The sequence below is a fragment of the Pseudophryne corroboree genome, chromosome 3 (assembly GCF_028390025.1).
Source record: "Pseudophryne corroboree isolate aPseCor3 chromosome 3, aPseCor3.hap2, whole genome shotgun sequence".
NCBI classification, from domain to species: Eukaryota; Metazoa; Chordata; class Amphibia; order Anura; family Myobatrachidae; genus Pseudophryne; species Pseudophryne corroboree.
Window position 1 is genome coordinate 506813395 of NC_086446.1, and position 144179 is coordinate 506957573.

The window sequence follows — 144179 nt, forward strand, 5'->3', positions numbered from 1 at the left end:
TGCCCCAGTAGTTGTGCCCCCTATAGCTATGCCCCCAGTAGATTTGCCCCCAGTAGTTGTGCCCCCAGTAGTTGTGCCCCATGTTGCTTTGCCCTTAGTAGTTGTGCCCCCAGTAGTTGTGCCCCCTGTCATTGTGCCCCCTGTTGTTTTGCCCCCCAGTAATTGTGCCCCCTGTTGCTTTGCCCCCAGTAGTTGTGACCCGTTTCTTTGCCCCCAGTAGTTGTGCCCCCTCTTTCTTTGCCCCCAGTAGTTGTGCCACCTCTTTCTTTGCCCCCAGTAGTTGTGCCCCCTCTTTCTTTGCCCCCAGTAGTTGTACCCTCTCTTTATTTGCCCCCAGTAGTTGTGCCCCGTTTCTTTGCCCCCAGTAGTGGTGCCCCCTCTTTCTTTGCCCCCAGAGGTTGTGCCCCGCTCCTGCTTCCCGACCGCTGCTGCTGCTGCTCCGTCTGCCCACCGGCTCCTCTCTATGGGAGAGACGTCATGATGTCTCTCCCATAGCAGCGCCGCACAGACACTAGAGGTCAATACTGACCTCTAGTGTCTGTCCCTGGAGCCGGCTGCAGCGTACGCCCACACAGCCCACGGCGTCTGCTGCAGCCATGGAGCGGGGTGTGGGTAGGCGGTGGTGCCTGCGGGGTGACTGTGGCCGCGCCCCCAGGCCGCAGCACCCCGGGCCAAGGCACTGTTTGCCCGCACCAAGAACCGCTCCTGGTCCCAACAGATGTGTGGTGAATGCCACAATGTACCAACCTTCTGTACTTTTTTGCACTTTATCAGTATGGGTCTGCGACTTTGGATGCAGATTGTCAGCGGACTGTCAGTGATTGACAGTCTGCTGCCATTTGGAGGCAGCAACAGCTTCCATTTTCCAAAATGGCGGCATGATGCCAGGGACACTGAATCAATAAAATAGCGTATGTATAAATAAATATGCTACTCATGCCTAAGAAGATGCAAATTTACATCAAATTGACAAAGGTTTTTGAGCAAATACACAGCAGGGTTCCCAGACATGCCCATGAAACACCCATAACACACCCATAACACGCCTATAGCACAGCCCTTTTTACGATCACTTTTGCTCACTTTCTAGTCTCCACACTCCACCCAAGGTTCACAAACTCATCCGCAAGTGTCAGCGATCCTGTTTGCAATGGAGAATGACATTGGTCACTAGGGTTCGCGTGTGCGCAGTAAGGGAATCCTGGACTTCCTACACTTGCAAAACTGCACTGCGGAAACATTGACAATAGATCTGTCTCTGAATCGGGCTCCTAGTGCAGTATGGGCTACTAATTAGCAGAACACCTTATAAAATATGTGTATTTCCTTACATGACAGTTCTCTGTGACCAACACTACGCACTGAGAGACAGTGTGGCAGCAAATCAGAATATACAGTAGCTTTGTCATTCAGATTGGCTGCCACGTGGCCTGTCATTTCTTGCTCACTGCTACGGCCAACCCGGAGAAGTCCAGCTAGCCCAGCCTGTGGATAGGCAACGTAATGCAGAAAACAAAACAGAGAGAAACAAGTAATGAAGTGGCCCCCAGTTGGCTCTATGACCAGGAGAAAGGTTATCAATGTTATGCCACATAGTGCCCTGATTATGCATATTATGCCACAGTGCCCCTTATACTGTATAAATAGTATGCTACAGTGCCTCCAGTATACAGAGTATTAGCCTTTTGTGGTGGGATTTCTTGGTCTTCTGGACAGGGCCGCTGCTGCTTCTCATTGCTTAAGGGATTAACAATGGTGTTGCTGGAACAGGTGGTATTCAGTATGCCGGCTGTTGGCATCCCGGCGCTCAGTATACCAGCACCAGAATCCCGACACCAGGCATACCGACAACTATTCTCCCTTTTGGGCGGAGGGAGAATAAAAAATGTGGCGTGTGTAGCGTGCCACCATGCCTGCAGCGTGGCGAGCGCAGTGAGCCCGCAAGGGGCTTATTTGCACTCGCCCAGCTGCCGGCGGTCGGGATCCCTGTGAAGGTATGCTGGCCGCCGAGATCCCTGCCGCCGGCATAACATACTACACCCGCTGGAACCGCAGCTACATGCTGCCTATCAACATACAGAGTGTGGGTAAATTGAGCTGTATCAGTGGATACCAGTGGCGTCACAAGCCAGGTGCGGGGGGTGAGGCCCGCACCCAGTGGCGTAACTAGAAATTTTTCTCCCCCAAGCCAAAAAATTCTCCGGAGGCCCCCATCCCCCATAATTGGCACTAGTAAAGGGATAAATATGTGTACGCCACAAAAAGGGGCGTGGCTTCATTGAAATGGGTGTGGCTTCGCATAAAGGGACGTGGCATTGCAGGAAAAAACTACCTCATTCCCCAGTTTTGCAACCTGCACGCCCAGACGTTAGCCACCACAGGAAAGAAAAATAATCCTGATTCATGCCCCTTACATTATTTGTCATTTTTCCTCCTTATAGTAATGCCCAGTATACATTATGCCACATACTGCAATGGCCCTTAGACATTATGCCACACACAATAATGCACACACCGTAATGCCCCCGACACATTATGCCACACACCGTAATGCCTGTGACACATTATGACAGGAATCGCAATGCCCGTTATACATTATGCTACACACTGCAATGCCCCTGATACATTATAGCACATACAATGTCTGTGACACATTATGACACACACCGCAATGACCCTGAGACAGTATACCACATATCACAATGCCCGTGATATAGTATACCATACACAGTAATGCCTGTGACACATACCGCAATGCCCGTTATACCCTATGCCACACACCGCAATGCCCCTGATACATTATAGCACATACAATGTCTGTGACACATTATGACACACACCGCAATGACCCTGAGACATTATACCACATACCACAATGCTCGTGATATAGTATACAACACACCGTAATGCCTGACACATTATGACACACACCGCAATGTCCGTGATACATTATGCCACACACTGCAATGACCCTGAGACATTATACCACATATCATAATAGTATACCATACACCGTAATGCCTGTGACACATACTGCAATGCCCGTTATACCCTATGCCACACACTGCAGTGCCCGTTATACATTTTGCCACACTGCAATGCCCCTGAGACATTATACCACATACCACAATGCCCGTGATATAGTATGCCACACACCGTAATGCCTGTGACACATTATGACACACACTGCAATGTCCGTGATACATTATGCCACACACCGTAATGCCCATTACATATTAAGTCCTACAGTAAGGCTTCTAATTACTTTTAAATTACTTTCTCGTTGCCAGGGGTTTCATGCTCTTGGTTCCATGCACGGTGCCAGGGGTTTTCATGCTCAGGGTGTCATGCTCGTTGCCAGGGGTTTCATGCACTTGGTGTCATGCTCGTTGCCAGGGGTTTCATGCACTGGGTGTCATGCTCGATGCTAGGGGGTAGTGCTTGTTGCTAGGGCTGTGCTCTCCCAGTGCCACATATGCCCCCAGTGTCAGATATTCCCCCACAGTGCCAGGTACTCACATGCCCCCAGTGCCAAATATAGCCCCCCCCCCATGTGTCAGGTACACATATAACCCCCAGTGCCAGATATTCCCCCACAGTGCAGGTACTCACATGCCCCCAGTGCCAAACACAGCCCCCCCCCATGTGCCAGGTACACATATACCCCCCCAGTGCCACATATGCCCCCAGTGCCACATAAGCCCCCCTCCTTCTGTGCCACATATGCCCCCAGTGCCACATAAGCCCCCCTCCCCCTGTGCCACATATGCCCCCAGTGCCACATAAGCCCCCCTCCCCCTGTGCCACATATGCCCCCAGTGCCACATAAGCCCCCCTCCCCCTGTGCCACATATGCCCCCAGTGCCACATAAGCCCCCCCATGCTCCCCCGCACTCCCCCGCTGTTTTGTGTTGGAGGGACATGGAGGGCACAGCGCGCGCCTCTCCTGTGTCCCTCCTGGGTCTCCGGCGGGTCTGTTAAAGGAAGTGTCGGTTCGTGAGCCAATCAGAGCTCACGAACGGCACTTCCTTTATTAAACCCGCCGGAGACCCAGGAGGGACACAGGAGAGGCGCGCGCTGTGCCCTCCGTGTCCCTCCTTACAGCAGCGGAGGGAAGGAGGAGACCGCAGGGAGAGGAGACCGCAGACTGACATGCGGACGCTCGTCCGCATGTCAATCTGCGCTAAATCAGTGGCGCCCCCGCAGCCCTTCGCCCCCAAGCCACCGCAAGGGCTGCGGGGGTAGTAGTTACGCCACTGCCCGCACCCGGGTGTGACGCCTAGAAGGGGTGACACCAATCTGTGGGCTCCTCTGCAATGACAGGAGCCAGGTGCTGCAGTGTGAAATTCTGCTGCAGCACTCGGTTCCTGTCATAGAAGAGGAGCCGACAGCACTGCAAACAGTCTCCGGGGGCAGCCCAGTAAAGCCCTGCATCTCTGGAGATGCTGGGCACGCCACCGGAGTGACGACCTGCGAGGCCACGCCCCCTTCCTTTTGCGGCCACGCTCCCTTTTTGCCTGGCATATTAAGGGTGCACACCAGATGTCACTATACCTGGTGACGCCTCTGGTGGGTACATTTAGCCATCTGGGGGTAAAGTGACCAATTGACTTTTTCAAGTCTAAACATGAACATAAAAAAATAATATTAATGCCTTTTCCTTTTCCATATAGTCTTATTTATTTTCTTAAAGGTAACTTCAAAAAAATATAAAACCACCCAAATAAAGTTTATAATTCAACAATGAAACAATTTTAATACAGAGGGCGGGATGCACTACACATCCCATAGTGGATGCGATACATTCCGCCACTTACCAGGTACATACCGACGTTATTAGAAATGCGATTAAAATCAATCACAAAGGACAGCTCCCCCGATAACAGCTGTTCTTTGAGATAGAAGGACTACCCGGTTTATGAATCGGGTGTCCTTCTGCACATGCAAAAGGGAGCCTCCATATTCGGGAGCCTCCCGACTATGGGGGGTCATTCCGAGTTGATCGCTCGCTAGCTTTTTTTTGTAGTGCTGCGAACTAGAGATGAGCGGATTCGGTTCTCAGAGGACAGAACCCTACCGGACTTTGCCTTCCGAGTTCGGTTCCGAGCCAGGCTCGGGTTTTCCCGCCTGACTCGGAAACCCGAACGCGGCAAAACGTCATCATCCCGCTGTCGGATTCTCGCGGTATTTGGATTCCATATAAGGAGCCGCGCGTCACGGCCATTTTCACTCCAGTCTCGTAGAGTGCATTGAGAGGACGTGTCCTCAGTGTTCAGTGTTTGTGTGGGGGCGGGAAAGTGGGGTGGCGAGTCTTGTGCTGTGTTGTGCTGCTGAGTCCAGTCCAGTGTAGTCAGTGTATTGTGCTGCATCAGTCCAGCCAGTCACAGTGTTGGTGTCCTCTGTTGCCATATATCCAGTGTAGCTGTATAAAGTGGTTTTGTGTTGTGCTGCATCAGACCAGTGGTAGTGTCCTCTCTATCAGTCATTCCAGTGATGATATATGCTGCTGCTATATGTCCACTGCTGCCGTAAACTAATTATAACAACAACCACAAGTCCCTTACAGTGTTGTTGTGTTGTGCTGCATCAGATGAATGGTAGTGTCCTGTCCATCAGTTATTCCAGTGATGATATACGCTGCTGCTATATGTTCACTGCTGCCGTATAATAATAACAACCACAAGTCCCTTACAGTGTTGTTGTGTTGTGCTGCATCAGACCAGTGGTAGTGTCCTGTCCATCAGTCAATCCAGTGATGATATACGCTGCTGCCATATGTCCACTGCTACCGTATAATAATTATAACAACAACCACAAATCCCTTTCAGTGTTATTGTGTTGTGCTGCATCAGACCAGTGGTAGTGTCCTGTCCATCAGTCATTCCAGTCATTCCTGTGCCGCATATTGTGTTATATAACTCCCAAAAAATAATGGAGAACTAAAATTTTGAGGATAAAATAGGGAAAGATCAGGAAGAACCACTTCCTCCAAGTGCTGAAGCTGCTGCTACTAGCCATGACATAGACGATGAAATGCCATCAACGTCGTCTGCCAAGGCCGATGCCCAATGTGATAGTAGAGGGCATGTAAAATCCAAAAAGCCAAAGTTCAGTAAAAAGAACCAATAAAAGAAATTTAAATTATCTGAGGAGAAATGTAAACTTGCCAATATGCCATTTACGACACGGAGTGGCAAGGAACGGCTGAGGCCCTGGCCTATGTTCATGGCTAGTGGTTCAGCTTCACATGACGATGGAAGCCCTCATCCTCCCGCTAGAAAAATTGAAAGAGTTAAGCTGGAAAGAGCACAGAAAAGAATTGTGCGTTCTGAGATGGTATCACAAATCCCGAAGGAGAGTCCGAGTGTGTCGGCGGTTGCGATGCCTGACCTTCCCAACACTGGACGGAAAGAGGTGGCTCCTTCCACCATTTGCAAGTGCTGGAAGGAGCACACGCAGTCCAGTTCCTGATATTGAAATTGAAGATGTCACTGTTGAAGTACTAGTTTTTTTTTTTGTGCCATCCTGTCTGTAAATGCAGTGCCACTCCTATATGGGCCAGGTGTTTGTGCCGCACACTTGTGTCGCTTAGCTTGGCCATCCAGCTACCTCATTGCACCTCTTTTTCTTCTTTGCATCATGTGCTGTTTGGGGCCTATTTTTTAAATCTGCCATCCTGTCTGCCACTGCAGTGCCACTCCTAGATGGGCCAGGTGTTTGTGCCGCACACTTGTGTCGCTTAGCTTGGCCATCCAGCTACCTCATTGCACCTCTTTTTCTTCTTTGCATGATGTGCTGTTTGGAGACTAGTTTTTAAATAGTGCCATCTTGTCTGCAACTGCAGTGCCACTCCTAGATGGGCCAGATGTTTGTGCCGCACACTTGTGTCGCTTAGCTTGGCCATCCAGCTAACTCATTGCACCTCTTTTTCTTCTTTGCATCATGTGCTGTTTGGGGACTAGTTTTTGAATAGTGCCATCTTGTCTGCAACTGCAGTGCCACTCCTAGATGGGCCAGGTGTTTGTGTCGCTTAGCTTAGTCATACAGCCACCTCGGTGCAACCTTTAGGCCTAAAAACAATATTATGAGGTGTTCAGAATAGACTGGAAATGAGTGGAAATGAATGTTATTGAGGTTAATAATACCGTAGGAGCAAAATTACCCCCAAATTCTGTGATTTTAGCTGTCTTTATGTTTTTTTCAAAAATCATCCAGATCCAAAACCAAAACACAAAAGGGTGATTTTGCCAAAACCAAGCCAAAACCAAAAAACGAAAGTGGAATTAGAACCAAAACACAAAACACGAAAAGTGCCGCCGCACATCTCTACTGTGAACAGATAGTCGCCGCCTATAGGGGAGTGTATTTTCACTTTGCAAGTGTGCGATCGCATGTGCAGCCGAGCAGTACAAAAAAGTTTTGTGCAGTTTCTGAGTAGCTCAGAACTTACTCAGCCACTGCAATCACTTCAGCCTGATCTTGCCCGGAATTGACATCAGACACCCGCCCTGCAAACGCTTCGACACGCCTGCATTTTTACAGCCACTCCCAGAAAACGGTCAGTTGACACCCACAAACGCCCTCTTCCTGTCAATCTCCTTGCGATCGGCTGTGCGAATGGATTCTTCGTAAAATCCATCGCTCAGCAACGATCCGCTTTCTACCCGTACAACGTACCTGCGCATTGCGGTGCATATGCATGCGAAGTTCTGACCTGATCGCAGCGCAGCGAAAAATCCTAGCATGCGATCAGGTCGGAATGACCCCCTATAACCGGGAGAGTGGCCAGGTACGCTGTGCAGACCACACCTGATAACACTGGCACATCCACACCCCCATAAGGCTTGGCACTCCCCGTGCGGCGACACATAATAGGCCCTTTATACTTTCCGCTCCAGGACCACATGGGCCTTTATCTGGCACTTCTGCTACTGAATGTATAGTGTATACAGAGTGGCTTCTGAGTCTCTTAAGCATCACTGATGGGGTCCACTCTGCATGTACTATGCATCCAGAAGGAGCACCACTGCAATCCCATGTGGGAACAGATGCCGCTAGGCACCTGTTCTTAGTAATTGGCGGCGCAGACTGCCCTTGTGTGGGGGTCCCCTGTGATTGGGGGCCCCGAGGCGACAGCCCTGGTCACCCTGCTGTTAATCATGGAAACCAAAGGCCTATTCGGACAACTCCCTATAAAGAATATGGCCAATAAACTCCAGCACAACATTCAGTTTGTTATTGTTAAATAGTGTTTTTATTACTTATTAAAGTCTTCTTTTGACTGTTTAACACATTACAACCATGAGCCTGACTGGATTAGATCTATCAAATGACACATACTTTCCACTCACCAGAGTAACAGACACAATGAATATGCCAACCCTGTAATAACTGAGACACCCTATTATTGGCTGCAGAAGCCCTGGTTGTGATCTCTGCCCCTTGCTGTGTTTAGAGTTTTATTTTCCATGAACACTGTAGCATGGGAGCAGGTGAAGGCATTTACTTATGTCATCTCTCAAAAGAAAAACAAATAAAAATATAACACGCTCCAAGTTAGCAGGAGGCTAGGCTGCTCAGTGGTGTAAGAATAAGAAGGCATTTCACTTGACCCTATACAGGTAGCTAGCACTTTTACTTGCACACAAGGGCGTAGCTACCATAGGTGCAGGGAGTGCAGCTGCTATGGGGCCCAGAGCTGAGAGGGGCCCATCTTCCTTGTCAAAGATACATGTGTTATATATATTTTTCACTATTGGGTGATGCATAAAGGCACAAACTTTTGCCTTGGGGTCTACAATATATCTAGTTATGCCCCTGGAACTGCTCATTGTAATGCGGTATAAAATGAACATGAGGATACTATACTGTTACATAATATGAAGTAGGGGCACTGTAATGTGGCATACTATGAACTAGGGGCACTGTAATGTGGCATAATAAGAACTGGAGGCATTGTATGTCATAATATGAATTGGGAGAAATGTGTTGCATAATGTGTACTGGCAGCCATAAAATGTGACATAATGTGTACTAGGGCACTACTATGGTTCATAAAATAAACTAGGGCATTACTATAGGGCATAAAATTAACTTCTGCAGAGAGGAATTTCTCTAGAATCATTGGGACAGGGCCCCTTCAAAATGTTGCTATGGGGCCCACAAAATACTGGCTACGTCCCTGCTTGCACTTGACTTAAACTGTTACATATTCAGCTAAAGCCATGACATTCAGAAACCTTATTTCTCAGCATGATTACATTTATTAAAGTGTAACTGTCACAAAACAACAAATAATCACAAAAAGCCATGAAGTTAGCTTAACATTCACTCAGTCTCTTCTTGTTTATCTGCTTATCTATGGGGGTGATTCAGACCTGATCGTAGATGTGTTAAATTTAGCACATCTACGATCAGCTTCCCTGACATGCGGGGGACGCCCAGCACAGGGCTAGTCCGCCCCGCACGTCAGGCCCTACCCCTCCTCCCGCAGAAGTACAAAAACATCGCACAGCGGCAATGCTTTTGTACTTCAGGAGTAGCTCTCTACCACCGCAGCTTCTGCGCGCAGGCATGGGGATACCCATCGCTGCTCGGGTCGCAGCGGCTGCGTGTGACGTCACACAGCTGCCGCCCAGACCGTGCCCCCTAAATGGCGGCCAAACTCCGCCTGCCCGCCACCTCCCGCCTCTGCCTGTCAATCAGGCAGAGGCGATCGCTAGCCTAAGACAGCCAACGGCTGTCTGGACTGCTTCGGCGCACTGCGGTGCCGGCGCATGCGCAGTTCAGACCTGATCACTGCTGTGCGAAAATGCAGAGCAGCGATCGGGTCTGAATGACCCCCAACGTCTTCTTAATATGCTCCAGCTTCTTACTCTCTGTTTATCCTCTATTTATTTACTTTAATTGTTCTATTATTAAATTAAGATGGATCACTGATCGTACAGTAGAGGTCCACCAAGGACAGGAGGTGATCCCCCTACATAAAACCCATTTATTGTATCCATATATTCAGCAAGATTTGGAATATCAAAACAGGTGACAAATAATGTTCTATCTTTTCTAATATGAATTCTAATATCTTTTCTAATACGGTAATGTTCTATCTTTTCTAATATGAATTGTTACGAAAAATTGATCCTGGGACTGCATTTTGTCAGATGAGGTCCACGATGAAGTAAGGGGGGGAAGGTCATTGTCAAATACATTTCTGGAGCAAAAAACAAACAAACAAACCTTCAACATCTTAAGATGCTCATTTAAATTGGTAAAATGGATAATGTGACTACTTTGCCACCTGATTTGATGCTCTACACCTTCAGCCTATCAATCCACTAGTCAGTGGTGCCGAGAGGGGGGGGGGGGTTTACAAATTTACAAATTACCTGGGCCCAGGTCTGATGGAGGGGGCCAGTGAGGGCCCAGTGGGGGCCTCGGGCCCCTTCCTCCTTACCAGGCAGCAGCAGCTGCAGCTCTTCTCCTCAGCCCAGCACATACTGCTGTGTACTGGGCTGCAATGTGGCCATGGAGGCGCTTAAAATACAATTTCTTTTTCAGTATGATCTGTGGGAAAGTCCGTGCAAGTGCAGGTGTCAGTGGACGTACCTGGATTCTTCACCAGGAATCACCTCCTGAACCGGATCTCACCGCGGGAACCCTAGGTAGATGGACGAGGAACCCCCACCCCAGATGACCCAACACAATAGTCACAACACGTTAGGACTGTGACAGAAAGATTTATTACTCAGGATCAGAATGGTCACCGCTGTGGAATTAATTAGTTAAGAGGCAAAGTAATTCATAACATAAAGCAAGTAATACAAACTTGAACATACAGTAGTATTGCAAATATCAGCATGAAATTTCCTTGCACAGGTGTAAGACCACAATATACCGTTCACTTTTACACTAAGATATTAATCACGTGAAGTGACTCTAAACATCCTATGGGTAGCAGTTTAACCCTTCTCAAGATGCAAGTTAGTCTAACCAATGCCTATACATAGTTAAAAGTTCAAGTTCAGAAGCAGTAGGAATATACTAAAATTCTGAAGCGTAAAAGATATATTAATTGCAGGCTCAACATTAGCATGTCAAGTTAGTTGCTGGCAGTCAGTAACTGAGGCACAGTATGAAGAGTACTGTTCCATGTAAAGCAGACGGGGTATGCAAGTACTCAACTAAGTTCAGTCAGTACGTGTTAACATATCCAAACAGACAGGTAAGTGAGTTGGTTGCAAGCAGCAAGCATAGGACTCTGGCTAGTCACAGTGGGAGCTGGCTAACAAATTCATGCAGTCTCCAACTTAAAAGCAGGTGTGAAACATGCAGGCACTCAGGTGATTGCAGATCAGTAGGTCAGAGGACCGATAACATACAGGCAGCAGCAGGGTTCAATGAGTTGGTTATAAGCACACCTTTCAGTTACTAGAACCTGCAGGTTATTTTTGGCAAACTGTAGATTTATGGGCAAGATCCTAGTTCTGCCTCTTGTTATGAGCCACGGCTGTGGCTCATTCCTGTTTTGCATTTTAGTTATGTATTTTATGTTATACTTCTGTTTCTGTTCCCCGTGGGTGTCATGGGGTGTCCGGAGCCCACCCTTAAGGAGAGGGTACTGTTATGAACCACAGGTAGTGGTTCATTCCTGTTTTCCGTTTATGTATTTTATGTTATAGTTCTCTTGCAGGCCAGGATTTCCCTTTGCTCTGGTTTAGAAGACTCTTGTTTGCCGCCGGTGGTGAGTCTGTGTAATTGCAGCTTGTTTCCATGTGTTTAGTCTCACCTGTCTGTTAATTGCATTTTGTCAGTTTGGAGTCGTGCAACAGGGCAGCTGCACGACATAATTAATCAGGGTTCCTGCTGTGATTGGAAGAAACCCCTGTTATATTCTGGCTCAGTGCATTTCACAGACGCCGGTGATAGTTTCTGAGCTTCTGTCTAGCTGCTTCCAGTGTCTGATCCAGTGTCTGTTCCAGTGTCTGATCCAGTGTCTTGCCTTGAAGCGTTCCTGTTCTGAAGTCCAGTGGCTTTGTCTGTTCCTGATCCTGATTCCGTATCCTGTTCCTTGGTGTCCACTGCTCAGTCGTTGTAACTCTGCCTGTCCTCTGGTCCTGAGAGCCTGTGTCAGTTACATTGGGGGTTCCTGTCCGTTTGCCAGTATTTGTACCGGTTCCGTGAGTAGCGGCTTTGCTGCGTCCGTCGGCCAAGGCCGCTGTATTCTTTAGTTTCTAGTTACTGGTGTTTTGCAGAGGGTTCTGCATATTCTGTCACCGCCGGTACACAACAGTATTGTGTCGGCATGTGGACAGCATTTCCTTTGTTGTTGTTTATCCTGGCGGCTGTGCCGCACATACTTTATTTAAGTTCTGTAGCGCCCCTAATTCTGTATTTCTGTCTTTAGTTAGAGGTTCCCCTTGTGATCACCCCGTCTCAGTTTACGCCTTGTCTCCAACTAAGACCGGGGGGCATCGGAGTTGGGCAGACATAATCCGCCCTTCAAACGCGGCTGCCGTGGGCCCAAGAAACCATAGTCACGCAGGCGTAGGCTGACAACGAGGGTGAGACAACGGAGTCAGGTTTCCGTAGGGGTTGCTGCTGAGCTCCGTATCTATTGCAGCTTTACGTTCCTGTACTTGGGGCTCATCCGCCCAGTTCCAGGAGTACCAAGTACAGTGAACGTAACATTATCACCGGCCCTACAACAAAAAAGAAACAAAGCTAAATAGTAGTTTTTTCTTTTTTGGCCCAGTCCTGTCTAGAGTCCAGTCCAGTGTGCAGAACCCAGTCCAGTCTTGTCTTGTCAAGTTCAAAATCCAGTCTTGTCTAGAATCTTGTCTAGAATCTTGTCTAGTCTAGTTGGAAATCCTCCTATGCCTACTATGCAAGCCCTGCAGGCGTCTCTCTCAGCCCTGAACTCTGCTTTCAGTGCTTTGAAACCTGAGCGGCTGGAAGTTTTGCAGCAATCCTTAAAGCAACTGCAAAAACCTTCTGACCAAAAGTTTGCTTATTTTGCCAGAAGTTGTTGAGAGTTCATCCTCTAAAGAGACTCTTGTTCACAATATGGTGACAAGAGAATCCTCAGGTTTAATTGGAGAGAGAAGGTTTAAAAGTTTTCCGCGGCCCAGGCTCTCAGAAGAGGAGCGTCTGCGTTGCAGAAACTTAAATTTATGCCTATATTGTGGGGGTTTAGGCCACTATCTGCAGACCTGTGAGTTGCGCAAGGCAAAGTGTGACGACAAGTCCTGCCCTCTGGCCAAGTTGAGTCAGGATTCAAGACCTACTCCTGTCTCTACTGTGGCAGAGGTACTTGTCACAAAACCCACACTAAAAAGCACTCTGTCCTATAATTGGGGTCCTTGGGCTAGGGAGCCCCATTATAGATTCAGGAACCAAAGGAGAATGTTTCTCTCCTCTCTTGATTTTCCTGTTGAATCAGAGTTACAAACCCCGGTAGTGGATGCGCGGGGTCCCGGAGCAGTGCCCGATGCCCAGGGTCATAGAGGGACATCGGATATAATAGCTCAGGTGTCAATACCAGAAGGGGTCTCAGAAGCTGTTACCCCAGGTAGGGACTTGAAAAGCGCAACCCCAGAAAAGGTGTCTAAAACCATAGTTCTAGAAGGGAACTCGAGAAGAAAAACCCCAGAAGAGATCTTTGAAGTAATATCCCCAAGTGGGGTCTCGAGAGACACAGCCCCAGAGAAGGGTCTAGAGGTCGCTTCCGCAGGAAAGGACTCAAGAGGCATAGCGTTAGTGGAGGTTCTGAAGGTTATAGCTTCAGCAAAAGTCCCGGAGGTCATAGTCCCGGGAGAAGTTTCGATAATTATCGACTCAGAGAGGGAGGCTGACGGCCCGGTCCCAGAGAGGGAGGGCGGCTGACGGCCCGGTCCCAGAGAGGGAGGCTGACGGCCCGGTCCCAGAGAGGGAGGGCGACGGTCCGGTCCCAGTAAAAGAATCCGAGGTGCTGACCCCAGCGGGGTTCCCGAAGGCCACTGCCCCAGCGGGGTTCCCGAAGGCCACTGCCCCAGCGGGGTTCCCGAAGGCCACTGCCCCAGTGGGGTTCCCGAGGGCCACTGCCCCAGGTGGGGTTCCGAGGGTCACTGCCCCAGGTAGGGTTCAGAAAGTCTCAGCCCCGAGGAAGGTCTATAATGACCTGGTCACAGTGAAGCACTCCAGCCAGTCAGCACAAAAATCACAGCCTATTACCATTGCTGCTGGATGTGCTTTCCTGTCTTCTCCCCACAGGAATTCTCCTAAAGTTTCAGTACCTGGGGGAATGGAACCAATCTATGGTCTGTTCTCAGATTCTGAAACTGATGAGATTTCTTATGTGCCTGGGCATTCTAGTAGGAAAGGGAAGAATCGTCTGACTGCTCGACCTATATATTTTGAAGATTATTTTGAGCCAGAGATGTCTTCCTTTCCTGGTGTGTTCAAGCGGGCACAGGGGAAAAAGTTAAAGAAGAAGAAGAAAAAGAAATAATTGCTGACTCTTGCCTTGTTGTATAAAAAAAATATATAAGATTTTTTTTCCTTGTCTTGTGTCCAGGGGCCACCGTCAATGGGGGGGGGGGGGGCACTGTTACAAGCTGTTGCCACAGCTTGTTTCTGTTTCTTGTCTTTGTCTGTTTGTTCCAGTGTCAGGTTTTTTAGTGTATACCTTGTTTTGGAAAACCTGAATTTTGGGGTCCGTTGACCCCTCCTCAAGGGGGGGTACTGTTATGAGCCACGGCTGTGGCTCATTCCTGTTTTGCATTTTAGTTATGTATTTTATGTTATACTTCTGTTTCTGTTCCCCGTGGGTGTCATGGGGTGTCCGGAGCCCACCCTTAAGGAGAGGGTACTGTTATGAACCACAGGTAGTGGTTCATTCCTGTTTATGTATTTTATGTTATAGTTCTCTTGCAGGCCAGGATTTCCCTTTGCTCTGGTTTAGAAGACTCTTGTTTGCCGCCGGTGGTGAGTCTGTGTAATTGCAGCTTGTTTCCATGTGTTTAGTCTCACCTGTCTGTTAATTGCATCTTGTCAGTTTGGAGTCGTGCAACAGGGCAGCTGCACGACATAATTAATCAGGGTTCCTGCTGTGATTGGAAGAAACCCCTGTTATATTCTGGCTCAGTGCATTTCACAGACGCCGGTGATAGTTTATGAGCTTCTGTCTAGCTGCTTCCAGTGTCTGATCCAGTGTCTGATCCAGTGTCTTGCCTTGAAGCGTTTCTGTTCTGAAGTCCAGTGGCTTTGTCTGTTCCTGATCCCGTATCCTGTTCCTTGGTGTCCACTGCTCAGTCGTTGGAACTCTGCCTGTCCTCTGGTCCTGAGAGCCTGTGTCAGTTACATTGGGGGTTCCTGTCCGTTTGCCAGTATTTGTACTGGTTCCGTGAGTAGCGGCATTGCCGTGTCCGTCGGCCAAGGCCGCTGTATTCTTTAGTTTCTAGTTACTGGTGTTTTGCAGAGGGTTCTGCATATGCTGTCACCGCCGGTACACAACAGTATTGTGTCGGCGTGTGGACAGCATTTACTTTGTTGTTGTTTATCCTGGCGGCTGTGCTGCACATACTTTATTTAAGTTCTGTAGTGCCCCTAACTCTGTATTTCTGTCTTTAGTTAGAGGTTCCCCTTGTCATCACCCCGTCTCAGTTTACGCCTTGTCTCCAACTAAGACCGGGGGGCATCAAGTTGGGCAGACATAATCAGCCCTTCAAACGCAGCTGCCGTGGGCCCAGGAAACCATAGTCACGCAGGCGTAGGCTGACAACGAGGGTGAGACAACGGAGTCAGGTTTCCGTAGAGGTTGCTGCTGAGCTCCGTATCTATTGCAGCTTTACATTCCTGTACTTGGGGCTCATCCGCCCAGTTCCAGGAGTACCAAGTACAGTGAACGTAACATTTCTTCTCTTAACTTGGCAGGTGAATAGTGGAATATAAAATGGCACAGCTGTAGACTCGTGACGTGTCCAAATGGTGTGTGTAGTTCCAAATATACTGTGCGCTCCTGTACTCTAAAGGTGTCTCAGACCAAGAAGACGTATTGGACTTAAAGATCATGTGTTACCTATATACAGTGGAGGCAGCCATTTTGTGGGTGAAAACAAACGAAACAACATCTGAGCATTTTTAAAGCGTGGCATGGACGAAAAGAGGCATGACTGAGTTTCATTAAGATATGTGTCTATGTCACAGTGGGTGTGGCAACCCTGAGACATGCACTAGGCCACCCAAATTGGTTTCCCAAACACAACATTTCAATGCAGCACTAATAAGTGGGACTTTGACGGGGAATAGAACAGTGGAATATACCTCCCAACTGTTATTAGGATTTTTTCTTGGACCGAGCGCTGTCTGTTCTAATGTTCTATGTGATGTGTAGCAACTAAAAAGTTTCAATGTGTATCAATTAAAGAATAATAATGAAAAATAAAAAATAATAAAAAACAATACGGAATGAAAATGAAAAAATAATAATAAAAAATGAAAAAAATAAATAAAAATAACAATAAAAATAAAATAAAAATAAAATTAAAATTAAAAATAAAAAGAAGGGGTTAGGGAAGGAGAACAGTGCAATGTTTACAGCTCCTTTGGAGCTTTTTGGAGTTTTTTGACACTAGTTCAGGAAAGGAAAAAGCAGTCTCTTAATAGAAAACTATCCCTATCTTACCCTGTTGTTTTCTTCTTTTTTTGCGGAGGTCGTAACCGGGAGTGGCTTCCGGTAAAGTTGGTGGTGTTTGTTCCTCTCAGCTTGGTAAGTCAGTCTTGCCTTGTTGCTGGGCTTTGGCTGCTTTTCACTTACTGTGCTTTAGCCGCTGTTTGAAGCCGATCTGCCGCGACCGGAAGTTCGGATCTTCACTTCCGGTAGTTCGGATGTTAGCGGCGGAGGTGGCGAGATGCAATGTCCTTTGTGTCTACTCCTTATCGTTCCAACGCGTTTCGAATCCAGAGGTGGATTCTTTCTCAAGGAAGTGATAGAGTTCTTGTGATTGTGCTCCTTTTTATATGTGATAACTTTATTTCAAAAACGGGAAGTGGCCGGAACCGGAAGTGAGGTTCCCGGCGGCAACCTCATGGTAAAAAGGGAATATCTATTCAAATATTCCCTAGGCTTAAAAATAATTGCACTTCTTGGGAGAGAAAAAGGGGAGAGAGGTAATAAAACATCAAAATAAGAATAAAAAAATATAAAGATATAAGGAAGATTAAAAATAAAATAAAATAAAAATAAAAATAAAATAAAAAATAAATACATACATAAAAGTAAAAATGAAAATGAAAAATAAAATAAAAAATAATAGAGATAAAAGTAAAAATAAAAAAGTTAAAATATGAATGTATAAGTATGTGTATGTGATGGAAATTGTAGATAGACCATATATTTCTGCTGTCTTTGTTTTTATTTTTGTTATGGACCCATTTGGTTGAGGAATAAGGATTGGTTATAAGAAGACGTTCAGCTCTATATCGATATTTAGACCGTATGGTTCTAGGGTCTTCATTTTGTATATCCATTCGGTTTCTTTCTTTTTTAATGTTTTTACAATGTCTTCTCCTCTCCAATGGGCTGTAATGTTCTGAATCCCAATGAATTTTAACCCAGCAGGGTCTTGGTTGTGTTTTTCAAGGAAATGAGCTGACACACTGTGTGTTTTTAAGCCCCTTTTTATATTATAGACATGCTCTGCTATCCTTATTTTTAGTTTTCGTTTGGTTTGTCCTACGTACTGTTTTCCGCATGTACATTCCAGGATATAGATGACCCCTTCTGTTTGGCAGGTCACTTGATCTCTAATTTTGAATTCTTCTTTTGTTATATTTGATTTAAATGTGATTCTTGGTTTGGTGGAAGTTTGTTGATTCCTACAGCCGGCACAAGTTGTGCAGTGATGAAATCCTTTACTTTTTTCAGAGTTCTTTTGTTCTTGTGTGGTTGTTAAAAAGCTGTGAGTGAGCTCACTCACAGCTTTTTAACAACCACACAAGAACAAAAGAACTCTGAAAAAAGTAAAGGATTTCATCACTGCACAACTTGTGCCGGCTGTAGGAATCAACAAACTTCCACCAAACCAAGAATCACATTTAAATCAAATATAACAAAAGAAGAATTCAAAATTAGAGATCAAGTGACCTGCCAAACAGAAGGGGTCATCTATATCCTGGAATGTACATGCGGAAAACAGTACGTAGGACAAACCAAACGAAAACTAAAAATAAGGATAGCAGAGCATGTCTATAATATAAAAAGGGGCTTAAAAACACACAGTGTGTCAGCTCATTTCCTTGAAAAACACAACCAAGACCCTGCTGGGTTAAAATTCATTGGGATTCAGAACATTACAGCCCATTGGAGAGGAGAAGACATTGTAAAAACATTAAAAAAGAAAGAAACCGAATGGATATACAAAAGGAAGACCCTAGAACCATACAGTCTAAATATCGATATAGAGCTGAACGTCTTCTTATAACCAATCCTTATTCCTCAACCAAATGGGTCCATAACAAAAATAAAAACAAAGACAGCAGAAATATATGGTCTATCTACAATTTCCATCACATACACATACTTATACATTCATATTTTAACTTTTTTATTTTTACTTTTATCTCTATTATTTTTTATTTTCTTTTTCATTTTCATTTTTACTTTTATGTATGTATTTATTTTTTATTTTATTTTTATTTTTATTTTATTTTATTTTTAATCTTCCTTATATCTTTATATTTTTTTATTCTTATTTTGATGTTTTATTACCTCTCTCCCCTTTTTCTCTCCCAAGAAGTGCAATTATTTTTAAGCCTAGGGAATATTTGATTAGATATTCCCTTTTTACCATGAGGTTGCCGCCGGGAACCTCACTTCCGGTTCCGGCCACTTCCCGTTTTTTAAATAAAGTTATCACATATAAAAAGGAGCACAATCACAAGAACTCTATCACTTCCTTGAGAAAGAATCCACCTCTGGATTCGAAACGCGTTGGAACGATAAGGAGTAGACACAAAGGACATTGCATCTCGCCACCTCCGCCGCTAACATCCGAACTACCGGAAGTGAAGATCCGAACTTCCGGTCGCGGCAGATCGGCTTCAAACAGCGGCTAAAGCACAGTAAGTGAAAAGCAGCCAAAGCCCAGCAACAAGGCAAGACTGACTTACCAAGCTGAGAGGAACAAACACCACCAACTTTACCGGAAGCCACTCCCGGTTACGACCTCCGCAAAAAAAGAAGAAAACAACAGGGTAAGATAGGGATAGTTTTCTATTAAGAGACTGCTTTTTCCTTTCCTGAACTAGTGTCAAAAAACTCCAAAAAGCTCCAAAGGAGCTGTAAACATTGCACTGTTCTCCTTCCCTAACCCCTTCTTTTTATTTTTAATTTTAATTTTATTTTTATTTTATTTTTATTGTTATTTTTATTTATTTTTTTCATTTTTTATTATTATTTTTTCATTTTCATTCCGTATTGTTTTTTATTATTTTTTATTTTTCATTATTATTCTTTAATTGATACACATTGAAACTTTTTAGTTGCTACACATCACATAGAACATTAGAACAGACAGCGCTCGGTCCAAGAAAAAATCCTAATAACTCACCTCTAAATAACCTGAGCAGCTTCACATCACAGCGCAGCCAACTATACAACCCTTTCCATACCTCCCAACTGTACCTATATCAGACCAAAGTTCTGATATTCTTAATGTGGAACAGTGCTATTAAATCAATAGGGACCGTTGGAAAATATGGTTAAACTTTGGCTTGCCTTAATATCCCTTTAATATGGAACACCTATAATTTACACAGGTTCTGTGGGTGATTAAAACCAGGTGAAATGTAGGCTTTAATTCAGCCAGCCACAGAACCTGTGTAAATCATAGGTGTTCCAGATTAAAGGGATATTATGGCAAACCTAGTTAAACTAATATTTGAGAACACACTATTAATTTACTAGGAGATTATGACATTACCTAGATAATGACTAATATTCATAAGGCATTTGTTACAAGCTGCAAATGCAGCTTGCATTCTGTTTATGTTTTTATGTTGTGAGTCTGTTGTATTTGTTAGCATTCCAGGCTTTCTTATGTACAGTACTTGTTTGGGGTACTGTTGTGGGCCACCTTTGGTAAGTATGTGTAACTGCAACCTGTCTCCTGCATGTGTGGCCTGTGCAGTCTCACCTGTCAGATAATTGCAGCTTTACGTTCCTGTACTTGGGGCTCATCCGCCCAGTTCCAGGAGTACCAAGTACAGTGAACGTAACATTATCACCGGCCCTACAACAAAAAAGAAACAAAGCTAAATAGTAGTTTTTTCTTTTTTGGCCCAGTCCTGTCTAGAGTCCAGTCCTGTCTAGAGTCTAGTCCTGTCTAGAGTCCAGTCCTGTCTAGAGCCAAAGTTTAACCATATTTTCCAACGGTCCCAATTGATTTAATAGCACTGTTCCACATTAAGAATATCAGAACTTTGGTCTGATATAGGTACAGTTGGGAGGTATATTCCACTGTTCTATTCCCCTTCAAAGTCCCACTTATTAGTGCTGCATTGAAATGTTGTGTTTGGGAAACCAATTTGGGTGGCCTAGTGCATGTCTCAGGGTTGCCACACCCACTGTGACATAGACACATATCTTAATGAAACTCAGTCATGCCTCTTTTCGTCCATGCCACGCTTTAAAAATGCTCAGATGTTGTTTTGTTTGTTTTCACCCACAAAATGGCTGCCTCCACTGTATATAGGTAACACATGATCTTTAAGTCCAATACGTCTTCTTGGTCTAAGACACCTTTAGAGTACAGGAGCGCACAGTATATTTGGAACTACACACACCATTTGGACACGTCACGAGTCTACAGCTGTGCCATTTTATATTCCACTATTCACCTGCCAAGTTAAGAGAAGAAATGTTACGTTCACTGTACTTGGTACTCCTGGAACTGGGCAGATGAGCCCCAAGTACAGAAACGTAAAGCTGCAATAGATACGGAGCTCAGCAGCAACCCCTACGGAAACCTGACTCCGTTGGAAAATATGGTTAAACTTTGGCTTGCCTTAATATCCCTTTAATATGGAACACCTATAATTTACACAGGTTCTGTGGGTGATTAAAACCAGGTGAAATGTAGCCTTTAATTCAGTCAGCCACAGAACCTGTGTAAATCATAGGTGTTCCAGATTAAAGGAATATTATGGCAAACCTAGTTAAACTAATATTTGAGAACACACTATTAATTTACTAGGAGATTATGACATTACCTAGATAATGACTAATATTCATAAGGCATTTGTTACAAGCTGCAAATGCAGCTTGCATTCTGTTTGTTTTTATGTTGTGAGTCTGTTGTATTTGTTAGCATTCCAGGCTTTCTTATGTACTTGTTTGGGGTACTGTTGTGAGTCCCCTTTGGTAAGTATGTGTAACTGCAACCTGTCTCCTGCATATGTTGCTTGTGCAGTCTCACCTGTCAGATAATTAGGCCATTACCTTGTGTCTGGTTTTCCAGCCATCCTGATTGGGGCTTGCTCCATTTATTACCCAGCTAGCCCTTCACCTGACGCTAGTTATAGCTTTAAGTTCCTGTTTATACCTGGTCCCCGTTCCTTGGTGGAATCTAGAATCTGTGCAGTTAGTTAGTGCTGTCTGTTCCAGTTGTCCAGCCTGCTATCACTGCACACAGTGTAATCCTGCTCTGAAGCCGGTCTCAGTCTCAGTGTCTCTGCTTCCTTTCAGGGGGTTATGTTCCAGTTCCAAATTCCGGGCTTTTTCAGAATCCACATCAGACAGTTTAAGCTAAGTCCTGGATTTGCATTGGTTATTTTCAGAGTTTGAGTTACTTCTTGTATTTGATTATTTATATCATTCTGTACATTGTTGCATTTATGATCCATTATTATTTAGTTGCTTATATCATCCTGTGCATTGTTGCATTTACATACCATCTGTGTTTGCTTATTATACCACCCTGTGCATTGTTGCATTTCATATACATTCAGTGTTTATTATTTCACCCTGTGCATTCTGTTATTACCTCCGTCTGTGCATTTAGCAGCATTACTAAGGTTGTGTCCAGTGAACATCTCACTGTACTGCATTTACTCTTGCCCAGCCTCCAATAGTCGCCTTGTCTTTACATAAGACCTGGGGGCATCTGAGTACAGGGTGGACCTAATTCACCCTAGAAAGGCGGCTGCTAAAGGTGAAGCTTAGCATCGCAGGAGGCTAAAAGACTGCTGGGCAAGGGTAATTGCGTGAGCATCACCAAGTACCACCTGGTAACCTTCTTGACTGAGTAGTCCACATAACAGCATTGGGTCCATCCCATGCTAGTTAGACCCCCAATTCAACTAACAAATAGATGTGGGTCCCAAACCATAATTTACCACTTAGATGAAACTAGCAGAATACCTGTTTTTGGGGGTAGGTGTTTTGGGTTGCAGACAGCTCAGAATGTATATTCTAAAGTCATAGCCAACTTTAATAGCCTAAGTATAGACAAAGGTATTCCACAGGCCTATGCTGCAACATATATAACTATTTCTCAATAAATAATAAAAAGGCTTGTGTACTGAGTCTGTTGGGCATATGTACTAAGCCTTGGACAGTGATAAAGTGGAGAGAGGTAAACTATCAACTAATCAACTCCTGTCATTTTTGAAACACAGCCTGTAACATGGCAGTTAAGAGCTAGTTGGCTGGTACTTTAGCTCTCTTATTTTATCTCTCGCTTAGTACATTTCCCCCTATGATACTAAAGTGATGGGAAATCTAGGCACTTCAAAATGAGAGGGCAGCCTCTAACAGCAATCTGGGTCTATCCCCTATGACCCACAATACAATTGTAATAAAAAGTGGTGTTGAAAGATGACACTTCTCAAGAAAACACCCCAGAAAGTATGGTATTTTCTTGAGAAGCGCTATCACCCCCTATAAATCCATAGACCACACGGTAATATTGTGATCTAATCTAATATGATGTAAATTTACATATGTGACAAGAAAAAAATTAACAAACTAAAAATTAACAAAGCATGTATTTGTATAATATAAATATGTATCACTTATTGAAATAATATCTTAAAGCGAAAAGTAATAGAGGAAATCTTAACTCAAAAAAAAGGATGGAATAAAATTAATCCTTCAGATTTAGAAAAGTCCATTTAAAATGTATTGTATGTATGTAAAAGTCAATCTTCATGTAGAACTTCTTTGTATACTAAAAAATGGCTTTGAGTAAAAACAGAAATTTCTGTAATGAACGTATAACTACAATATCTCTGTTTCATTGTGGCGGTGAGACAGAAGTTTTCTGCTGGATGGCTACAGTGGTGTGTTCTGAAATCAAGGCAACCAGCCACTACTTAGTGAGTTTCTTCTGGGAGATGGTGGATTACAGTGGAAAACATGTTTAGTGCACAAATACTTCCTGCATATGGGAGCTCGTGTGGGCCAAAAAGACAATGAAAGTCTTTTCATGGGCAAATTATTAACAAATAGACCCTGTCTGATGTTATGGAATGATGCTTCGGTAGAAGAGGTTTGGATCTTATGTTGTAAAGGGATGCGGTTATGTGACCGGCGGTCAGAAGCCTGATTAGCCCACCGATCAGCATGCCGACCAATAGGGGCTATTCCCACTCATGGGTGTCCACGTGTTGCACTCGCTCCCCCCTGCAATCAATGTAACAGAATGGGTGAGCGTCATACTTGTTTCTGGGATTTTGGTAACACAGTATATAAAATATAGGGAAGAATGTGTAAATTGGTATTGAATGAATGAAACATTGATCCGTAATTTATATAATACAACTAATGTGAGTGGAATTGGCTCACAGGGCAAAATGCCTCATTCACTTTCAGTTTTTCTTTATAGATGGATTTATTTTGATTGTCCTGCAGAGCTACAGCCTCTTCCTTGTGCAATAACTTATAGAAACAAACAGCGTAAATCTGAAGAATAACGCTTGTAGGACACAATACACATTGCTTGATTATCTCAAGGGTGCAATAACCTTGTCTCGCCTGTGCTTAACTACTTGACAATATGTGCCTCTTTTGTGTTTGCTTAATGATTTCTTTAATTCCAAACTTATATTTTGAAGGACAGGTCAAAGGACAGCTCCTTTTTATATCCCTGCCTTTATGCTTCATTTTCTTTTATATCAGATTAGCCATGCTGATCTCTTAATGACATAATGGGGCTGATCGAGAGTTCAACACAAGTTGGTCATAATTGCTCCCACACAGAGCTGGGTTAAGACTCCATGGGATCCTATGCAAGATAATGTTTTAGGACTCCCCTCTCCAATCCATTGATACCATCTATATACTTACCCTAAACCATACTTGCCTGCTCTCCCGGAAGCTGCAGGAGTCTCACAATTTTTTGAGTAGTCCCCCACACTCCTCAAGAGTAGATGGATCTCCTGCATCCTGACCGCTCCCTAATGAAGCAGGCAGGAGTGGGAAAACAACCCTGAAATTGCTGCATTTAGTCCTGTGGCCCTCCGAATCACAGCATTTTTCCTGTGGTGGGTGTAGCCTAATTACGTGATAGACAACCCCCCCACACCCTTCCCCCCTGCCACCAAAAAAAAAAAAAAGCTGTGGCCAGCAACTTCTCCTCTCTGGACTTCTCCAGGTGAAGAGACAGAAACAGTAGGTAAGTATACCCTAAACACATTGATCATTATACACAGATCATTACTATTAATGTTCTCCTAGAACATTTTCAAGGGATAACTGTCCTCCGCAATATTCTTCCACTTATCTATCTAAATTAAGTTTTCATGTTTTCACTGTCTACTAATCTATGCAAGAATATATGATCTGTAAATATAGGTAGCATATAAGAGTGCAAGTGTAAATATAGGCGGCATATAAGAGTGTAAGTATATATTATCACTTTTAAGACACCAGAGAACACAGAAAACAAGCACCCCTCACTCTCTGTCTGCTGTTTGTTTGTAACCCCTCCCCCTTTCTAGCACCTGATATATAATTATCTCCAGGAATCATTGAGCAACTACCACTGTTTGTCTGCATGTGTGAGTAGGCATTGAATGGGAGCAGCATTTGGAAGACATGCTGTTCCTTGTAGTAATAATGGGAGATCCTGGGGGTGGCTCCCAGGTAAGTTAGCCCTCTGTCTGAATGCGTTTTAGTATGAGCCTTTACTGTAGACAAATCACATGGCCCTATGTGGGCACTGCCATTATGTAGTGTCAGGTCTGCTGATATCGGAGAATCCTTGATGCGGCCAGCAGCTAAACATGTCTTTGCAAATGCATGTGACCAATTTCTCTGAAAATCTATTACCAGATAGGTTCATATATGGTTACGGGTCATTTTTAGTGTGCTGGGGGGATACCAAGGGGGAAAAAAGCACCCCCCCCTCTCTGTCTGCTGTTTGTTTGTGAACCCTCCCCCTTTTAGCACCTGATATATAATTATCTCCAGGAATGATTGAGCAACTACCACTGTCTGACTGCATGTGTGAGAAGGCATTGAATGGGAGTACTGTAGACAAATCACATGGCTCTATGTGGGCACTGCCATTATGTAGTATTAGGACTGCTGATATTGGAGAAGCCTTGACGCGGCCAGCAGCTAAACATGTCTTTGCAAACGCATGTGACCAATTTTTCTGAAATTCTATTACCAGATAGGTTCAGATATGGTTACAGGTCATTTTTAGCGTGCTGGAGGGATACCCCCCTCTCTGTCTGCCATAGTGTTATATGCATATCTGCAGCCAGACTGCCCTCTATCCGTATGCCTTGCTTCATAGCCATCATCATTATCTTACCAGCTGCTAAAGGGGGCAGAGTTACTCTTTTAATAATATATTTTAGTCCACTGAAAAGGTTGCATGGGGTGCAATGTACATTGTCAGGATTACCATTATTAAGGCCCTAACCCAGCCTGAAGGAGTCTGACTCCACTGGTGTTCATCTTCCAAAGTAACGTGACCAATTTTGAATTAACGTGGATATGTGTCCTCCTGATACCTGCGATATTCAATTGATAAAAACTGGTTGCGGAAATTTTTGCAGGCAAAACCCGATGCAGCCACTCACACCCAAGCACTCACCTATGTGTTCTGGCCACTCCTCTGTCTGCTGTGCCCAGCTGCAACATGACCCACACTCCCATTTGTCTGTCTATGCCCAGACTGACAGTGACTGGCGGGGAGACACACCGATAGTGACAGGGGATCTCAAACACACATATAGTGATAGGGGGTCTCACACACACACTAAAGTGACAGGGGTCTCACACTAGTGACAGGGAATATCACACACACATACTGTGGAAGAAGAGGAGTAAGATGTGAGTGACTTCAGCATGTTGAAGAAGCGGAGGAGGACAGCACTGCCAGAAGGTAAGGTCTTTGTGGACTAGTTAAGCTAATTGTAAACTTCCAATTTCTTAATTAGTCATGAGAGGAGGGGGTGGGAGTGTCCTAAGGGTTCTGAAGCAAGTCCCAATAATGTTTCCTTAAACTAAAAATAGGGAAAATATTGCTTTGCTCTGAAGCATCAACAAAACATTTCTACAGAAATTAAAGCGCCTGATTTTCTCTGCTTCAGTTGAATAGGAAAAAACTTGCAGCTGCGGAAAAAAACACGCGTAGCTTCTAAATATGCCCCTAAAAGTCCTTTTACAAACTTTATGTTGCTGGAGTTTCCTATGTTAATAATTTTATTCGATTTCTGACGTGGTAATTTAGTATACGCCAGGAAGCAAATGTTGTTTTCCAATCAAATAACGGGCCAGCATGTTTATATCTGTTATTGTAGTAAAAGCCAAGGTGAATTGGCACTGTCACAGATCAATGCTGTGCTGCCCATGTCATGTGGAGAGGATGTGGTGTATCCAGAGCCAAATTCAGTGGGGAAGCAGGTGCAGCAGAGTAAGGTGCCTCTACTGTGTATGGTAATTATATGTCTCTGGAGGACAAAACCACGCACACTATAACGAAGCCACACCTCACTCCATGCCCCATGTGGCACCGGTTTTTATCCTTTGCTCTCCCTCACTTCAAAACCTGGCTATACCACTGAATTTTTTCAGAAAACTCAATTCTGTTCCACCTCTTCAGTTGTACAGTAAGTAAAGATACAAATGAAATGGCTTTGCACCAAATGTACTTGCATGTGCTGATTATGGAGGCCAATTGAAAAATGGTCAATCCCGGGATTCTCGGGCTACTCGGGATTGGGTTGAAGATTTTAAAATTGATTGAAGTGATTTCCCCCCTCCCCGGACCCGCCCAGCCCACACAAATACTCACCATCTGAGACAGGAGGGTAGGAAGGTTCACTTATTGGTTACAGGCTGTGAAAGGTGATAGGCGGTCCGGGTGGCGTGGGCGGCTGACGTCATACCGTGCAGCTTGACCTCTGACATAATTTCATGCTGCGCAGTACGTACAGTCGGGGGCAGGGGGATCTAGGAGAAGGGAGCTGGGCAGCGTCTGAACCTGCTGCCCGGCACTGAAAATAGCTGTGAATTGGCTAATCCCAAAATCCCTGGGATTGAAAGTTACAATCCCGGGATTGAATCCCGGCCACTTTTAGACCTTAATGCCGGGATCCCACTGATCCCCGGATTGGCCACCATAGTGCTGATGTGGAAATCATGCGCAGTGCAGAATCACACAAATTACACTCACACTGTGCAGAAAGGTGTATGTTCAGGTCTGCAGTCACCAGCCCCAAACAGTGCTTAGGATATGAGAAGCTAATTTTTCAATGGTTCCATTCTTCAGTTGTGTGCTGCAGATACAGAACACGATAGGGTTGTTAGCGTTTACCAAGGTTGCAGTTTTCTTTTAGGTGGCAGTACTTTTTTCTGAGACAATTTACTATTTCTATTGTAACAGAAATCTGTGTACAAGAGGCTTCTACGTGACTTGCAATAATTCCTATTTATGAAATCTTTCATATAATTGGGCCTAGTTACTATGAAGCGTCCTTAACAAATATTTCTATCTATATTATAGAAAACCTTGTATTTACTGAAAGATATTTGCCAGGGTATCTGTACATGTGACCTGGAACATGCTCAGTGGACCGGAGGCCCAAAAATGGACTTTTACTTCCACTTTCAAAAAAATGCTTTGTTTAAATACATCATAAACATTAGTTTTCGTGTGTAATCAAAGGGGGAATCAATGGGTGAGATTCAAGTGATATATCACACCCAATTTCCTTTGTAAAGTGATCTTGGTTATCGCGCATATTGCGCCCATAGTAATCAGGTTTAGCTGTGTAAAGGGTTGAGTGCCTCGCTACTCCAGGGGTAGCGAGCTGAAATAATGATACAACGTCCCTGAGGGCAGAAACAGAACGGGTGTGTAAAGGGGTCAAAAGAATTGAATCCCGCCCAATGTGTCTAGAAAAGGTTTTTGTGCAAGGAAGATCAGAGGATTGTCCCCGAACCGGTATTTTCTTGGGGACCCAAGGGATTTATAAAATGGCTTTGTGTCTATGCCATTATCTGCTGATTGGACTGTGGTGTTCCCATGCCAAATGAAAGACAGATGCAGTAATGTGGTGCCAGCTTTAGTATTTTCATTTAATCTTACTTTTTTTCGCATTTTCCTATCGTTCTATTTCCGTCTTTTAACATGTTATATATAGTCTCCCATGCTTTTATTATAAAGTTTCTATTTATCTACTTGCATTTTCCATATTGTCACCTATACCACTGTGTATATTTTATCTATTCGTGTAGCATGGAATAATATGAAGCAAGTCAATTGTGAAATCTTTATGTAAAACATTACACATTGTATATCACACCACTAGACCGCTGAACCACCACACACCGTAGAGCAACAATCATTAGTATCAGGATTTAAAATGATTCTTCGTTGTTCCACTGTCATGTAGCACACATGAATTTAGCAGGTGAACCTATGTGTAGCCGACCAGTCGAGGAGTGCTGGGGAAACTCTTCCTCATACCCATACATTTCTCTTGGTCGATAAATAGAGAGTTGGCCTTGATGGACAGCTCATGCTCAAGGTTGGCCTTTGTATGGACTAACATCTGTAGTGTGTCCTCAGCTTCTATAAGGCGTTTCTGTAAGGCCTGAATTGTATCGTCAATTTCTTGAACCTCCTGGACAAGACTAAGAACAGAAAGTTTGAGAAAGAGAGTTGATAAGTTTAATAGTTGAGAGACAGGAAGTTCATTGTACACATGAATCAAGGAGCCTTTGTGGTGCAAGGGAACACTGCTCCACAGCTTTCCTGGACTGAGGTTATAGTAACACTGGCCACACACTATATAATACAATCAGACTATATATTTGGAAGGCCATAACGTGCAAATCCAAACCACAGATGCGTCCTGATACACTGTTGCTGCAGTCATGACAAACATCCCTTCTTGACACACCAGGTCCTGTGCGACTCTGCCTACGCAGAACATCTTTTTCACTCAAATGTGCATATTAGCACTTCGTCTACAATGCAGCGGCTGCAGCTTTTTGTCACGCCAAGTTCCATTGCGCTTCATATATACATTCAGGGGTATATTCAATAAAAGTCGGGTCCATTCTGACATGCAGTTGTCGGAATGGACCCGACAACCCCTATTCAAAAGAGCGGCCAAATCCGACTGTCGGATTTGGCCGTTCCTGGATTCCTGACCTGCTGCGCTGCGGGTGCGCTGACAGCAGCGGCAGAGGGAGCTGTCAGCGGCACCGGGGGTGAGGGGGGAGCTGTCAGTGGCGCCGGGGGTGAGGGGACTTCTGCAGCGGTGGGGGGAGCTATCAGCGGCGCCGTGGGTGAGGAGACGTCTGCAGCGGGGAGAGCAGCGGAGGAAATGGAGTGGACGGGGAAAGGAGACGGGGGAGCAGAGGCCGCAGCAGTGGAGGCACACGGCAGCATCCATCCGGCTTCAGCAAGCGTGACCTCGGGCCGCTGTTTTCTTGCTCTCCCTGGTGCTCCCCAGTCTCCTGCTCTCAGCTCCCTCATCTCAATCCGACTTTTTTTAAAGTCGGATTGAGATTGTCAGAAATGGGGCTAAAACCTGCTTCCGACAATGCACGCTGATCGGCGGCTGAAGCAGCTAATCAGCGCGCATTCCGGCAAGTCAGGTTTCCCGACTTGTCGGAATAAATAGGGCCGTAATGAATAGGTCGGAACCCCTTCCGAACTAAAACTGTCGGAAGCTGCCGTCTTTCCGACAAGACGGCAGCTTCCGACAGTTATTGAATATACCCCTCAGACTCAATTGCACACAGATATACAAGTGTTGCATACCAAATAATCAGTAAAGTCTCGTGAAGCCGTTTTGTCACATCACATTGCAACTAAGACACAGTAAAACAAAAAGATGCAAATCAGATGCATGGAGTTCCTTGTGGCTCGCTCGCAACAGGTGTCTCATGGCTTATGGTGTATTGAGGCTAGGGGGTATATTTACTAAAGGCAAGTTTATAGAAGTGGAGATGTTGTCTATCTTCTAGAAGGTGCTAGATAAGTAAGTAGAATCTGATTGGTTGCTATGGGCAACATCTCCACTTCAATAAACCCACACTTTAGTAAATATACCCCTAGGTATATGAGGACACATCTGCAGCAGCAACAATTAACTCTGACTGGACTACGGTGGAAATTAGCTGCAGACATTCTCTACCATTTAATAGATTGATAAATTATGATTATCTTCAACATGACTAAAATCTACAAACTTCTATGCCCAAATCTGCATGTGCGGCATATATAAAACGTTGCTTCAAGACAAGTTATACCAGAAGAATTTTCAGGAGGCAGAAAGGGAAGAATATTAAGTAGATGACGTACACAAAAGTGGTCAAAAATATATTACATTTAACAGTAAACATTACCAGTAAAAAGTGTTTACCGTATTTGGACAATATCCCTGCAGAGTTCCACATTGGGACGCCTGGTGCGTTCATCAAGACGTGTCTGAGCTACTTTCAAGGGAGCCATTTTGTCCTTAATGGCCTTTTTAATAGCTTCTATGGTCATTTCAGTCTGGAAAATTTCTTGGAGTGTCTAAAAAGTTAGAAGAAAAGTGACTGATTGCATGATTGAGCTATTACTTTTTTTTGTGTCTGTTTAACCTGTTTTGGTGTAGTTATGAAAACAGAAGCAATGAAGGTTCTGAGCTCAGGCAGGGGATAACTGTTGGGTCAGGCAAACACAATACAACAATGAGTAGATTACTTGTTTAAACTATGTTAAAAACTTGCTCTACACTTGAAAAGCACGTATTATGGCTTAGGAAGAATTGCTTCTTTAATGTACACTTTTAGCTGTAATAGGCAGCTCAGAAACGCGTATAAATCTATTACATGCCCATGGCGTAATCTAGTGAGACTGAAGTGTTGAGAAACACTTTGGATACTCTTGGCACGCACATGGATTCTGTGTAAAGGTTCTAAGAATTTAATTCCCGTTGTCTGTTTGGCCATGGACTTGGACTGCTGTCTCATAGGCGTTTCAGAGGAGTAGGGTAACTATTAAACAATATATTATTAATTGAAATGTATTTATAACCAGAGGAGTAAACAATTAATTATCTAAACGTGCACCAATCACGTACACAGTGATTCTGAGTAGGGGCTGGGGGCAATCAAAAAAAGCAGGTAACTTTGTGTCTGGACTAACCATGGTGACTGCAAGGCATGGAAATAAATATCATTTCTCTGACGTCCTAGTGGATGCTGGGAACTCCGTAAGGACCATGGATAATAGCGGGCTCCGAAGGAGACTGGGCACATCTAAGAAAGAATTAGGACTACCTGGTGTGCACTGGCTCCTCCCTCTATGCCCCTCCTCCAGACCTCAGTTAGAATTCTGTGCCCGGCCGAGCTGGTTGCACACTAGGGGCTCTCCTGAGCTCCTAGAAAAGAAAGTATATATTTAGGTTTTTTATTTTCAGTGAGATCTGCTGGCAACATACTCACTGCTACGAGGGACTTAGGGGAGAGAAGCGAACCTACCTGCTTGCAGCTAGCCTGGGCTTCTAGGCTACTGGACACCATTAGCTCCAGAGGGATCGAACACAGGCCCAGCCTCGGTCGTCCGGTCCCGGAGCCGCGCCGCCGTCCCCCTTGCAGAGCCAGAAGCAAGAAGAACGTCCAGGAAATCGGCGGCTGAAGACTCCGGTCTTCATTAAGGTAGCTCACAGCACTGCAGCTGTGCGCCATTGCTCCCCATTCACACCACACACTCCGGTCACTGATGGGTGCAGGGCGCTGGGGGGGGGCGCCCTGGGCTGCAATAAGAGTACCTTATATTGGCATAAAACACATAATATAGTCAGTAAGACTATATATGCGTAAAATCCCCTGCCAAAAATATCCTTAAAAAAGCGGGAGAAGTCCGCCGAGAAGGGGGCAGGGCTATCTCCCTCAGCACACTGGCGCCATTTCCTCTCACAGCTCCGCTGGAGGGACGCTCCCCAGGCTCTCCCCTGCAGTTTCCAGGCTCAATAGGGTGAAAAAGAGAGGGGGGGCACAAAATATAGGCGCAAACTGTATATTTATAGCAGCTATAGGGGAAAAATTACTGTGTGTAGTGTGAATCCCTGCATTATATAGCGCTCTGGTGTGTGCTGGCATACTCTCTCTCTGTCTCCCCAAAGGACTTTGTGGGGTCCTGTCCTCAGTCAGAGCATTCCCTGTGTGTGTGCGTGTGTTGGTACGGCTGTGTCGACATGATTGATGAGGAAGATTATATGGAGGCGGAGCAGGTGCCGATAAGTGTGATGTCACCCCCTGCGGGGTCGACACCAGAGTGGGTGGATATGTGGAAGGTATTAACCGACAGTGTCAACTCCTTTACATAAAAGGCTAGATGACGTACAGCAGTGGGACAGCCGGCTTCTCAGCTCGTGCCTGCCCAGGCGTCTCAAAAGCCATCAGGGGCTCAAAAAACGCCCGCTACCTCAGATGGCAGACACAGATGTCGACACGGAGTCTGACTCCAGTGTAGACGACGATGAGACAAATGTAAAATCCACAAGGGCCATCCGTTGTATGATTACGGCAATGAAAAATGTGTTGCACATTTCTGACATTAACCCAGTTACCACAAAAAAGGGTATTATAGTTGGGGAGAAAAAGCATCCAGTGGTTCTTCCCCCATCAGATGAATTGAATAAAGTGTGTGAAGTGGGGTTCCCCCGATAAGAAAATAGTAATTTCTAAAACGTTACTGATGGCGTACCCTGTCCCGCCAAAGGACAGGTTACGTTGGGAGACGTCCCCTAGGGTGGAGAAGGCGCTCACACGCTTGGCAAAAAAGGTGGCACTGCCGTCTCAGGATACGGCCGCCTTAAAGGAGCCTGCTCATAAAAAGCAGGAAGCTATCCTGAAGTCTGTATATACACACTCAGGTATTATACTGAGACCTGCAATTGCTTCAGTGTGTAGTGCTGCAGCAGCTTGGTCCGATACCCTGTCAGATAATATGGATACTAGACAGGGACACTATTTTGCTAACCATAGAGCATTTTAAAGACGTGGTCTTATATATGAGAGATGCACAGAGGGATATTTGCCGGCTGGCATCTAAAATTAATGCAATGTCCATTTCTGCCAGAAGAGTATTATGGACTCGGCAGTGGACAGGTGATGCTGATTCTAAAAGGCACATGGAGGTTTTGCCTTATAAGAGTGAGGAATTGTTTGGGGAGGGTCTCTCGACCTAGTATCCACAGCAACAGCTGGGAAGTCGACATTTTTACCTCAGGTTTCCTCACAGCCGAAGAAAGCACCGTATTATCAGGTACAGTCCTTTCGGCCACGAAAAGGCAAGTGGGTCAGAGGCGCTTCCTTTCTGCCCAGAGGCAGGGGAAGAGGGAAAAAGCTGCACCAGACAGCCAGTTCCCTGGAACCAAAATCCTCCCCCGCTTCCTCTAAAGTCCACCGCATGACGCTGGGGCTCCACAGGCGGAGCCAGGTGCGATGGGGGCGCATCTCCGGAACTTCAGCGACCAGTGGGTTCGCTCACAGGTAGATCCCTGGGTTCTACAAGTGGTATCTCAGGGATACAAGCTGGAGTTAGAGGCCACTCCCCCTCGCTGTTACCTCAAATCTGCCTTGCCGGCTGCTCCCAAAGAAAGGGAGGTAGTACTGGACGCTATTCACAAGCTGTACTTCCAGCAGGTGATAATCAAGGTACCCCCCCCCCCCCCCTTCAACAGGGGCGGGGTTACTATTCCACAATGTTGTGGTACCGAAACCAGATGGTTCGGTGAGACCCATCCTAAATTTAAAATTCTTGAACACTTATATAAGGAAGTTCAAGTTCAAGATGGAATCGCCCAGAGCGGTTATACAAGCCTGGAAGAGGGTGTCCCCATGTACCCTCCTCACCAGGAGTACCTCAGATTTGTGGTACAGGACTGTCATTACCAATGCCAGACGTTGCCGTTTGGTCTGTCCACGGCACCGAGGGTATTTACCAAGGTAATGGCCAAAATGATGATACTCCTTAGAAAGAAGGGAGTTATAATTATCCCGTACTTGGATGATCTCCTGAAAAGGCGAGGTCCAAGGAGCAGTTGCTAGTCAGCGTAGCACTATCTCAGGAAGTGCTGCATCAGCACGGCTGGATCCTGAATATCCCAAAGTCGCAGCTGATTCCTGCGACGCGTCTGCTGTTCCTGGGTATGATTCTGGACACAGAACAGAAGAAGGTTAATCTCCCGAAGGAGAAGGCCCAGGAATTATCATCTCTGGTCAGGGACCTCCTGCAACCAAAACAGGTGTCGGTGCATCACTGCACGCGAATCCTGGGAAAGATGGTAGCTCTTACGAAGCGTTTCCCTTTGGCAGGTTCCATGCGAGGATCTTCCAGTGGGATCTCTTGGACAAGTGGTCCGAATCGCATCTTCAGATGCATCGGTGGATCACCCTGTCACCAAGGGCCAGGGTGTCTCTGCTGTGGTGGCTGCAGAGTGCTCATCTTCGTGAAGGCCGCAGATTCGGCATACAGGACTGGGTCCTGGTGACCACGAATGCAAGCCTCCGAGGGTGGGGGGCAGTCACTCAGGGAAGAAAACGTCCAAGGACAAAAACTTCCTTGCATATAAATATTCTGGAACTAGGGGTCATTTACAATGCCCTGAGTAAAACAGAATCCCTGCTTCAAAAACAACTGGTGCTGATTCAGTCGGACAACATCACGGCTGTCGCCCATGTAAATCGACAAGGCGGCACAAGAAGCAGGATAGCAATGGCAGAAGCCACAAGGATTCTTCGATGGGCGGAGAATCACGTGATAGCACTGTCAGCAGTGTTCATTCCGGGAGTGGAAAACTGGGAAGCAGACTTCCTCAGCAGACACAACCTCCACCCGGGAGTCTTGAAGCTGATTGTACACCGGTGGGAACGACCACAGGTGGACATGATGGCGTCCCGCCTCAATAAAAAGCTAAAAAGATATTGCGCCAGGTCAAGGGACCCTCAGGCGATAGCTGTGGACGCTCTAGTGACACCGTGGGTGTACCAGTCGGTTTATGTGTTCCCTCCTCTTCCTCTCATACCCAAGGTACTGAGGAGAATAAGAAGGAGAAGAGTAATAACTATAATCATTGTTCCGGATTGGCCAAGAAGAACTTGGTACCCAGAACTTCAAGAAATGATCTGAGGACCCATGGCCTCTGCCGCTCAGACAGGACCTGCTGCAGCAGGGGCCCTGTCTGTTCCAAGACTTACCGCGACTACGTTGACGGCATGGCGGTTGAACACCGGATCCTGAAGGAAAAGGGCATTCCGGAGGAAGTCATCCCTACGCTGATTAAAGCTAGGAAGGATGTGACCGCAATACATTATCACCGCGTATGGCGAAAATATGTTGCGTGGTGTGAGGCCAGGAAGGCCCCAACGGAGGAATTTCAGCTGGGTCGTTTTCTGCACTTCCTACAGTCAGGGGTGACTATGGACCTCAAATTGGGTTCCGTTAAGGTCCAGATTTCGGCTCTGTCGATTTTCTTCCAAAAAGAACTGGCTTCACGGCCTGAAGTTCAGATTTTTGTTAAGGGAGTGCTGCATATTCAGCCCCCTTTTGTGCCTCCAGTGGCACCTTGGGATCTCAACGTGGTGTTGGATTTCCTAAAGTCGCATTGGTTTGAGCCACTTAAAACCGTGGAGCTAAAATATCTCACGTGGAAAGTGGTCATGCTGTTGGCCTTGGCTTCGGCCAGGCGTGTGTCAGAATTGGCGGCTTTGTCTTGTAAAAGCCCTTATCTGATTTTCCATTTGGATAGGGCGGAATTGAGGACTCGTCCCCAATTTCTTCCTAAGGTGGTATCAGCGTTTCATTTGAATCACTCTATTGTGGTGCCTGCGGCTACTCGGGACTTGGAGGATTCCAAGTTGCTAGATGTAGTCAGGGCCCTAAAAATCTATGTTTCCAGGACGGCTAGAGTCAGGAAGACTGACTCGCTATTTATCCTGTATGCACCCAACAAGCTGGGTGCTCCTGCTTCACAGCAGACTATTGCTCGCTGGATCTGTAGCACGATTCAACTTGCACATTCTGCGGCTGGACTGCCGCATCCTAAATCTGTAAAAGCCCATTCCACGAGGAAAGTGGGCTCTTCTTGGGCGGCTGCCCGAGGGGTCTCGGCTTTACAACTTTGCCGAGCTGCTACTTGGTCGGGTTCAAACACATTTGCAAAATTCTACAAGTTTGATACCCTGGCTGAGGAGGACCTTGAGTTTGCTCATTCAGTGCTGCAGAGTCATCCGCACTCTCCCGCCCGTTTGGGAGCTTTGGTATAATCCCCATGGTCCTTACGGAGTTCCCAGCATCCACTAGGACGTCAGAGAAAATAAGAATTTACTCACCGGTAATTCTATTTCTCGTAGTCCGTAGTGGATGCTGGGCGCCCATCCCAAGTGCGGATTGTCTGCAATACCTGTATATAGTTATTGCTTAACTAAAGGGTTATTGTTTGGAGCCATCTGTTGAGAGGCTCAGTTGTTATTCATACTGTTAACTGGGTATAGTATCACGAGTTGTACGGTGTGATTGGTGTGGCTGGTATGAGTCTTACCCGGGATTCCAAATCCTTTCCTTATTGTGTCAGCTCTTCCGGGCACAGTTTCCTAACTGAGGTCTGGAGGAGGGGCATAGAGGGAGGAGCCAGTGCACACCAGGTAGTCCTAATTCTTTCTTAGATGTGCCCAGTCTCCTTCGGAGCCCGCTATTCCCCATGGTCCTCACGGAGTTCCCAGCATCCACTACGGACTACGAGAAATAGAATTACCGGTGAGTAAATTCTTATTTTTTTATGCAGGGTGTATACTGGCTGCTTTTGCATGTAGCCCACAAATACTGGGAAGCTTTATTTTTATGCTGCAATTTAGATTTGACTATGCCCCTCTAAAATCTGAATCTCTCTGCACCTTTGTGAATGTGCTTCACCTGCTGTGCAACATGGTTTTGCCAAAGTACAAAGTTACTTGTTCTGTTTAGCTTTGCTTTTAACCCAGAATCAGCCCCAAAGTAGTTAGACATTTTGGAGACCATGGGGGTCATTCCGACCCGATCGCTCGCTGCAGTTTGTTGCAGCGCAGCGATCGGGTTGGAACTGCGCATGTGCGCGCATGGCAGTATTCGCTGCCTAGTGATCGCCTCTGAGACAGAGGCGGTTGCTGGGCGGGAGGGGGCTGAACGGCGGCGTTAAGCTGCCATTAAGTAGGCACGGTCCGGCCAACGCAGGCGTGGCCAGACCATTGGGGGTCGGGCCGCGGCGGCTGCGTGACATCTCACGCAGCCGCTGCGGCTAGCAGCAGCGAAGACCAACTCCCGGCCAGCCGCAGGACCTGCGCTGGCCGGGAGTTACTCCACAAATACAAGAGCATCGCCGCTGTGCGATGCTTTTGTATTTGTGCGTGGGGGCCGGACTGACATGCGGGGCGGACTAGCCCTGTGCTGGGCGTCCCCCCGCATGTCTAAGTTCATGATCGTAGCTGTGCTAAATTTAGCACAGCTACGATCAACTCGGAATGACCCCCCATGTGCCTGATTTAGATCTGCACATGCCACACTGCGCATTGATCAAAGTTTAAATGCATTGATCAATACATGAACTAAAGCTCCACTGTGTATTATTATTAGTGTTGTACCCCAAGTCTAAATGAGTGCTGTGGAATAGTGCTTTTTATTAGATTCATTTTGTAATTCATCTTTTTGTGATCACATTTTCTCATGCACCATGTTTTAACTAATTTATTATAGCTTGTGCCAGCTGTTCTCCTACGTGCTTTACAACAGGTGTGTTGGTAACTGTCTCACCTACTGTATATAAGCAAAGTTGCTGTGAGCTTTAGACCAGATAGCATACCTACAGTTTAACACTAATGTTATAGATATTTTATTGTAATTATTTTGAGCAATAGAGTAGGACCTGCAGTGGTATCCGGACTCCAGGTCGACAGCAAACAGGTCGACACACCTTAGGTCGACGCCAATTGGTCGCCACACCTTAGGTCGACATGAACAAAAGGTCGACATGGACAAAAGGTCGACAGGAACAAGGTCGACATGGAAAAAGGTCGACATGAGTTTTTCACGATTTTTTTCTTTTTTGGAACCTTTTCATACTTAACGATCCACGTGGACTACGATTGGAACGGTAATCTGTGCCGAGCGAAGCGGTAGCGGAGCGAAGGCACCATGCCTGAAGCATGGCGAGCGAAGCGAGCCATGCGAGGGGACACGGTGCACTAATTGGGGTTCCCGGTCACTCTACGAAGAAAACGACACCAAAAAAAACATAAAAAACTCATGTCGACCTTTTTCCATGTCGACCTTGTTCCTGTCGACCTTTTGTCCATGTCGACCTTTTGTCCATGTCGACCTAAGGTGTGTCGACCAATTGGCGTCGACCTAAGGTGTGTCGGCCTTTTTGCTGTCGACCCTGAGTCCCAGACCCCCTGCAGTATAGTGGGGTCCCTTGCCGAGGACTGCAGGCTTAAATGCATTGATCAATACATGAACTAAAACTCCACTCTTTATTATTATTGTTAGTTAATATAGCGAGTGCAGAGCCCCTGTGATTTCTATTTAAACAAGGGCCCTCATTCCGAGTTGTTCGCTCGCAAGTGAATTTTAGCAGATTTGCTCATGCTAAGCCGCCGCCTACTGGGAGTGAATCTTAGCATCTTAAAATTGCGAACGATGTATTCGCAATATTGCGATTACACACCTCGTAGCAGTTTCTGAGTAGCTTCAGACTTACTCGGCATCTGCGATCAGTTCAGTGCTTGTCGTTCCTGGTTTGACGTCACAAACACACCCAGCGTTCGCCCAGACACTCCTCCGTTTCTCCGGCCACTCCTGCGTTTTTTCCGGAAACGGTAGCGTTTTTTCCCACACGCCCATAAAACGGCCTGTTTCCGCCCAGTAACACCCATTTCCTGTCAATCACATTATGATCGCCAGAACGATGAAAAAGCCGTGAGTAAAAATCCTAACTACATAGCAAATTTACTTGGCGCAGTCGCAGTGCGGACATTGCGCATGCGCATTAAGCGGAAAATCGCTGCGATGCGAAGATTTTTACCGAGCGAACAACTCGGAATGAGGGCCAATGTGTTCACATAAGAAACAGGAATCGTTTTCTAGTGGGCGGGGTGATTGTAGTACAGGCTTCTGCCACTAGCTGAATGTTTGCAGAACCTTTCTGAGCCAGTATTCCCGCCGATGTTGCAGGGGAAGGTAGCATTTATCTGCAGTGATTTTTTTTTTTACAACGGGTTATTCACTTTTTCGCCTACTTTTGAGATGGCTGATTCACACGAACAACGTGCTCACAAGATTGTGAGAGGGGTTGTTCACTCAGAATGTGTACCCCAGGGACAAACTGTCAACCAAAGTTTTTATTTGGAAGTTTTTAAAAGATTGCGTCACGATTTGAGGAAAAAACAGGTCACTGGTTTTTCCATCATGACAACGCACCTGCTCACACAGTGCTGAGCAATTTTTAACCAAAAACGACATGACACCTTTGCCTCACCCACCGCTTCCACCCGGTCACACCCCTTTTTTTATTTCCTCAAATAAAAAGAGACTTTAAAAGGAAAACGTTTTGCTGATACTGAAGAGGTGAAACAAAAATGGCAAAAGTATTAAAAGGCATTAACGAAGAGGAGTTTAAAAAATGTTTTGAGCAATGGAAAAAATAGTTTGGAGAAATGTATTGATTCAAGGGGAGAGTACTTTGAGAGTGACTGAAGTTTAAAAATGTACAAATAATTAATCAATTAATAAATTATAAATTCCTGTTTTTTTTTGGGTACCCCTTGTATGTTTGTGTGTGTGTGTGCATATATCTCCTATATATTAGCCCAAGTCTGTGACTCTGTGCTGGCCGTAACGCTGGGCGGAGTCACAGATGTGGGCTAAGCTACTTTAAGCTAGATGTGACACACCCTTCTCCCCCCGGACCCGCGCCGAAGATGTGAGGGCGGGAGGCGACGCTCTGTCTGAAGCCGAACGCCTGTTACTCCCGCTCCCCGCCTGAGCACCGGCGCCTCTCTCCTGCCGTCTGCCCAGTGAGGAGAGAGGCAACCCTCCGTCCGGACCTCCAGGTACAGCGGGTCCCCGGCTGCCTGGGGGGGGGGGGGGGGAAAGATGTGCCTGCCGCCCTGGGGGGGAGATGTGCCTGCCGAGGGGGAAGGTCTGCCTGCTGGCGGGGGGACATGTGCCTCGCGGGGGAGATGTGCGGCTCACGCGGCAGCGGGGACAGCGCACACTGCTGTGCTCCCCAGCTGCCGAGGGAGGTGTGCCTGGCGTGGGGGACACATATGTGCCTGGCTGGGGGGACACACATGTGCCTGGCTGGGGGGACACACATGTGCCTGGAGGGGGGGGGGGGGGGATATACTGTACATGTGCCTGGCTGGGGGGGAGATGTGCCTGGCTGGGGGGGGACATGTGCCTGGCTGGGGGGGGCGGGGGAAATGTGAGGCAGAGAGCCTCACGCGGGAGCAGGGACACCCCACAGTTACCCTGACACTGCGCCTGGGTGGCCTGCGGACCTGCTGCTGCTAATGGACAACCACCCCCAGCGCCTCCTTACCCCCTACCCCACCTGTGGCACCCCCACACTCGCCCATCCACCACCTTCCTCCATCCGCTGCACCACCACCCCACCCCCACATTCCGCGCCTCCAGACCCCCCAGCCTCTACAGACACCCTCCCCCATCCACCGTCAACCCCCGCAGCCGCACATCCCCCACACGCAACGCCTCCTCACCCCATACCGCACCTGCAGCACACCCGCAGCCACCCATCCACCACCCGCACTGCCCTCGGACCCTTCCACCATCCGCCGCACCTGCCACTCCCCCACACGCAGCGCCTCCAGACCCTCTACACCACCCACGCACCCCACTCCGCTGCCCCTCCCTCATCCACAGAACATCCCATCCGCACACCCCCATCCGCAGGAGACCCACAACATCTACAGACATCCTCCCCCATCCGCAGTCATTCTCCGCAACCATCCCCACCCGCACCACCTCCTGACCTCCTACCCCACTGCACCCACCCCTCAACCACCCGCAGCGCCTCCAGACCCCCTCCCCCATCTGCCACACTCCCGCACCTGCTCCTCCCCACATGCATCGCTTCTGGACCCCCTACCCCACCCTCAGCGCACTCACCCCTTCCCCACCCGCACCACCTTCTGACAGCCTGCCCCACTGCACCCGCCCCTCCACCACCCGCAGCACCTCCCAACCCCCTCCCCCATGTGCTGCACCTGCCCCTCCCCCACACACGGCGCACTCGCCCCTTCCCCACCTGCAGCGCCTCCGGAACCCCCTCCCCCATCCGCCAGATCCCCGTACCTGCCCCTCCCCTACCCGCCGCACCTACCCGCTGCTCCTCCCGACCCCATCTGCCAAACCCCCTTACGCCACGCGCGTCACTTCCGGACCCCTACCCGACCCGCGGCGCACTCGCCCCTTCACCACCTGCAGCACCTCCGGAACCCCCTCACCCATCCCCCAGATCCCCGTACCTGCCCCTACCCTACCCGCGGCACCCCCCGCTCTCCCCCACCCATACCGCCTCCGGATCCCACTCCCCCGCACATCCCCACCCGCAGCGCCTCACAACCCCATCCGCGTTCTCCCCCACACCCGCTGCACTCTGTACAGTGTGCCCTGCAGGCGCTGTTCACACCGTCGCAAGGGACTACGCCCCCTTCACCATCCAACGCCCTTTCATTGTGCAATATTTAACCACTCACAAAACTAGGAATGCAGGTAATACTTCATATAATACATATATTGAACGCCATACAGGGGTTAAGGGGGCGTAGCCCCTAACGACGGTGTGAAGAGCGCCCGCAGGGCGCGATGAATCACCTAGTATATATATATATATATATATATACATATATACAGCAATTTTTGGCTCCGGAATGTGGTTACTTGCTGTGGTGCCTTCCTGTACATGCTCCATATTTATAGATGGCACTCAGAGACTTATTTTGAGGTGAAACCCCGCAGGGTGTGTTTATTCCGTGGTAACGTTTTGGGGATGTATCCCCTTCCCCATGGAATAAACACACCCTGCGCGGTTTCACTTTAAAATAAGTCTCTGAATGCCGGGATGCCGGCAGTCACATGACTAACTGTGGCATCCCGACTTTTAGAATGCCATCAGGAGACGGGGTAATTAATTTACCACTCCCCAGTCCCCTACCATAACCTGCATGGGATGGTGACTAGATGTAAGATAATGGGGGTGGCAGCTACGGCTAAGTAACAGGGGGTGGCGGCTAGGACTCGGGGGAAGGGCATAGGGGTGTCTTGACTATGGCTAATCTCCCCTCTAGTGCTTAACCGTAACTCCTCCCGGGCCCTAACGCTAACCCCTAAACTTACCATCGGGATGTCGGCAGGATTCCGTGTGGTGTCGGGATTCCGGCGTCAGTCACATGACTGTTTGCATCCAGACCGCTGGCATGCTGACAGCATCCCTTTTCAAAACATAACTATATTTGCTGGACATTAACAGTTCATTTTCCTATGATTAAACTGACCAGTAGTATTATAAGTGAAATCCGTGATAAAACTAGACCCCAGATCGTACCTTTGCTAGATGACTCTGGAGCTTGTTCTTAGCATCTGCTGTTTCGGAGATCCTGTTGGTAAACATGACGTTCACCAAATTGAACTGACTCCACATCTCATTGGAGGTGACATTGAGAAGACTCTCCACCTCCTCCCGGACCTTGGCAGATGCCGCTTTTTCAGTCTGTGACCTCAAGATGTTGTCATCTGTGTACCTGGCCCATGACTCTGGAATGGAAATACTAGTGGAGAACAATTAGATTGTAGTCTCAGATAATTGTCCTAGCATAGTAATAAATAGGGTGCATCATTACTGCAGTAAATTTCGCTGTTAATGTAAATGTCACATATTTTCTTCTTGGTAGAAGAAAAATAATAGGATTTTAATTACCTACCGGTAAATCCTTTTCTCGTAGTCCGTAGAGGATGCTGGGGTCCACATTAGTACCATGTGGTATAGACGGGTCCACTAGGAGCCATTGGCACTTTAAGAGCTTGAGAGTGTGGGCTGGCTCCTCCCTCTATGCCCCTCCTACCAGACTCAGTCTAGAAACTGTGCCCGAGGAGACGGACATCTTCGAGAGAAGGATTTTACACAGATAGTGGTGAGATTCACACCAGCTCACACACAAGGCAAACCAAGCTAACTAGTTTGAAACATCAGCAAAGGCTGAACAATATTACTTGCCAAGTAACAAAAAAGTACTTACCAAGAACTAAGCAGTACTGAACTAAGTAACCACTGCAGGATAACGAAGCACTGGGCGGGCGCCCAGCATCCTCTACGGACTACGAGAAAAGGATTTACCGGTAGGTCATTAAAATCCTATTTTCTCTTACGTCCTAGAGGATGCTGGGGTCCACATTAGTACCATGGGGATGTACCAAAACTCCCAGAATGGGAGAGAGAGCGCGGAGGCTCCTGCAGAACTGATTGACCAAACATCAGGTCCTCAGAGGCCAAAGTATCGAACTTGTAGAACTTTCTAAACGTGTTCGACCCTGACCAAGTAGCCGCTCGGCAAAGCTGTAAAGCCGAGACACCCTGAGCAGCCGCCCAGGAAGAACCCACCTTACGAGTAGAGTGGGCCTTAACAGACGTAGGACACGACAATCCTGCCGTAGAATACGCATGCTGGATAGTGAACATGATCCAGCGAGAGATTGTCTACTTAGAAGCAGGACACCCAAGTTTCTTGGGATCATATAGGACAAACAGAGTCCGATTTTCTGTGACGAGCAGTCCTCCTCACATAGATGTTCAGAGCCCTTACAACATCCAAGGACTTTGATGAAACTGAGGAGTCAGTAGCAACTGGCACCACAATAGGTTGGTTGATATGAAATGCTGACACAACCTTCGGAAGGAACTGCAGACATGTCCGGAGCTCAGCTCTATCTTCATGGAAAATCAAGTATGGGGTTTTACATGACAAAGCCCCCAACTCCGACACACGTCTAGCAGAAGCCAAGGCCAACAAAGTGACAGCCTTCCACGTGAGAGGTTCGAACCAGTCAGACTGGAGGAACTGCAACACCACGTTAGGATCCCAGGGTGCCGTAGGCGGCACAAAGGGAGGTTGGATGTGCAGAAATCCCTTCAAAAAAAGGTCTGAACCTCAGGGAGGGCAGCCAACTGTTTCTGGAAGAAAATGGATAGGGCCAAAATCTGGACTATTACGGAACCTAATCTCAGGCCCATATCCACACCTGCTTGGAGGAAGAGGAGAAATCGTCCAAGTTTAAACTCCACCGTAGGAAACTCCTTGGATTCACACCAAGACACATACCTTTTCCAAATGCGATGGTAATGCTTTGACGTTACTCCTTTCCTAGCCTGTATCAGGGTAGGAATAACCTTGTTCGGAATGCCCTTCTGAGCCAATATCTGGCATTCAACCTCCATGCCGTCAAACGTAGCCGCGGTAAGTCTTGATAAGCGAACGGCCCCTGCTGCAGCAGTTCCTCCCGAAGAGGAAGAGGCCTCGGCTCTTCTAGCAGTAGATCCAGAAGATCCACATACCAAGCCCTTCTTGGCCAGTCTAGAGCAATGAGGATTGCCTGAATTCTTGTTCTCCTTATGAGCTTTAGAACTCTTGGAATGAGTGGAAGTGGAGGAAACATGTACACCGAATGGAACACCTACGGAGTCACTAGGGTGTCCACCGCCACTACTTGCGGGTCCCTCGACCTGGAACAATATCGCTGAAGCTTCTTGTTGAGACGAGAGGCCATCATGTCTATTTTGGATATGCCCCAAAGATCTGTTACCTCCTTGAACACCTCTGGATGGAGACCCCACTCTCCTGGATGGAGATCGTATCTGCTGAGGAAGTCCGCTTCCCAGTTGTCTACTTCCAGAATGAAGACTCCTGACAGTGCCAACGCGTGTTTTTCCGCCCAGAGGATGATTCTTGCTACCTCTGACATTGCAGCTCTGCTCTTCATTCCGTCCTGTTGGTTTATGTAAGCCACTGTCGTTACATTGTCCGACTGCACTTGAATGGCCCGATTTCTCAGAAGATGGGCCGCTTGGAGAAGACCGTTGTAGACGGCTCTTAGTTCCAGAATATTTATCGGCAGGCTGGCTTCCAGACTTGACCTCCTTCCTTGGAAGGTTTCCCCTTGAGTGACTGTGCCCCAGCCCCGGAGACTTGCATCCATGGTTAGAAGGATCCAGTCCTGAATTCCGAACCTGTGGCCCTCCAGAAGGTGAGGTAATTGCAGCCACCAGAGGAGTGAGATCCTGGCCTTTGGCGACAGACGTATTCTCTGGTGCATGTGTAGATAAGATCCCGACCATTTGTCCAGGAGATCCAGTTGGAAGGACCGAGCATGAAATCTCCCGTATTGCAGAGCCTCGTAAGAGGCCACCATCTTCCCCAGAAGGCGAATGCACTGATGAACCGACACCCGGGCTGGCTTCAGGACATCCCGGACCATTGTTTGTATCACCAACGATTTTTCCTCTGGAAGAAACACCCTCTGCACTACCGTGTCGAGGATCATTGCTAGAAATGACAACCTCCTGGGTGGTTCCAAATGTGATTTTGAAAGATTCAGGATCCAACCATGTTCCCTGAGAAGCTATGTCGTGTGAGCTATGGACTGTAACAGCTTCTCCTTGGACTATGCCTTTATCAGCAGATCGTCCAGATATGGAATTATGTTCACCCCCTGTCTGCGAAGAAGAACCATCATTTCCACCATCACCTTGGTGAATACCCTTGGTGCTGTGGAGAGGCCGAATGGCAGAGCCTGGAATTGAAAATGACAGTCCAACAGTGCGAATCGGAGATAAGCTTGATGCGGCGGCCAAATCGGAATGTGGAGGTATGCATCCTTGATATCCAGGGATACCAGGAATTCCCCCTCCTCCAGACCTGATATCACCACCCTTAGAGACTCCATTTTGAACTTGAACTCCCTCAGAAAGGGGTTTAGTGATTTTAAGTTCAGAATGGGCATGACCGAACCATCCAGTTTCGGTACCACAAAAAGCTTCGAATAGTAACCCTTGTTTTGCATCTGGGGAGGAACTGGTACAATAACCTGTGTCTCCACCAACTTCTGGATGGCTCCCTGTAGAAAAGCTGAAAAGGGTGTGAGAAAACTTATTGGGCGCTTAAAAGAACGGTGGGCAGCCTAGGGTACACCTCTGGGGTTTTCCTCTTCCCCAATAAATGAAAAAGAACTGCAAATATGGAGTGGTGTAACCAGGGCCCTGGTTACACCACTCCATATTTGCAGTCCCTGTAGAAAAGCCCTATCTGCCGGCAAAGCTGGCAAGCCTGAGTTGAAGAACCGGTGAGGAGGGAGATCTTGAAATTCCAGCCGGTACCCCTGGGATACAATATCTTGTACACAGGGATCCAGGCCAGACGACACCCAGACGTGAGTGAAATGTCTGAGTCTCTCCCCCACCAGCCCTACCTCCAGGCCGCGCGGGCCACCGTCATGCTGAGGTCTATGACGCACCTGAAGCAGGCTTCTGTTCCTGGGAACCCGCAGCAGCAGGTTTCTTGGATTTTGGTCGACCTCCTCTAAAGAAGGTGTTGGACGGTTTGGCCTTTCTTGTTATAGCAACCCGAAAGGACTGTGATGTAGCTGAAGAAAAAGGTTTCTTCGTAGCAGGTACAGCTGAGGGAAGAAAAGGTGACTTACCCGCTGTAGCCGTGGAGATCCACACATCCAACGCTTCCTCAAAGAGAGCCTGACCTGCGTAGGATAGGGTCTCCACACCTCTCCTGGATTCCGCGTTGGAAAACCACTGGCGCAGCCAAAGTCCCCTACGAGCTGAGACAGACATGGAAGATATCCCTGCAGCCATGGAACCCAGGACTTTCATGGATTCCACCATAAATCCTGCAGAATCCTGAATGTTACGTAAAAACATTTCAACATCACTTTTATCCATTGTATCCAAATCCTCAAGTAATGTGCCTAACCACTTTACAATAGCTTTGGAAATCCATGCTGAAGCAGTGTATATGGATTTGAGCGTACTATCAATTTTGCGATCAGCCGGCTCCTTTAAGGCGGTAGATCCTGGAACAGGTAAAACAAACTTTTTCGAGAGTCTGGATACAGATGCGTCCACTATGGGTGGGTTTTCCCATTTTTTCCTATCCTCCTCAGGGAAGGGGAAAGCAACCAGAACCCTTCTAGGGATCTGGAATCTTTTCTCTGGGTTTTCCCATGCTTTCTCAAAAATAGCAATTACTTCTTTGGACGCAGGGAAGGTTAGCGAGGCTTTCTTATTGTCAGTGAACTAAGCCTCCTCAACCTGCTCAGGTGTCGTATCAGCAATATTCAACACATCCCTAATAGCCTCTATCATCAACTGCACCCCTTTAGCAAGAGATGCGCGCCCCCATGAGCACATCCCCATCACCGTCTGCCGTGTCAGAATTGGTATCCGTGTCATCTTGCATAATCTGGGCAAGAGCACGTTTGTGGGAACCTACAGCGGGGGGCCCTGAGGTAACAGAACCGGACCAAACTGCCATAGAGTTCTGTAAAACCTGAGTTGCGGATTCATTCTGTGCAACCCTAGTAGAAATATGAGAAATCATAGATTTGATAGAGGATAACCATTCAGGCTCCCTTGCTGGTATCTGCGCTAAAACAGTGCAATCCTGATTACATGGAATGAGATCATCCTGAGAGGACATATCCTCTGCAGCATATGACACAGAGTCCCTGGACATAGCTAAATGGAGACCCCAGACACTATACACACACACACGCACACACGCACACACACACACACACACACACACACACACACACACTGGAGGATAGACAGAGTTTCACCCCCAAGAATGGCAAGAGAGACACAGAGATTGGAGCCAACTCACACACAGCGCTTTCAAGTTATAGAGAGACCCCAACCAGTGCTGACTGTGCACCTTAATAGGTTACACAGTCTGAACACAGCCTCCCCTTCCCTTCTACCACCCCCTGGTACCGTAAGAGATAGCTGTAGTTGATATGGAGGCACTGCTCTTTACTGACAGCATTTCTGCAGGCAAGAAAATGGTGCTGAATGCTGCTGGGTCCGCTCTGAGAAGCTCCGCCCCCTGAATGGCGCTGTCTTCTCGCTCTTCAGGAGATTATACTGGCCTGAGGAATTATGCTGGCAGCAATCCTGGGACCCTGACAGGCTGAGAGGTCAGTGTAGGGTGTAGGCGTTGGCTCAGGGCGCCCCTCACAGCGCCGCACTATGTACTACTCCATACCCTGTTGCCACCATCTTCACACCGGCTCCCCACTTGCTAGGGGGACCAGTGACTGACTCGCCACTGATCTTCTGGCTCTGTAAGGGGGGGCGACATGCTGCCGGGGTGAGCGATCCCCTGTGGCGGGGAATGCTCGATCCCCTCAGGAGTTCAGTGTCCTGTCAGCGGAGATAGTGGCTCAGACCCCGCAGGGCGGACACTACTACCCACCCTTAGTCCCACGAAGCAGGGAGGCTGTTGCCAGCAGCCTCCCTGTAAAATAATAAACTCTAAAAAAAACTTTTACTAAAGAAGCTCTGTAGAGCTCCCCTAGCTGTGACCGGCTCCTCCGGGCACATTTTCTAAACTGAGTCTGGTAGGAGGGGCATAGAGGGAGGAACTAGCCCACACTCTCAAACTGCCAATGGCTCCTAGTGGACCCGTCTATACCCCATGGTACTAATGTGGACCCCAGCATCCTCTAGGACGTAAGAGAAATGAATTACAATAACATAACTAATCTGCATTGTTGCTAGGTGGACACTTATGTAATCTTAGTGGTGATTGGTGGAACATTAGGTGTGGCTAGAGTGATTGAGGACCTGATTCAGTGGTGGATGCAAATCCTGTCTCTACTGTGTCTATGGGGGTCATTCAGACCTGATCGCACGCTGCCTTTTTTCGCAGCCGTGCGATCGGGACTGAACAGCGCATGCGTGCGGTCCGCAATGCGCAGGCGCGTTAGCCGCCGGCGACGGGGATCGCCGGGCAGCAACAAATCTAACGAAGAAAGCGATCGCACGGGCGATCGCAAGAAGATTGACAGACAGAAGGCGTTCGCGGGCGGCAACTCACCATTTTCTGGGAGTGTCCGGAAAAACGCATGCGTGCCGAGCCATTTCGTCGGAGGATTCCTGACGTCACCACCAGCCCAGATCGTCGCAACGGCTGAGTAAGTCCTGGGCTGTGCAGAAACTGCACAAACTTTTGTTTGTGCAGCTCACTGCACAGCCGATCACACCCCTGTAGGCGGCGATTACCTGGTCGCAGCAGTGCAAAAAATAGCCTGTATGCGACCAGGTCTAAATTAGGCCCTGTGTACGCAGTGGTTCTGCAAAAATATATAAATGCCAGAGCTGCTGGAATCTGTACAGAGACACCCACCGGCGGCATCTTTAATCCACAGCTTACGTACACAGACGCACCATCGCTTACGCAATCGAACCTCCATCGGAAATAACATGCTGGAGCTATAACAGCAGTGTACACGGACAGCATACCCCCGAAAAGCTTGCAATGCGCCTCTGTTTGACTAGCCACTCCGCCGCTACCTCCCATAAATGCACAATGACTGTTAATCACTCTGCTTCTAAATTCTCACTGCAACCGCCATCGCTAATCAAACACGATGCATGCGCAGTAATAAGAAATCACTACACAAACATCTCCATAGCGTCCATCTCTACATCAGGCCCTGAGTTCTAAAAAATAACTGTTGATTAGAATCAAATGTCAAACTAATGCTGGACACACACTTGTAGATATATCTGCAGATCAACTGATCTGCAGACATAGCTACAGACGGCCCGGGCAGTGTGTTGTGCAAACACACTGTCCGATCCATCGGGATTGACATCACGAACTGCGCCCTCCCAGTTGTGCTGTCAATCACCGCCAGCTGTGCTGCAGGGCCGACGCGATATGTCTGTGAACGACGGCATTCACAGACAGATCGTTGATACACACTGGCCGAAGGGCCAGCGATATATAGGCCAGTGTCTACCCAGCATAACAGTGCAGGTTTCAGTGATGTCCAGGCTTCAGTACAGATGGTTACATCAAAATAACTGAGTTACTAATTAAGCACCTGTGCTCAAGCATGATATTAGTAGCATGATATCACTAACACCTGGACTGTAAGTGTGCCTTGAGACTGAGATTGGGAAACACTGGGGGTCATTCCGAGTTGTTCGCTCGGTAAATTTCTTCGCATCGCAGCGATTTTCCGCTTAGTGCGCATGCGCAATGTCCGCACTGCGACTGCGCCAAGTAAATTTGCTATGCAGTTAGGAATTTTACTCACGGTTTTTTCTTCGTTCTGGTGATCGTAATGTGATTGACAGGAAGTGGGTGTTTCTGGGCGGAAACTGGCCATTTTATGGGTGTGTGTGAAAAAACGCTACCGTTTCTGGGAAAAACGCGGGAGTGGCTGGAGAAACGGAGGAGTGTCTGGGTGAACGCTGGGTGTGTTTGTGACGTCAAACCAGGAACGACAAGCACTGAACTGATCGCAGATGCCGAGTAAGTCTCGAGTTACTCAGAAACTGCACAGAGATGTCTTATCGCAATATTGCGAATCTTTCGTTCGCAATTTTAAGAAGCTAAGATTCACTCCCAGTAGGCGACGGCTTAGCGTGTGCAAATCTGCTAAAAGCAGCTTGCGAGCGAACAACTCGGAATGACCCCCACTGATCTAGTGGATTGTTTGATTAGGTTACTAAAGTGATAGAATAGGGCAGATTAGTTAATAGTTAAAAAAGTACTGTAAGCACCTCAAGTGCTGCCTAATGCCAGATCTCTGAATTTTCTATTTTATTAGTATATTTTTCATTAAAGTCTACTAAAATGTTTCATAGGCAAAAAAAGAAATCAAATAAAAATACTACCATAGGATCCTGTGCAGTGTGGCTGAGAATATGATTGCACAATCCACTCTTATGTTCTTCATGCATACTTATAATGTCTGCTTTATGAATCTGTGACAGGCTCTAAATGTAGCAATGCACCAATCAATATCCAAGTATAGGGAGGCAATAGAAGAATATTTGCCACTGCCCCCTGGGTAGGTTATTTTGTTTCTGTGCAGGGTAAATACTGGCTGCTTTATTTTTACACTGCAAATTAGATTGCAGATTGAACACACCCCACCCAAATCTAACTCTCTCTGCACATGTTATATCTGCCTCCCCTGCAGTGCACATGGTTTTGCCCAATTGCTAACAAAAATCCTGCTGCGATCAACTTGGAATTACCCCCAAAGTGTGCATACACACTGCCAGATTCTGTCACTCTGTCTGACTGCAGAATGAATCAAACCATACTTGCCTACCTGACCCTCTCCATGAGGGATGAAATGCTCTGTTCCTGCACTTTCCTGGTAATGTATGATTGCCATCACCTGTGGTGAAACACCTTTCTTATCAATTAACTAGCTCACCACAGGTGATGGCAATCATACATTACCAGGAAAGTCCAGGAACAGAGCATTTTCTCCCTCATGGAGAGGGTCAGGTAGGCAAGTATGGATCAAACCCATTAAGTGCACAGAATTAGTCAATGGCCTCAAACACGTGCATCAGTCATCAGCCAACAAGAAGTTCTCCCATACCCATTAAAGATATGAATAGATTGTGGGCAGTCGGCTAGTATTGTCTGAGAAAATAAAATCTGATGGCTAGCTTTATACTACTGTATAATGTGAATATTTGCCCCAGGAAGATTTGCAGATATTGTTCATGTTTTCCTGGCGATAATGTAGGACTACGCTGAGCACTGTTTAAACTGTAAGGCAAATGTTTGCTTGTAAAGTGCTAGTGTCCCTGTCTGCATATTGAGAGCTTAGGAAGTTGTGTAGCTATAAATATTTTACAACGGTCAAGAGATAATTGAAATGAGCATACCATGCATCAATGCGTTCCACTCCTCTGTAGTAGCCAATGCCATCTGAGGTATTTCTGAGGTTCTGGCATTTATCATCGATGCGGTACGCCGTCTGCTTGTCACTAATGTCCCTTTCTAGCTCGTGCTGAGCCGACCTGTTTGAACTGGACAGAGAGTTATGGTCACAGGACAGAAGATCAATCCTCACCCTAGAGCTCGATATAGTTTTCTGTTATACAGTATGGAGAAATCCTTCCACTGTTAACATTACTGTTATTTATACACTTAATTACACATTATCCATTGAATACATCATGTGCTGCTCTCCTGGTAAACCCAACAGCATATTACACAACAACACCAAAACAAATCTTTATACCTGTGGGTCCGGACCTAAAATATGGGCCTTTTTGGGTAAGTCTTCATAAGACTCTCACTGCAAGCTAGACAAGATAGTATACACCAGCACTAGTTGTATGGTAAGATTATGGTTTAAATGAATGTCTAAATAGATGAATCCAGGATGGTAGGTTATAAAATTGAAAATATTACATTTAATATATAAATTCACTTTAAAACACAGATGTCATAAAAACACAATTCATTATCAAGAGGCATTCATATAACACGACACAATCATTTGTCCCTTTAGTAGAGGCTAGATCATACCCCGGCTAGGACTTCCTCTGGAGTAATGTCCACGATAAGTGGTCAGAGGTGATGAATGTAAAGCACTGGAGTCCTATTGAGTCCCCGGTTAAGCACAATGGTGCAAGCGTTTATGCAGGTGGGGGTGGCTCCGGTTCCTCCGTCCGTAATAGAAATCCAAAAGGAAATGCCGTCCAATCAATGCCAGGTGCGATCAACTGAGTGAGAGTCCAAACAGTGGTATGGGAGAAGCTGGGTTGTTGGCACCAGCGAAATGCGTTGAGTTTGGTGAATATCACTGACACATCATTGGAAATCTCCCATACCACTGTTTGGACTCTCACTCAGTTTGTTTCTCACCCTAATTTGTTGAAATGTGTCCCCTCGCAGGCTCGCTTCGCTCACCACGCTTTGGGCAAGGTTACTAATGGTGATAGCTTGTGACATGGATAGTCAATTTGATGAAATGCGTCCCCTCGCGGGCCACGCTTCGGGCTAGGTGGCTTCCTCTGCTCCGCTTTGCTCCCCACAAGGTTACTGAAGGTAAGAGTGTGTGACATGGATAGAAAATGCAGCAAAAGTTGTAAATAAAAAATGTTTTAAACTTAAAAAACGTGTTGACCTTTTGACCCTGTCGGCCTTTTAACCCTGTCGACCTTTTGACTGTTGACCTTATGGTGTTGACTATCTATTAACCACCTCCCCACAGCATTTTTTTTAAAGGAGCCTGGAATTCACCTTGCCCCTGTCTCTAACAGGCCTGCAGTTTGGCTTGGTGGGCCTGGCTGACTGCTGTCAATAGGAAAAATACCTTTTTAAATTGCAGTTTTATCAAGTGTCTGCATTGTGATTAACACTGGCAGCACATTAATACTAAAGAAAACTGAATAAGTCAGTTGGTTTATAGACACAAAGGATCTGATTGCAGATGTCTGAGCCTGCAATCACAGACAGTGCAGACTTGCACGGATCTCAGTCCAACCTGTGACTGAGTGGGTTGCAGCTGGACGTTCACATGTAGGACTGGACAAGTGTGCAATGGATGTGACGTGGGCATGTATATTGGCTGTAGATGTGGCAGCCACTGAATCATACTTGCCTACCTGACCCTCTCCATGAGGGAGAAAATGCTCTGTTCCTGGACTTTCCTGGTAATGTATGATTGCCATCACCTGTGGTGAAACACCTTTCTTATCAATTAACTAGCTCACCACAGGTGATGGCAATCATACATTACCAGGAAAGTCCAGGAACAGAGCATTTTCTCTCTCATGGAGAGGGTCAGGTAGGCAAGTATGCACTGAATACATGCGCATACAGGTATTCACATCTATTTCCAAGCACCAACTTGATGCCTCTTTATGTGCAACTCTGTGTCAGGCCCAAGTTTATAGGATGGGTAGTTCTGGATAACTCTTATTGTAGTTCTATACATATTAGGATTCTATTGAATATTTACAGTGATTGTGATTTGGGGAACAGAATTACATACATGTCATATCTGACAGGCATCCAGCAATTTGGGGTAAGACAGAGCAGCCGGACCACCCTCTGTATGGGTACTACTACTCTGATAAGAAAGTGAAGGGTTGATAGACATTACAATGGTTTTTACTTAAAGGGGGTTTTCTACCATGTTTTGTGAGTTCTTTCTTGATCTTGCAAAATACAGCAAATATCTCTTTACAGGGAAGTATTTCCAAGCTGATGATATTTATTGTGTGCCCCCTCTGCAGGTGCCTTGTAAATAGGCTCAGTATAAGATGTTGGCCATGGTTCTGACTCTTTATTGCTTTTGTTCTCCCCTCCTCTTAGTATGTACGCTTTCATGGGCAGGGCCATCTTCCTAATTGTTATTAATATGAGCTAAAAATGTTTGATACAGACTGAACTATGTTTTACCCCACTGTAATTTCTACTGGCTGGTTCTGCACCTCTGTTGGTGCAGTCTTGGTTTTGAAAGCGTCAGAGTGGCACATGTAAGGTTGCGGTTGCTGGCCAGGGGGTATGGGTCAATAGGTCGACCACACATAGGTTGACAGTCATTAGGTCGACCACTATCGGTCGACATGAAGTAGGTTGACGTGGTCACTAGGTGGACATGGTCAATGGGTCGACATGTAGGTCAACATGGAAAATGTCGACATGAGTGTTTTTTTTTACTTGTTTTGGTGTCGTTTTCTTCGTACAGTGACGGGGAACCCCAATTAGTGCACCGTGTCCCCTCGCATGGCTCGCTTCGCTCACGATGCTTCAGGCAAGGTACCTCGCTCTACTACCGCTGCGCTCGGCACAGGTTACCGTTCACAATTGTAGTCCACGTGGATCGTAAAGTATGAAACAGTTCAAAATATAAAAAAAAATTGAAAAACTCATGTCGACCTTTTTCCATGTTGACCTAGCACATGTCGACATATTGACCATGTCGACCTACTAATCATGTCAACCTAATGCTTATCAAGCAATAGTGGTCGACCTAATGACTGTCGACCTAAGTGCTGTCGACCTAATGACCGTATCCCCTGGCCAGTTACATACGGATACCACTCTAAAATGATTTGCAAAGCTTAGTTTAGATTTGAATCAATGTTATGCTCGTCATGTTCTCTGGGCACAGTAGAGGGAAAGTGTCCCCGTTATTTATGAATCACTTGTGCGACTTGTGTATTTGTTTAATGGATGAGAATGGTAGTGATATTTTGCAGACTCAAATGTAGACTAACTGGAGGCACCTGGATGGGGATGCGGTCAGAATGCCGGCTGTCGGGATCCCAGCAGTTAGAAATTCCGATGCCGGAATCCCAACACCATTTAGAATCCCGATGCAGGAATCCCGATGCAGGAACGCCGAACTTAAGTTCACCCCTGATGGTAACATTTTATCACTGTTACCAACACGTGTCTATTGGGAAATGTATATTCAGCCCCCATTTTAGGGATCCCCTGAACCAGTATCTCCATTTGTATGTCAACAACTGTCTGGTGCTGGAGTGTGTAATGCCAATTGGCGGATAACTCCACATACAGACTAAGAGGAAATCTGCCCGCTCAAATTTGACAGGGCAGCATGCCCCTTGTCCAATGGGTGTTTGGCCAATCCAGTTTCATGTGTGAATACTATACTGTTATATACTATATATAACACTGTACTTCCTTTGTTATATCCATTGTTGGCATTGTATAATGCCGCCCTCTATGGCTACCTGTATTTATTGTGTGTGCTCTTATGTTTCTTGTGATGTGTTTACAATTACTTTTCAATAAAACATAAGAACATAAAAATAACAGTGGTGCGGACCACTCATGTGTCTATTGGATGTGATGTGTTGATGTGTTACGATTTACTCATGATCATGCACTATGTGTCTCTACCCTGAATTCAATGTTGTTCTTTACATATGATTTTGTAAATATTTTTCTCTATTATGTTTGCAATGCAAATATGTTTTGTAGGTTTGATTTTCCAATAAAGTATATTTAAAAGCAAGCAAACACACGTAAAAATAATAGAGATGAATAATAAAAAATTGTCAGAAAGTTTATTTCTAATGCCCAGGCTCTCGCTAGCTAATCATTTCCATTTTATACTGGTTGTATAGTAAATATACCCAAGTTTGTAACATTTTATGTACAATTACTGTTAGTATTGTCCCAACATAGTTGATGGATTTTCAAAGGGTATACCACTTACATTGTTACATCTAGAAAACACCTTGAAACATTGGCCCTCATTCCGAGTTGATCGGTCGCAAGGCGAATTTAGCAGAGTTACACACGCTAAGCCGCCGCCTACTGGGAGTGAATCTTAGCTTCTTAAAATTGCGAACGATGTATTCGCAATATTGCGGTTACTAACTACTTAGCAGTTTCAGAGTAGCTTCAGACTTACTCTGCCTGTGCGATCAGTTCAGTGCTTGTCGTTCCTGTTTGACGTCACAAACACACCCAGCGTTCGCCCAGGCACTCCCACCGTTTCTCCGGCCACTCCTGCGTTTTTTCCGGAAACGGTAGCGTTTTCAGCCACACGCCCCTGAAACGCCGTGTTTCCGCCCAGTAACACCCATTTCCTGTCAATCACATTACGATCGCCGGAGCGATGAAAAAGCCGTGAGTAAAATTACTTTCTACATAGCAAAGTTACTTGGCGCAGTCGCAGTGCGAACATTGCGCATGCGTACTAAGCGGATTTTCATTGCGATGCGATGAAAAATACTGAGCGAACAACTCGGAATGAGGGCCATTGTGTAGTTAGTATTTGTTTTGTACAAATACCGCCAAATGAAATGCAGTAGCCACCATTTTGTAAGCACAAACCGGCACATTTTATATAATTTTGTGGCACTAAATATTAGTATTAATACCTATAAATATTTGGCAGCTCTACATTTGGATCGTGGCCTAGATTTTGTAAGATATGCCCAATAGGGTTATAAAAATATATATAAAATATGTATACATAAATTATCTGCAACAAACACCAGTTAATACCATTTTTTTAAACTAAAGCACTCTTTTATCAATTGTATGTACAAGTATTTTACTTTTTTTTGCTGGAGGGAGAACGAAGAGCAGTGGAACCACCATGGCTGTATACTGTGTGTAAAATCACTGAATTCCATAGAAATGTCTTCTACCAATGAGAGAACATAAAAACAGTATTAATGTCCCTTTAAGGTGTCTGCTCAAGTGTCTGTGAATCTCTTCCATCACATCTTGCACTACCAACACCTACTCTAAATGGGCACATTCCTACTGAGAACACAAGTTACAGAACAATGGCCTACACATGTCTTACGCAAGCTGAGTTGTTATCTTCTCTAGATGTCGCCTCATCTTCTCTTGGCAGGACTTGATGGTGTCTACTTCCTGTTTAAAGCAAATACAATATAACAGCTGAGGACAACAGTGGGTGGAAGTATATAAAACACTGTTAATTTAATGTTAAGGTTAAACTTAGAACCACAGGCTAAAGAACTGCAAAACAGCAACATTTACATAAAACAATAGTCCTCTATTGAACAGAAGCTCCTAGAGGGGAACTCCAACTTTAACTTATTTAGGAAATATAGGAGATAATGAGTGAATTAATTAAATTTTGCCAGTGTTTTGTGTGAGATAAGTAGGTATAATGGAAATATTTCTGCAATAATACAGGTGGCTATTCTGGATTTTGTTTCTATCAGCTAGTATAAGTACTATTAGTATCTCGAGTGCAGAGCCTAATGTACCTGTAGTTTTGCTAGGGAGCCCTGCAAGGAGGTTTGGACTTCAAGGTCTCCTGTACTAGCAAGCCAAGGTTCACGGATATGACACAGTATAACGCACAGGAAAGTCAGGTTCCAGGCAGAGGTCATACACAGAGAAGTCAGGGATTTACCACAGGGGTCAATGCAGAGAGGTGCAGTGAACAATCCAAAGATCATACACAGGAGTAGTCTTGGATATGCCAAAGGAATGCAAGAGAGGAGTCATAAGCAAGCCATGAGTCATACACAGGAAGATATAAAAATAACAGTATACTGTAAAGGTGGAGCGAGGTAGTGATCCTAATTCTCTGCCAGCGTGCTACAGTCAGAGTGCAGCTTAAAATAAGAATTTACTCACCGGTAATTCTATTTCTCGTAGTCCGTAGTGGATGCTGGGTACTCCGTAAGGACCATGGGGTATAGACGGGCTCCGCAGGAGACTGGGCACTCTTAAAAGAAAGATTAGGTACTATATCTGGTGTGCACTGGCTCCTCCCTCTATGCCCCTCCTCCAGACCTCAGTTAGGGAAACTGTGCCCGGAAGAGCTGACATTACTAGGAAAGGATTTGGAATCCAGGGTAAGACTCATACCAGCCACACCAATCGTGATAACTCGTGATAACTATACCCAGTTAACAGTATGAACAATAACTGAGCCTCTCTCAACAGATGGCTCATACAATAACCCTTTAGTTAAGCAATAGCTATATATATGTACTGCAGAGAGTCCGCACTTGGGACGGGCTCCCAGCATCCACTACAAACTAAGAGAAATAGAATTACCGGTGAGTAAATTCTTATTTTCTCTGATGTCCTAGTGGATGCTGGGTACTCCGTAAGGACCATGGGGATTATACCAAAGCTCCCAAACGGGCGGGAGAGTGCGGATGACTCTGCAGCACCGAATTAGCAAACTCAAGGTCCTCCTCAGCCAGGGTATCAAACTTGTAGAATTTTGCAAAAGTGTTTGAACCCGACCAAGTAGCAGCTCGGCAAAGTTGTAAAGCCGAGACCCCTCGGGCAGCCGCCCAAGAAGAGCCCACCTTCCTCGTGGAATGGGCTTTTACTAACTTAGGATGCGGCAGTCCAGCCGCAGAATGTGCAAGCTGAATCGTGCTACAGATCCAGCGAGCAATAGTCTGCTTTGAAGCAGGAGCACCCAGCTTGTTGGGTGCATGCAGGATAAAAAGCGAGTCAGTTTTTCTGACTCTAGCCGTCCTGGAAACATAAAGTTTCAGGGCCCGGACTACGTCCAGCAACTTGGAATCCTCCAAGTCCCTAGTAGCCGCAGGCACCACAATAGGTTGGTTCAAATGAAACGATGATACCACCTTAGGGAGAAATTGGGGACGAGTCCTCCATTCTGCCCTTTCCATATGGAAGATCAGATATGGGCTTTTACATGACAAAGCCGCCAATTCTGACACACGCCTAGTCCAAGCTAAGGCCAAAAGCATGACCACTTTCCACGTGAGATATTTTAGCTCCACGGTCTTAAGTGGCTCAAACCAGTGGGATTTTAGGAATCCAACACACGTTAAGATCCCAAGGTGCCACTGGAGGCACAAAAGGGGCTGAATATGCAGCACCCCTGTAACAACGTCCGAACTTCAGGCAGTGAAGCCTGTTCTTTTTGAGAGAAAAAGGGATAGGGCCGAAATCTTGGCCTTTATGGATCCTAATTTTAGGCCCATAGTCACTCCTGACTGTAGGAAGTGCAGGAATCGACCCCCCTGGAATTCCTCTGTAGGGCCTTCCCGGCCACACACCAAGCAACCTATTTTCGCCATATACAGTGAAAAAGTCTTGCTGTCACGTCTTTCCTAGCCTTTATCAGCGTAGGAATAACTGCATCCGGAATGCCCTTTTCCGCTAGGATCCGGCGTTCAACCGCCATGCCGTCCAACGCAGCCGTGGTAAGTCTTGGATCAGACAGGGTCCCTGTTGCAACATGTCCTGACTGAGAGGCAGAGGCCATGGGTTCTCTGAGAGCATTTCTTGCAGTTCCGGGTACCGAGTCCTTCTTGGCCAATCCGGAGCAAAGAATATTGTTCACACTTCTCCGTTTATTACAATTCTCAGCCCTTGGGTCTGAGAGGAAGAGGAGGGAATATATAGACCGACTGGAACACCCACGGTGTTACTAGTGCGACCACAGCTATCGCCTGAGAGTCCCTTGACCCAGCGTAAAACCTTTTTTATCTTTTTATTGAGGTGGGACGCCATGTAGTCCACCTGAGGCAGTTTCCATCAATTTGCAAAACTGCGTGAAGACTTCCTGATGAAGTCACCACCTTCCCGGGTGGAGGTCGTGTCCACTCCCGGAATGAACACTGCTGACAGTGCGCTTACTTGATTCTCCGCCCAGCGAAGAATTCTGGTGGCTTCTACCCTCGCCACCCTGCTCCTTGTGCCGCCCTGGCGGTTTACATGAGCCCCTGCGGTCTGACTGGATCAGAACCAGTTGGTCGCGAAGCAGGAACTCCGCTTGACTTAGGGCGTTGTATATAGCCCTTAGTTCCAGGATATTGATGTGAAGGCAAGTCTGTTGGCTTGACCACAAACCTTGGAATTTTCTTCCCTGTGTAACTGCCCCCACCCTCGGAGGCTTGCATCCGTGGTCACCAGGACCCAGTCCTGAATGCCGAATCTGCGGCCCTCGAGAAGGTGAGCACTCCACATCCACCACAGGAGAGACACCCTGGCCCTGGGGGATAGGGTGATTAACCGATGCATCTGAAGATGTGATCCGGACCACTTGTCCAGTAAGTTCCATTGTCCTTGCATGGAACCAGCCGAAGGGGATGGCCTCGTATGATGCCATCATCCTTCCCAGGACTCGAGTGCAGTGATGCACTGACACCTGTTTTGGTTTTCAATGGATTCCTGACCAGTGTCATGAGCTCCTGAGCTCTCTCTATCGGGAGATAAACCCTCTTCTGGTCTGTGTCTAGGATCATGCCTAGGCGAGGCAGATGAGCTGTAGGAACCAACTGCGACTTCGGAATATATAGAATCCAGTCGTGTTGCCGTTTCACTTCCAGAGAAGGTGATACGCTGTCCAGCAACTGCTCTCTTGATCTCGCTTTTATGAGGAGATCATCCAAGTATGTGATAATAGTGACACCTTGCTTCCGCAGGAGCACCATCATATCCGCCATTACCTTGGTGAAATTGGTAATGACAATCCCGTACCGCAATTCTGAGGTACGCCTGATGAGGTGGATAAATGGGGACACGAAGGTATGCATCCCTTATGTCCCGATTCATTTCAGGCTTGCAATGACCGCTCTTAGCGATTCCATCTTGAACCTGAACCTTTTCAGGTATATGTTCAGGGATTTTAATACAATATGGGTCTAACCGAACCGTCTGGTTTCGGGATTATAACATGGTCGAATAATAACACCCTCTTGTTGAAGGAGGGGACCCTTGACCACCACCTGTTGAAGATACAATTTACGAATTGCAGTTAACACTGGCTCCCTTCTCTTGGGGGGAAGCCCGCCGGGTCCTCGGTGAGGGGGCATCTTCTCACAGTCCAGCCTGTATCCCTGCGATACAATTTCTATTGCCCAGGGATCTAACAGGGAGTGAACCCACTTGTGGCTGAACTTACGAAGGCGTGTCCCCACCGGGCCTAGCTCCGCCTGTGGAGCCCCAGCGACATGCGGTGGATTTTTGTAGAGGCCGGGGAGGACTTCTGTTCCTGGGGACTAGCTGTGTTGTACAGCTTCTTTCCTCTGCCCCCGGCTCTGACAAGAAAGGACGCACCTCAGACTTTCTTGTTTCTTTATTCGAAAAGCTGCATTTAATAATGTCGTGCTTTCCTAGGCTGTGCAGGAATATAAGGCAAAATATCAGAATTACCAGCTATAGCTGTGGAGACCAGGCCCGAGAACCTTTCTCCACACAATCCTCAGCCTTCCACATGCCTCTTAAGTCGGCATCATCTGTCCAATGTATATTCTACAGGACACGTCAAGCAGAAATCGACATAGCTTTTGTCTCTAGGACCCAGTATACTCATGTCCCTTTGGGCATGCTTTATAACTATATATCTATCACTTAAGACAGCATCTTAAAATATTTATATGCATACTAGGGTCTCAAACTCTGCTGATAAGGTACCTGTCCACGCTGCCACAGCGCTATAAACCCATGCCGACACAATCGCCGGTCTGGGTAGTATACTAGAATGTGCACACTATCTGCAGGATCCCTGAGAATAGCTAGTGCAAACAGGACACCCAAGGGGAAGATTCTCAACACATCCTGGCCCTAGTGGGGAAAGGATACAGCCTGAGAATTCTCTTGTGGGAAGCTGCCGTCTCTTGTCTGGAGATTCCCGCTCTTTTTCCTCATGAGAGGAGGGAAATTTACCTCAGCATTCTTCCCCTTAACATGTGTACTCTCGTGTCAGGGACGGATGAGTCATCAGTGATATGCAAATCATCTTTTATTCCAATAATCATATATTGAATATCTTTTAGCCCGCTTTGCTGTAACTTTGCATTATCGTAGTCGACAGTGGAGTTAAACTCTGTGTCGATACTTTGTTATTTTGGATAGTGAACATAGAGAGACTCTGAAGGACTCTGTGACATAGGGACAGACCAGGGTAGATTTCCTTTCTGTTCCCTAACCTTTTGTGCAATAATTTTACCTCAGCACTTACACATATCCAAACAGGTGTCGTCGTTGTCGACGGAGACACCCTCCCACACACATATCCGCTCTATCACCTCCTTAGAGGAGCCTTTTACCTCAGACATGTCGACACACACGTACCGACACACCACACACACAGGGGATGCTCTATTTGAAGACAGTTCCCCCACCAGGCCCTTTGGAGAGACAGAGAGAGAGTATGCCAGCACACACCACAGCGCTATATAATACAGGGATGTACACTATACTGAGTGATTTTTCCCCTATAGCAGCTTATATACACAGTTTTGCGCCTAAATTTATGTGCCCCCCCTCTCTTTTTTACCCTTTGTGTACCAGGATACTGCAGGGGAGAGCCTGGGGAGCTTCCTTCCAGCTGAGCTGTGAAGAGAAAATGGGGCCGGTGTGCTGAGGAAGAAGGCCCGGCCCCCTCAGTGGCGGGCTTCTGTCCTTTTATGTACTTTAATGGCGGGGGTTAATGCACATATACAGTTTATCAGACTGTATTATGTGCTTTTTGCCAAGTAAGGTAATCTAATTGCTGCCCAGGGCGCCCCCCCCCAGCGCCCTGCACCCATCAGTGACCGGAGTGTGTGGTGTGCTAAGGGAGCAATGGCGCACAGCTGCAGTGCTGTGTGCTACCTTAATGAAGACCGGAGTCTTCAGCCGCCGATTTTCAACTTCTCTTCGTTCTTCTGGCTCTGCAAGGGGGAAGGCGGCGCGGCTCCGGGACCGGACGACCGAGGACTGGGCCTGTGTTCGATCCCTCTGGTGCTAATGGTGTCCAGTAGCCTTAGAAGCCCAAGCTAGCTACAAGCAGGTAGGTTCGCTTCTCTCCCCTCAGTCCCACGTAGCAGTGAGTCTGTTGCCAGCAGATCTCACTGAAAATAAAAAACCTAACAAATACTTTCTTTTCTAGGAAGCTCAGGAGAGCCCACTAAGTGCATCCAGCTCTGGCCGGGCACAGATACTAACTGAGGTCTGGAGGAGGGGCATAGAGGGAGGAGCCAGTGCACACCAGATATAGTACCTAATCTTTCTTTTAAGAGTGCCCAGTCTCCTGCGGAGCCCGTCTATACCCCATGGTCCTTACGGAGTACCCAGCATCCACTAGGACGTCAGAGAAATAGAGAATATAATAAAGGACTGCCTAAAAGCTGAGAATCTGTCCATATAGGGAGAGGGGTGGCACCATCACTAGACACATCAGTGAGAATACTCACTGAGAAGAGGCAGCGTAGAGAGCCGTGGAGACAACTGCCCTCAGACCTTGTATGCCGGGCAGTCTCTTCCATTAGGCAGCTCACATGGGTGCTTGGATCTGAGTGACAGCATTGCGGCTGCCTAGCACTCAAATTTAAGGATGTCCATGATGTCTACTCAATGGTGGCAGCATCTGCAGATCTTTCAAGCTGTTACCCCACACTTGTTGCTTTTCACCATGTTGCTTTTCACTTCTGTATCCAGGAGATAGAGAAGTGAAAAATGGCCTTTAGGTTTACCAGTAATCAAATCATCGACCCCCTTAGTCTCTGTGGAGTATTGGGAACAAAAGCCACACAAGATGATCCAATAGTTTGTGTGAGAATAGGAAGCATGTGTGCAGAGTATAGGCAAGTCTCCCAAGAATCTTCGTGGAGTATGGGAGTTGAAAGATAGTATAGCTATCTGCAAGATATTTTCAGTCAGTATTCTAATTTGTTTTTTAAAGAAAACGTGCCACCACTGCATGCTTGAATAATAATAATAATAACAACAACAACAACAACAACAACAACAACCCAGAATAGAGTGAGAGAGATCAAATATGTTGTTTAAGACTGGCATGAGCACAGGAGTCAATGATCAGAATGACAGTTCTTAGTTTGTGGGATCAAATGAAGAGGTGTCAGAGGGTTTGGAAAAGGAATTAAGCAGGTTGCTACTCAAGGACAAGGGCACCATTTCGTACTAGACCTTATCAATCTTGTCCTTCTAGTAGGAAGCAAGATCTTAGGCAGTGATGGTGGTCCGATGGATGAGAAAAGATTTAAAAGCATTTATGAGGCATTTGGGGTTAGAATCCTGGTCAACAATGAGAGATTAGACATATACAGTAGTTGTTTGACAGTGTCAAGAGTATTTAGATAAAAGTGATAGACAGTAGTATATCTATCAAGCAACTCTTTCACAGTGAGTCATAAGACTTGTGACTATGAATTCACTAGCAACTAGCCACATTACTGATGCTTTAGGCAGAAAATTAATTGATACCATTCTCAAGCATATTAGTTCAGTCTACAAAATTGCTGTAAGAACTGTGTGAAGGTGACCGATATTTCATATATTTTTATATTTATTGCATCTTTAACTCGAATATACTTGATATAAGTAAATTACATTAGGATGCGAGTTCTGAGCCACTCCTCCAAATAGAAGTTTTCTATTAGGAGTTACTGAGAGATGGAGGCCAATCCAGAATCCCCTTTCGATATGTGGAAAGCGAGAAATTATCTCTTGATAGCAGGTTAACTACACTTGTATATAAACCAATATCTGCTCATGAACTTTTACTATATATTGAAACTTCACTACATGTTGCACCACTCTAGAGCCGTAGAGAGTTACACCCAACCAATAAGCCTCCATTCTGGCACCATTTAGGACTATTTACTCTTGGACACTTCTCTAGCTATCCTGCTGCCTAGGGACAATTTCTTGCTTTACCATACCTCAGTTGCACGGATGCATCTGTCACACTCACCACTTAACATTTGGCAATGTGGTGAGTTTGTGGTCTTACCTGCAGAAGTTGTTTCTCCGCATCATCGTGTACCAGGTCTATAGACATCCGCTTCTCTCTGTGATACAGACATTCCTGAGCTACCTATTAGGAAGTACAAACAATCAGACCGTATAATTAAATGATCCTTTAGTAGTGACAGGGCTACACAACTCAGCACAAACACACAACACAAACAATCTATACAGAAAACAAATGCACAGTGATGCATAGTCTTTTCATATCTCTGTGTATATAGTTACCTGCTTTTAACTGGATACAGCAAATTGACAAAGAGAACAAACGTCAGACCAGCGGAATTGGCTGCTATAGCATGTTTACACTTCATTAGTAATTTATCCTCTAGCACTCTGACCTCATAGAGACTAATCAGGGGTTTTCTTTTATCCATGTACATGCACAAAGTGCAAAATCTTCTTAAAACCACTTAACTGACAATTTTTTCTCCTCAAAACGGTTCATAATATTGGGTTTTTTTTTTTTAAATGTTTTATTTATTATAGTTTAAAAAGTATTTGTTGTAAATATTTAAATATTATATTATGCACATCTGCAGAACAGATCTCCTCGTCAAAAACTGGGGGACACAGTGGTGCGGCGCGGGCAAGGATTACAGGACGAGCAGAGGGTGCTGTTGCTATGGGACCTGGAGGCTTACGGGTCACCTCTGGGGTCTGTCTCCCTTGCACCCAGCCTTATTGAGCCGCTTGAATCGCACTGATATACAATATAATAATTGTATTAATTATTGCCACTTTACAATTATGGGCTAACTCATAGGCTATCACATAAGGCGCTATAGAGCTGGTATCCAGATGACAGATCGACAATGGTCGACAATCAATAGGTTGACACCATAAGATCGACATGCATTAGGTTGACAGGTTCAAAAGGTTGATATGACAATGGTTGACATACAACTCTTCAATACATTTTTTTTTTAGGAGGGGGGGGGGGGGGGGAGGGGTTCACGTTTCCCAACATTTGCTTGATTTACTATCCACGTGGACATCTATTGGGAATATTAACCTTGCCCGAGGCATGGCAAGTGAAGCGAGTCCGCAAGAGTACAGTAGATGTTTGTACTGATGGTGGTCACACAAGATAAACTATACACATATTGCTGATTAATGCGAGTCTTTTCTTACACTTATCTCAATTTCCAGCTACAGTATGCAAGTTTTCTTTCACTTCTTCCCTGATGCGTATGATGCCATTACTTATTATAGATACCAGTACAATCCAAAATACTGACCATGGATATGCTGCAAATTAGTCATCTGTACAAAATAATGAAAGCTTATTATTTAGTAGTACACAACAGTTTTGTAGATGGAGGTTCATGAAGCACTGGCAAGTCTGGCATGGAGAATCCCCAGTCTGAATAAAGAAAACATTAGATGCTGCAACAGGTAAGAAATCTCCAATTAAGCTTATCGTAGTACCTGAACCTTCTTTGTCTCATAACAGAGTTCAGTTAGGCTAATTTAGGACAGTGCTTCTCTAATCCAGTCCTTGGGACACTCTAACAGTGCATGTTTTCCATGTCTCCTCACAGAATCACAAGTGAAACAATTTGAACCAATTGTGGATATTTAATATGTATCAGCACGGAGAAATGGAAAACATGCACTGCTAGAGTGTTCCGTGGACTAGATTTGAGAAGCACTGACTTTACTTTTGGGTATTAAGCCCAGTCTACTGTATGCCATGGTCTACTCTACTGGAATTAAAATCCTGTAAGTCTGTGGAATGTACAGTACATTGTGTAACATACACTGTTTTACAATCTGTGTCAATGTGGCACAATCCTTAAACTCATTGGCCTTTGAATATTACATTATAGAGAATGATTAAATCCGAAGGCTCATACTGTTGCAGTGTTTGTAGCAACTACTGTCTCCTTTGAAGCATCTATTGTTACCTGTCTGTGTCTAGGGTGTATTACAGTACAGCCTGGTTACACTGTTTACTCGCTCCCAGTACTCAGCCTGGGGACATTTAAGAAGAGACGCACGTGCCACAACCTTAGTAATACAATAATATAAGCATTTCTTTGTGTAAACAAGGGGAAAAAGTATTCTGTTAATAAAGTAACTCCTATTTTTAATAAGCCCTTTTTTGTTTATGTTCACAAAATAGACAGAAAATAGACCCTAAAATAATATTCCAGTATATTTATCAGTTTAGTCTGTGACTGGTTTGAGACATCAATACAGTTACAAACTATGTAACAGTTGTATATTTTGCAAAAAATATTTGTGGGATATCCCCCGAAAACACCTGTTTTTATGGGGTGTACGCACAAATATTAAATACCACTATAATGTATGTACAGGAGATCATAGCATATATGCCAATAACAACTCCAATCTACCATTTTCAATTGCAAAATCAATCAACATAGGTTGTTAAAATGCAAAATTTACCAAGTGCATTCTGGAGCGCGGCCCCAGTAGCTAACGGCATAAGCCACTGTAGCCAATGGGCTACACTTCACAAAATTTACAGAGCGAGGTATCTGTCCAGCAATGGCAGCTATCACTGAAGACCACACATGCATAGAAGCTCACCAGGTCCTGAACCCAGAAGTAAATTGACTGCATTAGCAATCACTTTACTTTTACTCTTATTGGAGCCCCTGTCCCTGGATGTGAACATTGCAGTATACCAGCGATCCTTAATTTCTCATTGCCGCGATAAGAAGTGATATATTGTTTTTTTCCGAATGCAGTTTGCAAATGTGTATGCGCCTCACTCTGAATGGGTGTGGTATGCGTGACCGGTGATCTGGAGGCCGTTGGTCAGCATACCGACGCCAGTATCCCAGCAGCGGAATACCGGCAGGGGGGTGAGGACAACAAGCCCCTTGCGAGCTCGGTGGCGAACTGCGGTCGCCAGGGGTTCTGTTTCCACTCTATGGGTGTCGTGGACACCAACGAGTGAGAATAGTCCCTGTTGGTCGGCATGCCGACCATCGGGATTGTGAAGGGGCGGGATGTAGTGGGAGGTATTGTGACCGGCGGACTCCTGACCGCCGGTCACATAACTACATCCCCTCTGAATAAGTGTTATATTTGGGGGGTTTTCACATATAACAAAAAAAGACTTATATTTAATATCTTCAAGAAAAGATATGGACAGGAATCATATTAGCCTTCATTTCGAGTTGATCGCTCGCTGCAGTTTTTTGCAGCGCAGCGATCAGGTTACTACTGCGCATGCACCGCAATGCGCATGCGCGTCATGCGGGTACAAACAGCATCGTTGCTGTGCAGTGCTTCTAGCGACGAATCCATTCGCACAACCGATCGCAAGGAGATTGACAGGAAGAAGGCGTTTATGGGTGTCAACTGACCGTTTTCTGGGAGTGGTAGGGAAAACGCAGGCATGTCCAGGCGTTTGCAGTGCGGGTGTCTGACGTCAATTCTGGGACCGGACAGGCTGAAGTGATCGCAAGGGCTGAGTAAGTCCAGAGATACTCAGAAACTGCAAAAAACGTTTTCGTCCCGCTCGGCTGCACATGCGATCGCACACTTGCAAAGCGAAAATACACTCCCCTAGAGGCGGCGACTAGCTGATCGCTGCTCTGCAAAAAATAGCTAGCGAGCAACTCGGATTGAGGGCCATTGTCTTATTTATCTGCATGTTTCTTCTATTAACATACATTTGTGTCATAATGTTTGTTTACCCATATGGAAATATCAGACATAGACTTTGGTACAGTATGATGAATTACAGAAGTAGCTGCTTCCTATTGAGGTACCATGGTTGTCCTGTAGTAAGTCAGCTGCTCTCTGTCATGTGATTTGTCAGTAGGATTTTCAAGATTTCAACCGTGCAGATGCCTGGTATGAATGACCCAGCAGTTCCTGGGCAGCTCTACTAATAGTTGGGTGTCTTTTTTATTCCAAAAATGCATCTTATTCACATTGCTATGCAAATAGGACATATGAGCAGACTCTGCTAATTAAAATATGTGGCATGCCTATATTCTGACTGCGGCTGTATTTGCATATGAAATGCTACATTACAGTGTCTTCCAGGATAACCGCCACTAACACTGTAGCATAGCACTTCATATGCAGATACAGCGGCAGTTGCACACAGAATATAGGCATGCTGCATATCATTTTAATCAGCAGAGTTTGCTTGTGCATCTTATTCACATTGCGACAAAGTTGCATTTTTTTGGGGAAAATGCACAAAAAGATGCCCGGCCTTAGAAAAACACACTCACTACTAGGCGTGACTAGAAAGGCTGTTTAATGTGACTGCAGCAACAATGGGATATGGTCTTTAGGTCAATAGTAAGTAGGTCGACACTGTCTAGGTTGACCACTATTGGTCGACAGTAAGTAGGTCAACATGGTTTCTAGGTCGACATGTTCTAGGTCGACATGACAAAAGGTTGACATGAGCTTTTCAAAACATTTTCTACTATTTCATACTTTATGATCCACGTGGACTACAATTGGGAACGGTAACCTTGCCTGAAGCATGGCGAGCAAAGCGAGCCATGTGAGGGGACACGGTGCGCTAATTGGGGTTCCAGGTCACTGTATGGAGAAAATGACACCAAAAAAGTAAACAAACTCATGTCGACCTAGTACATGTAGACCTAGAGTCCCTGTCGACCTAGAAACCATGTCGACCTACTTACTGTCGACCAATAGTGGTCGACCTAGACACCGTCGACCTAAGTCTAATCTACCTAACATACCACACCCAGCAACAATGTAGGAGGACACATCTGTATACAGACGTGGACAAATTTGTTGCCACTCTTCCATAAAAGAAAAAAAAAGAACCTATTTTTTTCTCTGAAATAACTTGAAAGTAACAAAAGTAATCCAATCATTGTTTATTAGATATTTAATAGAAATCAAACTGTGTATTTGATTTTCAATTGATCAGAATATTTGAAATAATAAAACAACTGAAATTACATGGACAAAAATTATGTAATGTATTTTTTTTTTGCACCACCTTTAGAGGCAATCACTGCAATCACATAATTTGCATAGCTCTCAATGAGACTTCTGTATCTGTCAACAGGTAGTTTGGTCTTCTCTTCCAAGCCACATGCTCCCAATGTCTCAGGTCTGGTTACTACATGTTTCAGCGCATTCTTGAGATGTTCGATAGGATTCAGATCAGGGCTCATAGAAGACCACTCCAAAATAGTCCAATGTTTTGTTTTTATCCATTCTTACACAGAAATATAGAATTTGACTATAAATTATTAGACTGTAGATAAGAACCACTTGGCCTTCGTAGTCTTACCCTTTTTTAACCATATTGTTGTTCAATCCCTATTTGATCCCTATTTCTTTGTAAGGATATCCTTATGTCTATCCCAAGCATGATTAAATGGCTTTACTAAATTATCCTCTACCACCTCGTATGGGAGGCTATTCCACTTGTCCACTAACCTTTCTTTGAAGTATTTTTTCCTCAAATTTCTCCTGAACCTACCTCCCTCCAGTCTCAGTGCATGTCCTCGTGTTCTAATACTTCTCTTCCTTTGAAGAATGTCTTCCTCCTGTGTCTTGTTAAAACCCTAGACATATATGAATGTTTCTATCATGTCCCCCTTTCCCTTCTCTTCTCCTAACTATTCATGTTAGGATCCTTTAGTATTTCCAGGTAATTTTGTAATGTAGACCATGCACCATCTTAGTTGCCCTTTTTTGTACAGTCTCTAATGTATTAATATCCATCTGAAGATATGGCCTCAAGAATTGAACACAATATTCCAGGTGAGGCCGTACCAATGACCTATACAGTGGCATTATTACTTCTTTTTTTTCTGCTACCGATTCCTCTCCCTTTGCAACCAAGCATCTGACTAGCCTTTCTCATTGCTTCGTTACATTGCTTACCTGCCTTTAAGTCACCTGAAATGGGTGTAGTATGGTATGCCGGCGGCCGGGCTCCCGACCGCAGGCATACCGACAGCTGGGCGAGCGCAAATGAGCCCCTTGCGAGCTCGCTGTGGGCACGGTGGCGCGCTACGCGCACCACGCTATCTATTCTCCCTCCAGGGGGGTCGTGGATCCCTAAGAGGGAGAAAAGGTGTCAGTATGCTGGGTGTCGGGATTCCGGAGCCGGTATACTGTGCGCCGGGATCCCAACAGTCGGCAAACTGAAGACCACCCCCTGAAATAGTGACTCCAAGATCCCTTTCTTCCTCAGTAGTTTCCATTACAGCCCCCTCGATACTATATTTGGCCTTTGGATTATCAGACCCAAGTGCATGATTTAGCATTTTTTTGATCATTAAACTGGAATTGCCATACTCTTGACCATTCCTCTAGTCTACCTAGATCATCAATCATTTGTTTTAGCCCTCCTGGTGTCTCTACCCTGTTGCATACCTGTGTGTCATCTGCAAAAAAGCATACTTACCCTTCAATACCATTTGCATTGTCACCAATGAATATATTAAAAAGCACTGTCCTTGGGGTAATCCACCGTTAACATTCCCTCCGTGAATGCACTCCATATACTACAACTCTTTGGTGTTTTTAGCCATCTGTTTGGAGTCAGTGTCATTTTGAAGAACCGATGACCTACACCTGAGACAGCTTTCTGACACTGGGCAGTATGTATCGCTCCAGAATGCCTTGATAGTCTTGATATTCCATTGTGCCCCACACAGATTCAAGGCACCAAGTGCCAGATGCAGCAAAGCAGCCCCAAATCCTAACTGAGCCTCCTTCATGTTTCACAGTAGGCTTGTGTTCTCTTTTGAAAGCTTCATTTTTTTTGTCTGTGAACATAGAGCTGATGTGACTTGGCCAAAAGTTCCAGCCTAGACTCACCTGTCCAATGTTTTTTTTTTCTCCAAAAAACATTGTGGCTTGTCAATTAAATTTTATTATATCTAACTTTTTTATGTTTTTTTAAAAGTGGAGTCCTCCTGATTCTTCTTCCATGGAGCCACTGTCACTCTAAAATCGATAGATGGTACGATCAGGCACTGAAGTAATTTGACCTTCGAGTTAAGTTTATATCTCTTTGGAAGTTTTCCCTGGCTCTTTAGCTATCATTCTCACTATACTATTTTTTAATCTGGGGTAATTTTTTTCTCTTTTAGCCACATCCAGAAATCCAGAAAGGTTGCTACAATTCCATGGACTTTAAACCTCTTAACAATATTTGCAACTGTAGTCACAGGAACATCAAGCTGCTTGAAGCAGGTACAATTTTGTCCATAATTTTCTTTGTGATCTCCTCAGACAACTCTCTCCTTTGCTTTCTCTGAGCCATGGCCCTCATTCCGAGTCGTTCGCTCTGTATTTTTCATCGCATCGCAGTGAAATTCCGCTTAGTGCGCATGTGCAATATTCGCACTGCGACTGCGCCAAGTATCTTTGCTATGAAGAAAGTATTTTTACTCACGGCTTTTTCATCGCTCCGGCGATCGTAATGTGATTGACAGGAAATGGGTGTTACTGGGCGGAAACACGGCGTTTTATGGGCGTGTGGCTGAAAACGCTACCGTTTCCGGAAAAAACGCAGGAGTGGCCGGAGAAACGGGGGAGTGGTTGGGCGAACGCTGGGTGTGTTTGTGACGTCAAACCAGGAACGACAAGCACTGAACTGATCGCACAGGCAGAGTAAGTCTGGAGCTACTCTAAAACTGCTAAGTAGTTTGTGTTCGCAATATTGCGAATACATCGTTCGCAATTTTAAGATGCTAAGATACACTCCCAGTAGGCGGCGGCTTAGCGTGTGTAACTCTGCTAAATTCGCCTTGCGACCGATCAACTCGGAATGAGGGCCCATGTTCAGTGTGGTACACACGATGATACCAAACAGCAGAGTGGCTACTTTTCTTAATTTAAATAGGCTGAATGACTAATTAGAAGACTGAAGACATGAATGATGCTAATTCAGCAAAACAATTAGTTAGAAATATCATTATAATACAATTATTTATAATCTTTTCTAAGCTTTGGAAATAAAAATGAAATGGTAGCTTGCATTTATTTTTAACAGCACATTACCATCCTTTATATATAATTGTTTAATACACTGGTGAGCAATTGTAGGTTTGGGGTTCACATGTGGCCCTTTTAGGGGTTACATGTGGACCACTTTACAATAATAATTGTTTCTCTTAAAGGTGCATACGCACCTGGCAGGAAAATAGCTCAGTGCATACACACTGGACTATTTCCCCTGTGCCCAGCGATGTTCACCAGGGGAAGGGTGGGGGGGGGGGGTGAAGCACTTTCCACAGTAGGAGACTGTGGAAAGTGCTTCACTCGGCTGTTCAAACAGCCCGATGGACGGCGGCGGACATCGCTTCAGCGCTAACCGCTCATCGCCCGCCCATACACACTGGCCGAGTATGAGCTCAAAGTAGCTCAAAATGCCAAAAGTGAGCTACTTTGAGCTCAAAATCGCCTAGTGTGTATGGGCCTTTAGGTACTTCTCCTAGGAATTATGACGGTACAAACTGAGCACATGCATTCAAACAGTTTATGTAGTAGAGTGAGGGCAGCACAGTCACACAGTCTTTGAAGCAGGTTAGTCTGTGACTAGACGGTGATGTCATAGAGTACAGTAAGTGCAGTGCTACACAGTATATGAAGCAGGTTAGTATGTGATTGGCTGGTGATGTCACAGTGGGAGCACAGTGTATTACAATAGTCGGTGCAGCTGGTTAGTCTGTGCTTGGCTGGTGATGTCACAGTGGGAGCACAGTGTATTACAATAGTCTGTGTAGCTGGTTACACTGTGATTGGATGGTGATCTCATAGCGTTAGGGCAGAGCAGTTAAACAGTAGGTTATTCTCTGGATTAGTTAGTGATGGGTAGTGATGTCAGAATGAAAGTAGTGCAGTCACACATTTATTTAGCAGCCTGTGAATGCATAGTGATGTCATAGAGTGAGCAGGGCAAGTTTTTGCTTTTGCTGGGCCCATGATAAAACATTTTTTGGACTGTTTGACCAGTAACTATTTTCTAGTTTACAGGATGCAGTACACCCGGCCACTATGGCTAATACACATTACTTACAAACAAAAAAAATCTTTTCAGTTTACTATGTAATATATACAATAAATGCAGCACTTATTTACACAGTACAGTAATACTAAGTTCTATTAGATGTTTCATAAAGTTTTTATAACTTACATTGGGTCTAATTTACAGTATGTCTGTACACAGATTCAATTGCTATTTTTTAGGCTACAGAGCCGCTAATGTTAGCAAGTGAAGCTGCCACCTTTTAAATTAAAAAATAAGCCTATCAGAGCCATCGCAAACTTATCCGAAATTGCGTACACATTCACAGCCTATACGCAACAGCGAGGAACATCGTGGTTAAAGGTTAGCCTATAGCTACACAGACTGGGCACACCAGTAGCAAAACAGGTGACATGTTTTCGCATGTACTGTATGAACTTGCAGCTAGCGGCAGATACACGCCCCGGAAAATGGCCAAGACACGCCTGCGTTTTCACAACCACTCTCCATTAACATCTCCAAATGTCACTTCCTGTCAATCACTTCCCCATGAAATCCTCATTGCGAACAAGATCACAGTGGCACCTTGTACAGTTTGCCAATAATCGCTCCATTGCATGAACATCGGCCATAGAGGGTCATTCCGAGATGATCATAGCTGTGCTAAATTTAGCACAGCTACGATCATTCACACTGACATGCGGGGGAACGCCCAGCACAGGGCTATCCCGCATCGCATGTCAGTGCCGGCCCCCCTCCCGCAGAAGTGCAAAGGCATTGCACAGCGAGTAACTCCCTACCAGCGCAGCTTTAGCCTGCGTTGGCCGGACCGCGCCCACGAAATAGCAGGCAAATGCCTCCGTTCCGCCCCACCTCCCACGCCCAGCGACCGCCTCTGCCTGTCAATCAGGCAGAGGCGATCGTAGCGGGCCGAAGGCCTTCGGCCGTCTGGCATGCGCAGGCGCACTGCGGCGCTGGCCCATGCGCAGTTCTGACCCGATCGCACCGCTGCGATAAACTGCAGCGTGCGATCGGGTAAGAATGACCCCCATAGTGCACAAACATGAATTAGACCCATTGTGTATAACTTTACATATACGCATTGTTCTAGTATGTTCCTATTAATTAAAGACTAAAATGCCAATGTAAGTGTATCTACAGTGGTACAGTAGTAAACACATCAACATCATTACATGGTTCCTACAAATTTACTCTCTATGAAAAGTTATGATAAAGATGACACCCTGAGCTGACTACTTTTCAATCTTAGGGCCTAATTCACTAAGGAATGCAATTGCAAAGTTGTTTGCGGCAGCTTTCCTCCCTGCATTTGTTATGCGATTGCATCTGAGATGACCATCACGACCGTTCATCTGCGATGGCAGGCTGAGTGAGCCTAAGCTTTCTAATCCTTGCCACAACAGGGCTGCTTGCGTGACCAAGGAAACTGCAATCTCGCAACGCAGTCCTAGGCCTCACCAATCCCAGAAAATGGGGTGGCACGCCCCCATTTTCCCAAAAGCCGTCTGCCTACGCCCCTACCCGTGGACGCCTCTGCCTGTCAATCAGGCAGAGGCGTTCGCATTCCAGAGCTGAGATCGCAGGACCCATTCTGCACATGCGTAGGACCATCGGGGTAAATTCATAAAAGTTTGCATCAGCAATCCTTACTGTATCACCCCCTTAGTTCACTTTTTACTCTGCTGAGGGTTGAAAATGAACTCTCTCCTAATTTATATGTTGCCCATTGTGCTTGTGCTTCCCTGGCCTGGTAATTAACTTACCTTAATCGCCTTTCTTTTCATGTTCACGCTACTGTCAGCTTCTATATTCGGATTGGCGACATTGTGTAGTCAATGTATCACATACAGTATGTGATGCTGCAGGGAACAGGCTGTGATGATACCTTCTTCAGGTTAGGTCCCTCATAACACAGCTTTAGGCCGAGAGCCCATGGCAGTTTGACTGCACACCCCAGTCATACAGCACACAGTTGGGAGTGCTGTTATCTCACAGTACAAGAAGAGGTGAACGGAGTCTGCGTTGCCCAATCAGTGCAAGCTAATTAAAATGTCTGTATTCTCTGACTTTGGGCCTCAAAGGAAAGTTAAAAATGTTTTTTTAATTGGGTTGAAAATTTTGTACCCTTCAAAATTTAGGGCCGTAGGCAGTTGCCTTGGGTGCCTAGGCCAAGGGATGGCCACAGATGGCTACGAGGTGGCTTTTGCTTTCCCTCTCTGCCAGGTAACAGAGCTCAGCACTGCCCCCAGCAAACCACTAAGTCCTCTTGCCCTTCCCCGATCGGCCCACTGCCCGACATTCCCCACAGATTGTCTATCATGAATGGTTTCATACCATCGATGTTAACCTACGATGGCACTATCAATGGTTAACCCATCGATGGCCATCCCTACCTAGGCCAAAAGCCATACCTGACTGAGCACAGTGTAGTCACAAATTAGGTTAGCCTGTGATTGGATGGCAATGTCATGGAGTGAGTGCAGTGGAGTCATACAGTCTGTGCAGCAGGTCTGTCTGTGACTAAAGGACTTATGCAATGGTAAGAGCATGGATATGAGGACTAAGTTAGCACCATGCGAAAAGAAGAGTTAGGTGAATCAAGGATTCCTTGCAAGATGCAGATTAGGTACATCTGTGCATCGAAATTGAAAAATGAAATTACATTTTGGAATAGGATTATATAATTGATGTGGTGGTGGAAGAATGTCCATGTAAGCAGGTAAAAACTTTTCCTCTCTGTAAAAGAACTTTACCTCCCTGATTTGCTAGAGGGCTGGAAACAAAACCTCATCTCTATACATTTAGCCGTTTGTGGAACAGTTGTTTGTATTTGTAGAGTTTTTTTTTTTAATTCTTGGTAACAATGTTCATGACTGGCGTTTCCATGAGAGAACAATAAAATAAATCTGGTATTAAGGCTATTAGCATGTCATTCAATCTACCTTGTATTGTCTGTTCCTCTAGTAACACTTCGGAGATTACAACTCTATAAGTGGTGTTAATTTGTCTATGTCATCTAGGCTCTCTGATAAAATGCAACTAATCTCAGGTTGAGTATTCTGTTTGTTAATGGATTATGTGAAAAGTTACTTCAAACAGATTTACAGACATACAGTAACACTCTTAATATACAGTATGCACTGGCTACTTGAGTGTCACCATTCAGATGTGGAAATGCTGAGGGGTGGGAGCAGTCTTTTCTATATTCAATTTAGTAGGTAATAATGTTCACTAACTAAAGTAATAGTGCCTAATACTGCAAATTATTGGACACTTGAAATAGAACTTGCCAGAATCCACTATCAGAAACTCAGAAACACAACAGGTTGTAAATACTGTAGCTAACCTTCCACAGCAACAATAGTTAGTTATTGACAACCTGTTTAATGTAGTAACGGTAGTAATAAAATCAAGTAACAATTTCAATATCTTAAAACCACAAAAATGCACATTACCTGCAGAGGTCCTTCTGTTTCTGCAAGTGCCCTTTCCAGCCGCCTCTTCACCTCAGACAAGGCATTTGTTTCACCAATTATCTGGTCAATTTCATGATTGATCTCAGATTTCCAGAAAACTATGTCATTGACTCGTTCTCCCAAATCTTTACTAGTGTCATTCTGGACCTTTCTTGTCTTCTGGTCCTTCTCTTGAATAAGTCGACTGGTGTCCACACGTAATCTTTCTGCACTACGCCTGGAAGATTCAGATTCTCTATAATTGTTCTGACTTGACTTGTACCAGTCATCTGTAGTGTATCTAGTAAAAAGTGCTGTTCTATTGGCAGGGAAAGGAAGGCTTTGAGCTGGTTTAAGACCTGGAGTACTTTTGGAGAGCGGTGCTAGTGTCGGCGTTGTAGACGCAACCTTATAATATGTACTTGGTCTCCATGGAAGACTCAAGCTATGGCTTAGAGTATAGTGTGGGAATCGGTTCTTGTAACTTGAAGCCATTGTAGATATGGCTGGTAGAAAATTAGCTGATGTTGGCCTAGGGCGAGCATATGTTGCAGTTAAGGTGGAACCAAGAAGTTCCATGATGAACGCTGTTGCCTATATAGAAAAACAGAAATATTGTTTCAATTAAAATATGATGAATCTCATCAGCTATGTCAGAGGTTCACAAACGCGGTCCTCAAGGCACCCCTACGGTCCAAGTTTTAAGTATATCCATGGCTCAGCACAGATGGTTAAATTAAATTGAATGAGGTACTAATTAAGTCACCTGTGGCCAAGCATGGAGTTCCGTGAGAAATGTGTTTGAAAACCGCTGAGCTATTTAATTACTAGCTTGATAAATTAATATATAGTATACACCAAAGCCAACCATTAGATAGCTTACCAATAGTAAAAAATAAAAATAAGACCAATATCTACCCATCAGCAAGTAAAATGTGTAATGTCAATAAAAGTGATAAAAAAATGCTACTATTAAGTTATTTTCATAATATTGGGACTGAAAATATTCTGATTGACTGGCAGCACTGCACATTGGGCCTAATTCAGACCTGATCGCTAGGGTGCGTTTTTTACATCCCTGCGATCAGGTAGTCGCCACCTACAGGGTGAGGGGGTATTCGCTGTGCAGGTGTGCGATCGCATGTGCAGAGAGCTGCACAAGCAAAAGTTTGTGCAGTCTCTGCACAGCCCAGGACTTACTCTTCCAGTGTGATGATCGGGGCCGGAGCTGACGTCAGAAACCCTCCCTCCAAACACCTGGTCCCTCCTGCGTTTTTCCGACACTCCTCTAAAACGGTCAGTTGCCACCCACAAACGGCCTCTTCCCGTCAGTCACCTTACGATCGCCCGTGCAAAGCTTTATTCGCACCATCCCGTTGCTGCCCGGCACTGCAGACCGACGCGCCTGCGCATTGCGGTGCATACGCATGCACAGTTCAGACCCGATCGCCCGCTGTACAAAAATGCACAGCAGCGATCGGGTCTGAATTAGGCCCATTATGCTGTAATACAAGCCTTCATTAAAAAAAGCACTGTTTTTAGAATGCCAAATAGTATACTTTAGATTTAGGATTAATGAAGGAGGAACCTTGCTATAGGTGCTGTTGGAAGCATTGTGATTATCAATAATGTCGTTTTTCTTTGCTAATAACAGGGTTGCATAAAAAAAATAATAAGATTTTACTTACCGGTAAATTTATTTCTCGTAGTCCGTAGTGGATGCTGGGGACTCCGTAAGGACCATGGGGAATAGACGGGCTCCGCAGGAGACATGGGCACTTTAAGAAAGAATTAAGATTCTGGTGTGCTTTGGCTCCTCCCTCTATGTCCCTCCTCCAGACCTCAGTTAGAGAAACTGTGCCCGGAAGAGCTGACAGTACAAGGAAAGGATTTTGGAAATCCAGGGCAAGACTCATACCAGCCACACCAATCACACCGTATAACTTGTGATAAACTTACCCAGTCAACAGTATGAACAACAACAGAGCATCAGTTCAACCCTGATGCAACAATAACATAGCCCTTATTGCAGCAATAACTATATACAAGCATTGCAGTAGAAGTCCGCACTTGGGACGGGCGCCCAGCATCCACTACGGACTACGAGAAATAGATTTACCGGTAAGTAAAATCTTATTTTCTCTAACGTCCTAGTGGATACTGGGGACTCCGTAAGGACCATGGGGATTATACCAAAGCTCCCAAACGGGCGGGAGAGTGCGGATGACTCTGCAGCATTGATTGAGCAAACAATAGGTCCTCCTCAGCCAGGGTATCAAACTTGTAGAACTTTGCAAAAGTGTTTGAACCTGACCAAGTAGCAGCTCGGCATAGTTGTAATGCCGAGACCCCTCGGGCAGCCGCCCAAGAAGAGCCCACCTTCCTAGTGAAATGGGCTTTAACTGATTTTGGCAGCGGCAATCCAGCCGCAGAATGAGCCTGCTGAATCGTGTTACAGATCCAGCGAGCGATAGTTTGCATTGAAGCAGGAGCACCCAGATTGTTGGATGCATACAGGAGAAACAGTGACCCCGTTTTCCTGACTCTAGCCGTTCTGGCTACATAAACCTTCAAAGCCCTGACCACATCCAGTAACTCGGAATCCTCCAAGTCACGAGTAGCCACAGGCACCACAATAGGATGGTTCATATGAAAAGATGACACCACTTTTGACAGAAATTGTGGACGGGTCCGCAATTCTGCTCTATCCATATGGAAAACCAGATAGGGGCTTTTATGTGACAAAACCGCTAATTCGGACACACGCCTAGCCGAAGCCAAGGCTAATAGCATGACCACTTTCCACGTGAGATATTTTAACTCTACCATTTTAAGTGGTTCAAACCAGTGTGATATCAGGAAACTTACCACGTTAAGATCCCAAGGTGCCACTGGAGGCACAAAAGGAGGCTGAATATGCAGCACTCCCTTACAAACGTCTGAACTTCTGGTAGAGAAGCCAAATCTTTTCGAAAAATGGATAGGGACGAAATCTGGACCTTAATGAACCCAATTTTAGGCCCCAATTCACTCCTGACTGTAGGAAGTGAAGTAAACGGCCCAGCTGGAATTCCTCTGTAGGAGCATTCCTGGCCTCACACCAAGAAACATATTTTCGCCATATACGGTAATAATGTTTAACTGTCACGTCCTTCCTAGCCTTTATCCGCGTAGGAATGACCTCGTCCGGAATGCCCTTTTCTGCTAGGATCCGGCGTTCAACCGCCATGCCGTCTAACGCAGCCGCGGTAAGTCTTGGTTGCAACAGGTCCTGCCTTAGATTGGCCACGGGTCCTCTGTGAACATTTCTTGCAGATCTGGATACCAGGTCCTTCGTGGCCAATCTGGAACAATGAGGATTGTTCTCACTCCTCTTTTTCTTATTATCCTCAGCACCTTGGGTATAAGAGGAAGAGGAGGAAATAAATAGACTGACTGGAACACCCACGGTGTCACCAGTGCGTCTACAGTTATCGCCTGAGGGTCTCATGACCTGGCGCAATACCTTGTAGCTTTTTGTTGAGGCGGGATGCCATCATATCCACCTGTGGCAGTTCCCACCGACTTGCAATCTGCGTGAAGACTTTTTGATGAAGTCCCCACTCTCCCGGGTGGAGGTCGTGCCTGCTGAGGAAGTCTGCTTCCCAGTTGTCCACTCCCGGGATTAACACTGCTGACAGTGTGCTTACGTGATTCTCCGCCCAGCGAAGAATTCTGGTGGCTTCTGACTGAATCAGAACCGGTTGGTCGCGAAGCAGGGTCTCCGCTTGACGTAGGGCGTTGTATACGGCCCTTAGTTCCAGGATGTTGATGGGAAGGCAAGTCTCCTGACTTACCCACAGAGCTTGGAACTTTTTTCCCTGTGTGACTGCTCCCCACCCTCGGAGGCTTGCATCCGTGGTCACCAGGATCCAGTCCTGAATGCCGAATCTGCGTCCCTCGAGAAGATGAGCACTCTGCAGCCACCACAGGAGAGACACCCTGGCCCTGGGGGATAGGGTGATTAAACGATGCATCTGAAGATGTGATCCGGACCACTTGTCCAGTAAGTCCCATTGAAAGGTCCTCGCATGGAACCTGCCGAAGGGAATGGCCTCGTATGATGCCACCATCCTTCCCAGGACTCGAGTGCAGTGATGCACTGACACCTGTTTTGGTTTTAATAGGTTCCTGACCAGTGTCATGAGCTCCTGAGCTCTCTCTATCGGGAGATAAACCCTTTGTCTAGAATCATGCCTAGGAAAGGCAGATGAGCCATAGGAACCAACTGCAACTTTGGAATATTTAGAATCCAGCCGTGTTGTCGTTACACTTCCAGAGAAAGTGATACGCTGTTCAGCAACTGCTCTCTTGATCTCGCTTTTATGAGGAGATCATCCCAGTACGGGATAATTGTGACACCTTGCTTCCGCAGGAACACCATCATTTCCGCCATTACCTTGGTGAAGATGCTCGGGGCCGTGGAGAGACCAAATGGCAATGTCTGAAATTGGTAATGACAATCCTGTACCGCACATCTGAGGTACGCCCGATGAGGTGGATAAACGGGGACATGAAGGTATGCATCCTTTCTGTCCAGAGACACCATAAAATCTCCCCCTTTCAGGCTTGCTATGACCGCTCTTAGCGATTCCATTTTGAACTTGAACCCTTTCAGGTATATGTTCAGGGATTTTAAATTCAATATGGGTCTGACCGAACCGTACGGTTTCGGGACTACAACATGGTCGAATAATAACCCCCTCCTTGTTGAAGGAGGGGAACCTTGACCACCACCTGTTGAAGATACAATTTGTGAATTGCAGTTAACACTATTTCCCTCTCGTGGGGGAAGCCGGCAGGGCCGTCGGTGAGGGGCATCTCCTCAAAGTCCAGCTTGTATCCCTGAGACACAATATTGCCCAGGGATCCAACAGAGAGTGAACCCACTTGTGGCTGAAATTACGAAGACGTGCCCCCACCGGGCCTTGCTCCGCCTGTGGAGCCCCAGCGACATGCGGTGGATTTTGTAGAGGCCGGGGAGGACTTCTGTTCCTGGGAACTAGCTGTGTTGTGCAGCTTCTTTCCTCTGCCCCTGCCTCTGGCAAGAAAGGACGTACCTCGGACTTTCTTGTTTCTTTGTGATCGAAAGGCTGCATTTGATAATGTCGTGCTTTCCTAGGCTGTGCAGGAATATAAGGCAAAAGATTAGAATTACCAGCCATAGCTGTGGAGATCAGGTCCGAGATCCCTTCTCCACACAATCCTCAGCCTTCCATATGCCTCTTAAGTCGGCATCACCTGTCCATTGCATATCTACAGGACACGTCAAGCAGAAATCGACATAGCGTTGACTCTAGAACCCAGTAGACTAATGCCTTTTTGGGCCTGTTTTATATATATATATATATATATATATATATATATCTTAAGACAGCATCTTTAATATATATACATAAATATATATATATATATATATATATATATATATATACATACTAGGGTCTCAATCTCTGCTGATAAGGTACCTGTCCACGCTGCTACAGCGCTATAAACCCATGCCGACACAATCGCCGGTCTGAGTAGTGTACCAGAATGTGCACGCTATCTGCAGGATCCCTGAGGATAGCTGTTAAGTCAGGGCTACCTTTTGGGCAAACGTGACACCCTAGGGGAAGATTCCCATCGTATCCTGGCCCTAGTATGGGGAAGGATACTCCTTGAGAATTCTTTGTGGGAAGCTGCAGCTTCATGTCTGGAGATTCCCGCTCTTTTTCTTCATGAGAGGAGGGAAATTTACCTCAGCTTTCTTCCCCTTAAACATGTGTACCCTTGTGTCAGGGACAGATGAGTCATCAGTGATATGCAAATCATCCTTTATTACAATAATCATATATTGAATACTTTCCTGCCATTTTGGCTGTAACTTTGCATTATCGTACTTGACACTGGAGTCAGACTCCGTGTCGATATCAGTGTCTATTATTTTGGATAGTGAGCATTGTGAGACTCTGAAGGTCTCTGCGACATAGGGACAGACCTGTGTAGATTCACTGTCTGTTCTCTAAACTTTTGTGCAATAAATTCACCTTAGCACGTAATTACACATATCCAAACAGGTGTCGGCGTTGTCGACGGAGACACCCCTCACACACACATTTGCTCCATCTCCTCCTTAGGGGAGCCTTTTACCTCAGACATGTCGACACACAGGTACCGACACACCACACACTCAGGGAATGCTCATCTGAAGACAGTTCCCCCACAAGGCCCTTTGGAGAGACAGAGAGAGAGTATGCCAGCACACACCCCAGCGCTATTAACCCAGGAATAACACAGTAACTTAATGTTAACCCAGTAGCTGCTGTTTATAATGATTTTTGCGCCTAATTATGTGCCCCCCCTCTCTTTTTACCCTCTTCTACCGTGTATCTGCAGGGGAGAGGCTGGGGAGCTTCCTCTCAGCGGTGCTGTGGAGAAAAACATGGCGCTGGTGAGTGCTGAGGAAGAAGCCCCGCCCCCTCGACGGCGGGCTTCTGTCCCGCTTAAATATACATTTTCTTGGCGGGGGCTCATACATATATACAGTGCCCAACTGTATATATGTGTACTTTTGCCAAAGAGGTCCCAATTGCTGCCCAGGGCGCCCCCCCCCCCCTGCGCCCTGCACCCTCTACAGTGACCAGAGTATGTGAGGTGTGTGTGGGAGCAATGGCGCACAGCTGCAGTGCTGTGCGCTACCTCAGTGAAGACTGGAGTCTTCTGCCGCCGATTTCGAAGTCTTCTTGCTTCTTATGCTCACCCGGCTTCTGTCTTCCGGCTCTGCGAGGGGGACGGCGGCGCGGCTCTGGGATCGGACGACGAGGGTGAGATCCTGTGTACGATCCCTCTGGAGCTAATGGTGTCCAGTAGCCTAAGAAGCAGGACCTATCTTCAGAGAGTAGGGCTGCTTCTCTCCCCTCTGTCCCACGATGCAGGGAGTCTGTTGCCAGCAGAGCTCCCTGAAAATAAAAAACCTAACAAAATACTTTCTTACAGCAAGCTCAGGAGAGCTCACTGAACAGCACCCAGCTCGTCCGGGCACAGATTCAAACTGAGGTCTGGAGGAGGGACATAGAGGGAGGAGCCAGAGCACACCAGAATCTAAATTCTTTCTTAAAGTGCCCATGTCTCCTGCGGAGCCCGTCTATTCCCCATGGTCCTTACGGAGTCCCCAGCATCCACTAGGACGTTAGAGAAAAAGGTTTTAAAACAAAGACAAGTTTTTGTTTAAATTGTTTATTTTTTAAACCAGTTTTTTTTTTTTGCATTAATTTAATGGAATGAGATGAATACTGCTTATTACATTAATACTGTTAAACTTTGCTACTGTATGTATTAGAAACCTTGATCAACAATGTTTTAATGCTTTCTATTATTAAAAAGCCAAAGTAATTAGGCTTTGATATGATTTATTTTACATCTCTCAATAAAACCAATTTTAACTGCTTATTATTTATTATTTTTTATTACCAGTTATTTATATAGCGCACACATATTCCGCAGAGCTTTTACAGAGAATATTTGGCCATTTACATCAGTCACTGCCCCAGTGGAGCTTACAATCTATATTCCCTATCACATGTACATGCACACACATTCATTCTAGGGTTAATTTTTTTGTTGGGATTTTGTTGCCCTTATTATTCCTATTACATCTGAATACAGTATACGTAGATAGACAAAACAAAATAAAACACAAAAAGTACACTCCGAGACATGTCAATAGGACTGAAGGTTTTGTACTGAAATAAACATGAAGGTGATTAAACCATGAAGTGTTTCTTTCTTTTAGAGCCGATTACACTTTAAGATTGAGACTGTTAAGGGCTCTACACTCTGGGCGATTTTAGCGATTTTAACAACCAATTATATTTTTCCATCAACGATTTTTGCTTACACACTGGACGATATTGATGGCCGATTTTGGACGATATGACAGTACATACATCTATATCGTCTAAAATGACTTGCATGTATAAACGAGGATAGATCAACGATGAACGACTGTGGGGCCGCGCATCGTTCATCGTTGATGCATAAACAGTGACCGATATGAACGATTTATCATTCATTTTTGAACTATATCATTCATATCTATCATCGTTATCGCCAAGTGTGTAGTGCCCTTAAGTTGTGCTTTTCTCCTGTTCTATTGGATTGTTAGGGGAGGAGTTTGTGGAGTTTTAGCTGATGCTAGGCAGATTTAGTACCTCCCTGATCTGGTTAACACTCCCACCCTCCACATATCTCTGTTGTGTGTGTGAGTTTACTGAATTGATTCAACTCACTCAAATAAAGACCACAAGAAATAATAATGTGGAATAATATCAGGAGTATTCCCTTTTAAAAACAAAACACTTTGTTTCAGCCAACCCTGGTTTATTATGATAAAAGCAGCACATTATTTTTTTTATTTATTATAACCAATAAAGTACCTGTAGTATATTCTACCGAAAAAGCTCATCTCCAAATCGCATTTACCAACATACCCAATAATGGTCTTGTTTGTTTTTATTGGATCATTTGCAGCCATTGTGGTAGTTTAAGTGCCATTCACAATGTGGTATCGAGCCAATTATTTGAGGCCAACAGAAAGCATAAAATGGGGAAGAAAAAAGTGCTGTATTTAACCTGTTGGTACATGTGAACAGGCTAAATAACCATGCTAGCAACATACTTGGACAAAACACTGGATCTGTGTCATCAGAACCCCCATGCATTCAGATAGTAATCATTGCCCAGTAATTCCAGTATGCCAAAGTAAAATCTAATTAATTGTATTTGGGGGTTGGGTATGTGTGACCGGCAGTCAGGAGATTGCTGGTCACAATACCGACGGCGGGATGCCGGCATTTAGATGGCTGGCGGGGGGGCAAGCGCAACGAAGCCCCTTGAGGGCGCACTGCGCTTGCCACAGGTTCTACTCCCACTCTATTCATGTCGTGGACACCCACAAGTGGGAATAGTCCCTGTTGGTCGGTATGCCCACCATCAGGATAAAGAGAGTCCGGGATGTAGGTGCCGGTATTGTTTTTGTTGGTCTCCTGACTGCCGGTCACATAACTACATCCCGTATTTGGTTGTGTTAGCTACCACACTGATTGTGTTGGGCCAACCTGAATGACTTATGTGTGACCCTCTATAGTAAAAATCCACTGGCCATTTAAAGAACAGCTTCTGGGCATAATATTAGATACATGTTAACTAAACATGGGGTGTACACTGTAAATGTTCAGCGAGATGAACCTGGTAGAACTAGCATTATTTTGTGGCATATACAACACAGGAACTTGGAAGTGACAATTCAAGGGTGGGCAATAAGTGGCCCGCTGTCACGATCCGGGTATCTGGACGCCATTTCTTACCCATCAGATGCCTCCTAAGGCTGGCTCAGCGCTCCAGGACCGGATTCCATCTGTTATCCTGATGTGTACATTCCTGTATCCTCTCCTGTCACTCTGGGACGCTGTCACAGTAAACGCCATATTACACCTGGCATGGCGTTTCCCGCGGCCTCCGCCGCTGTCCCTGAACTTCTGCATGCAGAGTGTCTGAGTGGCGATTACGTCAGCCGCGGCCTCCGCTGTGTCCGCGTGGTTGGATGTGCATCTGTCAGCCTGGCGCCTCCTGTCTCCGGTGGCCGGCGCCGCCTTTACTGTTTTCATTACCACATGGATTACAAACCAAACTTCCCTCCAAGTGTCTGCATGGGCGCAGCCATCTTGGATTCTGTCAGCTGATCATTTCCACCAATCTGTTCTCAGTATTGATAATCTGCATAATTGCCTAGCCAATCCCTTCCTTGCTGCAGGTATAAATACACTGTGCCTGAGCAAGGAAGGCGTCAGTGCTTTGGTTGTCAAACCTAGTTCCTGTTTGTCTCTCTCCTGTGATTGTCTTCCAGGTTCCAGCTCCTGTCTCAAGACTTCCACCATAGAGACCCGCACCAGCATTCCACCTGCGGTGTAGCCTGACTCTCCAATCCATTGTGGATTTATCTGTTTCCAGCTACAACATTACCTGCTTCCAGCTCAGCTTCCAGCAGAGTACAGCTTCCCTTAAAGGGCCGGTGTCCTTTCTACACTTTACCACTCTCCACCGGTATTATTATTTCTCCGCTCTCAAGTTCTACATTTCAGTTCATATTTCACCGCTCCCAAGTTCATTTATTATTTAACTGGTTCCAGCCAGTATCCACTCCGTGCTAACAACAGTCTGGTTCCAGCCAGTATCCACAGCAGCTGTTTTATCTTCAGCAACCCAGCTTTTCCTGGAACACCAGCTGGCACAATCCTGGGTTATCTCCATTGCTACAGTCGGGCCTGGTAAGGACTTTCCATCTAGAAGATCATAAGAACTATCTCACACTACCAGTGCCCTGTGGCTCCTGCCATCCTGTAGTACCCAGGAACTGTATTTATTCTTTGCTGACTTTTACGTTTTCTTTTACTGCTGCTGTGTTGCGGAGTTGTCATAATAAACATCATTGACTTTTATCCAAGTTGTCGTGGTCACGCCTTCGGGCAGTTATTATTCATGTTACTTACATGTCCAGGGGTCTGATACAACCTCCCAGGTTCCGGTACATCTCAGCCCCTACAACTGAGGCTGCCTCCCGTCAGCTCAGGCCCTCAGTTGTGACAGTAAGCACTGACCTAATGAATCCAGCCGGAGACCAGGATCAAGCGGCCAGGCCGATGCAAGAACTGGCAGCCCGACTAGAACATCAGGAGGCTGCACAGGGCCACATCATCCGCTGTCTCCAGGATCTCTCTACTCGGCTGGATGGGATTCAGACAACTCTCCGTGGATCAGGCGCGTCTGGTGCGTCAACCACAGTGACTCCAGCTATAACCCCACCCACCTTACCCATTTCTGCTCCACGTCTTCATCTTCCAACGCCAGCAAAATTTGACGGATCTCCAAGATTCTGCAGGGGATTTCTCAACCAGTGTGAGATTCAGTTTGAGCTACAACCTGGCAATTTTCCCAGTGACCGTACAAAAATTGCCTACATTATTTCTCTTCTCAGTGGCTCAGCCCTTGATTGGGCATCACCGTTATGGGAGAGGTCAGACACCCTGCTATCTTCCTACACTGCCTTCGTGTCAACATTCAGGCGCATCTTCGACGAGCCAGGCCGGGTAACCTCAGCTTCATCCGAGATTCTCCGTTTACGCCAGGGGTCACGTACTGTAGGACAATATCTGATACAGTTCCAGATCCTGGCATCCGAACTGGCATGGAACGACGAGGCCCTGTATGCTGCATTCTGGCATGGCTTATCTGAGCGTATTAAAGATGAGTTAGCTACCAGAGACTTACCTTCTAAGTTAGATGAGCTAATCTCACTCTGCACGAAAGTTGATTTACGTTTCAGAGAGAGAGCAACTGAGCGTGGAAGATCATCTGCTCCAAAATCTTCTGCTCCTCCTCCTCGTCAACTGTCACCATCTAAAGATGAGCCCATGCAACTTGGCCGTTCCCGTTTAACTCCTGCTGAGCGCCGAAGACGTCTCTCCGAGTTTCTCTGTCTCTATTGTGCAGCTCCGTCTCACACCATTAATGCCTGTCCCAAACGTCCGGGAAACTCCAAATCCTAGCTCGCCAAGGAGAGGGCCGGCTAGGAGTAATGATCTCCTCTCCATCTCCTCAAGATTGTAATCTCCCAGTCTCGCTTCAAGTTGCTCAACGTTATCGGAACGTCATTGCCCTCCTTGATTCCGGAGCGGCTGGGAACTTTATTACCGAAGCCTATGTTAAACGGTGGTCCCTACCCACGAGAGACTCCTTTCGTCCATTTCTTTAACTGCCGTGGATGGCAGCAAAATTTTTGATGCAGTTATTTCTTTAAGGACTCTACCAGTTCGTCTGAGAGTGGGAGTTCTTCATTCCGAACTTATTTCTTTTTTAGTGATTCCAAGAGCCACACATCCTGTGGTCCTGGGCCTTCCATGGCTCCGTCTTCACAATCCTACAATTGATTGGACGACTACGCAAATCCTGGAATGGGGTTCCTCCTGTGCTGAGACATGTTTGTTTAAAGTATTGCCTGTCTGTTCTTCCTCCCCCAGGTCGTCTGATGTTCCACCTCCTCCATATCAAGATTTAACGGATGTGTTCAGTAAAGCTTCTGCTGATATCCTTCCTCCTCATAGAGAATGGGACTGTCCGATTGATCTCGTTCCAGGGAAGGTTCCACCTCGAGGCCGAACTTATCCGTTGTCTCTGCCTGAGACGCATTCTATGGAGGAATATATTAAAGAGAACCTAGCAAAGGGGTTCATTCGACCTTCTTCTTCTCCAGCCGGCGCAGGCTTCTTTTTTGTAAAAAAGAAAGATGGTGGTCTGCGGCCGTGCATCGACTACAGAGGTTTGAACGACATTACCATCAAGAACCGTTATCCTTTACCCCTGATTACTGAGCTCTTTGACAGAGTTAGCGGAGCTACCATCTTTACAAAGCTGGACTTGCGAGGTGCATACAATCTCATCCGGATCCGTGAGGGTGACGAGTGGAAGACCGCCTTTAACACCCGTGACGGACATTATGAGTACCTCGTCATGCCCTTCGGATTGAGCAATGCTCCAGCTGTCTTCCAGCATTTTGTCAATGAGATCTTCAGAGACATTCTATACCGTCATGTCGTGGTCTATCTAGACGATATCCTCATTTTTGCCAACGATTTAGAGGAACATCGTTTTTGGGTTAAAGAGGTTCTGTCCCGTCTCCGTGTCAATCATCTCTATTGCAAATTAGAAAAATGCGTCTTTGAAGTCAAGTCCATTCCGTTTCTAGGGTACATTGTGTCCGGTTCCGGACTAGAGATGGATCCTGAGAAACTACAAGCAATCCAAAATTGGCCGGTACCCTTAACCCTCAAAGGGGTCCAGAGGTTCTTAGGGTTCGCCAACTATTACCGAAAGTTTATACGAGACTTTTCCACCATTGTGGCGCCTATTACTGCTTTCACTAAGAAGGGTGCTAACCCGTCCAAGTGGTCTGAAGAAGCCATGCAAGCATTTCATCTTTTAAAACAAAGGTTCATCTCTGCGCCTGTTCTGAAGCAGCCTGACATCGACTCTCCTTTCATCTTAGAGGTGGATGCCTCCTCCGTTGGAGTAGGAGCGGTGTTATCTCAGAGGGCTAAAGATGGCCATTTACACCCTTGCAGTTTCTTCTCCCGGAAGTTCTCCCCGGCTGAGCGCAACTATGCCATTGGCGACCAGGAGTTGCTAGCCATCAAGCTCGCTCTAGAAGAGTGGAGGTATCTGTTGGAGGGAGCTTCTCATTCAATCACCATACTTACAGACCACAAGAACCTTTTATACCTGAAGGGCGCACAATGTCTCAACCCTCGTCAGGCCAGATGGGCACTTTTCTTTTCCAGGTTCGACTTTAAACTCCAGTTCTGTCCGGGCTCTCAGAATCGCAAGGCCGATGCCCTTTCCCGCTCATGGGAGCAAGAAAATGAGTCAGAGACTTCAGACAAGCATCCTATTATAAATCCGTTGGCATTCTCCACGGTAGGGATGGACTCTACGCCCCCATCAGGGAAAAGTTTTGTGAAGCCGATGCTAAGGAAGAAGCTCATGCATTGGGCCCATGCTTCCCGTTTTGCCGGACATACAGGTATCCAAAAAACCCTGGAGTTTATCTCTAGGTCCTATTGGTGGCCAACTCTGAAAAAGGACGTCTTGGAGTTTATTGCATCTTGCCCAAAGTGTGCCCAACATAAAGTATCCCGCCAGTCGCCTGCGGGGCAACTGGTTCCACTATCCGTTCCCCGTCGACCATGGACCCACTTGTCGATGGATTTCATTACAGACTTACCCATGTGCAACAAGTTCAATACCATCTGGGTGGTAGTTGACCGGTTCACCAAGATGGCACACTTCATTCCTCTCACCGGTCTTCCGTCAGCTTCCAAGTTGGCTCAAGTATTCATACAAGAGATCTTCCGACTCCACGGTCTTCCTGAAGAAATTATCTCAGATCGAGGAGTTCAATTCACAGCCAAATTCTGGCGAAGTTTATGTCAAGTCCTCCAAGTCAAGCTAAAGTTTTCCATGGCTTACCATCCTCAGACCAATGGTCAAACCGAGAGGGTGAATCAGGACTTGGAGGCCTTCCTCCGCATCTATGTGTCCTCCTCTCAAGATGACTGGGTTCAATTACTTCCCTGGGCCGAGTTCTGTCATAACAACCAGTATCATTCTTCATCTGCTTCAACACCATTCTTCACTAACTTTGGATTCCACCCTAAAGTCCCTGAGTTCCAACCGCTTCCAGCAACTTCTGTTCCCGCAGTGGATATCACCTTGCATCAGTTTGCCAATATCTGGAAGAGCGTACGATCAGCTCTGCTCAAGGCATCGTTCAGGTACAAGAAGTTTGCGGATAAGAAGCGTCGAGCAGTTCCTGCTCTCAAGGTGGGTGATCGGGTATGGTTATCCACGAAGAATTTGAGGTTAAGAGTTCCCAGTATGAAGTTTGCACCTCGCTATATCGGTCCTTTCAAGATTGAACAAGTCATCAATCCTGTTGCTTACAGACTCCAGTTGCCTCCCTTCTTAAAAATACCCAGGACATTCCATGTTTCCCTGTTGAAACCGCTGATCTTGAATCGGTTTCATTCCTCACTTCCTCCAACTCCGAAAGTCCAAACTCAACGAGGCGTTGAGTATGAAGTGGCCAAGATCCTGGACTCACGTCACCGTTACGGTCAACTACAATATCTTATTGACTGGAAAGGTTATGGTCCTGAGGAACGTTCATGGACCAATGCTTCTGATGTCCATGCTCCTGCCTTGGTCCGGAGATTCCATTCCAAGTTTCCTCAAAAGCCAAAGAAGTGTCCTGGGGCCACTCCTAAAGGGGGGGGTGCTGTCACGATCCGGGTATCTGGACGCCATTTCTTACCCATCAGATGCCTCCTAACAATATAGAAAAGTAAAAGAATATGTAAGTGCGCAGTCAGCAGCAGCTGGTATGGGGATGGTCAGATCCCAGAATATAATAGAATAAAAAACACAAGTACCAGCGCTGGCTGTAAGAATTATATAAGGACGGTTTGCTGAATAAAATGTCAATTTATTAAATCATTTAAAAAGACAGGTGTGAAATCCTGTTATTGATCTAAATAACACTTAAAATATAAAGTATAATAGTGCCCACTGGGTATAGTCACTTATACATCCACTTTCCTTTGGGACATATACAGATTTACACGGCTAGGACAGTCTCCAAAGTGGCAATCACTGTAGCAGCAGATAATTACCGGTTTCCACAGATGAGATGTTTAATGGCATCAGCTTTAGGAAGGGTCCATTGCTAGCTGTTTGTGTGTGTGTGTTTGCTAGCTGTTTCCTCAGGAAGCTGGATCACCTTGTTGCCAGCGAAACGCGTTGAGCCCTATACCCCACCTGGGCACCACTCCACGACACATTGGGACTCTGACATTCTCGGCATTCATTTGGACTTTGCTCCTATCACTGGGATTCATTCCCCAAGGATAAAGAACCGGATCCACACAAACAGCTAGCAATGGACCCTTCCTAAAGCTGATGCCATTAAACATCTCATCTGTGGAAACCGGTAATTATCTGCTGCTACAGTGATTGCCACTTTGGAGACTGTCCTAGCCGTGTAAACCTGTATATGTCCCAAAGGAAAGTGGATGTATAAGTGACTATACCCAGTGGGCACTATTATACTTTATATTTTAAGTGTTATTTAGATCAATAACAGGATTTCACACCTGTCTTTTTAAATGATTTAATAAATTGACATTTTATTCAGCAAACCGTCCTTATATAATTCTTACAGCCAGCGCTGGTACTTGTGTTTTTTAGATGCCTCCTAAGGCTGGCTCAGCGCTCCAGGACCGGATTCCATCTGTTATCCTGATGTGTACATTCCTGTATCCTCTCCTGTCACTCTGGGACGCTGTCACAGTAAACGCCATATTACACCTGGCATGGCGTTTCCCGCGGCCTCCGCCGCCGTCCCTGAACTTCTGCATGCAGAGTGTCTGAGTGGCGATTACGTCAGCCGCGGCCTCCGCTGTGTCCGCGTGGTTGGATGTGCATCTGTCAGCCTGGCGCCTCCTGTCTCCGGTGGCCGGCGCCGCCTTTACTGTTTTCATTACCACATGGATTACAAACCAAACTTCCCTCCAAGTGTCTGCATGGGCGCAGCCATCTTGGATTCTGTCAGCTGATCATTTCCACCAATCTGTTCTCAGTATTGATAATCTGCATAATTGCCTAGCCAATCCCTTCCTTGCTGCAGGTATAAATACACTGTGCCTGAGCAAGGAAGGCGTCAGTGCTTTGGTTGTCAAACCTAGTTCCTGTTTGTCTCTCTCCTGTGATTGTCTTCCAGGTTCCAGCTCCTGTCTCAAGACTTCCACCATAGAGACCCGCACCAGCATTCCACCTGCGGTGTAGCCTGACTCTCCAATCCATTGTGGATTCATCTGTTTCCAGCTACAACATTACCTGCTTCCAGCTCAGCTTCCAGCAGAGTACAGCTTCCCTTAAAGGGCCGGTGTCCTTTCTACACTTTACCACTCTCCACCGGTATTATTATTTCTCCGCTCTCAAGTTCTACATTTCAGTTCATATTTCATCGCTCCCAAGTTCATTTATTATTTAACTGGTTCCAGCCAGTATCCACTCCGTGCTAACAACAGTCTGGTTCCAGCCAGTATCCACAGCAGCTGTTTTATCTTCAGCAACCCAGCTTTTCCTGGAACACCAGCTGGCACAATCCTGGGTTATCTCCATTGCTACAGTCGGGCCTGGTAAGGACTTTCCATCTAGAAGATCATAAGAACTATCTCACACTACCAGTGCCCTGTGGCTCCTGCCATCCTGTAGTACCCAGGAACTGTATTTATTCTTTGCTGACTTTTACGTTTTCTTTTACTGCTGCTGTGTTGCGGAGTTGTCATAATAAACATCATTGACTTTTATCCAAGTTGTCGTGGTCACGCCTTCGGGCAGTTATTATTCATGTTACTTACATGTCCAGGGGTCTGATACAACCTCCCAGGTTCCGGTACATCTCAGCCCCTACAACTGAGGCTGCCTCCCGTCAGCTCAGGCCCTCAGTTGTGACACCCTCCAGCTGATGTTGAACTACACGTACCAGCATGTCCTGCAACAGTTTTGGCATGGCTAACTACTAAAATTGTGGCAGGACATTCTGTGATGTACAGTTAAACAGCAGCTGGAGGGCCTCTTATTGCATAAACTTTGAGACAATGATTTCCCAACCCATAATAGACTGGAAAAAAAGTAATTTTAGTAAATGATAGTTAAAATTACGCATTGATAAAGAGCATGTCAGCATTAATTAATTGTTTGCAACTCTCTGGCAATAAGAGATCGTGTTTCACCTCTACTTCTCTCTATTGTGTCCCTCTAGATTCAATAGCCACTCACGGGGATTAGGGTTCTCCCTGCATTTCAAACCATGTAGCAAATAAATTCTGAGAACAATAAACACTTCAATGTTCTATAAATATTTCCTCACTAGCTCTACAACTGTAACTAATACCTCTTTTACACCACCACAAAAAATCTGGGTTATGCCCGTAATAAACCGGGAGTGGCTCTGTGTAATAGGGTTAACCCGGGTCTAGTTACCTGCGAATACAATCCGGCTATCTTGCAGGGTTGATCCCGGGAAGGACTTGGATCGCGGTGCAGTGTTAGCCGTTCACTACATAAAGAAGAGGCGGCTTTTGGAGATCATTTCATCTCCAAGCTCTCCGCACATGTCGGCGGTGACGTCACCAACCCGGCAATATGCTGGGTCAGGCTGCTGTATAAAAGCGGGGTCTCTTAAAAATATAACTCTGGCAACCATGAATGTCCTTTACTATCTACACGAACTGACCCTCCTTCCTCCACAGATTATAGAGATACGCCTCTGCTTGTAACATAGTAACATAGTATCTGAGGTTGAAAAAAGACAATTGTCCATCGAGTTCAACCTATTTGTGGTCTCCTATGCATGATGATTTGTCTAAAAATGTTTCCCTTTTTGTAGTAACTATAATGCATGACCATGCACCATTACCCTGGATATCCTTATCCATTAGGAATTTATCTAACCCATTCTTAAAGGTGTTGACAGATTCCACCATTACAACTCCCTCAGGCAGGGAATTCCAAACACGTATTGTCCTTACCGTGAAAAAGCCTTTACGACGTATTGTGCGGAATCTCCTCTCCTCTAACCTGAGCGAGTGTCCACGAGTCCTATGTGTTGATCTGGCCAAAAACAGGTCCCGCGCAAGCTCTGTGTATTGTCCCTGTATATATTTGTACATATTGATCATATCCCCTCTTAGTCTCCTCTTTTCCAATGTAAACATGACTAGTCTTTCAAGCCATTCCTTGTATTCCATCGTCTCCTTGCCCTTAATTAGTTTAGTCGCCCTCCTCTGAACCTTTTCTAGCTCCAGGATATCCTTTTTGTAGTACGGTGCCCAGAATTGTACACAATAGTCAAGGTGTGGCCTCACTAGTGATTTATATAACGGGAGTATAATACCCTCGTCCCTTGCATCAATTCCCCTTTTTATGCATGCTAGTATCTTATTAGCCTTTTTTGCTGCCATCCTACTTTGGGAACTGCTGCTTAGTTTGCTATCTATGAGAACACCTAAGTCTTTTTCCAGTACAGTATCCCCTAATGTTACCCCATTCAGTTTGTAGGTGTTATTTTTGTTCTTGCTACCACAGTGCATTACCTTACACTTGTCTGTGTTGAAGCGCATCCTCCATTTGGCTGCCCATGCTTCTAATACCGCATTCAGATCGCAAATGCCGGATCCCACCCGGTAAAAGAAACGTGTCCTTACCGGGTGGGATCCGGCATTTGCTCCCCTCTGCTGGCTTTCCGACCCGGCAATATACCGGGTCGGTTGCCATAGCAGCGGGGGGGCGCAGCAGCAGCAGCAGGGGCGGGGGTGGAGGCGGTGCTGGGAGATGAGCTCATCTCCTGCGCCGCCTCTCCCTATGCTGTGAATGGGAACCGTGTCGCATCGACTCGGCTCCCACTCACACTGCACCTGACCCGGTATTCAACCCGGGTATAATCCTTCTTTTATACCGGGTTGAATTACCGGGTCAGGCGACCCGCTATTTCGCCGAAAGTGCTTTCACATCGCACACTGACTCGTGTCGACACGGCAATATGCCGTGTCGATACAGGGTTATTTGTGCGATGTGAAAGGGGTATATTTTAACTAAGTCGTTCTGAAGAGACTCAGCATCCTCCTTTGTATTTATAGCCTTACACAATTTGGTATCATCTGCAAAAATTGACACCATGCTCTCTAGATCTTCTGTTACGTCGTTAATGAAAATGTTGAACAATAGCGGTCCTAATACCGAGCCTTGTGGCACACCACTTAACACTTCAGTCCAATTTGAAAGAGATCCATTAACCACAATGCGCTGCTCTCTGTTATCCAACCAATTCTTGACCCAAGTGCATATAGTGCTTCCTAGTCCTATTTCTTGTAGCTTATAGATAAGTCGCATGTGTGGTACTGTGTCGAAAGCTTTGGCAAAGTCTAAAAAGATTAGATCCACGTCTTTACCTTGATCGAGATTTGCACTTTCTGTTTCGTAAAAACCAAGTAAGTTGGTTTGACAGGATCTGTCCTTCACGAATCCATGTTGATTCCCTTTAATGATTTTTTTGGCTTCAAGGAACTTCTGAATACTATCCCTTAGAATACCTTCCAGTACTTTCCCCACTATAGATGTAAGACTAACTGGTCTTGTAATTTCTGTCTTCATAAACTTTTGCTGTTTTATGTAGAGAATTATGTGGTATGTAGGCAGTGGCAGAGTAGAGAGGCTCTGTGTGGACACCCGCCTCTCTTGTCAGCGGCCGCAGCCCTGTGAACTCTGCCTAAGTGCCAGAGTCTACTGCGCATGCACAGGTCTCCGGGCAAATAGTACCTGTACCTTATTTTCAGGGAAATATATTCTGTACATGCGTGAATTACCGGGGATAAGGCCACCACACCATTTTCCTGGTGATTTAGGTCACCAGCACAGGCCGCCACGGGACACAAGAGGGGTAAGCATAAATATGTGGGTGTGTGGTATGAGCCCCCCTGGACCCAGGGGCCTATGTGTACCACGTACCCTGGATGCATTCAGAGCATGCCCTAGCCAATATGATGCCCCATGCAAGATTTTGGCTGGTGCCCCCTAGCACCTCCGCTAGTTCCACCTCTGACCCTGTGCCCCTTTCCCAACACCATCACCCCTCACCCATAGCAGTCCTCATTTTGGGTTCCTACCCCCTATATTTTAAATAGGAACAGTGCGTACATTCGGCGCACAGCTCAAAAAAGGGGCATGTTCTTGCTGGGAAGGGGCATGGCTACACAATAGTGTCCTCAATTCAAATTACACCACACAGAAGTGCATCTTTATTCATATTTTATCATGCAATAGTGTCCGTTATTCACGTTACATCACACAGTAGTACCACTTTACCTTATATACGTTACTCCTCACAGTAGTGCCGCTTATTCACATTACATCATACTGAATTGCTCCTTATTCACATTACACCACACCATATTGCTCTATATTTACATTAGACCACACAGTAGTGCCCTTTCTATATGTTACGCCACACAGTAGAGCACCCTATACACATAATCCCACACATTGGTAATGCATTTATACATGTAATACAACAGTTATGCCACTTACACATGACACACATTATTAATGTCCTTATAAACATAATGCACCTAACACATTATGCCAGCCTTTATTAATGCCCTTATACACACAATGTCCCTTACACATATGCCGCACATTATTAATGCCCTTATACACATAATGTCCCTTACACATATTCCACACATTATTAATGCATTTATACACATGACACACATAATGCTCCTTACACATACGCCGAACACTACTGCACAACCAACCCACCCGCACACAGTACTCGCATGGCTGCTAACACTGTGACCTCTGCCTCTGCTTGGATACAGATGTGTCCTCCTACATGAAAATGCATCTTATTTGCATTACTATGTGACTAGGATGCACAAGCAGCTTCTGCTGATTAAAATGATATGCTGCATGCCTATATTCTGTGAGCGACTGTGGATATATCTGCATACAAAATGCTACATTACAGAGATTTCCAGGAATACACTGTAATGTAGCATTTCGTATGCAGATACAGCCGCAATCACAAACAGAGTCATGCCGCATATAATTTTGATCAGCAGAAGCTGCTTGTGCCCTTAGGCATACCAAATGCCCTGGGCATTTGTCCAGTTTGTCTATGCTTACATTGCTTAGAGCTGGCTCTGCATGCATTATAAATACACTAATGGATGGGCACACAGCTGATCTTAAGTATAGCCATCTCCAACAGTATGCCAAGTAAAAACTTGCATATAATAAGGGATAATGCACCCCTATGCTGTAATTTCTGGATATTAAAATTCTGATTTCTTTGACCTATAGAAAATAACGTGGCTTTATGCTTTTAAATGGTCCTTAATGACTTACAATAGCAATATATTACAGGCAGAACCGGCCCTAACCAATCTGATGCCCTAGGCAAGATTTTGGCTGGTGCCCCCTAGGACCACCACTGGTTCCGCCTCTGACCTTGCACTTCTTTCCCAGCACCATCACCCCTCCCCCATAGCAGTCCTTATTTTGGTGTTTATACCCCCTATATTTTAAATAGGAACAGTTCGCACATTTGGCGCACTGCCCAAAAAGGGGGGTGTTTATGCTGGCAAGGGGCATGGCCACACAATAGTAACCCTAATTCCAATTACGCCACACAGTACTGCACATTCACATTTGATCATGCGATAGTTTCCATAATTCATATTACATCCCACAGTAGTATCAGTTTACCTTATAAACGTTACTCCTCACAGTAGAGCCCTTTATTCACATTACATCACTCTGAATTGCTCCTTATTCACATTACACCACACCCTATTGCTCTTTATTCACATTAGACGACACAGTAGTGCCCTTTCTATACGCAACGCCACATAGTAGAGCACCTTAAACACATAATGCCACACAGTAATGCCCCTAACACATATGAGAAACATTATTAATGTCCTTATAAACATAATGTGCCTTACACATTATGACAACTTTTATTAATGCCCTTTTACACATAATGTCCCTTACACATATGCCGCACATTATTAATGCCCTTATACACATAATGACACACATAGTGCCCCCTACATATTTGCTGCACATGATTAGTGCCCCTATACACATAATGACACATACAGTAGTACCCTGTTACACATATGCCACACGTTATTAATGCCCTTATACACATAATGACACACATAGTGCCCCTTACACATATGTTGCACATTATTAATACATTTTTACATGACACACATAATGCTCCTTACACATATTCCGAACACTACTGCACAACCAACCCACTCACATGCACACATCACTCACACTGCCACTAACACTGTGACCTCTGCCTCTGCTTGGATACAGATGTGTCCTCATAAATATTGCCTCAATGCTAACGTCGGGAACATTTTTTTTTTATGAATATGCAACTTATTTGCATTGCTATGTGGCTAGGAAACACAAGCAGCTTCTGCTGATTAAAATGATATGCAGCCTATATACTGTGTGAGACTGTGGCTGTATCTGCATATGAAATGCTACACACAGAATATAGGCATGCCGCATATCATTTTAATCAGCAGAAGCTGCTGATGCCCCTAGGCATATCAAATGCCCTAGGCAATTGCCTAGTTTGCCTGTGCCTATGGCCGGCTCTGATTACAGGGATGGTATTCAGTTTACTGGTTGTTGGGATCCCGGCGCACAGTATACCGGCGCCGGAATCCCGATAACCGGCATACCGACACCTTTTCTCCATCTTAGGGGTCCACGACCCCCCTGGAGGGAGAATAGATAGCGTGGCGCGTGTAGCGCGCCACCTTGCCCGCTGCGTGGCGAGTGCAGTGTGGCGAACGCAGCAAGCCAGCAAGGGTCTCACTTGCGCTCGCCCTGCTGTCGGCAACCCGCGGTCGGAATCCCAGCGCCAGTATGCTGGCTGCTGGGGACCCGGCCGCCGGGAACTCATACCACACCCATATTACAGAAAGAAGTTAATTGCCCCATATATATTATGGCCAGTACAGGGTAAAATATTTTCATCTATAATGCATAGGCCTGACTTAGGCAACCTGTGGATCTCCAGCCGCTATGGATCTACAAGTCCCAGTATGTGCTGCCAACATCTAACTTCCTGTTCAAACAGACAATTGTAGTAAAGCTACAGCTGGAGAACCACACGTTCTTATCTCTTGTCTAGTAGTTAACAGGAGGATTCATAGGCTTGTATTTATTATTAATACTGTGAAGACATAATTTTCTATAGCGTATATGTACAGTATTAGTAATACAATTATCACTAACGCTGTTAAGTAACATCTCTTCACTACTGTGGACTGTAATTATATACAATTATATGCCTGCCATATGTCTTGCGCAAATTAAACGGTGTTTGAGCTGGAGGCATCTAAGGTAAAATACAGTTCTTCCACTTATCTTGTGTTCTGTCATAGTAAATAATTTGACATACATATTTTTTCATAGCATTCTCACATACATAAAAACAGAAGCCAAATCTCTCACAGATTTAAGTATACATGTTAGATGTACATGGAGTTAGTGGCCAGATCCTAGAGGGGACATACACAATAACATGGTCATCGTCTGACCAAATTTACTAGAGATTCTGTTCAACACATTCCGCAGTGCTTTACAGAGAATATTTGGTCAATGGTGCTTGCAATCCATGAGGCTGATTCAGATTTGTACACAAACTATTTGTTACTAAAATAAATACTTAAGCTAAAGAACAATATAGTTGATTAATAGGCTACATTCATTTTTGCTATATTCTAATCACAGGATGTAGCTGGGATCCTGCCGGTCGGAATCCCGAGGGTCAAGATACCGACGTTGGAACACCGACCGCCAGAATACCGGCAGCGCCGCCACAGCTATTCCCAGGGAATAGATCCTGTGGTGAGCGAAGCTGGCCACCGAGCCCGCAGCGTGGCGAACGTAGTGAGCCCACAAGGGGCTTTGTTCAGCTCGTCCCCCCACCCTGCCGGCATTCTGACGGTCGGGATTCCGGCATCGGGATATTGACAGCCGGGATTCCGAGCTCCAGCATCCTGTACTCAACCCCTAATCACCATTGTATACTGAATAATTTAAAATTCTATATAATAAATACTGCCACTTTCCTATGGATTACATTATTACACAGTGGTACACTAATTCTAACTGGTAAAATGACAAACCAAAAGACACCTTGCATTCTATCTGATACACAGAGCACGTCACTGGCTGCATAACTGAGACTGTGAGATTCAATAGTGTGTTGCTCTTTGGGGAACAAATATCCCATATGATAAAATCACAATCACTAAGGTGTATCATTATATTGTAGTCTGCGTTACTGGCTCTGTAGATGGATATATATATATATATATATATATATATATATATATATATATATATAACTATATACTATGGTGCTGACCTGTGTTGACACCTGTATTGCATTCAGTTATGATACTAGTATTTAGCAGTACATTGCCACCTGGACATACAGTTATATTGACTCTATAGATAGCTCTCTTTTTGGATAATGTAGTGTATGTATAGATGCAGGCAGGCAGGCAGGGACTCACCTGCAGGTGAGTAGTAGACAGGTACTAGAGTACTCCTCTCCTCTAGCTGCTCCTCCTGCTGACACCAGACCTCAGCATCCTAGCACAGCCGGCTCATAGCCTCACACACAGGGAGGTCTCCGCCTTTATAAAGTTTCGGATTGACATGCCAAGTGGCCACTTAGCGGGCTGCACAGTCAGGGTTGGGCGGGATGCAATGGATAGCGAGCCAATAGCTGTCTGTGCACCGGAGCACCGGAGTTCCCATGGACGCCGCACTGTCCCTAGCAACCTGCGTTAGTGATCTGACTGAGAACTTGCTGGGGGGTGAGGAAGACATGACTGGGCAGGAATAGAGGGGTCTCTGACCTCTGGGCTTGGGGTGATAGATGACTGTCATTCAGCGCAGCATACTTCTGTTATGATTTATAGTATGTAGTATAATCTGCATATTCCATACAAGGAAATTCTTTAGTGTTGCCAAATTGTTCATTTGTGATTTGTCACGTTTGGAAAATGTATTATAAAGACAATTCCAATAAAATATATATTTTTATATTTATTTTGTAAATATTAGCTATTCTAGCTATAAAATGTATTTCATCAAATATTACCTTAGACTTTATGGTTTGTAATTAATAGTGCAACCATTTGTACATATACATTTCTCTGACGTCCTAGTGGATGCTGGGAACTCCGTAAGGACCATGGGGAATAGACGGGCTCAGCAGGAGACTGGGCACTCTAAAGAAAAGATTAGGTACTACCTGGTGTGCACTGGCTCCTCCCTCTATGCCCCTCCTCCAGACCTCAGTTAGAATCTGTGCCCGGCCAGAGCTGGGTGCTCCTAGTGTGCTCTCCTGAGCTTACTAGTAAAGAAAGTATTTATTAGGTTTTTTTATTTTCAGTGAGCTTCTGCTGGCAACAGACTCACTGCTACGTGGGACTAAGGGGAGAGAAGCAAACCTACCTGCTTGCAGCTAGTTTGTGCTTCTTAGGCTACTGGACACCATTAGCTCCAGAGGGTTCGAACACAGGCACCTGTCCTCGATCGTCCGTTCCCGGAGCCGCGCTGCCGTCCCCCTTGCAGAGCCAGAAGAACAGAAGCTTGAAGACGACAAAATCGGCGGCTGAAGACTCCTGTCTTCATTAAGGTAGCGCACAGCACTGCAGCTGTGCGCCATTGCTCCCAGCACACTTACACACTCCGGTCACTGTAGGGTGCAGGGCGCTGGGGGGGGGGCGCCCTGGGCTGCAATTGAAGTACCTTTGGCATAAAAACATACATATATACAGTCTAGCACTGTATATATGTAAAAAAAAAACGCCATTTTTTTACATGGAAAGCGGGACAGAAGCCCGCCACTGAGGGGGCGGGGCCTTCTTCCTCAGCACACCAGCGCCATTTTCTCTTCATAGCTCCGCTGGAAGCAGCTCCCCAGGCTCTCCCCTGCAGTATCCAGGTACAAGACGGGTTAAAAAGAGAGGGGGGGCACATAAATTTAGGCGCAAATAATAAAAAAAAAGCAGCTATTGGGTAAATCACTTATTAGCAGTGAAAATCCCTGTGTTATATAGCGCTGTGGTGTGTGCTGGCATACTCTCTCTCTGTCTCCCCAAAGGACTTTGTGGGGTCCTGTCCTCAGTCTGAGCATTCCCTGTGTGTGTGCGGTGTGTCGGTACGGCTGTGTCGACATGTTTGATGAGGAAGGTTACGTGGAGGCGGAGCTAGGGCAGATAAGTGTGGTGTCGCCCCCGTCGGGGCCGACACCTGATTGGATGGATATGTGGAAGGTCTTAAATGACAATGTAAACTCCTTACATAAAAGGTTTGATGACGCTGCAGCCTTGGGACAGCCGGGGTCTCAGCCCGCGCCTGCCCAGGCGACTCAGAAACCGTCAGGGGCTCATAAACGCCCTTTATCTCAGATGGTTGACACAGATGCCGACACGGAGTCCGACTCCAGTGTCGATGATGATGAGGCACATTTACAGTCTAAAATGACCAAGGCCATCCGATACATGATTATTGCAATGAAAGATGTATTACACATTTCTGAGAGTAATCCTGTTAATACCAAGAGGGTTTATATGTTTGGGGAGAAAAAGCAACCAGTGACTTTTCCCCCATCTGATGAATTAAATGAATTGTGTGAAGAAGCGTGGAGTTCCCCTGATAAGAAATTAGTGATTTCTAAGAGGTTACTGATGGCGTACCCTTTCCCGCCAACGGACAGGTTACGTTGGGAAACATCCCCTAGGGTGGACAAGGCGCTGACACGCTTATCTAAAAAGGTGGCCCTGCCGTCTCAGGATACGGCCGCCCTTAAGGAGCCTGTGGATAGAAAGCAGGAAGCTATCCTGAAGTCAGTGTGTGAAGGGGATTGCCACCTTCCCCTCCACGGAGCGACGGGCGGCGACGCGGCGGGCGGTTTCCAGTCTGGAGGGGCTTGCATCCGAAAGGATTCAAGCCCCTCCAATCCCAGCGGCGCATTTCAAACGGCGCGCCAAGCGCGAGCCAATCAGGGCTCGCGCCTTGGCCGCCAATCAGAGCTCGCCGCGGCGAGCCAATCGGGGCTCGCCGCGTCATGGCTCCGCCCGCTCCCGGCGCCATATAAGAGGCGCTGCGGAGCGGGACCAGTGAGTCGGGCGGCGGACGGCGACGGAAGAAGAGCTCCAGCGGGAGAAGACGACGACAGAGCGGCGGAAGAAGACAGCGGCGGAACCGAAGGAGACGTCGGCGGAACGGAAGAAGACGTCGGCGGAACGGAAGAAGACGTCGGCGTAGCTGAATAGGAAGACAGAAGACGGCGACCAGCGGCGGATGTCCGGCGGAGAGTGCTGCAGCGCGCGGAGAGCAAAAGAGCTAACGAAGCTCCCCGCTGCAGCCTCTCCCTCCGCGACAGGTAGGCGGCCCTGGGCCACTTCTACCTACCTTTAGCTCCACACTAGACCACCAGGGACAGGCGTTAGGTCTGCGGGTGTAACCAGGCCCTCGGCCTGTGTCCACGGTAGGCAGGCCTTAGGCCTGAGCCCTCTTCTGGCCTCCTGCCTGCGCTCCCCCACCAGGCCTCCTGCCTGCGCTCCCCCTCCAGGCCTCCTGCCTGCGCTCCCCCTCCAGGCCTCCTGCCTGCGCTCCCCCTCCAGGCCTCCGGCCTGCGCCCCCTCCAGGCCTCCGGCCTGCGCTCTCCCTCCAGGCCTCCGGCCTGTGCCCGCCTCCGGCCTGCGCCCCTCCTCCAGGCCTCCGGCCTGCGCTTCCCCTCCAGGCCTCCGGCCTGCGCTCCCCCTCCAGGCCTCCGGCCTGCGCTCCCCCTCCAGGCCTCCGGCCTGCGCTCCCCCTCCAGGCCTCCGGCCTGCGCTCCCCCTCCAGGCCTCCGGCCTGTGCCCACTCCAGGCCTCCGGCCTGCGCCCCTCACCCAGGCTCCTGCCTGCGCCCCTCACCCAGGCTCCTGCCTGCGCCCCTCACCCAGGCTCCTGCCTGCGCCCCTCCGGCTGGAAGTGGGCTGTGCAGCAGCTCTTGAGGGATCAGTGGCGGTTGTTTGAAGCCGACCGGCCCCACGCGGTGTATGGCCCAGGGGATTGGAAGTGTGGAGTAACGTTCCCGTCCCACACGTCGCCATCCCCCGGCCGTCGGGGGTGGGCCACCGTCTGCTTCAGACCCCCGTCCTTCATTGTGAGCCAAAGGCACCGGCCGGTGTCCAACATCGGGAAGGTAGGACCGGTAAATCGGGATATACTGTTGGGTCGGGGAATTGTTCCACTGACTTGCCGGGTAGTGAACGTGATTAATTGGTCCGGTCTCTGTTTGATTGGGATAGAACCAGTAGCCTCCAGTTGTTTAAGTTAGTTTGTTTAGGCAGGCGTAGTTGGCTGTATCGTTGTTAGCCGTAGAGTAGCCTGCAGGTAGGGAGGCTGTTCTTCTTGCCCCAACAGGAGCGGAGAGGTGCGACAATCAAGGTGACCCGCAAGTTGGAAGTGAGTATCACCCTGTGCCTGTCTGTCTGTCATTCCCCCTCCCTGTGTACCGGTCGGGAGGGTTTGCTCGCGGACGCGAGGACCCCCCTCTCACCACACAACGTGCGAGAGTGCGAGTGTGTGAGAATTGGGTAGCTGAGGCCTATTGGCCAGTGATGACCTTCCGCCCAGCCGGTGAAGGTCGCGGCTACCCCTGACGTGTCCCGTACTCTAGGCGGAGGTCGGGCGTACGTCTCAACCGGCATATCCCTCTCTTTCCAGACCCCCGTCGTCTGCGGTGAGGTGGTGTTCGCGCTGGTCCGGAGGGCGGAGTCCCTACGCATCTGGATATCGTCTGACGGCGTTGCACAGGTGGGTGAAGTGACGACACCTGCACAGCGGCAGGCAGTAGATCCTTGTTAGGCCTGCCACATTTGGCGTAGTCGGCAGGATGGACGAAGATCAGTCACTACCCACAGCCGGGAAGCCATGGGCAGAGGTGCCGAAACTACCCTCGCGGAGAAACTCAACTTCCAGCACCACTGACGTGGTGCCGAGGGGAACGGACGACGAGCGACGAAGGTCATCGCGTCGACTTAACGTCGGACCAGCCCTCGCCCACCTACCCCGTTACGACGGTCGCAATATGACCCTAGAGGACTGGAAGACCCGACTAGAGGCGACGTTCCTCATTTATCGGGTGCCCGTTGACCTACAGGTGCCCCTCGCCCTGAATTCCCTGGAAGGCGAGGCTCGTCGGACGATTCTTTTGCGGCCCGACGATGAACGCGATGAGCTGGAGCTGATCTATAATATCCTGGGGGATATTTATGGGGACACCTCCTCGGCGGGGACCCTCCGGCAGCGTCTGTTTGGCCGGTTCCAGAGGGAGGATGAGTCCATCCCCCAGTATGCAAACGCGCTCCAGGAGATGATGGGAGAAGTACGTCGGAAGGACCCCGATGGGTTTGGGGCGCTCACCAACACCAGCCAGATATTGCGGGATCAGTTCGCCATGGGACTCCGGAACGTGCCCCTGAGGCAGGTGATGCTGGATAAGATATCCCAGGATGACACCCTGACCTTCCATCAGGTGGAGATCGACGCCGTAGCCAGGGACCGTAATGCCAATTACGGACCACACGCCGTTTTTCCCCAGTGGGTGCAGCCGATCTCCGCGCCCGTGGCTAGCAGAGAGACCAATCCCTTAGAGACCTGTGTGCAAGACCTGAAAGAGGCCTTCCTCCGGGTGACCAAGGAGATGAGGGAAGAGGTCTCCCAGCTGAGGGAGGAGGTGTACCGGCGTGACCAGCGGGGCACGGAGTCCCGTGAGCGGGACACCAGGCGGCCCCGTGGACGAGGCACGGAACCGGACGGCCGTCCGGGAGAGGGCCGAGGCCCTCGTTGTTACCGATGCCATCGGTATGGGCATATTGCGCGGACCTGTACCGAAGCAATCCCGGAGGCGCAGTTAAACTGACCTCCCTCGCGGTAACGGGACCACCCGTGGGGGGGAGCGATGAGGAGAGATCAGCCATTAACGAACAGGCTGAATTGGTAGGAGAGTGTCCCGTGGTAGTCAGTCGCCTCGGTGGGAAAGATCAGTCCTGCTTGTTGGATACCGGCTCTCAAGTATCCACCATTTCCGAGGCCTGTTTCCTTGAACACTACGCCCATCTTAAAAGTGAGGTGTCCGAGAGCTTCATTACCCTCACGGCGGCTAATAACCTACCCATTCCCGTGGTGGGGGTGGTGTGGATGGAGATGGTAGTTTGTGGCCGAGAGCTGGGTAGGAAGGGGCTGCTGGTAGTCAGCAGCCCGGGGCTGAGCCATGGCCCAGTGATCCTCGGGATGAATGTACTCCGACATCTCGACCAGCTCTTGTTCCAGGAAAATGGGCCACAATATTGGAAGAATCTGGGAGTCCGGCGCCCCGTCCAGCAGGCACTCCAACAAGTGGGACGACGGGGGACCAGGGCCCTAGGGGCAATCGATGAGCACCTGGGTCTTTTGAAGGTCGGTCACCACCAGCGCCTGGAGTTGCCACCTCGCCAAGAGGTCCTGATCCCTCTGGAAGTACAGACTCATCAGAGCCTAAATGGCATGGAGGTGATGGTAGAGCCCACTGATGTGCTGAGGGTAGGGTCTGGAGTGATGGTGGCACGGACCGTGTCGGTGGTGACCGGGGGAAAGGTCTCCGTCCGCTTTTGCAATCTCACCGACCAGCTTTGCCGAGTCCCGGCTGGGACAGTCATCGCTCAGGTGGTGGCGATTCACGAGGATAGCGTTCAGGGTATGCGAAAACTCTCCCTACAGCCAGAGGCTTCCGAGGCATGGGCATTATCTGTTCAAGTGGAGGAACAGGAGGGGCCCGGCCCCGAGTGGAACGGCACCATGATCCGTACGCAGATGGACGTGTCGCTGGAAGAGTGCGCGGCTGGGGACGTAGCCAAGCTGGACCAGATGCTCTGGAACCGTCAGAAGGTGTTCTCCCGGCATGAGGAAGATTTCGGGTATACGGAGGACCTGCAGCATGAGATCCGCACCGGAGACGCCCACCCGGTTCGAGAGCGGTATCGGCCGATACCGCCCCGGTTGTACCAGGAAGTAAAGAGCATGTTGCGTCAGATGCTGGACAACCATGTGATCCAGGAGAGCAAAAGTCCCTGGGCTGCACCCATTGTCTTAGTCCGGAAGAAGGACGGGACTATCCGGTTCTGTGTGGACTACCGGAAGCTGAACAGCTGCACCGTCCGGGACGCTTACCCTCTCCCTAGGATCGAGGAGTCCCTAGTTGCACTGGGCAATGCAAAAATTTTTTCGACCCTGGACCTGGCCAGTGGGTACTGGCAAGTGCCGGTGGCCCCCCAGGATAGGGAGAAGACCGCATTCGTTACTCCCATGGGGTTGTTCGAATTTTGCCGCATGCCGTTTGGGTTAAACAATGCGCCCGCCACATTCCAGCGGATGATGGAGAGGTGCTTGGGAGACTTGAACTTTGAAGCTTTGCTGATTTACTTGGACGACATCATCGTGTTCGCCGCGACCTTGGAGGAACACTTTGCTCGACTCGACCTGGTTCTTCAGCGGTTGGAAGCATACGGCCTGAAGCTCAAGCCCCGGAAGTGCCACCTGTTGAAATCCAGCTTGGAGTACCTCGGGCATGTGGTGTCACGTGATGGGGTGTACCCAACCCCCAGCAAAGTGGCGGCCGTCCAGGAATGGAAGGTGCCCACCACCGTCACGGAATTACGGGCATTTCTGGGTTTGGTGGGGTACTACCGGCGCTTCATCAAGGATTTCGCCCGGATTGCGGAACCCCTACATGCCTTGCTTCGAGGGATTGCGACCACTAAGAAAGCTGCACTGGAGACTTGGGGAGAAGCGCAGAACCTGGCCTTTGACCAACTGAAAGGAGGTCTCACGGAAGCTCCGGTGTTGGGATACGCAGACTTTGAGAAGCCCTTCGTCCTATACACGGATGGGAGTCTGCAGGGGTTGGGCGCGGTCTTGGCTCAGGTCCAGGATGGGCAGGAGCGGGTGACTGCTTATGGCAGTCGTAGCCTGCGAGAGACCGAAAGGAACCCAGACAACTACAGTTCCTTCAAGTTGGAACTGCTGGCAGTGGTGTGGGCCGTGACCGAGAAATTTGCGGAGTACTTGACCGCCGCTCACGTGGATATTTTCACGGATAACAACCCCTTGGCGTACCTGGAGACCGCCAAGTTGGGTGCCTTGGAGCAACGGTGGGTGGCCAGGTTGGCCAAGTTCTCCTACAAGATCCGCTATCGACCGGGGAAGAGTAATACCAACGCAGATGCCCTGTCTCGCTTTCCGGTGGAAACCCCCGAACCTGGTGGGGAAGAAGAGGACGGCGGCGAAGAAATGCCGGATCTCACTCGTGTGCGGCAGCCCACGGCCGGAGAGTTGTACCGGCAAAATGCCCAGACTGCCTTACTTAGGTACACGGAGATGGACTGGGCACAGGAACAGCAGGCCGATGAGGGTTTGGACCTCGTTCGACAGTGGGTACAGAGGGGTCATATGCCATCCCGCCGAGAGCAGGATGGACTGACCAGGTTCTGTAGGAAGGTGGTGCGTCGTTGGGACCAATTGCGGGTCTGCGCTGGTACCCTACGGAGACACTGCTACTTGGAACAGGAAATGCGTACTGTTGAGCAGGTGGTCGTGCCAGAAGCCCGGGTGCAGTCGCTGGTGGAAGAGGCGCACGAGCAAGGGGCCCATTTGGGACCCTATAAAACATACCATTGGTTGAGACGCCAATATTTCGCCCCCCCGGCTGCAGGCAGTCGTGGACCAGGTGTGTCGTGAGTGCAGGCGGTGTGCGGTAGTTAAGCCGCCGGAACAGCACGTGCCCATCCAGACGATCCGGACCAGTCGGCCGCTGGAGATGCTGATGATCGACTACGTGTTGATCGGGGAATCTGTAAGTGGGCACCAGTATGCCTTGGTAATGACTGACCACTTTACTAAATTCACGGTAGTGGTTCCCACCCGAAACCAGACCGCGGAGTCTGCAACACGAGCGATCGTCGAACATTTCATTCGGCAGTACGGTTGTCCTGAGCGGATCCATTCGGATCAAGGTGCCTGTTTCCAGGGGCAGCTGATGGAGCGCCTCTGCCAGCTTTATGGCGTTCAAAAGTCCCGCACAACACCTTACCATCCGCAGGGGAATGGCGCCTGCGAGAGATTCAACCGGACTCTGCTGCAGATGCTCCGCGTGTTGGAGCATGCCGAGAAGCAGCGGTGGCCCGAACGTGTTCAGGAGCTGGTCTGGACTTACAACAACAGTTCATCACACCACGGGATTTTCCCCTTTTTTCTTGTTGTTCGGCCGACCCGGACGGGAGGCACACGACTTACAACTGTCCGGGACTGAGGAGGTAACGCCCCTCGCCCCTGCCGAATGGGTCGAGGACCATCGCCTACGTCTGAAGGCGGCACACGAGTTGGCTGGGAGGCTGATCGCAGACCACCAGCATCCACCTGTGAGGTCCCACGAGCCTGGATCGTTGGCCGTGGGCCAGCGAGTGTTGGTGCGAGAGGTTCGCCCAGGGGGGAAATTGTCTGAACGGTGGGAAGTTACCCCATATCTTGTTCGCCGTCGCTTGGACCCAGGTGGACCAGTGTATCAAGTGGAGTCTACCGACGGGACGGGACGCCTGCGCACGTTACATCGGAGTAAACTGCGACCTTGTCCGTTCCCGGATCCGGTGAGCGGGGCTGAGTCCCCTGTAGCAGAGGACGGGTTGGGGGCCCCTATCGGGGAAGCTCTGACCCCTCTGTCAGACGAGGAGTGGTGGTTGCCGGTTGAGGAGAATCAGCCGGAGGAGACATCAGAACCTCAACCCCCAGCCGAAGTAGTGGCCTCCCCCCTGCCAAGACGCTCTCTGCGTTCAAATAGGGGCGTCCCGGGCCCTCGCTACGCGGATCCGAACTTTGTATGGTCGGATTCTTGCTTTGTGGGGACCACAAAGGACAAAGGGGGGGGAAATGTGAAGGGGATTGCCACCTTCCCCTCCACGGAGCGACGGGCGGCGACGCGGCGGGCGGTTTCCAGTCTGGAGGGGCTTGCATCCGAAAGGATTCAAGCCCCTCCAATCCCAGCGGCGCATTTCAAACGGCGCGCCAAGCGCGAGCCAATCAGGGCTCGCGCCTTGGCCGCCAATCAGAGCTCGCCGCGGCGAGCCAATCGGGGCTCGCCGCGTCATGGCTCCGCCCGCTCCCGGCGCCATATAAGAGGCGCTGCGGAGCGGGACCAGTGAGTCGGGCGGCGGGCGGCGACGGAAGAAGAGCTCCAGCGGGAGAAGACGACGACAGAGCGGCGGAAGAAGACAGCGGCGGAACCGAAGGAGACGTCGGCGGAACGGAAGAAGACGTCGGCGGAACGGAAGAAGACGTCGGCGGAGCTGAATAGGAAGACAGAAGACGGCGACCAGCGGCGGATGTCCGGCGGAGAGTGCTGCAGCGCGCGGAGAGCAAAAGAGCTAACGAAGCTCCCCGCTGCAGCCTCTCCCTCCGCGACAGGTAGGCGGCCCTGGGCCACTTCTACCTACCTTTAGCTCCACACTAGACCACCAGGGACAGGCGTTAGGCCTGCGGGTGTAACCAGGCCCTCGGCCTGTGTCCACGGTAGGCAGGCCTTAGGCCTGAGCCCTCTTCTGGCCTCCTGCCTGCGCTCCCCCTCCAGGCCTCCTGCCTGCGCTCCCCCTCCAGGCCTCCGGCCTGCGCCCCCTCCAGGCCTCCGGCCTGCGCTCTCCCTCCAGGCCTCCGGCCTGTGCCCGCCTCCGGCCTGCGCCCCTCCTCCAGGCCTCCGGCCTGCGCTCCCCCTCCAGGCCTCCGGCCTGCGCTTCCCCTCCAGGCCTCCGGCCTGCGCTCCCCCTCCAGGCCTCCGGCCTGTGCTCCCCCTCCAGGCCTCCGGCCTGCGCTCCCCCTCCAGGCCTCCGGCCTGCGCTCCCCCTCCAGGCCTCCGGCCTGCGCTCCCCCTCCAGGCCTCCGGCCTGTGCCCACTCCAGGCCTCCGGCCTGCGCCCCTCACCCAGGCTCCTGCCTACGCCCCTCCGGCTGGAAGTGGGCTGTGCAGCAGCTCTTGAGGGATCAGTGGCGGTTGTTTGAAGCCGACCGGCCCCACGCGGTGTATGGCCCAGGGGATTGGAAGTGTGGAGTAACGTTCCCTTCCCACACGTCGCCATCCCCCGGCCGTCGGGGGTGGGCCACCGTCTGCTTCAGACCCCCGTCCTTCATTGTGAGCCAAAGGCACCGGCCGGTGTCCAACATCGGGAAGGTAGGACCGGTAAATCGGGATATACTGTTGGGTCGGGGAATTGTTCCACTGACTTGCCGGGTAGTGAACGTGATTAATTGGTCCGGTCTCTGTTTGATTGGGATAGAACCAGTAGCCTCCAGTTGTTTAAGTTAGTTTGTTTAGGCAGGCGTAGTTGGCTGTATCGTTGTTAGCCGTAGAGTAGCCTGCAGGTAGGGAGGCTGTTCTTCTTGCCCCAACAGGAGCGGAGAGGTGCGACAATCAAGGTGACCCGCAAGTTGGAAGTGAGTATCACCCTGTGCCTGTCTGTCTGTCTGTCATTCCCCCTCCCTGTGTACCGGTCGGGAGGGTTTGCTCGCGGACGCGAGGACCCCCCTCTCACCACACAACGTGCGAGAGTGCGAGTGTGTGAGAATTGGGTAGCTGAGGCCTATTGGCCAGTGATGACCTTCCGCCCAGCCGGTGAAGGTCGCGGCTACCCCTGACGTGTCCCGTACTCTAGGCGGAGGTCGGGCGTACGTCTCAACCGGCATATCCCTCTCTTTCCAGACCCCCGTCGTCTGCGGTGAGGTGGTGTTCGCGCTGGTCCGGAGGGCGGAGTCCCTACGCATCTGGATATCGTCTGACGGCGTTGCACAGGTGGGTGAAGTGACGACACCTGCACAGCGGCAGGCAGTACATCCTTGTTAGGCCTGCCACAAGTGTATACACACTCTGGTACTCTACTGAGACCTGCTATTGCTTCAGCCTGGATGTGTAGTGCTGTAGCAGCGTGGACAGATACTCTGTTAGACGACATAGATTCCCTCGACAGAGATACTGTTTTGCTAACCCTGGGCCATATCAAAGACGTCGTCTTATATATGCGGGATGCTCAGAGGGACATTTGCCTGCTGGGCTCTAGAATTAATGCTATGTCCATCTCTGCCAGGAGGGTCTTATAGACTCGGCAATGGACAGGAGATGCTGATTCTAAAAAACACATGGAGGTTTTGCCTTATAAGAGTGAGGAATTGTTTGGGGACGGTCTGTCGGACCTCGTGTCTACAGCGACAGCTGGAAAGTCGACTTTCTTGCCTCAGGTTTCCTCACAGCCTAAGAAAGCTGTCACAACTGAGGGCCTGAGCTGACGGGAGGCAGCCTCAGTTGTAGGGGCTGAGATGTACCGGAACCTGGGAGGTTGTATCAGACCCCTGGACATGTAAGTAACATGAATAATAACTGCCCGAAGGCGTGACCACGACAACTTGGATAAAAGTCAATGATGTTTATTATGACAACTCCGCAACACAGCAGCAGTAAAAGAAAACGTAAAAGTCAGCAAAGAATAAATACAGTTCCTGGGTACTACAGGATGGCAGGAGCCACAGGGCACTGGTAGTGTGAGATAGTTCTTATGATCTTCTAGATGGAAAGTCCTTACCAGGCCCGACTGTAGCAATGGAGATAACCCAGGATTGTGCCAGCTGGTGTTCCAGGAAAAGCTGGGTTGCTGAAGATAAAATGGCTGCTGTGGATACTGGCTGGAACCAGACTGTTGATAGCACGGAGTGGATACTGGCTGGAACCAGTTAAATAATAAATGAACTTGGGAGCGATGAAATATGAACTGAAATGTAGAACTTGAGAGCGGAGAAATAATAATACCGGTGGAGAGTGGTAAAGTGTAGAAAGGACACCGGCCCTTTAAGAGAAGCTGTACTCTGCTGGAAGCTGAGCTGGAAGCAGGTAATGTTGTAGCTGGAAACAGATGAATCCACAATGGATTGGAGAGTCAGGCTACACCGCAGGTGAAATGCTGGTGCGGGTCTCTATGGTGGAAGTCTTGAGACAGGAGCTGGAACCTGGAAGACAATCACAGGAGAGAGACAAACAGGAACTAGGTTTGACAACCAAAGCACTGACGCCTTCCTTGCTCAGGCACAGTGCATTTATACCTGCAGCAAGGAAGGGATTGGCTAGGCAATTATGCAGATTAACAATACTGACAACAGATTGGAGGAAATGATCAGCTGACAGAATCCAAGATGGCTGCGCCCATGCAGACACTTGGAGGGAAGTTTGGTTTGTAATCCATGTGGTAATGAAAACAGTAATGGCGGCGCCGGCCACTGGAGACAGGAGACGCCAGGCTGACAGATGCACATCCAACCACGCGGACACAGCGGAGGCCGCGGCTGACGTAATCGCCACTCTGACACTCTGCATGCAGAAGCTCAGGGACGGCGGCGGAGGCCGCGGGAGACGCCATGCCAGATGTAATAAGGCGTTACTGTGACAGCGTCTCAGAGAGACAGGAGAGGATGCAGGAATGTGAACATTAGGATAACAGATGGGATCCGGTCCTGGAGCGCTGAGCCAGCCTTAGGAGGCATCTGATGGGTAAGAAATGGCGTCCAGATACCCGGATCGTGACAGCACCCCCCCTACCCTTTAGGAGTGGCCCCAGGACACTTCTTTGGCTTTTGAGGAAACTTGGAATGGAATCTCCGGACCAAGGCAGGAGCATGGACATCAGAAGCATTGGTCCATGAACGTTCCTCAGGGCCGTAACCCTTCCAGTCAATAAGACTGTAGTTGACCGTAACGGTGACGTGAGTCCAGGATCTTGGCCACTTCATACTCAACGCCTCGTTGAGTTTGGACTTTCGGAGTTGGAGGAAGTGAGGAATGAAACCGATTCAAGATCAGCGGTTTCAACAGGGAAACATGGAATGTCCTGGGTATTTTTAAGAAGGGAGGCAACTGAAGTCTGTAAGCAACAGGATTGATGACTTGTTCAATCTTGAAAGGACCGATATAGCGAGGTGCAAACTTCATACTGGGAACTCTTAACCTCAAATTCTTCGTGGATAACCATACCCGATCACCCACCTTGAGAGCAGGAACTGCTCGACGCTTCTTATCCGCAAACTTCTTGTACCTGAACGATGCCTTGAGCAGAGCTGATCGTACGCTCTTCCAGATATTGGCAAACTGATGCAAGGTGATATCCACTGCGGGAACAGAAGTTGCTGGAAGCGGTTGGAACTCAGGGACTTTAGGGTGGAATCCAAAGTTAGTGAAGAATGGTGTTGAAGCAGATGAAGAATGATACTGGTTGTTATGACAGAACTCGGCCCAGGGAAGTAATTGAACCCAGTCATCTTGAGAGGAGGACACATAGATGCGGAGGAAGGCCTCCAAGTCCTGATTCACCCTCTCGGTTTGACCATTGGTCTGAGGATGGTAAGCCGTTGAAAACTTTAGCTTGACTTGAAGGACTTGACATAAACTTCGCCAGAATTTGGCTGTGAATTGAACTCCTCGATCTGAGATAATTTCTTCAGGAAGACCGTGGAGTCGGAAGATCTCTTGTATGAATACTTGAGCCAACTTGGAAGCTGACGGAAGACCGGTGAGAGGAATGAAGTGTGCCATCTTGGTGAACCGGTCAACTACCACCCAGATGGTATTGAACTTGTTGCACATGGGTAAATCTGTAATAAAATCCATCGACAAATGGGTCCAAGGTCGACGGGGAACAGATAGTGGAACCAGTTGCCCCGCAGGCGACTGGCGGGATACCTTATGTTGAGCACACTTTGGGCAAGATGCAATAAACTCCAAGACGTCCTTTTTCAGAGTTGGCCACCAATAGGACCTAGAGATAAACTCCAGGGTTTTTTGGATACCTGTATGTCCGGCAAAACGGGAAGCATGGGCCCAATGCATGAGCTTCTTCCTTAGCATCGGTTTCACAAAACTTTTCCCTGATGGGGGCGTAGAGTCCATCCCTACCGTGGAGAATGCCAACGGATTTATAATAGGATGCTTGTCTGAAGACTCTGACTCATTTTCTTGCTCCCATGAGCGGGAAAGGGCATCGGCCTTGCGATTCTGAGAGCCCGGACAGAACTGGAGTTTAAAGTCGAACCTGGAAAAGAAAAGTGCCTATCTGGCCTGACGAGGGTTGAGACATTGTGCGCCTTTCAGATATAAAAGGTTCTTGTGGTCTGTAAGTATGGTGATTGAATGAGAAGCTCCCTCCAACAGATACCTCCACTCTTCTAGAGCGAGTTTGATGGCTAGCAACTCCTAGTCGCCAATGGCATAGTTGCGCTCAGCTGGGGAGAACTTCCGGGAGAAGAAACTGCAAGGGTGTAAATGGCCATCTTTAGCCCTCTGAGATAACACCGCTCCTACTCCAACGGAGGAGGCATCCACCTCTAAGATGAAAGGAGAGTCGATGTCAGGCTGTTTCAGAACAGGCGCAGAGATGAACCTTTGTTTTAAAAGATGAAATGCTTGCATGGCTTCTTCAGACCACTTGGACGGGTTAGCACCCTTCTTAGTGAAAGCAGTAATAGGCGCCACAATGGTGGAAAAGTCTCGTATAAACTTTCGGTAATAGTTGGCGAACCCCAAGAACCTCTGGACCCCTTTGAGGGTTAAGGGTATCGGCCAATTTTGGATTGCTTGTAGTTTCTCAGGATCCATCTCTAGTCCGGAACCGGACACAATGTACCCTAGAAACGGAATGGACTTGACTTCAAAGACGCATTTCTCTAATTTGCAATAGAGATGATTGACACGGAGACGGGACAGAACCTCTTTAACCCAAAAACGATGTTCCTCTAAATCGTTGGCAAAAATGAGGATATCGTCTAGATAGACCACGACATGACGGTATAGAATGTCTCTGAAGATCTCATTGACAAAATGCTGGAATACAGCTGGAGCATTGCTCAATCCGAAGGGCATGACGAGGTACTCATAATGTCCGTCACGGGTGTTAAAGGCGGTCTTCCACTCGTCACCCTCACGGATCCGGATGAGATTGTATGCACCTCTCAAGTCCAGCTTTGTAAAGATGGTAGCTCCGCTAACTCTGTCAAAGAGCTCAGTAATCAGGGGTAAAGGATAACGGTTCTTGATGGTAATGTCGTTCAAACCTCTGTAGTCGATGCACGGCCGTAGACCACCATCTTTCTTTTTTACAAAAAAGAAGCCTGCGCCGGCTGGAGAAGAAGAAGGTCGAATGAACCCCTTTGCTAGGTTCTCTTTAATATATTCCTCCATAGAATGCGTCTCAGGCAGAGACAACGGATAAGTTCGGCCTCGAGGTGGAACCTTCCCTGGAACGAGATCAATCGGGCAGTCCCATTCTCTATGAGGAGGAAGGATATCAGCAGAAGCTTTACTGAACACATCCGTGAAATCTTGATATGGAGGAGGTGGAACATCAGACGACCTGGGGGAGGAAGAACAGACAGGCAATACTTTAAACAAACATGTCTCAGCACAGGAGGAACCCCATGCCAGGATTTGCGTAGTCGTCCAATCAATTGTAGGATTGTGAAGACGGAGCCATGGAAGGCCCAGGACCACAGGATGTGTGGCTCTTGGAATCACTAAAAAAGAAATAAGTTCGGAATGAAGAACTCCCACTCTCAGACGAACTGGTAGAGTCCTTAAAGAAATAACTGCATCAAAAATTTTGCTGCCATCCACGGCAGTTAAAGAAATGGACGAAGGAAGTCTCTCGGTGGGTAGGGACCACCGTTTAACATAGGCTTCGGTAATAAAGTTCCCAGCTGCTCCGGAATCAAGGAGGGCAATGACGTTCCGATAACGTTGAGCAACTTGAAGCGAGACTGGGAGATTACAATCTTGAGGAGATGGAGAGGAGATCATTACTCCTAGCCGGCCCTCTCCTTGGCGAGCTAGGATTTGGAGTTTCCCGGACGTTTGGGACAGGCATTAATGGTGTGAGACGGAGCTGCACAATAGAGACAGAGAGACTCGGAGAGACGTCTTCGGCGCTCAGCAGGAATTAAACGGGAACGGCCAAGTTGCATGGGCTCATCTTTAGATGGTGACAGTTGACGAGGAGGAGGAGCAGAAGATTTTGGAGCAGATGATCTTCCACGCTCAGTTGCTCTCTCTCTGAAACGTAAATCAACTTTCGTGCAGAGTGAGATTAGCTCATCTAACTTAGAAGGTAAGTCTCTGGTAGCTAACTCATCTTTAATACGCTCAGATAAGCCATGCCAGAATGCAGCATACAGGGCCTCGTCGTTCCATGCCAGTTCGGATGCCAGGATCTGGAACTGTATCAGATATTGTCCTACAGTACGTGACCCCTGGCGTAAACGGAGAATCTCGGATGAAGCTGAGGTTACCCGGCCTGGCTCGTCGAAGATGCGCCTGAATGTTGACACGAAGGCAGTGTAGGAAGATAGCAGGGTGTCGGACCTCTCCCATAACGGTGATGCCCAATCAAGGGCTGAGCCACTGAGAAGAGAAATAATGTAGGCAATTTTTGTACGGTCACTGGGAAAATTGCCAGGTTGTAGCTCAAACTGAATCTCACACTGGTTGAGAAATCCCCTGCAGAATCTTGGAGATCCGTCAAATTTTGCTGGCGTCGGAAGATGAAGACGTGGAGCAGAAATGGGTAAGGTGGGTGGGGTTATAGCTGGAGTCACTGTGGTTGACGCACCAGACGCGCCTGATCCACGGAGAGTTGTCTGAATCCCATCCAGCCGAGTAGAGAGATCCTGGAGACAGCGGATGATGTGGCCCTGTGCAGCCTCCTGATGTTCTAGTCGGGCTGCCAGTTCTTGCATCGGCCTGGCCACTTGATCCTGGTCTCCGGCTGGATTCATTAGGTCAGTGCTTACTGTCACAACTGAGGGCCTGAGCTGACGGGAGGCAGCCTCAGTTGTAGGGGCTGAGATGTACCGGAACCTGGGAGGTTGTATCAGACCCCTGGACATGTAAGTAACATGAATAATAACTGCCCGAAGGCGTGACCACGACAACTTGGATAAAAGTCAATGATGTTTATTATGACAACTCCGCAACACAGCAGCAGTAAAAGAAAACGTAAAAGTCAGCAAAGAATAAATACAGTTCCTGGGTACTACAGGATGGCAGGAGCCACAGGGCACTGGTAGTGTGAGATAGTTCTTATGATCTTCTAGATGGAAAGTCCTTACCAGGCCCGACTGTAGCAATGGAGATAACCCAGGATTGTGCCAGCTGGTGTTCCAGGAAAAGCTGGGTTGCTGAAGATAAAACGGCTGCTGTGGATACTGGCTGGAACCAGACTGTTGATAGCACGGAGTGGATACTGGCTGGAACCAGTTAAATAATAAATGAACTTGGGAGCGATGAAATATGAACTGAAATGTAGAACTTGAGAGCGGAGAAATAATAATACCGGTGGAGAGTGGTAAAGTGTAGAAAGGACACCGGCCCTTTAAGAGAAGCTGTACTCTGCTGGAAGCTGAGCTGGAAGCAGGTAATGTTGTAGCTGGAAACAGATGAATCCACAATGGATTGGAGAGTCAGGCTACACCGCAGGTGGAATGCTGGTGCGGGTCTCTATGGTGGAAGTCTTGAGACAGGAGCTGGAACCTGGAAGACAATCACAGGAGAGAGACAAACAGGAACTAGGTTTGACAACCAAAGCACTGACGCCTTCCTTGCTCAGGCACAGTGCATTTATACCTGCAGCAAGGAAGGGATTGGCTAGGCAATTATGCAGATTAACAATACTGACAACAGATTGGAGGAAATGATCAGCTGACAGAATCCAAGATGGCTGCGCCCATGCAGACACTTGGAGGGAAGTTTGGTTTGTAATCCATGTGGTAATGAAAACAGTAATGGCGGCGCCGGCCACTGGAGACAGGAGACGCCAGGCTGACAAGTGCACATCCAACCACGCGGACACAGCGGAGGCCGCGGCTGACGTAATCGCCACTCTGACACTCTGCATGCAGAAGCTCAGGGACGGCGGCGGAGGCCGCGGGAGACGCCATGCCAGATGTAATAAGGCGTTACTGTGACAGCGTCTCAGAGAGACAGGAGAGGATGCAGGAATGTGAACATTAGGATAACAGATGGGATCCGGTCCTGGAGCGCTGAGCCAGCCTTAGGAGGCATCTGATGGGTAAGAAATGGCGTCCAGATACCCGGATCGTGACAAAAGCACCGTATTATCAAATGCAGTCCTTTCGTTCCCAAAAAGGCAAGAGGGTCAGGGGCGCATCCTTTCTTGCCAGAGACAGGGGTAGAGGTAAGAAGCTGCACCATGCAGCCAGTTCCCAGGAACAAAAGTCCTCCCCTGCTTCCACTAAGTCCACCGCCTGACGTTGGGGCTCCACAGGCGGAGCCAGGTGCGGTGGGGGCCCGTCTCCGAAACTTCTGCAGCCATTGGGTTCGCTCACAGGTGGATCTCTGGGCTATACAAATTGTATCTCACGGATACAAGCTGGAATTCGAAGCGACTGCCCCCCGCCGTTACCTCAAATCAGCCTTGCCAGCTTCCCCCATGGAAAGGGAGGTAGTGCTGGCGGCAATTCACAAGCTGTACCTCCAGCAAGTGATTGTCAGGGTCCCCCTCCTTCAACAGGGAAGGGGTTACTATTCCACAATGTTTGTGGTACCGAAACCGGACGGTTCGGTGAGACCCATTCTGAATTTAAAGTCCTTGAACACTTATATAAAGAAATTCAAGTTCAAAATGAAATCGCTCAGAGCGGTTATTGCAAGCCTGGAAGAGGGGGATTTTATGGTATCGCTGGACATCAAAGATGCTTACTTGCATGTCCCCATTTACCCACCTCACCAGGAGTACCTCAGATTTGTGGTACAGGACTGTCATTACCAATTCCAGACGTTGCCGTTTGGCCTGTCCACGGCACCGAGAATATTTACCAAGGTAATGGCTGAAATGATGATACTCCTTCGGCAGAAGGGAGTTATAATTATCCCGTACTTGGACGATCTCCTCATAAAGGCGAGGTCCAGGGAGCAGTTGTTGATCCGCGTAGCACTCTCTCAGGAAGTGTTACTACAGCACGGCTGGATTCTGAATGTTCCAAAGTCACAGCTGATTCCTACGACGCGTCTGCTTTTCCTGGGCATGATTCTGGACACAGAACAGAAGAAGGTGTTTCTCCCGGTGGAGAAAGCCCAGGAATTAGCATCTCTGGTCAGGGACCTCCTGAAACCAAAACAGGTATCGGTGCATCACTGCACGCGAGTCCTGGGAAAGATGGTGGCTTCATACGAAGCCATTCCCTTCGGCAGGTTCCATGCGAGGATTTTTCAGTGGGATCTGTTGGACAAGTGGTCCGGATCGCATCTTCAGATGCATCGGCTGATCACCCTGTCCCCGAGGGCCAGGGTGTCTCTTCTGTGTTGGATTTCCTGAAATCCCACTGGTTTGAGCCACTTAAGACCGTGGAACTAAAGTATCTCACGTGGAAAGTGGTCATGCTGTTGGCCTTAGCATCGGCTAGGCGTGTGTCGGAGTTGGCGGCTTTGTCATGTAAAAGCCCATATCTGATCTTCCATATGGACAGGGCAGAATTGAGGACTCGTCCCCAATTTCTCCCAAAGGTGGTGTCATCGTTTCATTTGAACCAACCTATTGTGGTGCCTGCGGCTACTCGGGATTTGGAGGACTCCAAGTTGCTGGACGTAGTCAGGGCTTTGAAAATATATGTTTCCAGAACGGCTGGAGTCAGGAAGACTGACTCGCTGTTTATCTTGCATGCACCCAACAAGCTGGGTGCTCCTGCTTCAAAGCAAACTATTGCTCGCTGGATCTGTAGCACGATTCAGCAGGCTCATTCTGCGGCTGGATTGCCGCATCCAAAATCGGTGAAAGCCCATTCCACAAGGAAGGTGGGCTCTTCTTGGGCTGCTGCCCGAGGGGTCTCGGCTTTACAGCTTTGCCGAGCGGCTACTTGGTCGGGTTCAAACACATTTACAAAGTTCTACAAGTTTGATACCCTGGCTGAGGAGGACCTTGTGTTTGCTCATTCGGTGCTGCAGAGTCTTCCGCACTCTCCCGCCCGTTTGGGAGCTTTGGTATAATCCCCATGGTCCTTACGGAGTTCCCAGCATCCACTAGGACGTCAGAGAAAATAAGAATTTACTCACCGGTAATTCTATTTCTCGTAGTCCGTAGTGGATGCTGGGCGCCCGTCCCAAGTGCGGACTTTCTGCAATACAAGTTATTGCTTAACTAAGGGTTATTGTTATGAGCCATCCGTTGAGTGAGGCTCAGTTGTTGTTCATACTGTTAACTGGGTAAGGTTATCACAAGTTGTACGGTGTGATTGGTGTGGCTGGTAGGCAGTGACGGATTTAGCAGGGGGCGATTAGGGCGAACGCCCCCCCGACATGTACCGGCACCGGGATGGAGGCTGGGTCCCGCTGCGGTGGTGGGAACGGGGTGGAGAGCGGTGCAGCGCGGCGGGGGAAGGGGAGAGAGAGAGAGCGTCCTGACACGCGTGCAGCGGCCTCTGTTTTTACCACGCCCCCTCCTCCCTGTACGCGTGTCAGGACGCTCTCTCTCTCTCCTCGTCCCCCGCCGCGCTGCACAGCTCTCCATCCCGTTCCCAATATCGCGGCGGGACCCGGCCTCAGGCTCCATTCACTGTCAGGTGTGTGTGTGAGTGTGTGTCTGTCAGGTGTGTGTGTGAGTGTGTGTCTGTCAGGTGTGTGTGTGTGAATTTCGCCTCATACATTGTGCTATAATGTGCATTTAGGATCATTCTGTGTGCTATAATGTGCATTTAGGATCATTCAGTGTGCTATAATGTGCATTTAGGATCATTCAGTGTGCTATAATGTGCATTTAGGATCATTCAGTGTGCTATAATGTGTATTTAGGATCATTCAGTGTGCTATAATGTGCATTTAGGATCATTCAGTGTGCTATAATGTGCATTTAGGATCATTCAGTGTGCTATAATGTACATTTAGGATCATTCAGTGTGCTATAATGTGCATTTAGGATCATTCATTGTGCTATAATGTGCATTTAGGATCATTCAGTGTGCTATAATGTGCATTTAGGATCATTCAGTGTGCTATAATGTGTATTTAGGATCATTCAGAGTGCTATAATGTGCATTTAGGATCAGTCAGTGTGCTATAATGTGCATTTAGGATCATTCTGCGTGCTATAATGTGCATTTAGGATCATTCTGCGTGCTATAATGTGCATTTAGGATCATTCTGCGTGCTATAATGTGCATTTAGGATCATTCAGTGTGCTATAATGTGCATTTAGGATCATTCTGCATGCTATAATGTGCATTTAGGATCATTCAGTGTGCTATAATGTGCATTTAGGATAATTCAGTGCTATAATGTGCATTTAGGATCATTCAGTGTGCTATAATGTGCATTTAGGATCATTCAGAGTGCTATAATGTGCATTTAGGATCATTCAGTGTGCTATAATGTGCATTTAGGATCATTCTGCGTGCTATAATGTGCATTTAGGATCATTCTGCGTGCTATGATTTGCATTTAGGATCATTCTGCGTGCTATAATGTGCATTTAGGATCATTCAGTGTGCTATAATGTGCATTTAGGATCATTCTGCATGCTATAATGTGCATTTAGGATCATTCAGTGTGCTATAATGTGCATTTAGGATCATTCAGTGTGCTATAATGTGCATTTCGGATCATTCTGCGTGCTATGATGTGCATTTAGGATCATTCTGCGTGCTATGATGTGAATTTCGGATCATTCTGTGTGCTATGATGTGCATTTCGGATCATTCAGTGTGCTATGATGTGAATTTCGGATCATTCAGTGTGCTGTGATGTGAATTTCGGATCATTCTGCGTGCTATGATGTGCATTTCGGATCATTCAGTGTGCTATGATGTGAATTTCGGATCATCCAGTGTGCTATGATGTGAATTTCGGATCATTCTGCGTGCTATGATGTGCATTTAGGATCATTCTGCGTGCTATGATGTGAATTTTGGCTCATTCTGCGTGCTATGATGTGAATTTTGGCTCATTCTGCATGCTATGATGTGAATGTCGGCTCATACACTGTGCTATAATGTGAATTTCAGCTCATTCAGTGTGCTACAATGTGAATTTCGGCTCATTCACTGTGCTATAATGTGAATTTCAGATCATACTGTGTGCTACATTGTGAATTTCAGCTCATACAGTGTGCTATAATGTGAATTTCGGCTCATTCTGTGTGCTGTAGAAACAGAATTTGTCGGCAGATAAGAACCACTTGGCCCGTCTAGTCTGCCCCTTTTTTTTTTTTTTTTTACATTATTTTTATCTCTAACCTTATCTGATCCTTATTTCTTTGTAAGAATATCCTTATGTCTATCCCATGCATGTTTAAATTGCCCTACTGTCTTAGCCTCTACCACCTCTGATGGAAGGAATGGTGATTCGCCAGTCTGTATCACCAGTGCGCAGGGTTCTCTCCACTAACTGGCAACATTTTATTAGTAATGGCAACAATAGGAAATTTTAGAAGCGAACGGGAAGGGCATTACTAAGTGGGAGGGGCTATGATTAGGGGGAGGAGTCATAATTCTTAAACCGCCCCCCCTAAAAGTTAAGTCTAGATCCGCCACTGCTGGTAGGAGTCTTACCCTGGATTCAAAATTTCCTTTCCTTGTAATGTCAGCTCTTCCGGGCACAGTTTCCCTAACTGAGGTCTGGAGGAGGGGCATAGAGGGAGGAGCCAGTGCACACCAGATAGTACCTAATCTTTTCTTTAGAGTGCCCAGTCTCCTGCGGAGCCCGTCTATTCCCCATGGTCCTTACGGAGTTCCCAGCATCCACTACGGACTACGAGAAATAGAATTACTGGTGAGTAAATTCTTATTTTTTTTTGTTTTAAATATACCCCAAAACGTAGTGTAGAGTAGTGGTACATAAAATGGGTGCCTTAGCACCATGCATGCACTTGCAGGGATGCCATGGGTTGACTGGAGTGCACTTGCAGGGATTCCACAGGTTGTTCTGTGGAGCAGTTGCAGGGATGCCACGGCAGTGGTGTCGAGAGAGGGGGGAGAGGGTACAAATTACCCAGGCCCAGGTCTGATGGAGGGGCCCAGTGAGGGTCCAGTAGGGGCCCAGGGCCCCTCCCCCTTACCTGGCGGCAGCAGCTCTTCTCCTCAGCCCAGCACACTCTGCTGTGTACTGGGCTGCAGTGTGGCCATGGAGGTTCTTAAAATACAATTTTTTTCAGTATTTTTTTATAAAAGTACATGACCACACCTCCTGTGATTAGGCTACGCCCCTTGAAAGGTACCTGGGCCCAGCCCGGTTCTCGACTGCCCTGGCCACGGGTTACTCTGTGGAGCAGGTGCAGGGATGCCACGGGCTACTCTGTGGAGCAGTTGCAGGGATGTCACGGGTTGTTCTGTGGAGCAGTTGCAGGGATGTCACGGGTTGTTCTGTGGAGCAGTTGCAGGGATGCCACGGGTTACTCTGTGGAGCATTTGCAGGGATGCCACAGGTTCTGGGACAAACTTGCAGGGATGCTTCGCCGTAGTACTGGTTGCTCTGTGGCTCACTTGCAGGTGTGCCATGGGTTGCTCTGGGGCGTACTTGCAGGGATACCATGGACAGGGCCGGTTCTTGGGCGCTGTGCGCCCCGGGCGACAATAGGGGGCGTGGCTACGTACAGGGGGCGTGGTCATTTACGCCCCCTGTACAGACTGAAATGATGTGTGGTGCGCGATGACGTCATTGCGCACCGCACAGTAAAGGACCTCTCCACGAAGGGAAACTAGACGCGTACGCGTCTAGTTTCTCTTCACAGCAGCAGCGGGGGCAACGGGCAGCGGGAGGCACAGCAGCAGCGGATCTTGCCCTGGTGCGGCGCCCTCCGGATGGCGCCCTGCGCCCTCCGGAAGGCGGCGCCCCGGGCAAAAGTCCTGCTTGCCTGTGGCAAGATCCGCTACTGACCATGGATTGCTCTGGGGCACACTTGCACGGATGCCAATGGTTGATCTGGGGTTCACTAGCAGGGATGCCACGGGTTGCTTCGGGGTGCACTTGCAGGGATGTCATGGTTTGATGGTAAATGCAATTTATAGCCAATGTGATAGGTAGTACCAGTGCTGGTGGCTGTCAATCATAAAATATGTGGACAAACAGAAACACAACCCTGCCACCACCATACAACTGACCCTAATAATGACTGGTAAGCACAATATTTTCAGAATTTCTCAATAGGAAACCTTTGGCCTAGGGGCTCCTTGAAAAAAATGCTGATACTTTAGGGTGCTGTGATTCAAAAAAGGTACTGCCATAGAGCCAGCAGTGTATTAATAGAGAAGCAGTTTCCATCTGGGCCCCCTCCTATCTAGCAGGCAGCGCAGAAACTCTGCACCATCTGGATGTCACTATGCACCATCTGGATATAATGTTTAACAAATTCCTTGATCGTGGCTACAAACGCAAGGACCTTTTAGCAGCCAAAAATAAGGTATTACACCTGCCCCGTGCAAGTCCCTTAGTACCACAACCTAAAATATCTACTCAGAACTCAGTGGTATGGGTCAATCAATTAAATACTAAATCTCCTGCTCTAGTGCATAATTCTATAAAATGATGGCCTATTGTTAATTCCGATGACAACCTACCCTTATTAAATAATAGTAGCCTGCTTCCCGGTTTCCAACGTGGCAGGAATATAGCTGATGCTGTTATTAAATTGGATGTTACTAATTTAAGTGTTACTCCATCCTCACGTTTTTTGAGTAGAAAACCAGGCTGTTTCAAAAGCTTGGGTTGTACAACCTGTGTATACTTATTAACAGGGGATACATTTTGTCATCCACACATGGGCAAGACATTTAAAATTAAACACTACTTAACATGTACTTCTACCCATGTTATATATATATATAATTTCTTGCCCTTGTGGGTTATATTATATAAGTAAAACATGCCGTCAATTTAAAGAGAGAATGAATTTACATCGTTCTGCAATTAGAGCTGCTTTTACAACTGGTTCCAGTGATCAAGCTGTGGCCCGTCATTTTGTGTCTGCTAAACATAATTTCTCTGACGTCCTAGTGGATGCTGGGGACTCCGAAAGGACCATGGGGAATAGCGGCTCCGCAGGAGACTGGGCACAAAAGTAAAAGCTTTAAGACTACCTGGTGTGCACTGGCTCCTCCCCCTATGACGCTCCTCCAAGCCTCAGTTAGATTTTTGTGCCCGAACGAGAAGGGTGCAGTCTAGGTGGCTCTCCTGAGCTGCTTAGAAAAAAGTTTAGTTTTAGGTTTTTTATTTTCAGTGAGACCTGCTGGCAACAGGCTCACTGCATCGAGGGACTAAGGGGAGAAGAAGCGAACTCACCTGCGTGCAGAGTGGATTGGGCTTCTTAGGCTACTGGACATTAGCTCCAGAGGGACGATCACAGGCCCATCCATGGATGGGTCCCAGAGCCGCGCCGCCGTCCCCCTTACAGAGCCAGAAGAGCAGAAGAGGTCCGGAAAAATCGGCGGCAGAAGACGTCCTGTCTTCAATAAGGTAGCGCACAGCACCGCAGCTGTGCGCCATTGCTCTCAGCACACTTCACACTCCGGTCACTGAGGGCTCAGGGCGCTGGGTGGGGGCGCCCTGAGACGCAATATAAACACCTTAGGGGGCAAAAAATGCATCACATATAGCTCCTGGGCTATATGGATGCATTTAACTCATGCCTGTTTTTCCATAAAAAAGCGGGAGAACGGTCGCCGAGAAGGGGGCGGAGCCTATCTCCTCAGCACACTGGCGCCATTTTTCCTCACAGCTCCGTTGGAGGGAAGCTCCCTGACTCTCCCCTGCAGTCCTGCACTACAGAAACAGGGTAAAACAAGAGAAGGGGGGCACTAAATTGGCAGATAAATCTATACAGCAGCTATATAAGGGAAAAACACTTATATAAGGTTATCCCTGTATATATATAGCGCTCTGGTGTGTGCTGGCAAACTCTCCCTCTGTCTCCCCAAAGGGCTAGTGGGGTCCTGTCCTCTATCAGAGCATTCCCTGTGTGTGTGCTGTGTGTCGGTACGTTGTGTCGACATGTATGAGGAGGAAAATGGTATGGAGGCGGAGCAATTGCCTGTATTAGTGATGTCACCCCCTAGGGAGTCGACACCTGACTGGATGGTCTTATGGAAGGAATTACGTGATAGTGTCAGCACTTTACAAAAGACTGTTGACGACATGAGACAGCCGGCAAATCAGTTAATACCTGTACAGGCGTCTCAAACACCGTCAGGGGCTCTAAAGCGCCCGTTACCTTAGGTGGTCGACACAGACCCAGACACGGACACTGACTCCAGTGTCGACGGTGAGGAAACAAACGTATTTTCCAGTAGGGCCACACGTTACATGATCACGGCAATGAAGGAGGTTTTGAACATTTCTGATACTACAAGTACCACAAAAAAGGGTATTATGTGGGGTGTGAAAAAACTACCCGTAGTTTTTCCTGAATCAGATGAATTAAATGAGGTGTGTGATGAAGCGTGGGTTTCCCCCGATAAAAAACTGCTAATTTCTAAAAAATTATTGGCATTATACCCTTTCCCGCCAGAGGTTAGGGCGCGTTGGGAAACACCCCCTAGGGTGGATAAGGCGCTCACACGCTTATCAAAACAAGTGGCGTTACCGTCTCCTGATACGGCCGCCCTCAAGGAACCAGCTGATAGGAAGCTGGAAAATATCCTAAAAAGTATATACACACATACTGGTATTATACTGCGACCAGCAATCGCCTCAGCCTGGATGTGCAGTGCTGGGGTGGCTTGGTCGGAATCCCTGACTGAAAATATTGATACCCTGGACAGGGACAATATATTATTGACTATAGAGCATTTAAAGGATGCATTTCTATATATGAGAGATGCACAGAGGGATAATTGCACTCTGGCATCAAGAGTAAGTGCGCTGTCCATTTCTGCCAGAAGAGGGTTATGGACGCGACAGTGGTCAGGTGATGCGGATTCCAAACGGCATATGGAAGTATTGCCGTATAAAGGGGAGGAGTTATTTGGGGTCGGTCTATCGGACCTGGTGGCCACGGCAACGGCTGGGAAATCCACCTTTTTACCCCAGGTCACCTCTCAGCAGAAAAAGACACCGTCTTTTCAGGCTCAGTCCTTTCATCCCCATAAGGGCAAGCGGGCAAAAGGCCACTTGTATCTGCCCCGGGGCAGAGGAAGGGGAAAAAGACTGCAGCATACAGCCTCTTCCCAGGAACAGAAGCCCTCCCCCGCTTCTGCCAAGTCCTCAGCATGACGCTGGGGCCTTACAAGCGGACTCAGGCACGGTGGGGGCCCGTCTCAAGAATTTCAGCGCGCAGTGGGCTCACTCGCAAGTGGACCCCTGGATCCTGCAGGTAGTATCTCAGGGGTACAAATTGGAATTCGAGACGTCTCCCCCTCGCCGGTTCCTGAAGTCTGCTTTACCAACGTCTCCCCCCGACAGGGAGGCGGTATTGGAAGCCATTCACAAGCTGTATTCCCAGCAGGTGATAATCAAGGTACCCCTCCTACAACAGGGAAAGGGGTATTATTCCACGCTGTTTGTGGTACCGAAGCCGGACGGCTCGGTGAGACCTATTTTAAATCTGAAATCCTTGAACACTTACATACAAAGGTTCAAATTCAAGATGGAATCACTCAGAGCAGTGATAGCGAACCTGGAAGAAGGGGACTATATGGTGTCTCTGGACATCAAGGATGCTTACCTCCATGTCCCAATTTGCCCTTCTCACCAAGGGTACCTCAGGTTTGTGGTACAGAACTGTCACTATCAGTTTCAGACGCTGCCGTTTGGATTGTCCACGGCACCCCGGGTCTTTACCAAGGTAATGGCCGAAATGATGATTCTTCTTCGAAGAAAAGGCGTCTTAATTATCCCTTACTTGGACGATCTCCTGATAAGGGCAAGGTCCAGAGAACAGTTAGAGGTCGGAGTAGCACTATCTCAAGTAGTACTACGACAGCACGGATGGATTCTAAATATTCCAAAATCGCAGCTGATTCCGACGACACGTCTGCTGTTCCTAGGGATGATTCTGGACACAGTACAGAAAAAGGTGTTTCTCCCGGAGGAGAAAGCCAGGGAGTTATCCGACCTAGTCAGGAACCTCCTAAAACCAGGCCAAGTGTCAGTGCATCAATGCACAAGGGTCCTGGGAAAAATGGTGGCTTCTTACGAAGCGATTCCATTCGGCAGATTCCACGCAAGAACTTTTCAGTGGGATCTGCTGGACAAATGGTCCGGATCGCATCTTCAAATGCATCAGCGGATAACCCTGTCTCCAAGGACAAGGGTGTCTCTCCTGTGGTGGTTGCAGAGTGCTCATCTTCTAGAGGGCCGCAGATTCGGCATTCAGGACTGGGTCCTGGTGACCACGGATGCCAGCCTGAGAGGCTGGGGAGCAGTCACACAGGGAAAAAATTTCCAGGGCTTGTGGTCAAGCATGGAAACGTCACTTCACATAAATATCCTGGAACTAAGGGCCATTTACAATGCCCTAAGTCAGGCAAGGCCTCTGCTTCAGGGTCAGCCGGTGCTGATCCAGTCGGACAACATCACGGCAGTCGCCCACGTAAACAGACAGGGCGGCACAAGAAGCAGGAGGGCAATGACGGACATACGGACAGGGCAGAATTGAGGACTCCCTAAGGTGGTTTCAGCATTTCACTTAAACCAGCCTATTGTGGTGCCTGCGGCTACTAGGGACTTGGAGGATTCCAAGTTGCTGGACGTAGTCAGGGCCCTGAAAATATATGTTTCCAGGACGGCTGGAGTCAGAAAATCTGACTCGCTGTTTATCCTGTATGCACCCAACAAGCTGGGTGCTCCTGCTTCTAAGCAGACTATTGCTCGTTGGATTTGTAGTACAATTCAGCTTGCACATTCTGTGGCAGGTCTGCCACAGCCAAAATCTGTAAAAGCCCATTCCACACGGAAAGTGGGCTCATCTTGGGCGGCTGCCCGAGGGGTCTCGGCTTTACAACTTTGCCGAGCAGCTACTTGGTCAGGGGCAAACACGTTTGCTAAATTCTGCAAATTTGATACTCTGGCTGAGGAGGACCTGGAGTTCTCTCATTCGGTGCTGCAGAGTCATCCGCACTCTCCCGCCCATTTGGGAGCTTTGGTATAATCCCCATGGTCCTTTCGGAGTCCCCAGCATCCACTAGGACGTCAGAGAAAATAAGAATTTACTTACCGATAATTCTATTTCTCATAGTCCGTAGTGGATGCTGGGCGCCCATCCCAAGTGCGGATTGTCTGCAATACTTGTACATAGTTATTGTTACAAAAAATCGGGTTATTATTGTTGTGAGCCATCTTTTCAGAGGCTCCTCTGTTATCATGCTGTTAACTGGGTTCAGATCACAAGTTGTACGGTGTGATTGGTGTGGCTGGTATGAGTCTTACCCGGGATTCAAAATCCTTCCTTATTGTGTACGCTCGTCCGGGCACAGTATCCTAACTGAGGCTTGGAGGAGGGTCATAGGGGGAGGAGCCAGTGCACACCAGGTAGTCTTAAAGCTTTTACTTTTGTGCCCAGTCTCCTGCGGAGCCGCTATTCCCCATGGTCCTTTCGGAGTCCCCAGCATCCACTACGGACTATGAGAAATAGAATTATCGGTAAGTAAATTCTTATTTTATCTTCTATCCGTTATAGAATGATTGACCATATACCGGCCTCGATACGCGGCGGTGGCCGCAATAGACACCTTTTGCAGTGTGAGTCCAAATGGATTTTTCTGTTGGACACAGTTTTTCCCAAAGGGTTAAACGAATCTCTAGGATTGCAGTGTCTTTTTTATAAGCCTGATAGTCCAGTGTAAATGTGTGCATTATGTATTTTCATTGTCACACTATTGCATTTTTTGTAGTGTTGTTCTTTATTTGTATTTTTATAATGTTATATTATTGTTATTTTTATTTATTTATTTATTTTGTGTTTCCATGTATCTAATTAGTTACCACTTTCAGGTGTGACGTGTCAAAGTCAGAAAAATGTCTCAATGCACGTTGCCATATTTGCACCGCACACTGGTCCGTGCTGCGCATGCGTACGCTCTCCCGTGGAAGCGCATACCCGCAATAGCGTGCACTCGCACGCGCAGTATGCGCATTTACGGTAGAGTTTATGTGATCGTAGCGTGCGACTCATTAGTTACAAATGTTCACAATTAATGTAGTTTATAGATCATGATCCCTTTGATAGTTTCTGTAAGTTTGGTTAAAGTATAATGTCCCAGAGCTGAGGAATCCCTCTTTGCATCGTACGAAGGGTTTAACAGGAATCATACAGCAGTGTTTGGTACCCATCGGAAGAGTATTTGATTAGCAATATTCCGGTGTTGGTTTGGAGCGTATTAATCGCTCGTGCGAATAGTTATGGACATAAGAAGTTTATGTCCATTTCTATGATTTGCACATACTCAGGTATGCGGCGGGAAACCCAGTTTCCCACCCACCTGAGCTGTTGGAAATCGTCACAGCCCACCTGTATGAATCACCCTATGACCTTTTGTTATGATGCAGGGCCGAATTCCTTCGGCCAATGGACAATGGGATTGTAGGACCAGGAGATTGCATTGTGTGTGGAGCATAAATAGGCAGGCCGACCACATCCAGCTCTCACTCTCTCATCAACGGTTATCTGCTGATAATCGGGAGCTGGATATCGAGGCGCTGGCGATCATACCCTTTGTGCGTAAGTTCTCTCCATAATCATTGTCTTTCTGCGAGCCAATCTCTCTCTCTCTCTCTCTCTATCTCCCTCTCTCCTCTTTTTCTCTTAAATACCTTATAGTATTATAGTATTGTATCGTATTGCATTTAGGTCAGTGTAGTATTGTCTTTTTGTATTTATTGTTTAGTTCTGTGGTTAGGAAGTCTCTGTTATATTGTAGTGTATCATATGTACTGTTATCCCCTTTTACAAGTATATTAGACATAATACAGTTAATAGGCCTTGGGAACCTAAACCAGTATCTGTGTATTTCCTATAGTGATAAGTGTTCATTTGAGCGTCGGTGACGCTCATGCAGCTTTGTAGATAGTCAGGTTCCACAAGGTTGCACTTACACCCTGTACTCACATTAAGGTATTCAGTGTATTTCATCGGTATAAGGTTTAACATAAAGGTATAGTGTTGTGAGCGTCTGCATCGCTGGTGACCTCCTCGTGGTCTCTAGCGTACGCTACGTTACAGCGAATCTTTCCCCTAGACATAACCAATAACGTGTCCTGTGATCACTGGGCCGTGAGCGAACGTGACGCTTGAGCGTCTCGCCTACGGCTGAGCGATCGTTACGCAAATAGCGTATCATTACGGTATTTCTTAAATAAACAGCGTACAGTGTTCTTAGCTTCATAAGGGTTGTTTATACGACAAGGAATTTAGCATTGTCAATTGCGGGCTCGTCCGGTCCTTTTCACATCTGCACTAGGTAGATCAGCAGACGTTATCCCCCAGCAAAAGGGTGGGAGGTTGTCTCGCAGTTGCTGACGGGATAAGCGTCTGCTTCGCTTAGGTAAAGAGTGCTGAAGGAACCCGGTAACCGGAAGTAAGAACAAAACGCTTGTGTCTTTTAAAACTGTTTATTTTTCTTTTGTCTTGCGTACGCATACATTTATCTGCATTTCTTTTTCAAATTTCGTATATCACTATTCCTGTTTGCCAATTTTTTATAGTTGATAGAAAGTGCTAAAAAGAGATTTGCTGTTATTTAAAAGTAGAGGTAATAGTTAAAGTATAGAACAAACACACGGTTTGTCTGAGATACAAGGCAGTCAGTGTGGATTGCGGTAGATGATCAGGGATCATCTACATTGATAAATAAATATATTGTGTTACGGTGGATCCTTTGCATTGCGTACACGTGTCGCTAACAAAGACTAGCGTACGCAATCCAAAAGGCAGACGCACGCAGCGTTCATTACGCAACGTAGCGTCTGGTTACGCCCACGTAGCCCAAGTCACGAAAAGCGATAATTAGCGCAAAGCGATAATTAGCGCAAAAGCGATAAGTAACGCACAGCGGTAGATAACGCGACGCGGTAAATAACGCAAATCTATTTTTTGGAAAATCTGAAATTTAGTTTAACAGATCCTGCTCCTAATTGGTAACACTTTTGGCCTGAAGACAATTTCTGCGCAGAAATAGATATAGAAACAAAGTGTACATGTGTTGAGTGAGTGTGTTTTGTATACAAAAGTTTATACAATTTTAAAGGTGGAACCAAAAGGAAAGTCGGGTACTCGTCAAGGAACATACGTGTAAGTGACATATACGGTGGCCAGGGAGGCATCCCTGGTTAAATAATATTTGAGCATTAGAGTATAGCGGACCATAAGGTAACAAGACCAGGAGGTCATAAGGAACAAGACCAGGAGGTCGTAAGGTAAAAGGTCCGCTATAAAAGTCCAGTGGCACAACGCCTGGGGTGTTGGTGCAGAACCCATATAGGCCATAAGCTCTTGCTGAAGGAATCGCGGCCGGAAACATCGATTCCATTGATCTTTCAGTACATGACAAGTAGTGCTCGTGTACTGAACGATTGGACCACACGTAATTGTGTGCAGTAGTTAGTAATCTGACCTAAATACCATTAGAGTAAAGTGGTCACAAACGCTATTTGTACATTCTGACGTGATTTGTGTAATTTTTTATTTTTGGAAGGGAAGTTCGCTGGTCACTCAGGAACTATCTAACAACCCCAACTTTACTGGAAAGAGTAAGTGTCCTGCGGGTAACCCTCATATGTTCCAGTAAACTGAAGGTTCCATAGGGGCCCTGTATCGAGTACGCTGGCATCATAACGGTGTTTACAGGTCGTATTGGTCGAGGTGGGCGAGTGAGTGGGGTACTCGGTAAACCGCCACCGCCGGCCTACTGTGGAGTAATTTGGTTGTCTGAAAAGGCTTGCTGAAAACCTTGATACAGAAAATCCAAGGAGGATTAAGCAACACCTACAGACTATGGGGGCCAGTTGCTCAGGTAGGGGGCGATCAACCCTGGTTCAGGTTGATTCTGTGAACCGACCAGTTGGGTCGGCACGATATGTAATGTGTGAAAAATATGGAATTCACACCGAATCTTTATGTGATGAATGGGAGAGAATGACTGTACAAGACAGGGACAAGTTCCCAAGAATAGGTAGCTTCAGTCCAGAGGTGTTACAAAATTTAAGGAGGAGGATATGTCTCGTAAAATCAGCAAAGAGACGAATTCAGCATCATGATTATTTACAGTTATGGCACCAGGAAGGTGAGATACAGAGAGGTTTGGCTCTGGCGGCGGGATCTGGGGCAGTCAGGAAGTTGATTGCCACAGCTCCTCCTCCACCATACATTGCAGGAGAGAAGTTGATTGCGGAGAGAAACGCACTGGGTTGTAAAACACAAACTCTTAGTAACACTGTAAATGTTAATGATGTTAACCAAATAACTCATGCAAGTATTAACCCGTGCAAGATGTACCCTGTTTTGAACCTTCCTCAGGAGTGTGATCAAGAAGACGATTCAGCAACAATTTCAGCTCTCTCTCTTGCAGCCACCATAGCAGAGACCACAGTAGGCACAGCGACACCCACGAGATTAGTGAAAGCCCCTAGCGGAGGGATAGGTGAGGTCGTGTCAACGGGTAAGTACGGCACCATGCACTACACAGAAACAATTGTACCACAACAAGCTGTAGAATCTACACAGGAAGAGGCTGTTAGAATTGCTCCTGTAAGGGTAATAGCAGTTCCCAATGGAAAAACAGATGTGTCTGGAGCCACTCCCATAAGGAACATTGCCATGTACACTCCATTTTCCAGAATGGAATTAAGAACAATAGTGTCCGAATTTCCTGACCCCAGGAAGGATTTAGTTGCTAGCCAAAAATACATCAGGGATTTAGGTAACACGGTAGAACCCAACAACAAGGATTGGCAGATACTGCTAAGAGCTTGTTTACCTTCCAATGTTGATGCAACTCAGTTTTTAGCTGATTGTGCATTGGATAAAGATGTACCGCTTACAGACGTGTACAACAAGGATAATGTAAAAAGGATAAATTTACAGCTAAAAGAGTATTTCCCAGCCGTTGTTAAATGGAATAAAATATTTTCCATTAAGCAAAAGGAGTCCGAAACGGCAATAGAATATTTTCACCGGGCACTATTAGAAATGGCAAAGTACACTGGTATAGAAGACATTAAGACCAACCCAAACCATCGAGAAGTAGCAGTATCTGTACTGATGGATGGTTTGAAAGAAACATTAAAAGCTAGGGTACAGACCACGCAGCCATGTTGGCGAGGTCTGTCAGTGTCCACCTTGAGAGAGGCTGCTATTGATCACGACAGAAATATCACTAGGCACAGGGAGTCGCAAAGTGATAAGTTGATGTCCGTAAGTATACAGGCGCTGACCACAAGGCAGCCTGCGTATGTACCACCGAATCCTGTGGGTAAGGCAAGTGTAATAACATGTTTTTCTTGTAACAGACCGGGACACTATGCACGAGACTGTAGAGTAAGAAATGTACAAAGATCTTTTCAACCCCCTAGACAACAACACCACACACGACATTGGGAGCAGGGTCCACAGAGGCGGAGTTTTGAGCCACATACAGGGGAAACAAAAAGATATCCCCCAAACAGAGACTGGCATGCCTCTGGTAGTTCCCAGCTAACTCCCTCACAAGTAGTTGCTGCCAGCGGGATTCAGGGAGGTCAGCATACCCAATAGGGGTGTGGCCATACCTGTAATCTGCAACCAGTTAAATTGATTGCCAGTCTTGGAAGCGAACCAGAGATTGCAATCAATGTAGCCGGTAAAACTTTAAACTTTCTTGTAGACACAGGGGCGGCCAAGTCAGTGATCAATTCGACAGTGGGCATGAGAACCACTGGTAGGACAGTTCCAGCCATAGGAGTAACAGGAGTAGTCCAGCACTACCCTGTTAGCAAACCAGCCGAGATTACAATAGGGCCTTTGCATACCAAGCATTCCTTTTTGCTGGCTGCATCGGCACCGACCAATCTCCTGGGAAGAGACTTACTATGTAAAATGGGTTGCGTCATTTATTGTACTCCTGAAGGTGTATTCTTGGACATCCCTGAGAATCACGCTCAGGAAGTACGAGACATGTTAGACTCCCCATCAAAATTAATGTCACATTCCATTATGACAAATAGGAATCCATCCCAAGTAGAAGAGATGACATCTCAGATACCAGAGTCGCTTTGGACAAAAGATGGACAGGACACTGGATTAATGGCAAATGTAGCCCCAGTAGTAGTACAAGTAAAAGATGGTAGGATAGCTCCAAAAATCCCACAGTATCCTCTGAAGCCAGAGGTGGAGTTAGGAGTTTTCCCGGTAATAGAGCGCTTGCTACAACAGGGCATTCTAGTAAGAACGTCCAGCACAGCAAATAGTCCCATCTTCCCTGTTAAAAAGAGTGGGGGGAGGGGTTACAGGCTAGTGCAGGATCTAAGGGGGATTAACAAAATAGTTGAGAGTCAGTTCCCCGTAGTGCCTAATCCAGCTGTCATCCTAATGCAAATTCCTCCCACTGCCAAATTTTTCACTGTTATTGACCTCTGCTCCGCTTTCTTTTCGGTACCTCTGCACCCTGACAGCCAATATTTGTTTGCATTCACATACAGAGGAGTCCAATATACGTGGACTCGGTTACCCCAAGGTTTCATAGATAGTCCAAGTATATTTTCTCAGGCTTTGCATGATTGTTTACAGTCTTTCCAACCGGAAAGTGGATCAGTGTTGATACAGTACGTGGATGATCTACTACTGTGTTCTGATTCATTGGAGGCATCCCTGAAGGATACGAAACAGCTCCTGTTTCATCTTTCAGACACAGGTCACAAGGTCTCCAAAGACAAGTTGCAATTATGCCAAGCTAAGGTAAAATACTTGGGACACTGTCTAACACAAGGACTGAGACACCTGACCGCTGATAGAATCCAAGCCATTAGAGACATGACACTGCCACAAACCCAGCAACAGATCAGGACGTTTTTAGGAATGTGTGGGTATTGCCGTAATTGGATCCCAGGGTTTTCCATATTAGCACTACCTTTGCAGGAAATGGTCTCCTCAAACAAACCTGATCGGATTTCGCATACAGACGAATCCGAAACAGCATTTGAGAGACTCAAACAGTGCCTAACGCAGACACCAGCATTAGGTATGCCAGACTATGGGAAACCCTTTGAGCTATACGGAACAGAAAGTGCTGGGTGCGCAGCAGGGGTACTAACACAAAAACACGGTGATGCCAGCAGGCCAATTGCATACTACAGCGCTCAGCTAGACACGGTAGCGCGATCCCTCCCCACATGCTTGCGTAGCGTTGCAGCGATAGCATTGCTAGTGACGAAAAGCGAAGATGTCGTGCTAGGCCACAACCTCACAATCCATACACCACATGCGGTATCGGCCTTATTGAATTCTGCCCAAACCAGACATGTCTCATCAGCAAGGTTTACGAGATGGGAATTGGCATTAATGGCCCCAGTAAACATCACCATAAGGAGATGCAGCGCATTAAACCCTGCAACATTTCTCCCAGGTGTGCCTGGACAGGCACAAAGGGTGGGAGGTGAGAGTGATGGGGAAGGAGGATTTAATGCAAAGGAAGATACACATGATTGTATGGAATATTTGACCCAAAATTTTACCGCAAGGCCTGACATCAGTGACAATCCACTAGAAGATGCAGAACTCACGTTCTACACGGACGGTAGTTGTCACAGACAGTCAGACTCGGGAGACTTGTGTACTGGATACGCAGTCGTAGATGACCAAGACACCATAGAAGCGGAACCGCTAGGCCCACCTCACTCAGCCCAGGTTGCTGAACTGGTCGCCCTAACCAGAGCATGTGAATTGGCTAAGGGTAAGTCTGCCAATATCTACACCGATTCTAGATACGCGTTCGGGGTAGTCCATGATTTCGGAGCGCTATGGCGTCTCAGAAATTTCATGACGGCAGCTGGTACACCGATAGCGCATGCAGCTCACATAAAAAGGCTTCTAACAGCGATACAGGAACCCGACAGAGTGGCTGTTATCAAATGTAAAGCACATACATATAGTCAAGACCCAGTATCCCTTGGTAACAGCCGAGCAGACGAAGCTGCAAAGCTTGCAGCTGCTACCCCCATACGGACAGACACCACACAACTGATGGTATTTAATACCATCAACACACAAAAGTTGTGTGAAATGCAGAATTTGTGTTCCACTCAGGAGAAGGCAGTCTGGAAGGCAAAGGGATATGGCCAAGAGTCCTCAGGGCTCTGGACGGATGGACATGGTAAACCAGTGGCCCCCAGGGCATACCTTCCGTGTCTGGCTGAAGCAGCTCACGGGCTGACTCATCTAGGCAAGGAGGGGATGTGCAAATTGGTAAGAGCATACTGGTGCGCCCCAGGATTCTCCTCTCATGCTAGTAAAAGAGCAATGTCATGCCTTACCTGTCTGAGAAAGAATATTGGAAAGGCAATACCTACAGAACCCTCCCATATCCCACCTGCCGGCGGCCCTTTCCAAGTAATACAAATTGACTTCATTCAATTACCCCCATGTAGAAATTTGAAATATGTACTTGTTTGTATAGATGTTTTCTCGAATTGGGTCGAAGCTTTTCCAACAGCTACAAATACCGCTATGTTTACAGCTAAGAAAATTGTGCAGGAATTTGTATGTAGATATGGTATCCCTAGAATCATTGAAAGTGATAGGGGTACCCATTTTACAGGTGATGTCTTTCAAGGAATGTGTAAGTTGATGGGAATTGATAGTAAGCTGCACACTCCGTACCGTCCACAGGCGAGCGCGAAGGTCGAAAGAGTGAACAGCACTATTAAAAATAAATTGAGTAAAGTAATGGCAGAGACAGGATTGACGTGGCCAGAAGCTTTACCCATTGTTTTGTATAGTATCAGAACCACTCCCAGGTCCCCTCTTAATCTGTCCCCTTTTGAAATCTTGTTTGGTCGACAACCGCATGTCATGATTAACCCTCAGGATGATTTGAAATGTAACAATGAAGTAACTGTAAAGTACTTAATTAATATGAGTAAGCAGTTGAGGAATCAAAATGATAATCTGAAGTTGGTGATTCCTGATTTACCAGATAGTAATTGTCATGACATTGAACCTGGGGATTATGTAATGATACGAAATTTTCTACGCTCAGGTTGTCTTATTGATAGATGGGAAGGACCATACCAGGTCTTATTGACTAGCACCACAGCATTGAAGGTTGCTGAGAGAGAGACTTGGGTCCATTCATCCCACTGCAAGAAGGTTGCTGATCCAGAGAAGTCCCGTGATAAGGAACAGACGGTAGAGGTTGTATCACTAGAGTGTCTGTTCCAGGAGGACTGAGGCGGCACCTGAGCCTTGAAGACCGAAAGCAGCTGTCGACTCCCCTCTCCCTTTTATTGTTTTCTCCACTTCCCATCCCCTCTCCTTTAAAATTTCTTTTTCCCCCTTCTCATTCTTCTCTATTTCCTCCTCAAAGATGGACTTGCCCCAAGAGACTGTGATCCGGATTTTGATGTTAACCATGATGTTGACCAGAGCAGTCTGTTCCGGCGAGAGTACCATAGAGGTCGAAAGAGGTTCTGGAATGGGTTCCGATTATGATGATGGAGGTGTAGTTTTCCAAGATCAACCAAGCCAACAAGCAAAGGCGAGTATCAGAAAACGATCCGATAGAAGAAATTGTGATGGATTGTTAGCTGAGGAAAATTGTATCTGTAGGCTCTGTGATAATCTGGTTGAAGATGGATGCATAAAGAAATGTCAATCTAGTTTTAATATCCATATAGACCGGCATCCATTGAGTGACTATCACTCCTTAGTGGGTAACGTGTTAAACCAAACAGATTGTTGGGTATGCTCTCAAGTACCTCAGGGTCACAGTAAATCAGGGCTAGTACCATTTCCTTTAACGTTAGGGGAGGTACTTGAGCTAAGTGGTGGGAGACCGGTGGACCGGAGGTTTAACATCTCCAGCCCTCCTAGTTTGAAGCTCCACCAATACCATGTGGATAGGTCCCTCATATGTTTTAACATCTCCAATCCCAGAAAACCGGGAAATTGGGAAGTGTCATGGAGCAACCTTACCATGACCTTTTCACACAGAGCAGATAGAATGCCTACAGATACAGAGCTCGTACGCCACATAGCCAGTAGAGGAAAATCTTTCCGGTATCGATATACCTTAGGAAATAGGATTACTAAAGTTGGAGAGGTATCACCAGGATACTGTGCACATATCGTACAAACCGATACGTGCATTAGACAGATGGAAGAATTAGGGTCAGGAGATTTCACCTGGAAGGTTTGTAACATGGTCATGTCCTTCTCCGTCCCTTATGTTCTCCCCGATGATGCATATTTCATATGCGGGAGAAAGGCGTACAAGTGGCTTGCCCCAAACTCTGAAGGATTGTGTTATATTGGAAAAGTATTGCCTGAAGTAATGACTGTTACACATGACAAAATGAAGGACATACACCGTGGTGCCCAAACTCCTTATACTCACACTCACTACGAGCACCTTGTTAAAAGACAACTGTCAGAAAGGTTAGAGCATCCGGCCTCTGATCTTATCCATGAATCCACCGGGATTCAGGTTCTGGTAGCGTTAGATTTCACTCGCACCGCTCGAGGTGTGATGAATTATAGATACATTTCCGCACTCGCCAATTTGTTAGATAATATCACTGAAATGTATGATGACACGTTTAGATACACTGGAAGGGAACTTCAAGCTTACAAAACAGAACTAGTTCAGCATAGGATGGTTCTTAATTATCTTACAGCAGTAACAGGCGGATATTGTGTTACATTGGCAACACAGTACGGCATAAAGTGTTGCACGTATATCACAAATAGCACCGAGGATCCGGTAGAGGTCATAGACCAAAAGATGGACGATATTCTGCAATTAAAGTGGGAATTTCGTCGAAAACACAATCTCACCCTTGCTGCTGTAGGTAATGAGCTGACTGGTTGGGTGTCATGGTTGAACCCGCGAAATTGGTTCTCCGGTTTGGGAGAGTGGGCTCAAGGAGTCATAATGGATGTTGGAAAGTTTCTCCTATGTATTTTGGGTGTCGTTATATCGTTTGGATTGATATTTAGATGCGGGCAGGCTTTAATAAGGTGCAAACAAAGTACAAAAGTGATGAGCTTGAGGAGTGAGGAAACTGTAATTAACCTGGATTTGATTTATGACCCAATGCTAGAAACCATGACGTAATGATGTAATAAGTATACGGTCCGTCTTTCACCCATTTCTATGTTTTCCTCCGAGGTACAAAGACCCACGTAGACGAAGGATTTGATGAGCCAAGGGGCCGACAACGGAAAGATGGAAAGAAGAAGAGCAGACGACCTGATAACCAAGATTTTGATGGACAATGCCATGGGTACCCCAGTTTCCCTAGGAACTTTAAAATCACGATAGCCCAACATTTTTTGTAAATCCATGGACGTTGTATGCTTTACTCACGATTTATGAGCAAAAGCACAA

The 144179-nt window shown here is 47.1% G+C and overlaps 1 protein-coding gene across 1 annotated transcript; it reads right to left on the reverse strand.

Annotated features, from left to right (window-relative positions):
- Positions 1-28750: 28750 nt before the first annotated feature.
- On the reverse strand, positions 28751-103273 carry TEKT3 (tektin 3). The gene is made up of 8 exons (XM_063961024.1): positions 103075-103273; positions 78266-78859; positions 65808-65891; positions 57903-57973; positions 52480-52623; positions 43099-43321; positions 30871-31025; positions 28751-29128 (listed from the first exon to the last, which is right to left on the reverse strand). Exons 2-8 carry the CDS (start codon positions 78842-78844, stop codon positions 28912-28914), a joined length of 1473 nt encoding a protein of 490 aa, XP_063817094.1. The 5' UTR covers positions 78845-78859; positions 103075-103273; the 3' UTR covers positions 28751-28911.
- Positions 103274-144179: the final 40906 nt, after the last annotated feature.

Excerpts from the sequence above, each read along its gene's own strand:
- TEKT3 (XM_063961024.1), bottom strand. The coding sequence starts at position 78,844 with ATGGAACTTCTTGGTTCCACCTTAACTGCAACATATGCTCGCCCTAGG. Across the intron at positions 31,026-43,098 it reads TCCAGAGTCATCTAGCAAAG|ACACTCCAAGAAATTTTCCA; the intron begins GTACGATCTGGG and ends CTAACTTTTTAG. Across the intron at positions 29,129-30,870 it reads AGGGATATTGTCCAAATACG|TCTTGTCCAGGAGGTTCAAG; the intron begins GTAAACACTTTT and ends TTCTGTTCTTAG.